The 125,561-nt window shown below is 32.7% G+C and overlaps 2 protein-coding genes across 3 annotated transcripts; one reads left to right on the top strand and one right to left on the bottom strand.

Moving 5' to 3' along the window:
• Positions 1-36,250: 36,250 nt before the first annotated feature.
• Positions 36,251-112,772, bottom strand: BI-1 (Bax Inhibitor-1). Its single transcript, XM_085813535.1, has 8 exons — positions 112,585-112,772; positions 105,214-105,322; positions 82,504-82,624; positions 71,699-71,845; positions 49,437-49,516; positions 49,241-49,341; positions 49,079-49,148; positions 36,251-36,812 (listed from the first exon to the last, which is right to left on the bottom strand). Exons 1-8 carry the CDS (start codon positions 112,632-112,634, stop codon positions 36,789-36,791), a joined length of 702 nt encoding a protein of 233 aa, XP_085669661.1. The 5' UTR covers positions 112,635-112,772; the 3' UTR covers positions 36,251-36,788.
• Positions 112,773-112,884: 112 nt separating this feature from the next.
• On the top strand, positions 112,885-117,204 carry LOC118192411 (THAP domain-containing protein 2-like). 2 transcript variants are annotated; one of them, XM_085813536.1, is made up of 2 exons: positions 112,885-113,496; positions 115,234-115,407. In XM_085813536.1, exons 1-2 carry the CDS (start codon positions 113,084-113,086, stop codon positions 115,292-115,294), a joined length of 474 nt encoding a protein of 157 aa, XP_085669662.1. In that variant the 5' UTR covers positions 112,885-113,083; the 3' UTR covers positions 115,295-115,407. The 2 variants fall into 2 exon arrangements, with proteins under 2 accessions (XP_085669662.1, XP_085669663.1); XM_085813537.1 differs by lacking the exon at positions 115,234-115,407 and adding an exon at positions 116,842-117,204 and having other exon boundaries at positions 112,917-113,496.
• Positions 117,205-125,561: the final 8,357 nt, after the last annotated feature.

Raw genomic sequence — 125,561 nt, 5'->3', positions numbered from 1 at the left:
ACCATAAATGCTGAGAATGTCGCCGGTTAGTTTTGGACTAAGGTCGAGTCCATTCTTGCTAAATGCAACATTGAAACGCCACGTAAGGAAGTACGAAAGAGACTGCCCAATTGCGTTCCAAACCCTAAGTAACAAATTATATGTTGATGCTCTTATCCACAGTTTGTAAGATGAAGAAATTGCCTTTGAAGTACATCGACAGATGAAGTTCGTTTTAAGAAAAGCTGGATTTAACATGAGGAAATTCCGAACAAATATACCTCTACTTCAAGATCGATTCAATGAGAAAACTGCTTCTGATACTTCGCCCTGTAAGGTACTCGGCTATTGCTGAAATTCTGTGGAAGATTGTATAAGCATTGACAACGAAAAACTGTTGAATACGAACAATGTATATGAATTCAAATCGTCGAAAAGATGTGTAATAAGAACTGTTGGAAAGGTGTTTGATCCAAATGGACTTAGTTCTCCGTTCACAATTAGGGCGAAAATGATACTTCAAGAAATATGAATCAGAAGACTGAAATAGGATGAACACTTACCACCAAATTTGGCGAAAACATATCAAGATCGGTGTGCAGAATTGCAATACTTGAACGAAGTGACGTTACCACGGCATTAATTTGTACTAAAAGAAAATGACGAATTAACTAATTGGCAACTTCATTGTTTTGTAGATGCAAGCAAAACAGCCTATGGAGCTGTAATTTATTTACGTTACAGCGATTTAGTTGGAAACTCTAGTTCGGTTTTAGTAGGTTCAAAATCAAGAGTTGCACCAGTGCATGAAATTACTTTACCTAGGCTGGAACTTCTTGCAGCGCTTGTAGGAGCTAGATTATTTCAGTACATTTGAAACAACTTGGAACTTCAAAAGGATACTAAATTTTATTTCTGGTCCGATTCAATGATTGTTCTTCATTGGATGAAGGGAAATTTTCGAAAATTGAAGGTGTTTGTAAAAGACAGAATTGAAGAAATAAGGACTATTTCTAATTCAGATTGGTGGAATCACTGTTACGGAAAGGAAAACCCAGCAGATTTGCTGTCTAGAGGAGACAATTTAGTTGCTCTTAAGGACAAGGACTGTGGTGGAATGGACCACATTGGATAAGGAAAGACGAAGACCACTGGCCACAATCGATAATGAAACTTCTGATTCGTTTGAAGCTGAAACCGAAATAGAAAATTATGTTACTTTTTTTGTAGGAATTGAATCAGAAAAACTTTCTGACATACAGAAATTCAGCAAACTTAGCAACATCTTATAAATCACAGCTTGGATTCAGAGATTTATATACAATGTGAAGAATTCACACAATAAGAAAAATGGGTGTTTAACAACAGAAGAATTTCAACTAGCTGAACAGTATTGGATCGTGCTTTTCACTTGTCTGATCTCATCATTAAGGACTGCCATGAAAGAATAGGACATGGAGGTTAACTCATCTTAAAGAGAAAATGTGGATTCTAAGAGCCAGGCAAAGAGTTAAGAGTATTATACATAAATGCCTTTTATGCCAGAAATTTCGAACGAAGCCAGTGAGTCAGATTTCTGCTCCACTGCCGGCTGATAGAATATCAGAAGCATATCCTTTTCAAACGACGGGATTGGATTACTTAGGACCATTATATATTAAAGATCGAAATACCATAAGACCTATGTACTGCTCTTTACTTGCGCAGCAACAAGAGCAATACATTTGGAATTGACTCTTGGCTTAACCACTCAGTCATTTCTAGAAACCTTTCGAAAATTTGTTGGAAGAAGAGGCATTTGCAGTGTGATCTATAGTGATAATGCAAAGAAATTCCACAAAGCAAACGGAGAACTGAATTTGCTCTGGAAAATCATGAGAGGGGAAGAAGTGCAAAATTTATTTGGGAAGTTATCTATCAAATGGAAATTCATCGTCGAAAGAGCCACCTGGTGGAGTGGTTTTTGGGAACGCTTTAGTGAGGTCAGTTAAGAGGATGTCTCTGAGGATAATTTTAGAAAGAACATCAGTTTCATTTCAAGAACTGGAAGTTAAATTCATAGAGACAGAGGCAGTTATCAACTCTAGGTCTCTCACTTAACGTTTGCAGCGATCCAAATGAACCAGAACAGCTAACACCTGAACATTTCTTGATTAGACGACGATTACTAACTCTCCCTCAAACGACTAATGTAATTAAAGTAATTCCTTCCTCCGAATCTCAACTTTTGAAAATGAGAAGATACCAAGCAGATTAACTTAATCGAATTTGGAAAAGATGGAATGCATCATATCTTCTTGAGGTTAGGTCAGCTCACCAATCACGATCAGCAAGCCGACCCACAGAACTTCGAGAGAACACTGTGGTTTTGATAAAAGATGACAATGCGCCTAGACTTGTATGGCGAATGGGTATTATGACAGAATTACATTCTGAACGTGATGGTCGTGTCTGCATGCACCGTGAGACTTTCGAATGGAACTCTCCTTAGAAGACCTGTGCAACTGTTATGTCCTTTGGAACTCTCAGTCAATACTTAATGAACATTTGCGACTCCTGACGAACTGTTGACCCCGCAGGATGTTGCAAACTCAGCCGATAGGGGGAGATAGTGAGCCCTTGAATTTAAAGATAATTTGTTTACTTTTATCTTTAGAATGTAGTTGAATGTAGCTAGGTATGTAAGATGTGTCTTGCCTAGTGAATTGATCTTCGTATAAAGTGTCAATAAAGAATTAAAGGCTACGTAATTTTCAATTAGTCTTCTTTAGAAGCTTAGAAGATCAAGAACCTAAGTTCTATTAATTTATATCCGATTTTGTTTTAGTTGCAATTTCCTTTTTCTATTTTGTGCTGCAGACTTTTTTTCTTTTAGTGCCCTTAAAGTGATGAAAATATATTTAAGTTGAGAATACAATGATAGTTTTGAATGACGACTGTTGGTTGCCACATTTAAAAAAATGTATGTATATTATCATTGCAAAAAAAAAAGAAGCTAGTTTAGTTTAAACAACGACGTTGAGCCGCAACAGCTTCTCATAAATAATAAATATATGCTGATACTAAACATTCCTAATTCCTGTTGTTACATGTTACAAATTCTTAGATTTTTAACACGAACTCCACACGGAACGTGTTTTTATTGTTCATATCGGCAATCAAATTTTGTTTTACACAAATACGAAAACAAAATTAAAATAAAAATAAAATCTCATTTTATTGTTTAGAAAATTGCAAGCGGATAATTAACAACTTTTATTTTAGTAACATTAAATTAAAAAACTATAAGTACTATAAATTTTGGCGGCCCCCTTGTGCGGTGAACAACTTTGCCACCCCCAAGCGGCTCCCTGTACATATATATTTTATATAAGAAAGGGATTTATATGCAATAGATAAATAAAGACGTGTATACAATTATTTTTTAAAAGGAAAATTTATAATCCTTCCAAAAATTTTCGTTCATTATGCTGCTAAAAATTGATCAGTAAATCTATAAGAAAGAAATTTAGAACCAATTTTTCGTAGAGACTAAAAATTCAAATTCAAATTAAATTGATAAATGTAGAATATCAAATATTCTTTTTAGACTAGTAAAATTTTTTAAATTGAAAGATATTTTTAATGATTTTACTTTTTTTTTCCATTTTCCTTTGCTAATGGTGTTTGATAAGAGGTTCTAGCAAAGTTTTGTATTAAGATTATTTTGAACTTTCAAATATTTTTCACTGTAGGATTTAAAATTTGTCTACATTTTTAAGGTCATGTTTTCATTTTTTTTTTTTTTTAAGATTCTATTTAAGACTAGAAAAATATTTTTAAACTGGAAGATATTTTTAATGATTTTACTTTTTATTTTTGCCATTTTCCTTCACTTTGAGGAAGACCAGAATTTTCGGGTGAACTATTAAGATAAAAAATATATTGAAATGGCTATCAGCTGATTCTGGATACAGAAAAGCAAGGATTTTGCTTTAGAAGGGGAAATTTAATTAAATTCGACAATTAACCCTCTTCACAATGTTATGTTGAAGTTGGTTGGATTTCCCGTCTTTCTTGTTCTTTTATACTCTTTTTTGGTTTTTCTTGTGATGGTTTAATTTTTACATTTTAAAATACAGTGAAAATCGTTTAACACGAAACTGACGAGACCGAAATATTTTTTCGTGTTGAAGGATATTACGAAATTTAACAAAAGTAAGTTTATTAGATTAAATTTTATTTACATAGATATGTATATATGCATGTATTTAACATGTAGCAAGTAAAATTAACATTTATATTCTAAAAAGAATGCGTCGAAACGTTTATGTTTTTCTCTTTGTCTGTATTCTCTTTATCTATTTTCAGAGACATTGTATAAAAATATTACATTCAGTTAAAGAAATACAAAAACTGCAAAAATTTTTTGCGACGCTTTGCTGCAGATGAGGGTCGCGATCCACAGTTTAAGAAACTCTGGTCTAAAATAACGTTATAATACTTGACTTTGTTAGAACACTGGCTAACTGAGGAGACGGCCAGCGTGGTTATGGCAGGTGTGCAAAATTTTAGAATTTACAGAAACGTCAAGTAGTAAAATTTTTGGAATTCAGGAGCGGAAACGTTTTTACAATTTAGGACCCACAGAGAATACATAGCACAGCAAAATGTACACTGCTCCAAAAAAAAAAAAAAAAAAAAAAAAAAAAAAGGGACAGTGCTATATTTCCCGTTCTACTGGGGCGATTCACGAAATTCAAATTGCGTTCTTCATGTCTCGAAAGCGCGACTTAGGATCTATATTAGATTTATATATAGCACTATTCTAACATAGGTATTTTGACACAAAATCGGACGTTTTCTGAAATAACATACCAATTTTTTTACATATTTCGATTCTACAACTCAAATTATGCCAGAATACCAAGTTTTGTAAAAATCGTACGAGTAGTTTTTGAAATATTAGGTCTCAAAATTTTAGCTCCTCAATGTTAATTGAATTTGGCAAATATTTATTTATATCTCTTTTTTTATTAAACTTTTTTGATTTTTTCTTCCATATTTCGAAATTTAGGTTCATTCCAAATAAAATTTACCCATTTTTTGTGTTTTATTTTTTAAATTTCTATTTTTAAATAATTTTTATAAATTTTTCGAAAAAAATTTTGAATTATAACCTATAAAATTTTTACCATCATCTTAAAGTAGGTATATTTTTAAGCATATCTGCACAAAATTAGACTTTTTTATTCAAAATTTTCTAAGATATACACAAATTTACATATTTTCGCGTTTTTAAATTTGGCATTTTTTTTTGAGCGATAATAACGCCAAATGTGGTCTATGGATTTTTGTTACACTGTATTGCCACAGCTATTTTTAACTTTAAATTTCAAGTAAAATTTTACGGAGAATTAATTATATGACATTTTTTCCCTCAATGATGTGTAATAAATATTTATTAATATTATATGAAAAGCTATTTTTTTAAATAAATTTTTTAATATTTTTTTATATTTCTCTCTATTTTTTTATTTTTTATTTTTATTTTTATTTATTTATTTATTTATTATTATTTTTTTTTAATAAGAGTAAATTTTTTGTAAGAGTAAATTTTTACCTTCGGCGTTTTATCGTCTGCTACTGTACGTATCCAAAATGATCAGAAGGTTGTTGATGCTTGTTCCTTGATCTATTGCACCAAGATATTTTACTGTACATTTATTTACAATTTATTTACAAGTCGTATGCCACCTGGCATGTTTACAAGCGTTATGCCTCCTGGCATGTACATGATAGACATATTCTGCCACCTGGCATGTGAATTGATACATCATATTAGTTTTCTGCCACCTGACAGATACGATGCAATTACCTCAATTAGCGGTACTACGCCCGACATTTTGGCGTGTCCGCTTCCCTTACGTTCTGTAACGCAACTAACTTTTTGTGCGGTGCGCCCTCTGGGCACAAATCACCGCAATCACCGAGGAGGCCAAAACATCCTCCCCCCCCGATGAATTACATTCATCTTAATACAATCTTCAATATATGAAAACAAGTAAATGAAAAATATAGAAACTGAAAACATACAAAAACCTTCAAAAAGTATAAAATTACATATCACACTTACCAATCTTCTAGCAAAACATCTTATATCTTACTATATTGAAACGTTAACTATGAGGGTTAAACTAGAACAAACAAATAAAATTATTAGTACAATAAGAAATGAAAATAATAATAAAACATATTCAATATAAACCAAACACTTAAGTTAATGTTCTTCAACTGGTAAAAGACACAGTTTGGTAATAGGACGTTTAATGTCCCCGTGCACAGTTTTTAGTCTAACCACTCGGACATTATTGTCTCTTCCAGAAAACACTTCTATTACTCGCCCGAGTTTCCAACGTAATGAAGGCATATTATCTTCTTTAATGAGAACCAAGTCATTTAGACGAATACTTCTGCTAGGCTGTCTCCATTTGCTACGCTGCTGTAGTTGGCACAAGTACTCTTTAGACCACCGCTTCCAAAACCCTTGGAACATCTGCTGTGTTAGTTGCCATCTTTGCAATGGAGACACTCGTACTTCGGTTAAATCTTGTTCCGGAACAGCTGTTAAAGAAGTCTCTATAATAAAGTGTCCAGAAGTCGAAGCTATCAAATCATTGGGATCACTGGAGACCGGTGTTATTGGCCTCGAATTTAAGCATGCTTCAATTTGTGCAATTAGAGTTAGAAACTCTTCATAAGTCAAAATTTGAGTTCCAACACATTTCTTTAGATGCAGCTTCATAGATCTAACAGCTGCCTCCCATATACCACCATGATGTGGAGCAGCTGGCGGGTTGAATATCCACCTTATGTTTTCATTTGCTAACCACCTTTGAAATTCTGAAGCCTTCCGTAACTCATAGGCGGTAAGCATACCAGATTGCTTTTCACGAGCGGATTTACAGTTGTTCACGAAGCGCAGAACATAAGCCATTATTCCCAGTACTTTGGTTAAATTTCCGTACAGTTTAAGATTTAGTAACGGTTCTGTAGACTCCACAAGTGTTTTCAAAGTAACACATTTTCGTTCTTCACTAACGTTTTGCAAGTCAGCTTCGGTATTCATTTCGTTTATGTGATGTCGAATATCTACTTCTGAAAGCCAGGGTAGCCCAGAAAACCAATCACTATCATTAATTAGAGCTTCAGCATCCATGCCCCTCGTAAGTTTATCAGCAGGGTTTGTCTTCCCACTGCAAAAGTACCAGTTGTTTAAAATTGTTTTCTCCTTGATTTCTACCACACGATTTCTAACAAATTGTTTCCACTCGTTGGCAGATCCCTTGATCCAGTGAATGCAAATTTGGGAATCAGTCCAGTAAAATATATTTCCCTTATCCAACTGCGGAAATATCGATTGCAAATACGAACCTAATCTTGCAGAAATTAATGTTCCCAAAAGTTCAAGCCTAGGGAGTGTTACCCTTTTTAATGGAGCCAAACGGGATTTCGACACTATGAAACTTGTTTTACATTTATTTTTCTTCTTAAATCTAAAATATGCTACGGCACCATAACACTTGGGACTGGCATCAGAAAATATGTGAACTTCTATTAACTTCCAACACATATCACTGAAGTACTGTCTGGGAATTTCGAAAAACTTTATTTTTTCAACTTCTTTTAACCATTCCTGAAATATGAATTCTGTATCAGGGGGAACACTTTCGTCCCATTGAATACCCTTTTCCCACATAGTTTGCATTAAGAGTTTAATTCGAACAGTAAATGGATTCATAATTCCTAAGGGATCAAAGAGCATACCACATGCTGCTAAAATGATGCGTTTAGTTACTTTGAGATTTTGTAACTTCTCAAACTGAGATACATCTATTTTCAAATTATCATTGACATTGTCCCAGATAAGACCTAAAACTTTCAACGGTACCAAAGAGTCTTCAGATGTTTCACGAGAGTCAATTCCATTAAGTTTCCATAGTTCATTCAGCTCAAGTGAGTTTGAAAAGCAGCTACGTAAATTCATACTGGCCTCGCTAAGAATGAAAATCATGTCCTTGCTTAAATGTAAGGCCTTTGCTACATTGACTGTCCCAGAAATTAAATCATCTACGTAAAGCTCTTTTAACATACTGCATGCCTCTTCGTAGGCATCTTCATACTTTTTTAAATGCAGTCTGCAGTCTTACTGTAGCTGTTAATAAATAAGGTGAGCACTTGACCCCGAAAGGAACTCGATTGTGTTGAAGAACTTTTAAGTTGGAATTACTGTGATCGAGATTTGACCCTTCTTCATTTATCCACAAAAACTTTAAAAAATCCCTATCTTCTTTAGCTAAGCCTACCTCTAAATATGCACGCTGAATGTCGGCACAAAACGCAATTGAATGTACCCTGAATTTAATGATAATCTTTAGCAAATCAGGATTTAAATTAGGTCCGCTTTCCAAACAATCATTAAGTGATAAATTTCCCTTACTTTTAGAAGAAGCGTCAAAAACTATTCGAACCTTAGTAGAATCCTTCTGCTCGCGCACTACCGCGTGATGAGGCATGTAATACCCCGTTTTCAAACTACTATTTAAATACGTATCTACCCGTTCCACTATACCATCTCTCAAGTGTTCATTAATTATCTCATTATATTTTAAATATAGCTCGCTATTTTTCTGAAACTTATTATTTAAAAATTGTAAACGCTGTTTCGCGATTTCATAATTGTTATTTAAACCTTCAACACCCTCTTTCCACAATAATCGAGTTTCATACCTTTTATTCTTGTAAGTTGTATTTCGTTCAAATGACTCTAAAATTTCTTTATCTGATAGAGATATTTCTTTATCCGAACTTATCCCAATTGCTTCTAATTCCCATAATTTTTTAATTCTTTCATAATCTAAGTCCTCATTTACAACGGTTATATGATTAACTCTTGCGTCCTTACACTTTGATCCTTCGTCCTTGCCTTGAATCACAAAACCGAAAGTGCTTTCTGTTGCGACTAATTTTTTACAAATCTTCACGTTTCGTTCTTCTAAAATTTCCCAAATATAATCCGAACCTATTAATACTTGAATTTCGTCACTCGTACCAGCATCTGCTAATTCTATTCCCTTCTCAAACGCTATCTTTCGTATCCACCGAGAAGGAACTTTTTACTTGCCCTAGTGTTATAGAATCAATGACTATTGCGTTAATTTTTATCTTTTTACTGGGATGGCTTACATTTTGCAATACGATTTCTACGATATCATACAAGCGCTCTTTTGCATCTTTGCATCCAAATGTGAAAATGATAAGCGCTTCTTTATTAATAATTTTCAACCCCAGTGAATCAACCACTTCTCGTAAGATGAATGACTTTGTTGACCCTGAATCTAGCATACAACGTAATACCTTTTCGTTCCCCCCTTTACACCTAACTGCTGCCGAAAACGTCTGTAAAAGAACGGAAGTCGGTGGTTTAATTTTGTTATTATTTTCATTACATAAGAGCGAAATAGAAGCTTCAGGGATTGGCGTTTGTTTTGTCTGATTGGAAGTATCCGTCTCTAAATCTTTCGATGCGGCGTCACATATTAACGAATTATGTAAACCTTGGACATTGCACAGTCTGCATTTTTCATCTTTATGAGCACAGAAACGCCTTGGATGCCCTTTCGAAAAGCAAATAAAACATAAACCTCGAACCATTAATGCCTTTCGGCGAGCCTTTAAATCAAGTGCGCAATCATGATTCATATGACAAGCAGATAAACAAAATATGCAGACATTTTGATTCTCTTTCTTAGGCGGGGTACAGAACTTTCGATTTTGATTAAAATGTGAATTTTGAAAGTATTTAGAGGGAGTTTCGCTTTGACTAGTTAATACTGAAGCACCTTGCTTTTTCGTACTGTAAATATTTCTTTTAGAATGCATGTAAGATTTATTTTGATAACCTTGATGGGAACTTTTGTTTCGTATTGATGTTTCATTTACATCAAGATTCTTAGAACGCGCTAACATCATTGATGTTTCCCTACATTCCACTTCCGTTTTCAAGAACGTTAGTAGTTCATTAACATCGAAATTTTGTTTATCACTTCTTTTCCTAGTGAATTCTAGAGTTAAATTCTCGGGTATTAACTTTAACAAAATAGGGGATAATAAATGTCCATAAGAACCACTAGTAACATTTAAAGAATTTAAATTCCTTATTTGTATTTCTATATCGTCATAAAGCTTCCTCAAAGAAGCTGTTGTGAAATGAACTGAAGTAATAACCGGCGCGAGGCGCTGCTGCTTGTGACGTCAGCCTGCGTGCTGAGTTTTTCGAATGTTTTACGTGTGGACGAACGAAAGCTGAGCTCGGAAGAGTGATACTGTTTTGATGGAAATAAAGAATGATTTATTAAGAATTTTTTTGTCTTTATTCATAATGCACCCAGCCTCGGGTAGAGGCAGGCCCGCAACTGAACGAACTGTTTTAAATATATTTGATTTATATATTTTCTGTGTTCTTCGTAACATAGTGGTACCCTCGGCGGGACCGGGTGCTTTGAATTAGAATTTTCCGATTGAACTTTTGATATTGAATTTCGATTTTGAATATACTTTGAAGATGGATTTGATCGCTTTAAAGGCCCAAAGAAAAGGACATAGAATTGCGTTTACGCAAACCTCAAGAAAAACCGAAAGTGAATTAACTAAAGAAGTAAGAGATTTGAAAATACTTTCGATTTTGAAGTGTCAACTTTGTGATAAATTCCAGAGACTTGACGTATGCCAGAGTGCTATATCGCAGCAAATTCTGCAGACTGAAGATGGAGAAAAATTATTTAGTGATGATTTTCAAGAAGCGGAGAATTATCGAGATAAGTTTCTAGAACAGTGTGCTCAAATAGATGCGGAAATACAAGCCTCTTCTCCTTCAAATAATTCCGAATCTAGGAAATTTAAATTGCCTAAAATTGAGCTTAAAAAATTCAGTGGTGAAGCTAAAGATTACCTGACTTTTTGGAGTCAGTTCCAGAAAATCCACGATGACAAAAGTATCGCCGATGAAGATAAAATGCAGTATTTATTGCAGGCCATGGAACCCAAATCGAAAGCAGAACGCCTAGTCCTTAGCTTCCCGGCAACGGCAGCTAATTATCCTAAAGCCATCGAACAACTAAAAGAGCGCTTTGGACGCGAAGATTTACTTGTGCAAATCTATGTGAGAGACTTGTTAAGCCTAGTGATGAAGAACGCTGTAACCGGAAGAGCAAAAACGGATCTACCCTCCCTGTATGATGAACTAGAAGGAAAATTGCGAGCGTTGGAAAGTTTGGGAAGAACCCAAGAAAAATATGGGGATTTTTTGACCCCCTTAGTGGAAAGTTGCTTACCAGAAGAAGTACTGATGGCATGGGAAAGAAGCAGAAATCACGACTCCATTGAAACTAAAGGGAATCGATCTTTGAAATATTTAATGAATTTCTTAAAACAGGAAGTTAAGGGGGAAGAGATGGTTCTCCTCGCAAGAACTGGTTTCGCTTCCCAACAGAACCATCGAAAGAAAGATTATAACCACGAACAGGTAAAGCAAAATGATCCCGTAACAGCATCAGCTCTAGTAAGTCTTGAGAATTCAGGTAAGAGTGTTCCGAACTGTAATTTTTGTGAAAAGAAACATTTTAGTGAAAAATGTTACTCTGCAAAAAAAATGACTTTAGCTGAAAAACAACAATTGTTGTTGAAAAAAGGTGCTTGTTTTTCTTGTCTGAAAAGAGCGAGTCATATTAGTAAATTTTGTCCTTTCAAAGGTAAGTTAAGTTGTTCTATTTGCAAAAGTTGTAATCATTTTGATGTAATGTGTAATCAAAAGCTAAAAAATAATGATCAGATAAATGTTTCAAAAGAGAGTTCTCTTTCTAACTGTAGCAGAAGCGAAACTGTATTTTTGCAAACGCTTTGCGTTCGAATTCGGTGTCAAGGTCGCGAGAAAATTATTCGCTGCATAATTGATAGTGGAAGCCAAAGTAGCTACGTTAGTGAAAATATGATGAGTCAGCTTAAAGCATCTCCACTTCGGGAGGAGACAGTTATACATGCACTGTTTGGGGGGGACGAAACGAAACCTAAACAACATGAAGTGTTTTCGGTCGAGGTCAGCAATTTAAAAGGAACATTCGCATGTAGTTTTGAGGCATTATCGGAAAAAAAGATTTGCGGTTTTATTCCTAAGGTTAAGGATAAAGAGATTTTGAATGAATTAAAAGAAAAAGAAATCGAATTTTCGGATCCATTGCGAAAGGAAATTGAAATTAACCTTTTAATCGGAGCAGATGTTATAGGAAAGTTATTGACGGGAAATTCTATTGAATTACAGTCCGGGGTAACGGCTGTCGAAACGAAACTTGGGTGGACGGTATTTGGCAAACGAAATTCGGGTGAAAAGGATAATATTTTGAAAACATTTTCAATGCATGTCAGGAGAATTCCTCTGAATGAGTTATGGGAACTTGAAAAAATAGGAATATGCGCTCCAAACGAAACTGTTAAAATGAATGAAAGTTTTAATTTATCTGAATTTGAGAACAAAATGAAAATTCTTCCAGATGGAAGATATGAAGTAGAACTTCCGTGGAAATGTGATACGACACATTTAACCGATAATAAAGAATTATCCTGGAAAAGGTATCAAAAGATGATCTATAAACTCAGATGTAGTAAATTTTTCGATGATTATCAAAATGTGTTCAAGGAATGGGAAAGGTTGAATATTATTGAACGCGTACCAGAAAACGAATTGAATAATGAATGTCATTATTTGCCGCATAGGCCTGTAATCAAATTAGGAAGTGAAACCACGAAAATTCGTCCTGTTTTTGACGCTTCTGCATCTGAGAAAGGGAGACTCTCTTTGAACGAATGTTTGTGTAAAGGAATAAATCTTATTGAATTAATACCTGATATTATAGATCGTTTTAGAATGTATCCGATTGGTATTAGTGCCGATATTGAAAAGGCTTTTTTAATGTTATCCGTCGCATCTAAAGATAGAGATTTTCTCAGATTTTTTTTCCCATGCAATGAAGAGAAATTAATTTATAGGCATTGCAGAGTTGTGTTTGGAGTTTCTTCGAGCCCCTACTTGTTGAACGCATCTATAATGCATCTATTAGAAAACTGTCCACGTCAATATAGTGAAGTTGCTCAAAAATTGAAATCGTCATTTTATGTGGATAATTGTTTATCTAGTGTTTTTAGTATTGATGAACAGTTTATGTTTATTGAACATTCCAAATTAATCATGTCAAATGGATGTTTTAACTTGCGCGGTTTTGAAAGCAATGTGGCTGGTACAAATGTTGACAAACATTCAGGGGATACTTCCGTTTTGGGGGTAATTTGGAATTTGGATAATGATACGCTGAGGTGCTGCACAGACACAGATACATTGACCTGTGATACAAAAATCACAAAGAGGACAATTTTGGCAATTGTGCAGACAATTTTTGATCCTATTGGTTTAATAACGCCAACTACATTGCTTCCAAAACTGTTGTTGCAAAAATTGTGGAAAGTGAAAATTGCATGGGATGATGAATTGTCTCCGAATGATGTAAATATATTTTTGAACTGGTTTAAAGAACTTAATGTTTTGAAAGATGTTACTTTGCCTCGATACTTGTTTATCAATGACACGTCTGAACTACATGTATTTGTGGATGCTTGCAAGGGGGCGTATGCAGCGTGCGTCTTTGTTCGATCAATATTTAATTCTGAAGTAAAAATAAATCTCGTACGGGCGAAGTCTAGAGTATCGCCTTTGAAATCTTTAAGCATTCCTCGCTTAGAATTAATGGCCTGTTGTATAGGTTCTAGACTTGCAAATTCTATTATCAAAGCTCTCAGTTTGCCCGATTTAAAAGTTACCTTCTGGTCTGATTCAACCACTGCCCTTTGCTGGATAACAGAGCAAGGAAATTGGTCCGTTTTCGTCGAAAATAGGGTTAAAGAGATTCGAGAGTTGACGCGAGGTCATTCATGGAGACATATCCCAGGGAAACTAAATATTGCCGACTTGTTGTCGCGCGGATGTTTTGCGAAGCAAATGCTTCGGTCTAGATGGTGGGAAGGCCCCTTGTGGTTACGAGAAAGCCCTGAAAACTGGCCCACTGGTGAGATTATTTATTTGCATGAAGAAGTAGAATTGGAGAGGAAAAAGATAAAAAGAGTGAATATTGATCTATCAAAAGACGCACCCCCTTGGCATCGAATCAGTGTATCCAATTATGATAAAATGATTAGAGTATTTGCATGGATATTTAGATTTGTAAATAATTGTAAAGGTGGTTCTGAAAAGAATGGAAAGATTGAACTTTCACAGTATGAAATTGAAAATTCTGAGAAAAATTTAATTCGTTTGGTTCAAAATTATTATCTGACTGATAAGAAATCTTATAATTTTATTGAAACGCTCATTGATGATGATGGTATTCTAAGAGTTAAAACGAGAATACTAAATAGAGATGACTATGAATCTTTTCTGTATCCAATACTGTTACCAGAAAAATGTGATTTTACTAAGTTATTAATCAGAAATGTGCATAATAAGAACTGTCATGCTGGTCTTCAGATGATGCAATGCATATTACGAGAAAGATTTTGGATAGTCAGAGCTAGAAAGGCCATTAAAAATGTCCTCTTTAACTGTATCGTTTGTAAAAGATTTAAAACTAAGGCCATGTCAAGCGAACCGACACCTCTGCCGCCAGACCGAGTTACGGATTGTGCGCCATTTGAAATCATAGGGATTGATTTGGCCGGACCGCTGTTTTTAAAAAATGGAGGAAAGGTGTGGATCGCGCTGTTCACCTGCGCTGTGTACCGTGCCATTCACCTTGAACTCGTAAATTCTCTTTCTACTGATGCGTTTCTCCTGGCGCTTCGACGATTTGTTGCTAGGCGCGGACGCCCTAGAATAATCTATAGTGATAACGGGACAAATTTTCGGGGTGCGTCTAATGATTTATCAAAACTAAATTGGACTAAAGTAGTAAAGGAAACGGGAACTGAAAGTATAATCTGGAAATTTATTCCACCTACTGCAGCTTGGTGGGGTGGCTGGTGGGAGAGGTTGGTTCGTACAGTAAAAGAATTGTTAAAACGTACTTTAGGTAAAACAGTGTTATCATCTGAAGAACTTTGTACTATTATTTGTGATTGTGAAACTATAATTAATTCTAGACCCTTAACTTATGTTTCTGAAGATCCGCAAGAATTAGTACCTCTGACACCCGCCATGTTTCTTATCGAGAACAGAAATTCCAATGTTGAAGATCTTGATGAATTAAATTCGTCAAGTCTTAATAAGAGATTAAAGTATAGAACTAAATTGTTAAATGATCTGAGACAACGATTTAGAAAAGAATACCTTAGTCAACTGGTTCAAAAGCATAATGAAAAGCGATCTCGGGAACCTGTTGTAGGAGAAATAGTACTGATGGGGGATGATAACAGAAAACGTTTATTTTGGCCTTTAGCCCGAATTACAGAATTGATCCCTGGACGTGATGGAAAGATTCGTACGGTTAAACTTAAGACCCGGCATGGAATAGTTATACGACCAATACAACGCATCTTTCCTCTGGAGATACAGTCCAATGATAGAAACATAATTCCTGATAAGAAACTGGGTGCAGAGGAATCTAATTCTAGTGCTGGGTGTACGTTAAAAAAGAGTATTGCACCTGATAAAATGGTGATGCAACAATATTCCTCCTCTGGACGACTTGTAAAAGTTCCAAAAAGACTTGATCTTTTAAATAATGTTTGTTATGAGTTTGAGACTCAACCTGAGTCTCAAGGGGGGGGAGGATGTTGTGAAATGAACTGAAGTAATAACCGGCGCGAGGCGCTGCTGCTTGTGACGTCAGCCTGCGTGCTGAGTTTTTCGAATGTTTTACGTGTGGACGAACGAAAGCTGAGCTCGGAAGAGTGATACTGTTTTGATGGAAATAAAGAATGATTTATTAAGAATTTTTTTGTCTTTATTCATAATGCACCCAGCCTCGGGTAGAGGCAGGCCCGCAACTGAACGAACTGTTTTAAATATATTTGATTTATATATTTTCTGTGTTCTTCGTAACATAAGCCGTATTTCCGGAATATTTTACAGGTTCTAAACTCAACAATTTATTCATATGCGCATTAATTAGCAGGTCATCTCTGCCGAAACGGTTTTTTAGTATATCAACAGCCACCGTATAGTTTTCACTAGTAAATGTTAATCCACTAATAGCATTTAAAGCTAAACCTCCCAAAAGCGATTTTAAATAACAAAACTGGTCAACCGAACTGAGACTTTCGTTTTGGTGAATGGAATTACTAAACTGATTCCAGAATTCAAGCCAAGAACAAGGATCACCGTAATATTTTGTAATCGTTAATTTTGGCAATTTTAAAGTATTAACTTCACAAGTTTTCAACTTCGGAGATATAGTTTCCTCACTAGAATTTCTAGATTCAACTTTACACGCGCTTTTTCTTAATTTTTCCTGAATTTTACATTTAAAACTTATAATTCTTTCCTGATATTCCTGCGCGGAAATTACTTCTGTTTCCAACTCCTGTTCCGTAATTATAAGTTTTTCAATCTCAGAATCGTATTGTTTCAACAACCGCGATTTTTCAAGTAACATTTCGAGTAATTCTTTTAATTTCTCATCCGCGGTTTCACCCTCTTCTAACAATGCAGAATCTATTTTACTCATCAACTTGGTAGTTAAGTTACGCGTCACCGTACGCAACTTCTTTGCCTTATTCATAGCCTCCATTTTACCATTAGATTCTATCAACTATAATAATCACCAAGATTTTTATTCAACAATTCTATTCAAAACTGGAAAAATGAAAAAGGGCCTGCCTCGAATTTCTTCGCGTTAAATCCTGGCTTTTCAGTCATGAACTCACTAATTTTCTTCGTCCATTCTTCATCTCCACAAATCACGTCCGGGTCACCAGAAAAAATGTACGTATCCAAAATGATCAGAAGGTTGTTGATGCTTGTTCCTTGATCTATTGCACCAAGATATTTTACTGTACATTTATTTACAATTTATTTACAAGTCGTATGCCACCTGGCATGTTTACAAGCGTTATGCCTCCTGGCATGTACATGATAGACATATTCTGCCACCTGGCATGTGAATTGATACATCATATTAGTTTTCTGCCACCTGACAGATACGATGCAATTACCTCAATTAGCGGTACTACGCCCGACATTTTGGCGTGTCCGCTTCCCTTACCTTCTGTAACGCAACTAACTTTTTGTGCGGTGCGCCCTCTGGGCACAAATCACCGAGGAGGCCAAAACAGCTACTTTACTTCGTTTAAATCGAATTGTCTAAAACTGAGAATTTTCGTTTGATGTTTATTTGAATTTTATGACATTAACTGCACAATTTATTTCTAAACAAACTGATGCTTTTGAAGTGGCTGAAAGAGCGGCTGGTACTATCATCCATATTTTTAAAGCACAGTATATTTTTATAGAAACATAAGATTTAGAATAATCATTTTTATAAAAGTCAAATTATGATATAAATATACAACCTCTAGAGACTGAATTAATGGAAGTTCAATGGTTATGTAGAAATGATCTGCAGCTACTTAATCGCTGGATAAGTCAGCAGATTCCGAGGACAAGTAAGAATAATTATATAAACGACACCCAACATTCTGAATTCAATTAATAACGAGGATACGATGTTTATTAAATGAATTCAAGAAGTTTTAAAACATAAAAAATCAACTCATTTTTTATCCTAAAATGTATTTTTGTGCGTAGCGTATTTTCATTATTCTAATTTAAAATTCTAATAATTCTTAAAATTCTAATTTAAAATGTAATTGTCAAGAACTGATTCCTAATTATCAGTAAAATAATAAGTAATCATTACGGTTATTAATAAATCCTTCTTATAAAGTAATTGCAAATATTTCAAAAAACTTTCTGTCTGAATGCAAATATTTTTCTGTGCAAATATTTTTAATTTTATATTAATCAAGATTGCACACGATATTATTTATTTGCACTTCAATTCTTAACGTCAGTTCTAGTAGAAGTTACAAATCAATTATATTTAATTAAGGATTGGATTATTTAATTATGGCAAAGCACACGAGGGCTATCTGCCTAAAGGGAGAGATGCCTTCGTGGAGGACTTTCTAAGGGAAACTGGCTCGTACACGTTACACATCGGGAAAACCACGAAAACACCCATGCAACCATGCCTGTTCGCGGGATTCGAACCTCGGACCGAACTACCAGTGATCAGCGTCTTTACCGCTCGGCCGTTTGTGGGCCTTTATGAAATGGAAGACGATAACTTTATTTAAAATGATTGTCAGAAATACCAAAATGTTTCGAAAAGTTGGATACTTTTTAATATACATTCAGAATGCTTAAAGAAAAAGAGAAGAAAAATAAATTTTTTCCTAAAATTTAGTATTTGCATTTTTTTAATTTAAAACTTTTCAATGTTATGATATTTGATTCTTGCGATTTCAAAAATAAAATGTTTGACTAAAATATGAATAACATTTTAGGAAACCAAATGTAGGATAAAATTGTGTAAAGCAATGGGCACAATGATAAAACTGTTTAAAGCAGTGTATGCAAGTCATCCTAAGTTAAAATGTCGGTTATACATCTCTCTTATTTATATATATCTTTTCTGAACGGAACATTGAAAGACGTGTAAAACTGTGCTTTACTGTATTTTCTCTTTTAATATAGTATGCAGTTTTCAAACTCATCGTAGTCTGGGTTACAAAGTATTCTTCCGAAAGAAACGCAGTTCAAATAAATAAAATCAAATTCTGGAAAATTGATATTAATAAATATATTTAAAATGCTCAGTTCGAAGGAATAAATAGAAAATTTTAAAACAATTATCTGAAGAGACAATGCAACATAAACAATTAAAATAAAAGTATAAAAATTTAAAAATTACCTAAAATAATAACTATGACGAAAAATATATATAAAGAAAACTATTTGAAAAAAAAAATAAAATAAAATAAACGCTGCACCTTTATTTACGCAGTTTGAATAGGTAAATAGAAATTTTTAAAACAGTTATTCGGAAAAAAAAAAAAAAAAAAAAAAAAAGTGCGACCTAAACAATTAAAATGAAATTCGAAAAAGAAAAAATTACTTAAAATAATAAAGGTATAATTAAGAATATAATATAAAGAATATTATTTGGAAGAAAGGAACGATGGAGACTTTTTCCTCCCACGGGAAGCATATAAGCAAAATGTACACTGCTAGGACAACGGCTTAAATTTGGCCAATGACAGTCCAGATTAACTCCGCCCACATTAGTGACGTCATATTTCTGACGTTTGTTTACATTCTACTGTTCGGAGTTACGAAGTGCGTTTTATGAATGTACATTTAGTTTTTCCGAATAAAAGTATATATATATGCGTATATATCTGTATATAACGATTTAATGTTTGTTTCGAATATTAAGGATTATTCTTCTGTTCCAATACAAAATTAGGTCTAGTCAGATGGAAGTTACTGATGGCTGGAAGATACAATGTAAAGTGTGGTTTACAAATTATTCTGCATTTTGATAATCAGAAACTTTTAAGTGACAATGACTTAAATCATCTACTATATAAAATGTACTTGCGGGAATTAAACCAAGTGAAGGTTATGTTAAGTTAGTGAATCCAAGTGCTATTTTGTGTCAGTAATTAATGCAGTAAATATTTTGAATCAAATTGCCACCAGTAACTATTGCCAGTAACTGTTGACATAGTGTGTGTCAAGAAAATTTCATATATATCTATCTGAATATTTACAACATTAATTGTGCTTTGATTAAGAAATCAATATGATTTACAGGATTCAATGTGCTTTCTTAGAAATAAACTTCATTTCATTATTAGAACATAAAGAGTATAAAAGATGAAAAAGTGTGTCCACTCTAATGAACATATTGAAATGTAATTTAGCTGTGAAACTACTGAGGTTAAATGATGAACATGTTATTTAATAAGAACTGAATATATACTCTGATATTTCAAGACTGTTAGATATGCTTATCTATGAAGATTAAATCACTATTAACTGACAAATTATGGTTCTGGTAAAGCATATATCATATTTGGAATCGCAGAAAGGAATTTCATTATTTTTCTGAAATGTAAAGAAAATAATACTGAATAATTGTAAGTGCTTAATGTAATAGACCTACTGAAATCTAATTTAGCTATAAAACTGCAAATGCTAAAGAACAAAATTTAGTAAGAACTGAATTTAGTAAGATATGTTAACAGTAATGATTTTTCAAGACTATCGAAAATGCCTAACAATGAGGTATCTTAATCAATTTTAAAAAATCACTATTAACTGACATTATAGTTCTGGTAAAGCATATACTAGAATATTTGGAATTTTCATTGTTCAGTATGCATTCTTAGAAAGGAAGCTCATTGTTTTGTTAAAATGTTAAGAAAATAATAGTGAATAACTGTAAGTGCTTAGAGTAATAGACCTACTGACAGAGGCGTAGCGCCGTTTTTCAGCGCCCGAGGACAACTGAAGATTTTCTGCCCCTTTATGTGTGCCACGAATGGAAAACACTTCATTCTAAAATTTCGTACCATCAATTTGGCGCCCCCTGGATGCTGCGCCTGGGGACAGTTCCCCCCCCCCTCTGCTCCACCCTAGCTATGCCACTGCCTACTGAAACCTAATTTAGTTATAAAACTGCAAATGCTAAATGATGCTTAACATAATTTAACAAGAACTGAATTTAGAAATATATGTTACCAGTTATGCTATTTCAAGACTATCGAAAATGCCTAACAATGAGGTATCATTACGTGTTCTAAGGTGTAATGTTGAATTGAATCCGATAAGTATACTTTTATTTTCTGGAAACATACCTTCAAGTGAATGTGTGTTCATAGTTCTTTACATCTAGTTAAATACAGTGAAACTTACTTAAGCCAAAACTGAATGGATTTAAAAAAATAACTTAAAGTTGTATTTCAAATTTTACATTTAGTCGTATTAAAGACTGATTACCTGGGTTTCCACTGATGGTTGCACTTGATAAAATATGTCTTGAACAGGCAATTTTTTTTTTTGAGAAAAAGTATTAATTATTGATTTTCTTACATCAGTATGTATAAGTTTGTGCATTTAAAAATTGTAATGACATGTAGATTATTATATTTTCATTTATTTCCAATTTCATTAAAAGTATTTTTTTACAATTTACTCCTGATTTTATACATTATATGTATGAGTAATAAATAATTATTGTAAATATGCTATGTAACTTATATTGTGATCTTTATATTGAACCAACTTATATATTATATATGTACGAGTCATGCATCAATTCATGGCAATTGAAATTGAATTGTTAGTAAGAAATTAATGATAATAAGATGCATTGATGTATCTAATAAGATGTATTATTAATGACAGTACATAAAATTAATCAAAACTGTAAGATATACAGTTAAAAGGTACTATTCTATTTTCGGAACCAGATTTTGTATGTATTCATGTTACGTGTGTGTATGCACACACACTTATACACACGTGCACAGGCCCACCAGTGGCAGAGTGGTAAAATCTTTGAACACTGGATTCGAATCCAGGCAAATTCTTTGGCTTCATGGGCGTTTTTGTGGTTTTCCCCATTTGTAAAGTGTATACCAGCCAGTTTCCTTTAGAAAGTCCTCCACAAAGGCATCCCTTCCCACAGGCAGATAAACCTAGTGTACTTTGCCATACTAAACTAAAATGAAATCCAAACCACTCGTTGATACATACATTATTTGTCTGAATCCTGTCCTGATAACAGAAAAGTACCGTTTAAAATTGGGCTTTTAAAGATATGTGAAAAGAGTTTTGAATTAAAATCCACACTATAATTTCATTATCTTGTAATAAATACATTGGACTTAAGATTGCACTGTAACTATTTAATATGAGTTCCACTAAGCTGTCAATAATGCTTTACATTAAGTACTAAAATCAAGATCAGAATGTTATGAATTAGTATTATTGTTCGCATAAGTGCTTCACATTTAGAAGTCCATTCTATTATCAATAATTTAATATCCATTCTTAATAAATAAGAACAATATGATACTAATTATTACATTTATTTATTTACAAGTTCTATGAATTGCAATAATTTCCTTTTCCAATATCTTCTTTTACAAAATATTTTCAGTCTATAATTCCTTTTTTAAATGTTAATTTCTCTTCATCATAAGTAAAATATATGCACACATTATTGAAGAAAAATTATTTAATTAAAATGTTCAAAGTATATGTTACAAAAAACGAACATATTGACGTCTATAATACATTTATTTACTACACTGAAATAATCAAATTCTCAGATTAATAGATAGAGTTTGAAAAGCAGAGGTCTAAGAAATCGTGTAACATTTGTTTTACATAAAAATGACTGTATATACATAATGATCACAAGTTAGCTTTTACTCAGACATTTCATGCTAACCTGTTTTTATTGCATTCGAGTTTTAAAACTAAGTATTTTTAATGATTTTTCTACTACTGTTTCAAAAATCTGATTTTTATGCCAGTCAGAAATGATTTTCTTCGAGTATACAGAATTAAATTATTTATTTCTGGATTAGTCATCGAGTAATTTAAAATATAATACTTAGTACTATTACAAAATTTAAGAAATCCAACTTTTAACATGCTGCTTTTTATCACATAAAAAAATTAACCAAAATGTAAACTTGTAATATTGAAAAATTTCTCTCTTAAGTAAAATTGCCACTACATAATTTCAGCACAAACTAAATATTACAGTATATAAAAGAATACAGTGTATTGCCTGTAAAATTAATGATACTTACATATTAACACAACCACCTTAGCTCAATTTGGATTTAACACATGAAAAGGTAAAAATTATTCATTGGATGCCAGTTGATGCTTTGCACAACTTTTCTTAAATAGATACCCAAATTATTGATATCTATCATAAGTTGGCTAACATTATCGAATTATAAAAAGAAAACATACTTTAGAATTTGAAATATAAATTTTAATTATTAAATAAGGAAATAAAACACGTTCATCTCCAAATCTTTCTGTAATTATTTTGCCCTATTCTTTTCCCCAAGCGGTTTGTTTTTGCTTGAAAAAAAATTAAATAATTTCAGAGACTTGGCATCACACAAACTTCAGCATCGGCTATCTACCAAATGCATTTCCTTTTTCTTTCTTTTAGAAATTTTGTATTCCTGTAGAGTTTCCACTGTAGTTTTTTCCATTGTTGATAAATTCAAAAGAGCATATTTTAAAATTAAGGCAAAAAATATCACAATTTGTTCATAAAAATGTTGAAACTTGAAATACAACACAAAGAATGTATACGAAAATGGCGACATTGTCCTATTAAAGGATTGTTATGAGCATGGTTGCTAGAGTTTGACACATTTTAAAAATTTGACGAGTTCTACTGAGGTGGTTGCAAGTAATAAAGTAATTGCATTGTAATATGTGCATTTTTACTGTTAAGAATATAAAATTTTTGCTTATAATAAATATCTGAATATGCTAATTATTTATTTGCCCTCTTATGTGATTTTGATAAATTAGACACTATTTATTTTACATCAGTAATCTTCAGACTAATTTTAAATTTAGTTTCAGTGTGAATTTCTTTTGTTCTCTGCTTTCTTATGTTTAAATTGACATCATGTAAAGCAACATAAAAAATATATGAAAAGCAAACAAATAAACAGATATGAAAATTTAGCAGTTCAGTTTCATAGATATTCCGTACAATAAAACCCCTAAGTTAATTAATAGGTGGGACTAATGAAAAGTACAACTTCACATACAGGATCTGTCAGAAAAATACATAGAAATTTTAATAGATGTTATCTATATATTGGTTTCTAAGTTGAATTATCTTTATAATATGTAGTATGATATTTCCTTAACATGTTTCTTACTCTCACATATATGTAACACATGACAGTGAACCAAAATGGATTTGGAGGACTCTGAGCGATGTTGTGTAGTACAAGAAATCGGTTAGGCTAGAGGTCCTTCATCAAAAAATTATGGCAGAATGTGCAGCAGTCGCCTCAGACACATCGACTAAACATTGTTCAAATAACTGCTCAGTATTGTGCTATAACTCTAGCTGTTAATGTCTACCGCTGTGACTGAGCAATCTAAGTTACTGTACATATTCATAAATATTATTATTAAACCTACCATAGCCTCTGATATGTATGATTTAATTATAATTCAATATCAGTTCAATACTAAAGCACAAGAATTTACGAATAATCTTTGGAATATGGTAACAGGTAGTTTGGCGACATTTTGGTAAGGTGATAAAGGTTACTAGCTAGGACTTTAGCAGTGTACATGGATAAAGTCAAGAGTGTGCACAATGCCATATTTGTGCAATTCTGGGATGTTTTTTTAAGTGATACAGATTGCACATACAACACCATATCCATGTAGTTTGACGTGTACATGGATACGGTGTTGTATGTGCAATTCTTAAAAACGCGGCAAGCAGTGGACGATTCTGCACGTTGTCCCAATTTCAAACCTAATCTTCATCATGATTAAGCACTTTTGTTCCATAAAAATTCTAGCATAAGCGTAATTCGGCTAGCAGATTGTTGGAAAAAAGTGTTGAGTTAAAAAAAAAAATCTTTTGTCAAGCTTGTGACTATCATACATTTTTCTGTAAACTTTAAATTTAAAACTGTGTAACTTCACGTTCCCTTAAGTCAAGGATGAATATTCCATAACATTTGAAGAAAACATATATTTATTTTCTCATATGTCGAACCTTTTTCAGTATTATACTCAAATATAAGACTTCATACTATATTTAAAGTTTATATATATATATCAATATACCAGAGCCTGGTCTTTACATTAAAAAAAAATCACATTACAGGAAACGAAATTTGAGATTAACATTACATGATATTCAAATTTATATAATTTTAATTTCAGCTTCAACATTATTCATTTCCTAGATTAAATCTTAACATGGACTATTTAGATATGTTATGTCCTTACACTTCCTTCCCTGCAAAAAAAGGAGCCCACCAGCGTCAAGCGGTTAAGTCGCTGAACACTGGTAGTTCGGTCTGAGGTTCGAATCCCGCGAACAGGCTGGCTGCGTGGACGTTTTCATGGTTTTCCCCATGTGTAATGTGTATACAAGCCAGTTTTCCTTAGAACGTCCTCCATGAAGGCATCCCTCTGCTTAGGCAGATAGCCCTCGAGCTATAAAATGCTATAAATCACATAAACCAAATCAAACCCTGCAAAAAAGTTAGGAACAGATTATCATTTTAACACAGTAAACTTTTGTTTGTGATCATTTCTGAAACTGACTACTTTTCCTCAATACACAAATTCTGGTACTGAACATCTTCTTTTTGAAATGACAAGCTTTACACAAAATAAAAATCATGTAGAACTGCTGGTGGTCATCTTAGAGTTCACTGTATTTATTAAAGGTCAGAAATTTATTCAACTATTTCTAAAATGCAAATTAATCAACAAAATCTGTACTTTGTTTCTGTAAGCATAATTAATAACAACTCCGAGTTTGATTTAGGATGTATGATTACAGTTTATTACATTAACGAATGTCATTTGCTTGACAGATATGAAGAATTTCTTTTGAGGAGCTGTTTTGCTTGGAGGGTTGGTTTGGTTTGTTTGATTATGGAAAGCATACAAGGTCTATGTGGAGGATTTTCTAAGGGAAAAACTCTCATATCCATGTTATGCATGTGGAAAACCAGGTAAGTGCTCATGCAGCCAGCCTGTCCAACTGAAATCAAACTCAGATCGAACTATCAGCGTTCTAGTCATTTTACCACTCAGCCTCTGTTGGGCTGTGTGGGGAGAGCCATGAAGGTTTGGTTAGGTTAATTAATTATGGCAAAGCCTCGAGGGCTATCTGCCTAAGGGGAGGGATGCCTTTGTGGAGGACTTTCTAAGGGAAACTGGCTCGTATACATATTACACATGAGGAAAACCACGAAAACACTCATGCAGCCAGCCCATTCACGGGATTCGAACCTCGAACCGAACTACCAATTTTCAGCGACTTTACCGCTCGGCCGCTGATGGGCTCGAGGGCCATGAAGGAGAATAATTACATGCACTGAAAACTGAATTCTAAACTAAATGTATAAAGAAAGCAATGGAAATTCACTTATCAACACTAGTTCTTATTAAATTAAAATACTGCTTAAAATAAATTTATAAAGCTATTGAATGAAAATTTTCTGTTAACCTGTTTCGGACATGTGTAAGGAGTAACAAATTAATTATTTGTAATATTATTACGTAATTTTCTTATAAAGGAATTAAAAAATAAAAACAAACAAAAGCTTCTTTAGAGAAATTATTCTACTATTAAAAATCATATACTACTGGAATTAACATCCCACTTTATCCAAAATTAAATAAATGCATTTTTAAGTGATAAATCAAGTTGCGCAGAAATATTAAATATGAATACATTCATCTTAATTATTTAAAAAAACTGAATGTGAAGATGGGAAAAATTAAGAGAAAAAAAGCTTTGTAGATTATTTCCTAGAAATCTGACATTCTGAAAAATGAATACACGCATACACACACACTCACTCATATTTATATGCATAAAACACACACATATTGATAGATATAATTCACGTATGATTAATTATATATTGAAAATATATGTATGTGAGCATGCGTGAGTATACACACCCACGCATATAGTGAGAAATTTTGTAATGTTTGAGACACAAATTTATATTCCTTCTGGAACAGTAAGGAAATAATACTTTAAAGGAAAATTTAAAAAATAGTATCACTAGAACAAATTTACGTTGCAAAGTAAAAATGTTTTTCATTCAAAGAACGCACTTCCTAACGCCAAATAGCAGAATGTAAACAAACGTCAGGAATGTGACATCACTCATGTGGGCGGAGTTAATGCTGATCCTTATCTGGATTGTCATTGGCCAAACTTAAGCCGTTGTCCTAGCAGTGTACATTTTGCTTATATGCTCACGGGAAAGGAATCTAGGTTGCCATATATTAAGAAGTTCGCCAAGTGAAGTATACTTGGCGCAAACTGACAAAAAAGTGCCAACATCAATTTGTGAATTTCTCCGTAAATTTAACTCCAAATTTTACAAAATTTCATATTTAGGCGTAATTTGAGTCGTAGAATCGAAATATGTAAAAAAATTGGTATGTTATTTCAGAAAAAGTCCGATTTTGTGTCAAAATACCTATGTTAGAATAGTGCTATATATAAATCTAATATATATCCTAAGTCGCGCTTTCGAGACATGAAGAACGCAATTTGAATTTTGTCAATCGGCCCAGTAGATCGGGAGATATAGGACTGTCCTATTTTTTTTTTTTTTTTTTTTTTTTTTTTTTTTGAGCAGTGTACCTGCTGAAGCTAAGACTCCAGGGCATGGTTATATTCTTGTAAGGAGTGTATGCCTGAACGCAGATATGTATTTTGAGTCATCAAAAAAAGGGGGAGGGCAGTTCTATACCTTCCATTCTACTGAGCCGATTGACGAAATTTAAATTGCGATTTTCATGTCTCAAAAGCGCGACTTGGGATATATTAGATTTATATATAGCTTTGTTCTAAACTAGGTATTTTGATACACAATCGGACTTTTCCGAAATAACATACCATTTTCCCCCATATTTCTAACCTACGACTGAAATTATACCTAGATATTAAATTTTGTAATTTTTGGTAAGAAATTCATGGAGGCATTTTTTCCAGTTTGTGCCAACAAAAATTCACTTGTCGGCATTCTTAATCTATAGCAACCTATCCCTTTCCTTCATTGTCCACGAGCAGAAAAAAAAAAAAAAAAAAAATCACCGTTAACACTTTCAAAGAATTTTTAAAGTGCGTAAACCACATTTTCGTTATTATCGCTTATAATAAATGCGTCACATTTCATAACGCGCCAAAATGTAAATTCACGTATATATTAGGACATTTTGAATAAAAAATCATACCCAACAATCAAGTTATGGTAATATTCAGCCCTTGATTACATAACTAACTTGTTGCAATAGTTTGCGAGGTTGAGACCTTGCCAACCAAAGATGTGCATTTGAATGTTTGCCATCAAAGTCTGAGCTCGAATTGACATTCGAACTCCAAGTTTTTGGTTTTATCCATTTTGTGCACTCTCTGAGTCTGTCACTAAACTGATTGTAGAACATTTGGTCTCATTCATTCGCTCTCCCAACACGGTTGTAAGCTCAGGTTGGAATTCTAATATCCTTCTTTTCTGCCTCTCAGAGTGGAATGCGACCCTATGTTCTATGGTAATTATTGCTCATCTGGATCAGTACTATCACCCCTCTTAATTTTTAAAAGCAATTTTGAATCACCCTGTATAAAAAAATTGTAATTCGGTAGATAACTATAATAACATTTTTGTACTGTCATCCAAAATACTCTTAATATCCTTATAATTGGCATGTGTTCGGTCTTTAATTCCACTATTTGGCGACACTCCAGAAACATTGTTTTCTAGGCATTTACATTGATTGTTGGCCAAACCATTCCTCGCTCTGACAAGCATATTAACAATCCGAAAATATATTGCATTGCCTTCATGTACACTGCTAAAAAAAAAAAAAAAAAAAAATCTGAAATGTTTCAGATTTTAAATTACGTCCAAAGGGGCGTTTTTTAACATTTTGTGTGTTACCTTTCTTTATTAAATATCATGTTCCTCGCACTTAAACCATAAGATCCAGTGCAACAGCAATATCGCAAAATAGTTTTAAAACGAGCATATCTTTAGAATTTCCGATACAGAGACTCACGCGCTGGAGATAAAAATGTTTTTTCTGCACAACGTTGCCATTGCTCGCTTTGAAATCCTTGAGTTTGTTAATCAAAAATTCGTCAAAGTTTTAAAAAATAGGAAATCGATCATAAAACAAATTTCAAATTTGGTCTTCCACATGCTCATATTCGTTGGAGGATTACGTTATTCAAAATTCGATGACTCTATGTACCGTTGTTTTATCACAATACGAGAAATATACATACATTTATGCAGATTTTTCATTATTTAATTTCTTCAAATATAATGCAGGACTCTAACATTTTGTGGCAACAGTTTGAAAAGTGAACCGACATTTATGAGTCCGACGCAAAATGGCAAAACGAAACTAATAGTCCTTCGGGATTCAAACCCTTTGGACTAAAAAAAAAAAAAAAAAAAAGAACAGTCCTATATCTCCCGATCTACTGGGCCGATTGACAAAATTCAAATTGCGTTCTTCATGTCTCGAAAGCGCGACTTAGGATATATATATTAGATTTATATATAGCACTATTGTAACATAGGTATTTTGACACAAAATCGGACTTTTTCTGAAATAACATACCAATTTTTTTACATATTTCGATTCTACGACTCAAATTACGCCTAAATATGAAATTTTGTAAAATTTGGAGCGAAATTTACGGAGAGTGTGTGTATGTGGTTATGGCAAAGCCTCGAGGGCTATCTGCCTAAGAGGAGGGATGCCTTCGTGGAGGACTTTCTAAGGGAAACTGGCTCGTATACACGTTACACATGGTGAAAACCACGAAAACGCCCATGCAGCCAGCCCGTTCGCGGGATTCGAACCTCGGACCGAACTACCAGTGTTCAGCGACTTTACAGCTCGGCCGCTGGTGGGCGAAATTTACGGAGAAATTCACAAATTTATGTTGGCACTTTTTTGTCAGTTTGCGCCAAGAATACTTCACTTGGCGAACTTCTTAATATATGGGAACCTAGTTTCCTTTCACGTGACAGGAAAAAAAAGTCACCTTCGTTCCTTTTTCCAAATAATATTCTTTATATTTTTAATTATAACTTATTATTTTAAGTAATTTTTTCTTTTTCGAATTTCATTTTAATTGTTTAAGTTGCACTTTTTTTTTTTTTTTTTTTTTCGAATAACTGTTTTAAAAATTTCTATTTACCTATTCGAACTGCGTAAATAAGCGTTTATTTTTTTTTTCAAATAGTTTTCTTTATATATATTTTTCATCATAGTTATTATTTTAGATAACTTTTAAATTTTTATACTTTTATTTTAATTGTTTGTGTTGCATTGTCTCTTCAGATAATTGTTTTAAAATTTTCTATTTATTCCTTCGAACTGAGCATTTTAAATATATTTATTAGTATCAATTTTCCAGAATTTGATTTTATTTATTTGAACTGCGTTTCTTTCGGAAGAATACTTTGTAACCCAGACTACGATGCGTTTGAAAATTGCATACTATATTAAAAGAGAAAATACAGTAAAGCACAGTTTTACACGCCTTTCAATGTTCCGTTCAGAAAAAAAATATATAAATAAGAGAGATGTATAACCGATATTTTAACTTAGGATGATTTGCATACACTGCTTTAAAGAGTTTTATCGTTGTGCCCATTGCTTTACACAATTTTATCCTACATTTGGTTTCTTAAAATGTTATTCATATTTTAGTCAAATATTTTATTTTTGAAATCGCAAGAATCAAATATCATAACATTGAAAAGTTTTAAATTAAAAAAAATACAAATACTAAATTTTACGATAAAATTTATTTTTCTTCTCTTTTTCTTTAAGCATTCTGAAAGTATATTAAAAAGTATCCAACTTTTCGAAACATTTCGGTATTTCTGACAATCATTTTAAATAAAGTTATCGCCTTCCATTTCATAAAGGCCCACAAACGGCCGAGCGGTAAAGACGCTGATCACTGGTAGTTCGGACCGAGGTTCGAATCCCGCGAACGGGCTGGTTGCATGGGTGTTTTCGTGGTTTTCTCGATGTGTAACGTGTATACGAGCCAGTTTCCCTTAGAAAGTCCTCCACGAAGGCATCCCTCCCTTTAGGCAGATAGCTCTCGTGTGCTTTGCCATAATTAAATAATCCAATCCAATCCATCCAATCCTTAATTAAATATAATTGATTTGTAACTTCTACTAGAACTGACGTTAAGAATTGAAGTGCAAATAAATAATATAGTGTGCAATCTTGATTAATATAAAATTAAAAATATTTGCACAGAAAAATATTTGCATTCAGACAGAAAGTTTCTTGAAATATTTGCAATTACTTTTTAAGAAGGATTTATTAATAACCGTAATAATTACTTATATTACTGATGATTAGGAATCAGTTCTTGACAATTACATTCTAAATTAGAATTTTAAGAATTATTAGAATTTTAAATTAGAATAATGAAAATACGCTACGCACAAAAATACATTTTAGGATAAAAAATGAGTTGATTTTTTTATGTTTTAAAACTTCTTGAATTCATTTAATAAACATCGTATCCTCGTTGTTAATTGAATTCAGAATGTTGGGTGTCGTTTATATAATTATTCTTACTTGTCCACGGAATCTGCTGACTTATCCAGCGATTAAGTAGCTGCAGATCATTTCTACATAACCATTGAACTTCCATTAATTCAGTCTCTAGAGGGTTGTATATTTATATCATAATCTGACTTTTATAAAAATGATTATTCTAAATCTTTTGTTTCTATAAAAATATACTGTGCTTTAAAAATATGGATGATAGTACCAGCCGCTCTTTCAGCCACTTACTTCAAAAGCATCAGTTTGTTTAGAAATAAATTGTGCAGTTAATGTCATAAAATTCAAATAAACATCAAACGAAAATTCTCAGTTTTAGACAATTCGATTTAAACGAAGTAAAGTAGCAGACGATAAAACGCCGAAGGTAAAAATTTACTCTTAAAAAAAAAAAAATAAAAAATTATTTAAAAAATAGCTTTTCATATAGTATTAATAAATATTTATTACGCATCATTGAGGGGAAAATGTCATATAATTCTTCGTAAAATTTTACTTGAAATTTAAGGTTAAAAATAGCTGTGGCAATACAGTGTAACAAAAAACCATAGACCACATTTGGCGTTATTATCGCTCAAAAAAAAGATGCCAAATTTCAAAACGCGAAAATATGTAAATTTGTGTATATCTTAGAAAATTTTGAATAAAAAAGTCTAATTTTTTGCAGATATGCTTAAAAATATACCTACTTTAAGATGATGGTAAAAATTTTATTGGTTATAATTCAAAAATTTTTTCGAAAAATTTATAAAAATTATTTAAAAATAGAAATTTAAAAAATAAAACACAAAAAATGGGTAAATTTTATTTGGAATGAACCTAAATTTCGAAATGTGAGAGAAAAAATCAAAAAAGTTTAATAAAAAAAGAGATATAAATAAATATTTGCCAAATTCAATTAACATTGAGGAGCTAAAATTTTGAGAGCTAATATTTCAAAAACTACTGGTACGATTTTTGGTATTCTGGCATAATTTGAGTCGTAGAATCGAAATATGTAAAAAAATTGGTATGTTATTTCAGAAAAAGTCCGATTTTGTGTCAAAATACCTATGTTAGAATAGTGCTATATATAAATCTAATATATATCCTAAGTCGCGCTTTCGAGACATGAAAAATGCAGTTTGAATTTTGTCAATCGGCCCAGTAGAACGGGAGATATAGCACTGTCCCATTTTTTTTTTTTTGAGCAGTGTACATGCTTTTTCATTATAGTTTCCGGATCTCTCTCCTAGTGTTCATTCATTTCCCTGCAGATTCCTCCCAAAGCCCTCTGCTTCAGCAAAAATCCTTTTCTTTTGCCGGGCAAACGAACTTTCGCTAACGCTGGCGACTTTTTTCACATGCACAAATTTCATCTTTCAAGACTTACTCTATTTTTCCAACCAACTGCTGTGTTATCACCCACATTTAACTGTTTATTGCATCATCTGATGGAAGTCAACTCTTCAATTTAACAATAAATGAAGTGCAAAGTGGTAAGAAATAGAAATCATGAAAAATTATTGACCATGAATACAATTTTTCTTTCTTTTGCTGTGGTTTTTTACACTGCAACTCCAAATTACTTCCTGTTAAATAATTTCATTTGGTGGTCATTTTCACTCTTAAAATTTAGACTGCGAAGAATTTTTTTTTTTTTTGTTCATGGGAAGTTAAAAATGTGATATGTACACCCCGACTTCCTTGTAAGGAATATTAAATTATACACATTTTTCCTGCATTTCATTAAAGATATATCGATATATCTCTCATTCAATTAATTCAGTTCTCACTTCCTGGCAAGGCAAAAATACATAAAAACTCAAAATATTTTCATTAAAAATTGAAAGATATAGAAAAACATAAAACACCAAATACTGTTAAAACAAATTTTACAATTAAAATTACAGTTTCTACACAAAAACAAGCAATTCAGCTAGCAGGCAAGAAGGCAGATTTTTCAGTGCACAAAATTAAGTTTCCTTTTGGCTTAGCCACACTCAAACAACTTTTAAATTGTTGACAATTCTACAACCATTGCATGTAGATTAACTAAAGATATAAACACCTTAAGCAAAAGATAATAACAACATAATTAAAAAAATGCACAATTTACCACATAAGAATAAAAAAAAAAAAAAAAAAAAAAAAAAAAAAAAAAAAAAAAAAGCTCACTCAGCCGAGTAACAGAGTGAGTATACATATAAATTTTGATATGTTTGCTGCAGTCAATTGCCATCAAAAGGGAGGTGCACAACTACATGTTATAGCAGTCGTGCATACAAAATTTAAACGATCTAGTAAAAATGGATAAATGAACAACGCTAGAAAGAAACAACAGCTTTTTTTCTAAATTAATGAAGATACAAAAGTAGTCAATTAGGACGAAAATTACTAAAATCATTTATATTTCATGCTATAAATAGCATAAAAATTGCTGTTTTCCCCCTCCCCTAATTTATTAAAAGTTAAAAATACTAAACATTTTACAAAAAAATGTATAGAAAACACTGTAGTCAAAACAGTATGAAAATACTGCAGGTAAAAAACATGGAGATTAAATCTGCTAAGTTTGGCCTCTGCAAGACAACCACCACTGATACTGCTGTTCATACATGGTCATCTTTAAGAGGTTTGATAGCTAGTTCCCTTGAATAAAATTATGCCATGCCATGCCACTAATGGCAGCAATTCTGAAATAAGAACATGGAAATCTCGAAAAAAGCAAAATCTCTTAAAATGTTACCAAAAGATAGCAGAATTCAAAATTATGCAGTGCAAAAACTGCAATGTTACATGATGCTAATAAATTGAAAAAATCCCCATAATGAGTATGAAATGGGAGAGAACTCCCATGTTATACATGAATTGTATTTAATATATAACTTAAAAATTAAGATTTTTAATCCTTTTCATCAAAAATATTCTTTTTATATTTTAAATTTACCAATTCTCTTCAAGCTTGTTTCACTCATTTGTTGAATAACCCCATTACCAAGTTCCTTGGATCTATTTACAGAAATTCCCCACCATATAACTACATAATTCTTGAAAACGTTAGACTTCTGTTTAATGGCAACCACATGAATAACCATAAAAATTTTCTAAATTATTCATATCAGTCCAAAACAAGTAAGAATCACTCTGATGTAACTTAAGCTACATAGGTACGTCTTTGCACCTGTCAAAACGACTTTCATTTTCTCATTTACAATAAATACGTTTAACAAAAATGTGATGAAAAATTAATGTTCTACTCTGGCTGATGCTTTTGCTAATTCTTTTATGTTGTACCGTTTTAAGGAACAGTACTTAACCCTTTGCGGCATGGTGTGCTCGGTCTGCGCACACCTAAAAATTTCATTTTGTACGCACAGAAAAAACTTAATGATAAAGGATTTATAGGTTACTCTGAACCTTCTTTATTTATAGTAGATGGCAGCTCAACACAAACCAGTCTATGTATTTTAGCCATGCTTAGTTATTTAAGACCCTCATTTTTCAAAGAAATCTTCCAGATTTTTTTTTTAAGGTATAAAAGGAATTGTTTGAAAAGAAATTTCTGTTATTTTTTTGGCTATATGCTATAGTTTTAAATTTTTAGCTTGAAATCTTGCCTAAAATCAAATGGTGAATCTCTGGTTTTTCCAGAGCGGGCTCAGCGAAACTCTAGGGCAACTGAGAGACTGTATTCTCTGCATCTCATCGGTCACTTCATTGACAACAGAAAAGTTGGTCCACATCTGTGTTTCATTTCCTGTTTTTCTCTTTCATTTTTTTTTTTTTTTTCCCCTTTTGGAGGGATCATTTGGTTATCAACTAACAAATTGTTGGGGTGATTTTCTGAAGCTCTCTTTCTCTTTGGTTCAAAGAAGTTTTCTTAGCGCTATGTTAAATAGTTTTGAGTTGTAGAAATTTATATTTTTATTTTATAGTTTATAATTTCAAATTGTAGATATAACATTAGTTTATTTTTTTTCATATTTTTAATTATTTTCCAAACGAATCGAAGAGGGCTGACCATTTCTGAAGCACTGAAAGTGTTACACGAATTGCTTTCAGATAGTGAATCTGATACGAATCCCGGTACATGTGCAAAGCATGCAATATTGGGTTTTGCTTTTTCAAAGGTGGCGTCACTTTCTTCGAAAAGTACCACCATGAAAAAAACAGACTAAAGTCTAAATATGAAATGTAACTAATGTAAATATCATATACCCAAGTTACTTTTTTTCCCATTCATATGGATGTAATCATCATATAACCAAAAAAGAGCTTTTTGGGGAGGTGCAGAGTAGCAGGTCTTCCCATGGCACACCCTGGGTAATGCTAAATCTGCTACGGTATTCAGAATCTAGTGTTTTTTAATCATAGGCAAAATCCCTTACTCTTTTACGCGCTTCCCAGCAATGCTCGTTTCAGCACTCTTTTCGAAGCTCTATTCAATCAGTGTGCCTGCTTCGGGCACACCCACAGAATTAAAACAATAAGTGCTTTCTTCACAAAATTTTACTTTTAAAATTCCTCTAGGCCTAATTAGACTGCCTACCTTTTATGTTTATTGAAATTCCAACTTTAAAAGGTAGCATGCCGCAAAGGGTTAATCAAAGGCATAATAAGCTAAAAGAATTTTAAAAATATCACTGAATATCTGAGATGTCCTAAATAGAACACCTTTCATAGCTTAAGATATTTCACAAAAACATATCATCCAGTCACTAATGAAAATGAAATTATTTATATTCCTAAATGCCAAGTGTAATAAAGCCATAATAAGTTATGTGTATATGAGTGCAAGAGATGAAGAGACAAAAATATAGAAAACACATTTTATTGTGAAATTTTTTACAAGAGAACAAACTATTCAAAGAGCACTGCTTCCAAATACAATGCAAATGTAGCTTATCTTGAGCAATTTGTGATTCTGTAATTAATACATAGCTTGAACTAGGGAAAAATACATTAAAATGTTTAAAATTTTACAAATCAAAATCAGAAACATTAAAAACATTCTTAATATTATATGACAGTTGCATTCATTTTTATTTCACACGCTGGCAACACATATGCCACTTTTCTTTCTCTGGACACAGTGTTATCGCTTGTCACCTTACAAAGCAAAACTTTAACCTGCATATTACATATATATAGATATATGTGTGTGGGTTTTTTAATAAGATACACATAAATTATGAAAATATGTAAATCTGCTTTCCAAATTTAATGACTTTGAAAGGAAATTTAATTAAAAAATCAAAATAAATGTTTCCCAAGAACCACCAGCATAATGTTATATAATTTTGAAAAACAAATCACTTCGCATTCATACTAAAATTCCTTCTTTCCAGCAAAACTATTTCTTCTTTTTGTTGCTTTCCTGCATAAATAAAATGAACTAGTCAGAACAAAATAAAACAGATGCAAAATTAAAAGCTAAATTTTATGATGTATTAATATTCAAACGTGCGAATATTCTATGAAATCTAAGATGGCCTCTGAGGATGGAATATCACTTAAGATAGGTGACCTTCCATCTATTCTATGAAACATACGCAGTGATTGCCATGAGGTTTCATTGTACACATAATGTACAAGATTTATAGAAAATAATATAAAATGGATACATACCTTCTTTTCCTGAGAGAGCAAAATGTGAAAAAATAAAAAAATGAAAATTACAATTTGAATTAAGAGCTTGGAACTAATTTGTTACACGAGATGTGGCTAAAAGTAACCGAACTGTTACATTTTCCATTAAAAAATTACACAGAAATTTGTCATTCTCAATATAATCCCAACACCATTCCATATGAATCTTCACGACTGGAAAACATCTTGTAAGTTATTTCTCAATAGTTTATGAGTTCAGCCATACGCCCCCACCCCCAATGCATCAATGGACTAAAATCTGTTTCCTCTTAATGCAGAAAAACAGAAAAATAAAATCAAACAGGGCAACAGAACTAGTTAATGAAAGCAAAGTAGAAGTGTGCTAGGTTTTTGCGCAGAACCCTTTGATGCGCGATGGTCGCACCTTGAAACCACCAATTTTCGAATTTTGTTTCTCTTCTTTCCGAAATTTTTGAGCAAAAATGATTGATTACTGATATTTTACCTCTAAATAACACAAAATGTAGCATCATACATTTTTTAGGTCTTAGTACTTCAAAACGGCTGCCTTTTAAAATTCGTTTTCAATGAGATAAAATAATTCCTTTTATTATTATAAACAACTTTAAATTTGAAAAGTTATTCATCGCACATCATGATTTCTATCGTGAACAATAAAAAATTGCAATGATTAAACTGCATATACAAGAAACCCCTCTATATGTATGGTATTTGCTTTGTGGTTTCAGAGCAACAATGTAGATTTTGGACATCTCTGTACTTTACTGATAACCATGCATACATAAAATGACTTTTGTGTGGTTTTTTGATCCCCCCCCCATTAACATAAAAAAAACCACAAATTTCATATGCCAGGTGAAAAGAAACTAAATGCTGGACATATATATATACCAGTGAAATTTAGAAGACCCAAGCAGTGTACATTTTGTAGCACAAGGAAGAAACCTCATAGAACAAGATACATATGCAAAATGTGCAATGTGAGTCTATGCATGTGCCAAAAATACAAAACATGTTTTGAACAGTGACACAAAAAGTGTTCTTTTTAAATTAAAAAAAAAAAAAGGGGGGGAGTTTTTTTTATCCTTACTTTACCGAGTTTTTTAATCCATTTATCCGTATGTCCTTATATTTTCACTGCTATAGAAAAATACATAAATGTTTATTTTTTCTGACGATTTACTTCGTAAAATAGTGTAAAAAATTTACATATAGTGCAATTCTTACATACATTTTTTAAAAATTCGTAAATTTTGTCACTTTTTGGAAACTTGGAAAAGGGTAAGTTCCCCTCCTACTACCTCAGTAAGTTTTAAAGTCCTAGATGTGCGCTGGTTTCACAGTGTGACCACCACCCACAGAACAATGGACTGAAGATTTAATTTATATATTGCTTGTCTCTAGGATCATAATACTCAATTTCTACAGTTTTTAGTTAAAAAAATTATAAAAATAATACAGCGCGTGTCAAAGGGTTAACCAAATACCAGGATAGATTCCCCCAAAAAGGTTACAAGGGTAATAACAATTTTCATTAACCGCAGATAGAAAATAAAAAAAATGAATTAAGAAACATTTTGCTCATCACTTTTCCACATAATCACCAAATCTAGGCATTTAACACGTTGATTGTCGTGGGTATCATTGGTGACACGACCAATAGTAAAATACATAATTAGAGTAAATATCGATACTGATAAATTTTTAAATCGTACCATTGTTACTATAATGGTTTGATGAAAAATAAATAGTAAAAATTTAACTTATAAATTGCAATAACGGCACCAGGTCACAGGTGACCCCCACCACGAAAAATGCATTAAGCATGATTAACACATCGTTCAATAAGTCCCAGGACTAACCAAAAGATGGTGTTAGTAATATCAACTTGACTTCATTGTTCGAAAGAACTGACCTTCAAATGACACGTGTCTAATTTTCAAGGCATTCGGACCAGAAATAACGAAGCTACTGTGGTGAAAGTGACACTACTTGTGCATTTTGGTAGACAAAATGGAGAAAAATGAATTTCGAGTGTTGATCAAACATCGCGATTTAATGGGCAAAAATACTGTGCAAGCTCGGCAATGGCTTGAAAAATGTTATCCATAGACTGCTCCATTGAAAACAACCATTTGCCGCTGGTATGCTGATTTCAAGCACAGTTGCATGGATACAAATGATGTGGCACTCTTGGGTAGGTCAAATGAAGCAGTCGTTCCGGAAAATGTGAAACAAGTGTTGAAAATCGTGATGAATGACCGCAAAGTGAAAGTTCATGAGATTGCCGAGATGGTAAACGTATCAACTGGAAGCGCGTGTATGATTTTACGTGAAAGAAGTGTTCCCCAAATGGGTGCCGCATGTGCTCACAATGGAACAAAAGCAACAAGTCGATGATTCACAGAGTTGTTTGTCACTGTTTACTCCCAGTAAACAGGATTTCTTGTGTCGATATGTGACAATGGACGAAACACGGATCCACTATTTCACTCTTGAGTCAAAGCAGCAGTCAGCTGAGTCACGTGCAGCCGGTGAAAGCGATCCGAAGCGTCCAAAAACGCAGCAGTCAGCTGGCAAAGTCATCGTGTCTGTGTTTTGGGATGCGTGAGGAATAATTTACATCAACTACCTTGAAAAGGGAAAAATCTATCGATAGCCCCTATTACAGCGAGTTATTGATGCGTCTGGAGGACAAAATTAAAAAAAAAAAAAGGACCGCACATGAAGAAAAAAATCGTCTTCAGTCAAGACAATGCTCCGTGCCACAAGTCGTCAATGCAAACACTGGTTACATTGAACAAGTTGGGCTTCACTCTGCCTCCCCACCCACTATACTCCCCAGATCCAGTCCCCAGTGACTACTGGCTGTTAGTTGATCTCAAAAAGATTCACCAGGCGAAAAGATTTGGCTTAAAATAAGGAAGTCATCGCTGCCACTGAAGCTTATTTTGCGGGTAAGGACAAACATTTAACAAGCATGTTATTGAAAAGTTAAAAAAGGCCTTAGAATAGATTGATTGTATAGCTCTTCATGGTGATTATGTTGATGAATAAACGTGAATTTTTTTTAAATGGACGTTGTTTTCTAGTTAGTCCCGGGACTTATTGAACGATGTGTTATACAACTCGCATTATCTTCTGTAGATAATATTTCAACATAATATACATTGCATAATAAAAATTTAAAGTTGGCATCATGGACAAACCCCGTCAAATGCGCGCGGCAGTCAACGTGTTAACTAAAAGCTTGATCAACTTCTTTTACGTTCCTGCCCATCAAGCCAAATTTCAGCAGCTGTTTCCACATTACTGTCTGAAGAAAACCATTCCAGAGAAGTGTTCTTTCAGTTTCGCAAAAAGCATATAGCCACAGACCACAGAGTCCAATCTGGAGTGCATGGTTCAGACTTCTCACTTAAATTTTTGCAAAAATTCTTTAGTTTGGTGGCAGTATGGAGCCTGGCATTGTCATGCAGAAGGACGACACCATTACTCAACAAACCAAGGCGTTTGCGTCGGATGGTTTCATGTAACCTTGTCAAACTGGAACAATAAAGATCAGCAATAACGGCAAGACAATACTTCAAATACTCGACCAGGATAACACGGTATGAAACAGAATATGGTTGCCACAGCTTTTCTGGCAGAGAGTTCAAACTTACTTTTTTCATCCAATGTGTTTCTACACCATAGTGGCTCTTCTAGTTGCAAGGATGAAATGATGAAACCAGTAACGCTGATCGACGAAGTGGTGGATGTCAGAATTTTAATGCTGAAGAAACATGACAGCATATAGTATCCGTGTTTATATTCCTCAGATAATGCATATGGTACCCAGCGAGCACAAATCTTAAAACACCATGTAGCTCAGTCCCAACTGCACGTGCAGTTACCCAACAATTAAATTATTTTTAATAATTTCTTCAACTTATGCCATGTTGATTTCTGTCATTAAAGAACTTGGACTGCCACTCGCTACCGGAGTGCAGTTTTCCACAACCTCTCTATTCGATTGAAAACAGAGACACTATTTTGCTACATGTTGTCTGTTCATAGCTTCTTCACAATAAAGTTCCACGATTTTATAATGAATATCAGATATGGACACATTGTTTGCTCTTAAGAAATGAATTACAGCTTACGCGTCCGACCGAGAAAAACCTACTCGCACAACCATTTTTAACACAACCGCTACCTGTTTTCATGGAGGGGGAAAATATATTCCATTGACAATAACTCTTTTTAAACTGCTGCATGTAACCGCTTTTAGGATCCACTTAAGTATTTCATAAATTATGGCAAAACACATTATGATTATATCTGCCAGCAAAGTGAGGTGTTTTGCAGCCTTTCATAACTGAAACTGGTTTGTATTCATGCTATATGATTTTCCCATCATATAGCATGAATATTCCCATACAGACAGCCCATTCACATACATTTCCAGACACCATAAAATATCAAAGACTGTGGGGCAAGAAGAGCAACCTTCATTAACTGCACAGATTTTAACTATCGTACCAACAGAAATAACAGAATTTCAAGAGAACACCCAGCATATGCAGTCACCTGTCCAACATATACGAAATCCGTTGATCACTTCAAACGAAGCACACAATATGAATAATCACCAGGCACCTCATAATATCCAAAGTCTTGACAATAGCAAAAACCCACAGCCTAACATTGCAACTCCTAGTCAAACTCAATCTCGAAAGGAACCAATTAAATGCTCTCAAATAAACTTCAAGCTGCAGCTGCCATGTCCCAAGTCATCATGCATGCCATTACTTCCATTACTTATGTTATAGACTTTCACATACTTCAAGATTGCAGAGATGGACAAGTTGTTAGCCTACCATTAACTTGGACAATATATCAACAAATAGCAATGTCAAAGGAACAGGCTCCTCGAGCTGCGATAGCTTGCTGTAACCTGCAATGGGCACCCCAAATAGTCAAATTTCATAGGGACTTAGTAGCTATCTTTGTCATTTACAATAGCATAGACTTTAGCTAGGTTGATCTGTGAAATTATCTTTCTTTGGACTTTTGCTCCAATTTAATATTACCTCAGTCTACTTACCACCTCTGGATAATATTGGTAACTCTCTGGCACATTTTTATGAAATCAAACAAAAATTTCATACAACAGCCCAAATTCTTGGAGGAGACTAACGCACATAATGTAATCTGGGGTTATTCTACAATAAATCCTAAAAGGGCAAGAAATGGAGGATTTTCTTGTAATCAATAACTTATATTTGCACAACACTCCAAATACCCCTCCCTCTTTTGATACATACAGCCAAGGATGGCCAGATCTTACTATCTCCACCAGTGACATAGCCAATCAAATTCAATCTTGGACAGTAATGGAGAATGAAAGTTGTTCAGATCAAAAGTACATCAATTTTACCATCAATGTAGACACCACACTCTCTATCATTAAACGCTTCAAATTTCCTCGGTTGCAAAGTACGTAATCTCACGGTCACCTTTGCTTGCAAGCTTAAAAAAGAAGAAGCAATACTAAATCAGAGCAAACGTCCTGAGGAACTGGATAACTTCACAGATCAACTATTAGATGCATTATATAACATCCGTCATATCATGGTGAACAAATCCTCCCAATACAAACAACCAAAAATTACAGCGAGTGACATGGTGGATAAGTGAACTTCAACAACAACGTAAAAATGCAGAGTCTTAGGGTGGCATCTTCGTTCCAGTCTTGATGAGACTACTAAAATAAATCTTTTGTCACAATTTAGAAAAGAGCAAGCTAGTTATATAAAAACATATCCCGGTCATCAAGATCTCCAGCTGGAGAACCTTCTGCACCACCAACACCAACCCGTATCGTATATTACATAAAATTGCTATTCAAAAAATATATCAGCCTTCTCAGATTCCTATTCAACACTATTCCAGAAATAGCACAGCAGCTAACACCGCCAAAGTGATTCAGACACAGATACGCCTACTCAATGCACTATCAGAGAAGACACCAGCACCCCCAAGACACAACCAGATACTGTCTTTACTTCCAAAGAGATTTCACAAATTTTAAAATATCTCCCATGGAAAAAAGCCCCAGGCCCTGATGGACTTGATTATGCAATAATCAAAGTGGCAAACCATGTATTAATATGTAATTGTATTTTTTTCTTTTTTTGTGTGTGTTGTGTAATATGGGTACAGCTCCTTCATGTCATAAGACGAGGCAGGCTGGACTGCATCCCAAATAAATTAAATTTGCCTGGATTTGGCTAAAACTACCAGTACTGAGAACTCATCCATGGGACAGACGGATGACAGGACATATGGGAGAAAGAATTATTGTTTAATATACTCTGTCTATTAAGTTATATAATAACGAAGGTTCTGTAACTACTTATATTTTTGTGTGTCCACATTCATGCCTACAAAGCATGACTCTGACAAAAAGCAAAAATGAACTACTTCAAACAAAGCACCAAAATCTTCAAATAAACCTTGATTGATTTGGTCTATTTGATTACGGAAAGTATTTGAGGGCTATCTGCCTAAGGGAAGAAATGCCTTCCTGGAGGACTTTCTAAGGGAAACTGGCTCATATACCAAACAAATCTTCAGAAAATGGAAAAACACCAGCAAATCATGAACTCTGTTTACTGTTTCCAAGCTAAAGGCATAGGAAAAATTCAGTTCAGTTACTTCAACCACACTTCATGTAACAATTTTTAATACAAGGCATTATAAAACAAGACAAGCTAAAAGTCATTAACCACACCACTACTTCTGTTTTATAAAAGATAATCTTATAGTACAAAAGAGGATTTAAAAATAAAAAGCAAGATGAAAAACAAACACCGTTATATAAACAAAAGTGCCTGGATAAATGTAATGAACCAGCCAGCTACCGTTCCTTAAAATTAGATTTTAAAAATTTGAAGGAGCAGATATGGCAGCATAGGATAATTTCGAGTGGTAAAAACCATGCTGGATTCAAATAGTCAAAAAATTGCTTCAAGTAAACAAATTATTTCTTGTACTTGTTTAATGAACAATTGGCACCGAAATCTTACAGAACGAAAATTTTCTTACAACTCAGGACAGTACTTTCATTATTTATACTGTTCTGCTAATTTCACAATATGTGTGCTAGTTCACACTATTAACCCTCTGACTGCTCAATTTGTGGACCAAAATCGCTTCAAAAATTGTTTTTTTTTTTTTTTTTTTTTTTTTTTTTTGCAAATTTTAAATCTATATATATTGGAGATTTGAAAAATGCATTTTTTTTTCCTAGAAAATATTTTTTATATAGATTTTTATCATGAGAAACTAAGTTGCCAGAAATACCAATTTTTAAATGTTATCACCAAAAAAATGTTTTTTAAATTTCTATTTATTGCGTAATATAAAAGGTAGAATTATAAAATTTAAGAAAATATAAAGCACTGAGGAAAAAATACATTAAAAATGCAATTTAGTATGATAGAGTTCAAAACGGGGTTCAAGGCAAAGTCCAACTTCATAGTTTTTGCATGAGATTCAATAAATCTAATTAATAATCAAATATCATTTAATTAATAATCAAAAATCTAATTAATAATTCAATAATTTAATTAAATAATCAAGATAATCGTTGAATGTTTTCGAGCGGCCATTTCTGTAAGAAAAAAGCGGCAAAATGTCGTGTTTGAGCGGTAATACCACGTGCCTTCAAACGCCCCAATTTAGCGGACAACTAACGATATTTGTTGTCCAAAACATAAACTAAACATCTAATACTGTATATAATTTATTTCAGTGGTCAAATGGGGAAAAAACGGGATGCGCTCATCAATAAAGGAAGAAAAACACATGCACGCGGAAATCGCGGGATGCGCAGATTTTGCTACATTTGCCTTGCCTGTGGAAACCGCGGGATGAGCAGCCAGAGGGATAAAATTAAACACTTACCAGTTTCATTTTTCTGCCATTTCATAACCAAAAATAAGTGCATTTTTTATAAACAATTTTGAATTCAAATCGGCTACATGAATTCAAATTAGCAGTCAAAACTGTTTCAAGTATCGCATTTATTCCAAGCGATCCTTATCGCTTATGACCCTGCTTAAGATTGGCAAAAAACAGGCATTTTTACTTACAGTGGACCTTTTTTCTGACAAAGATGGGAAATTGGACAGAATGCTTTACAGGAGAAAGAAATAAAAATGTATTTTTTAAGTACTTTAATTTCTATTTCTTTTCAAAATTCGGCTTTGGTATGCTATATTTTAAAACATGGACATAAGCAGAGTCCAATATTACAATCAGAACAAAAATATCTGGTTTATTTTCTGACGCGCTTTCCACCATCATTCCTTTTCGAGTCTAAATGCTTAAATGAAAAGTAGTAAAACCTGTCTTTGACATGGATTTACAATCCAATTTCTCCTAGACTGTAACAGATATTTATTAGAAACACAGCAAAGTAAAAAAGTAAAATGCCGGGTAAATTAGCTAACAGATGTAAGAGAAAAAAACTGTCCGAGAGGTATATGGACAAATCAGGGAAGTCCCCTACTGCGGCACCCGAACGGTGCTCAGGCAAAACTGTTAAATGGTTAAAATAAATGCAACCAAAAGTTCAATCAAAACAAGAAGGTACTATTTGTTTTTGACAAAACTAGCTTTCAGAAGCACTTATTAACACGTTGAACGCGGTGCCGGTTCCTGAGGACCGGCAGCGAACTTTCCGTGAACACAGCATCGGTCCCTGGGGACCGGCACTGGAATTTTCTTTTGGCTGGTTTGTCAGTCCGCAGGACTGATAGTATTAAAAGTTAAAAAATAAATATAGTCTCAATGAAATGTGATCAAATTTAGTTTTAATGAAATGTATTGAAATATTCTAAACAAAAATACGGCTTAGTTCACTGCCGGCTGAACGGAAAGGACAGCAAATTCGGCGATGAGCTCAACATGTTAAATGTAAAATCTCAAGCAGAAAATTACAGAAATGCAGACACTACGCTGAAAAAGTGTTCTTCATAACCCTACATCATATATATATTTATTTTTAATTCAGATTAATACCAAAGCAGAAATTTTAGCCTTAGAATCAGTCCCCCCCTTTCTGAGCACTCATCTAAACTTTAAACCCTTATGGACCAGTGCTCAAACAACGAAGCACAGTCACGGGACTCGACTCGCTGAAACGGATCGTCTCCACCGGCATGCACATTTTCAGCAGTTAAGCGTAATTTTACAAAAAGAAAAAAATCGTACAAAATCAGCATTTTGATATAATGACTTCAATTTTTGAAGTTGCGTGTTTAATGTGTATTAATATAAAGAATATCACATTAATAGAAATAAACAAGGAAAATGCGAAAATCATAACTATACACACAGAAATAAATACTATAAATATGAATACAAAATTACAAATACAAAATTTAAATAAATAAATAAAAACCTAAGCAGGGTTCATAGCCACATTTTAGTTAAAAAAATAAGCACCTATAAGCACTTTTCAAGCACATTTTAAGAAAAAAAATAAGCACCTGTCTAATTACATCATACACAACTGCATAACCTTAAAAATTAGAATTGTAATTTAAAATATGAGAAATGAAGTACTTATTAAGAGAGAATAAGCATTACCTCAACCATGGGAAATAATTACTTTTTTTTTATTTTTTTAAATTTTAAATAATAGTTCAATTTACAGAACTAGTTTACAATGAGAGAAAAAAAAAAAACTATGAAGAACTAAACTATATTACAAGATTTAATGATGAAATTTCAGTTCAAAATAGAGAAAATAAGTAATAATAAGGCATATTTATTGTATTCGTTTGGAACTTAATAATAAATACAATTTATTTTTCCACTCATATTGATATTTAAATAATTTAAATCTAAATTCTGAACATTTTCTAAATTTTCATTGTATATCAGTTTTCTCTTAACAAAAATTGCAAGCAAAGTAATTTAAGTAAAAAAGAGGAACTTTTCTGAAATCAGAAGACAGAAATTTGCTTCATGCAGCCATCTTTAACAGTAAAAGCTTAACTAACCCGCATACTTGGAATTGGCGAATATTCGGACAGTCGAGCGTAGCTTGAAGGAGGGGGGGGGGAGACAGTAGCCGCTCTTTAGACTTTTCCGCTAATAAATGTTTTTGACATTTCAATATGTGCATCATATAAAAATAAACCAACGGAACTAAAAAATATTCTGCTTAGCAAGCACAGTAAAACTCTTTCAGTCAGTAAGTAAGTGTTCATAAACAAATCTCGGACTGAACATCAAAATTAATTATCTCTGCAAAATATCGCAAACGTTATTGCGCAATACATGCGCCGTAATTCTTCCCTACGTGATATTACGCAATTGGAATCAACAACTGCCGGTATTGGAAGAATAAAGAACTAAATAACTGGGATGTTTTTCATTCTAATTTTCAACAGATGGCGTTAAATTTCCGGAATAGAATCATTCTTCGCTTGGGTTGGTAGACCGCAGAACTTTTAGTCCTATTCAATCCAGATTGGAAAGTAACAACAACAACAACAACAACAAAAAAAAAAAAAAAAAAAAAAAAAAAAAAATATTATCATTGGTTTTGCAGCGAACTGTAACAGTTTCAATATTCAAGATTTTGCGGAGAAAGGGGAGACCTCCCAACCTTCGTACTGTATAATATATTGGCCCAAAAAATGAAATTATTTTGACTATTCGATTACTTTCCCTTTATTTAAGCCATTCCGAATATTATTCCTTAGAAAGCTAATCTGTGTTAAAACACAACCATTTCTGGAAGTTTACTATACTTCAGCAGTTACTGCAACTATGTTATTATAAACATTTATACATATGCTCATAATATAAGCCTAACGATCATAATAAACATGAATATGAACTGACCAAGCAGAACGAGAATGCAAATTTTTAAGATCTTGATAGAAATTCAAATGTGTGTAGTATTTGGGTGGGAGGAAAAGAATGCCGAATGCTGCGGAATTTTCTACTGCTTTCGCAATTCTTTGACCGATAGAACGACGGGCACCTGTCTGCACTCTTCATGCACACCAAAGGTTATGTTAATGCAGAGAAAGGGGGGAAAGCTATTTCCGGGAGTATGACTCACCATCTGACATTCCATATTAGGAAGAAAAGTTGTTTATTTAGTTTCGGCTTTGGTACGGGGAAAAATAGCGCGTTTATTTAAAAAACAAAACAAAACACTAAAAACAAAAAAATAAGGACTTCAAAGAAAAAGTAAGCACCTATAAGGGCCTTTTAAATTTATTTTCAAAAATAATGACTTATAAGCACTTATAAGGACCGCTACAAACCCTGCTAAGCAAGAATTAAATGTGGGTAATTAAGTTCCAATTTAAAAACTCTGTTGTGTGTGAAATAATTCAAAACAAGGATCGACACACAGTCCTTCCTATAATGCAGATTTGCATTCAAAGTACGTTGTTTGCTTTCGCTTTTCTTCGTTTTTAGGGCACGCAACGCATCTCTTCCTACTTTTATTAACTTTTCCGTCAGCATAAATTTTCGGAAAATGTCTTCCAGTTAGACAGAAAGGTGGCGTGCCCTATGATTTTGGAAAAATGTTTAAGTTAAAAAAAAAATTCTAATGAAATAAACAAAAACACCCTTTAATTCACAGGCACACTTGTAAAGAGCTGCAATTCCCAGTGTGTTTATACCAATAAATCTATCAAAACCAAGAATCACAGAACAAACTCATGCCAGTACTGAAGGCGAAATACCCAACCCATGTGAAAACAGTTATCATTTAGTTCTATCTATTGGCTTTTACAAATTCAAATAAATCGTTTCGTTATAATGTCACGTATACGCGACGCTGGGTTGCTAGGAGTAGAATTGTTCGTTGCGTCTGATATATGGGACACTGGTCCTGAACGGGTTAAGCATAAATATTTCAGATCCAAAAAATAACTATTGCAATTAAGCAAAATTTGTTCAAGGTACAAAATAATTAAATCAACGAACCTTATCAGTCAAGATAATCAGGATATAGCGGAACACATCAATGAGATCAATGAATAGACAGATGGAATGCCTGCAAATTTAAGACAAACAAGAAATGACTAAAGCTGAATTTTAACATGAAAAATAAACTTTTTTTTTCATTTACATATTTTAACTACTTACCAAATAAAATCTTTATCACCATTACGTCTTTTTTCCATTATCATTTGTGTGTCATATAAAATGAAGCCACACATAAGGAGCAAACCAACATAAATTTGAACCTGTAAAAGACATTTATGATTTAAATTAAAACAGTACTTCAGTTTCTCAGTACGTTTAGAGTAAATGTTAATACCTTAATTCAAAACCTACTAACCTTGAACAACAAGTAAGATCCCATAAAGACATTCAGGAACCCTAAGACTAGCATCATACACAAAACCGACATCAAAGTTCCTAAACAAAATTTCAATTTTACATTAATCAGCATTCATATATATCAATCATTTCATTATATCAATATCCACTTTTATTTATGAATCAGAATTATTCTACACTGCCATTCAAATTAGTTGCACTATCATATTTGAATGATATATTTAATATCCTTTGTTTATACTTCATTCCATCACTGAATATGATATTATTGTGTACTTTTTTGCCGGCACAAGCGATAAAGTCACCAAAAATGGTACAACCGATGCCAAATGGAATATCCTCACTTATAACCTTTCACGCCATATTTTCAAAACAAGTCGCTGCTATTTCTTATTAGATTGATCGTTTCTTTTAACATTGGCATACAGTTACATAGAATTTTAAAATTATAATATTGAAATAATTCTAGCATTTAAAATTGTATTCCATACTAAGATTTAACTTGAAATTAATGTAGATAATTACCGAGAGAATAATTTTTTGTAGCATAGTTATGTGAGATGAGATCACTTGGGGTCATGTGATATCAACCGACAAATCAGGATGTTGTACCATGAAAGCATAGTAAATTCTAAAATTAACGTCCTTTTACAAATATGTATGTTAAAAATAGATGAAAAACCAATGAAAATTTGGGATTTGCCCAGGACAAAGGAAGAGTCTGTCAGATTTTTTCAATCGAAAGGCATTTTGCCTAACACTGCTATTTGTGATAATAATCATGAAATGAAATTATATTTCGGATATGAAATTCAATGGTGCTGCAATCTTTCAACTTGCTGCCATAAAAAAAGGCACATGGTTTGAGTCATTGAGATTGAGTTTCTTGAAGTGCGTAAGATTTATTTATGGTTGGAGTGAAGAATTAACTTCAGTTAAATTGTGTGAAAAGCAGTCGGAAATCAGTCACGGAACAGTTGTGGATTGGAATAACTAACTACATGCGAGAGGTTTGTGTGGATTCTTTACTTAAACGCTAACAACGCAAAATAGGAGGACCTGGTATGATCATTGAGGTAGATGAATGTATGTTCACGAAAGCGGAAAAACTTCATGGGATGGATTATATCACAACAGTGGATCTTTGGTGGAGTTTGTCGTGAAATAAACAAATTTTTCCTTGTGAAGGTACCAAACTGATCCATGAGTATTAGAGGCAATAAAGGAAAATATCGAAAAAGGAACTACGATATGTTCAGATTCATGGAAATCATATTGCACTGAAAAACTGGAAGAGAAAAGTTTCGAACATTTCAATGTGAACCATAAATACAATTTTGTCAAACCGGCAACTGAAACGCACACACAAAATATAGAAAGATTATGGGGTAGCGCCAAATGGCGGAATAAGAAACACAGAGGAACGGCACGTCACCTCGCCGAATTTATGTGGCAAAATGACACAAAAGACTCATTTGAAAAATTTTTAAATGATATTAAAACATCTATGCCTCCAAAATAATAAAAAAATCTTAGAACTAACACTTGTTAACATATTTTATGTGTATACTGTGTGTTGTCACCAATAAAGTATGCTTGGCGAGATTTGCACCAGCGAAATGGAAATGGCGAGGTCTGCGCCGGCAAAACGGAAAAGTACCTATTATTGTTCTGTATTTTTTGGGTTCTTGGGCCCATCTGCACCTTTTTAATCTCAGTACTTCATTCAGTCAAGGTTCCTTTTGACATCAACCAGTGACTAATTTTATGCCAGGTCAGTTAGAGGTTTCTGAATAATTTATGATCAGTTTTATACAGGTAATCATAGTACAGCATGTTTCAAAAAGAACATACGTATTTCGAATTCATATATGTATTAAACTATATCACATACGAATATGAAACTTTACACACATATGTAACGAACCCTCTCAAGTTCAGATTACAGATGATCAATATGTCCTCCATCAGCGACACGAACAATATCAAATTCCTTCCATACTCAGGCAAGCGTCATTGATGTTATGACAGTACAGATCCAGTTCTTCACCTCTCGCAGGTTCTGCGAGAGTGGTGGTAAATAAACATTGTCTTTAATGAAACCCCACAGGAACAAGTCGCGGGGTATCAAATCCGGTGACTGTGGAGGCCGACAACCAATCCAAACGCTTCTGTAGAGTTTCATTCAGATAATCACACACTTGGCGACACCAGTACGGGAGTGGCCCATCTTGTTGAAAAATGAAGTTATCTTCATGCAGCCTCAGAAACAACCAGCTTTGAAATGTAGCGAGATACTGCTGACTGTTAACGATGTTTCCATCAATGAAGAACAGGCCGTAAACAGATGATTAGGATATCATGCAAAACACATTGATTTTGGGTGAATCTTGTACATGTTCAATAGCTGCATGTGGGTTCTGCAGGCCCCAAATTCGAACACTGTGTTTGTTTACATGACCACTAACATAAAAAGTCGCTCCATCACTGAACACGATGCATTGTGCGAAAGTCTTACCATTGTCAATAACATTAACAGGGTTCATAGCCATATTTTAGTTAAAAAAATAAGCACCTATAACAGGGTTCGTACGCATTTCTGCACACGGAAATTAAGTACTTTTAAGGACCATTAGTGAAAAAAATTAAGGACCTATGAGCAAATGGGAACTGAATAAATTTAATTAAAAATATTATTCTATGCCTAAATTTCGCTTTTGTAATACCATCCTAAAAATAAAATAGATCCCTAAGTAGTATGCATTTTTACTAAACATGAATTAACTACATAATTATTAATAAGTTTGGGAATAAAATAAACTTTATGCAACTTATCAAGTAGCATTAAATATTTTACACGTATAATATTTGGTCATATTTGAAAAGAAGATAAGTGACATTTATGTTTTACTAACAATTAGCTTTATGTTGATTTTTTTTATGTCTCATTTTGTCACACACTTGGTCAGTCTAGAGGTTTAGTAATTAGCAGGTAGATTTTATGTCAAACGGCATAGATTAAAACGAGAAGTAAGATCATAATCAGTCTGATTCATAACAAAAGATTGAATGTCTGTCACTGCTGACCTGCTGATTAGAACAAACCTGAAAGGCCTGATGTAGGCACGGTTGGCAAGTGTTATTCATGTTAGGCTCTGCTTAATGCAGTCAATGTCATAGCTTTGTGTAGAGTTCCAGGGGTTGTAGCCCAGTTAATATACTTTAAGGTTCCAATAAGCCATTAAAGCACCAGTTGTGATAAGTTGTTTTGTATATAGTTTTATATATAGTTTTACTTGAATTTTTACATTTTTGTGTTTTATCTTGTGACCACAGTGAGTATTAATGAAAGACAATAACTCACTTTAGTATGTAGAGATAATTTTTAAGGTTAAGTAATTAGTTATAAATAACTAAATTAGATAATTAAATAACCTTAGTCATTATGGATTTACATGGCCACTATTAAATTTTATTTTTAACAATATTTGTTAAAAAAAGCCTTATTAAAATCAAAATCTAATAAAATTTCCTAGTTTAAAATACATGTAATTTATGACATTGATTCTTAAACAATATTAGGATAATTACACATTAAAAGCTACAAAACATTTATGTTTTGTAACAACACTCAACAAAATATTTATCTGTCATTTTAATTTGAAGCCTATAAGGTTTTTCTCCCACCTTCTTGGCTAGCCTTCGTAGTGTAGTGGTTTGCACACTGGGCCGGTATTCCAGAGGTTGGCTGTTCGATTCCCGGCGAAGGTGTTGTTAATTTTTTATCTTTCCTGCTTTAAAATATACCTAATGTCTCTACAAACCTTCGCAAACATTTTGGCTAGTTTATATCAATTTCCTTCTCTTTAAGCATCTTTTCTAACAATTACAGATTTGTCTCAATATGCAAGCCAATGCTCTCGCTAGTTTCTGAGTGCTTTATCTCCTAACTTGTCAACCTCTTCACAATGTACACTGCACAAAAAAAAAAAAAAAAAAAAAAAAAAGGGACAGTGCTATATCTCCCGTTCTACTTGGCTGATTGACAAAATTCAAACTGCGTTTTTCATGTCTCGAAAGCGCGACTTAGGATATATATTAGATTTATATATAGCACTATTCTAACATAGGTATTTTGACACAAAATCGGACTTTTTCTGAAATAACATACCAATTTTTTTACATATTTCGATTCTACGGCTCAAATTATGCCAGAATACCAAGTTTTGTAAAAATTGTACGAGTAGTTTTTAAAATATTAGCTCTCAAAATTTTAGCTCCTCAATGTTAATTGAATTCGGCAAATATTTATTAATATCTCTTTTTTTACTAAACTTTTTTTATTTTTTCTCTCACATTTCAAAATTTAGGTTCATTCCAAATAAAATTTACCCATTTTTTGTGTTTTATTTTTTAAATTTCTATTTTTAAATAATTTTTATAAATTTTTCGAAAAAAATTTTGAATTATAACCTATAAAATTTTTACCATCATCATAAAGTAGGTGTATTTTTAAGCATATCTGCAAAAAATTAGACTTTTTTATTCAAAATTTTCTAAGATATACACGAATTTACATATTTTCGCGTTTTGAAATTTGGCATCTTTTTTTTGAGCGATAATAACGCCAAATGTGGTCTATGAATTTTTGTTACACTGAATTGCCACAGCTATTTTTAACCTTAAATTTCAAGTAAAATTTTACGGAGAATTAAATTATATGAAATTTTTTCCCACAATAAGACGTAATAAATATTTATTAATACTATATGAAAATCTATTTTTTAAATTATAGATGATATTATTCAAATTTTTAACAATTTTTTTAAATTTCTCTCTTTTATCCTTTTTTTAAAAAAATAAGAGTACGTTTTTCTAAGAGTAAATTTTTACCTTCGGCGTTTTATCGTCTGCTACTTTACTTCGTTTAAATCGAATTGTCTAAAACTGAGAATTTTCGTTTAATGTTTATTTGAATTTAATGAAAATACTTTATGACATATTAACTGCATAATTTATTTCTAAACAAACTGTTGCTTTTGAAGTGGCTGAAAGAGCGGCAGATACTATCATCCATATTTTTAAAGCATAGTATATTTTTATAGAAATATAAGATTTTGAATAATCATTTTTATAAAAGTCAAATTATGATATAAACATACAACCCTGTAGAGACTGAATTAATGGAAGTTCAATGGTTATGTAGAAATGATCTGCAGCTACTTAATGGCTGGATAAGTCAGCAGATTCTGTGGACAAGCAAGAATAATTATATAAACGACACCCAACATTCTGTACTTTTGTAATTAATGTCAATTTAATTTGTAAAAATGTATTTTTGTGCGTAGCTTATTTTCATTATATCCTTAAAATTCTAATTTAGAATGTAATTGTCAAGAACTGAATCCTAATCATCAGTAATATAATAAGTAATTATTACGGTTATTAATAAATCCTTCTTATAAAGTAATTGCGAATATTTCAAAAAACTTTCTGTCTGAATGCAAATATTTTTCTATGCAAAATTTTTAATTTATATTAATCAAGATTGCACACGATATTACTTTATTTGCACTTCAATTTTTACCGTCAGCTCTAGTAGAAGTTACAAATCAATTATATTTAATTAAGGATTGGATTGGATTATTTAATTATGGCAAAGCACACGAGGGCTATCTGCCTAAAGGGAGGGATGCCTTCGTGGAGGACTTTCTAAGGTAAACTGGCTCGTATACACGTTACACATGGGGAAAACCACTAAAACGCCCATGCAGCCAGCCCGTTCGCGGGATTTGAACTTCCGACCGAACTACCAGTGCTCAGCGTCTTTACCGCTCGGCCGCTAGTAGGCTATTTAATTAAGAAATGACCATCTAAATTTAGAAACAGCGTACCGTAACAGCAATTCAATTATTGGCGCCGTATCTTTCATGTTACTCCTGATTGGCAAGCTACATGATTTTTAATGAGTATTCGGGTTTTGCTAGTAACTTGATTTGGAAATCGCGCTTAAACTAAATTAGTTGGTTATTTGAACATAGAAAGAATGTGGGAGCTATTTGGTTAAGATGCTTTCATAGAGAACCTTTGTAAAGAGAACCTAGAAAACTACGAAAACCAACCATGCAAAACCCTGGGTTAGACTTCGCAACAAACAGTTAGTATTTAACAATCTTCAAATGCTAGGCAACTGGTCCAATTAAATCTCCAATTTAATATTTTATTTGTAAATATTTAAAATATTGTTGTATACTTAGACATAAAAAGCAGAACTACCAAGCCGTAGTGCAAATGAATATTCATTTTCTTTTGCAATAATTGTATTCACTTAATATTCTTGGAATATGAGCTAATGATGGAACGTTCTCGGAAGATTAAAGAAGTGTTTAAATCCAGTGATATAAGGTTTGTCTTAGAAGCTCAGGATCAAAACGATTCTGCAATTGCCCCATTAGTTGACTTGTAAATGGTTGTGAATTAAGCAGATGACTTTTAATCTTACGTTTTCAGTCAGACAACGTATTCCAAATGTTTTGTATTGCATGATAATGCATCTTTTCATTATGCAATAACCAGTCGGAGAACCGCTTGTGTTCCGAAAATAAGTATGTGTACTCAATCGTCCTGCATGTTTTTCAAATTTGTCTTCTTGTGATTTTTTTTCTTTCCCAAAAACTAAAGTTGCCTCTCAAAGCAAAGTTTTTTGATATTGAAGAGACAAAAGGAGTATGACATCTACTTTTAGAGACATATCAAAAACAGATCTCTACAAGCCTTCTCTTCCATTACATGTTGTGCAGTCAGACAAAAAGTTGCATCAGCGTAAATTCTATAATCTATTTTTATTACACTCTGATTACTTTACTAACATACAGTGAATATATACTAAATCTTTTACATCAGCTTAAGTAATTCGGAATTTTTGACGGAATTGTTGTCGGAACTAGGACTTAGAAGATAGGTCATATTGAATATTTCGATAATCCAATAAATTGAAGGTCGAAGTTTCATTTTTGGAGGGAGGGGAATTTTTTTCAGTTTTGTTCCATTATCCTAAGTATATTTGCTTCGATTCTTTATTTTTCTATAAAAGCGGAAATCTTACGCATGGTATACATATAACGCATAGCTCCAATTAAAATTTAATAATATACAGGGTGTTTATAATTAAAGTTCCACATTGAAACGGTCATAAAACAAAAACTACTGGATCAAATGTTATCAAACCTGGTAATCGTGTAAAAGAGATCATAGGAATTTATTTTCCGCGAAAAAAGGGAAGTTCCAAACCTCACCACCAGGGGGAAAATGCTGCTGTATGCAATATTTTTAAACGAAATATGGGTTGGAATCTAACTTAACCTTTCGTTACACGGGTATAATATGTTGCATACCCTTAAGAAATTTTGAAGTAAGAAAAGTTACTTAGGCAACATTTAACGAATGAACGTCTTATAGGCCAACACTTCCCCTCTTCCCACCAGACCTCCTCTGTGACTTTTAGCTAAGGGGTTTTCTCAAAAGCACTGTTTATGGTGGTAATCTAAACAATTTGGCAGAAATGAAAAATGTTAAACACTGACACGTCTGTAACATTCCTCCCGATATGCTAAGAGCTGCTGTTGAGAATGCAGTAACAGGATTTAACTTGCTTTCGGAAAATGCTAGACGCTACATTGAACATGCTTTGTAACACGTTTCGGAAAATATTAAACACATTTTAAGCAGATGTTTTCGTGTCTTATTTCATTTAAGAATCTGGTATACAGCGTCATTTTTTCCCTGGTGATGAGTTTTTTTAACTATTTTTTCCTGGCTGAAAATAAATTCTCATAACCTCCTTTACACGATTTCCAAGTTTGATAACATTTGGTACGGTAGTTTTCCTTTTATGACCATTTCAAATTGGAACTTTAATTATAACCACCATGTAAATTAAACTTTAAAAATATTAGTTTTGTTCAAGTCCCAGCTTTAAAAAAAATATATACAAATATAATCTTTTATATTAATCCTCTTAGAAAGAATGTTTTAAGAAGCTAATTTTTCTCTCGAGTTATAGATTGTATAAAAAAACATGATCTTTAATATGATTTAGATTGTTTCAGCCGATATAAGAAACGGGTCACTCGGCGGTACAGAATAAACCCTGCTGGACTGTTTTATTTCTTTGTCATTTAGCAAAAATCTTTTAATTAAAATATTTATCCTTTGGACTTCGCTTTTTTTATTTATAGTTAAAATGACTAGAAAATGAAAAGCTGTTTTCAGCTGAAACGCAATTCATGTAATTGATATTTTAAAAAATTTTAAAAAAACAAGGAAGCAAAATTTATGGAAGTCTAGCAATCGAAAAATCTTAATTTTCTTGTGTGTGCACTGAAAATAACTGTAGAAGGAAAGAAGAAAATTAGGGAGAAAAGTAAGCAAAAATTTGCAGGGAAATTTGGCTGTCAGACATATCAAGATGTTTAAAAAAGTTGGACGCTTTTGAAGATACTTTCAGGATACTTCAATGAATTTAGGTGTTCAAACAAAAAACACTTGGACGTGTACACCAGCAAATACCATTAATTGAGCTTGTGGTTAACAGAAAAGACAATATGGTTGTATAAATTTAAATTACGTTATAGAACGTCATATCGTATCATAAATGGAGAATCCCATGATTTTCTCATTCGAATTATTTGAAGATTCAGGACTTTATCCAGTGATGTATGTGGATGTCACCTAAAGATGTTTTTTTTTTTCCTCCTGATGAAACAGCGGCCGAGCGATAAAGTCACTGAATGCTGGTAGTTCTGTCTGAGGTCCGAATCCCGCGAACGGGCTGGCTGCTTGGGCATTTTCGTGGTTTTCCCCATGTGCAACGTGTATGCCAGCCAGTTCCCCATAGAAAGTCCTCCACGAAGGCATCCCTCCCCTTAGGCAGATAGCCCTAGTGTGCTTTGTCATAATTAAATAAACCAAAACTTCTTGATGAAACCAGTCTTTCCTTTCATCACATACCTTCAAAATGTTTAGCCTCTAAAGACTGATAAAGGCTCTGACCAAATATTGATGAAATGGATTGAATTGAATTATTAAGTTACGTCAAAGCAGGGCTATCTGCCTAAAAGGAAGGATGCCTTTGTGAAGAACTTTCTAAGGGAAATCAGCTGGCATACACGGTACACATGAGAAAATCCACGAAAACGCCCATGCAACCAGCCTGTTTACCGGGATTCGAACCCCGGAATGAACTATCAGTGTTCAGCGACTTTACCGCTCGGCCGTTTGTGGGCCTTTATGAAATGGAAGGCGATAACTTTATTTAAAATGATTGTCAGCAATATCAAGATATTTAGAAAAGTTGGATGCTTTTTAATATACTTGCGGAATGCCTAAAGAAAAAGAGCAAGAATAAAGTAGAATGCCTGAAGAAAAAGAGAAGAAAAAATACATTTTACGGTAAAATTTAGTATTTGTATATTTTTTTAATTTCAAACCTTTTAATCTTACGATATTTGATTCTTGCGATTTCAAAAATAAAATATTTGACTAAAATATCAATAACATTTTAAGAAACCCAATGTATAATAAAACTAGGTAAAGCAATGGGCACAATCATAAAACTGTTTAAAGCAGTGTATGCAAGTCATCCTAAGTTAAATGTCTCTTTTTTTTATATATATCTTTTCTGAACGGAACATTGAAAGGCCTGTTAACTGTGCTTTACTGTATTTTCTCTTTTAATATATGCAGTTTTCAAACGCATCGTAGTCTGGGTTACAAAGTATTCCTCCGAAAGAAACGCAATTTAAATAAATAAAATCAAATTCTGGAAAATTTATATTAATAAATATATTTAAAATGCTCAATTCGAAGGAATAAATAGAAAATTTTAAAACTATCTGAAGAGACAATGCAACACAAACAATTAAAATAAAAGTTAAGAATTAAAAAATTACCTAAAATAATAACTATTACAAGAAATATATATAAAGAAAACTATTTGAAAAAAAATAAATGCTGCACCTTTATTTACGCAGTTCGAATAGGTAAGTAGAAATTTTTAAAACAGTTATTCGAAAAAAAAAAAAAAAAAAAACTTGCAACAATTAAGATGAAATTCGAAAAAGAAAAAATTACTTAAAATAATAAGTTATAATTAAAAATATAATATAAAGAATATTATTTGGAAAAAAGGAAGGATGGTGACTTTTTTTCCCGCTCACCGGAAAGGAAACTAGGTTGCCATATGTTAAGAAGTTCGCCAAGTGAACTATTCTTGGCGCAAACTGACACAAAAGTGCCAACATAAATTTGTAAATTTCTCCGTAAATTTCGCTCCAAATTTTACAAAATTTCACATTTAGGCGTAATGAGTCGTAGAATCAAAATATGTAAAAAAATTGGTATGTTATTTCAGAAAAAGTCCGATTTTGTGTCAAAATACCTATGTTAGAATAGTGCTATATATATATAAATCTAATATATATCTTAAGTCGCGCTTTCGAGACATGAAGAACGCAATTTGAATTTTGTCAATCGGCCCAGTAGATCGGAGGAGATATAGGATTGTCCCATTTTTTTTTTTTTTTTTGAGCAGTGTACATTGGCCTAAGTGGTAAATGAGATGGGCAAACAATAAACACTTGTACACTGCTCAAAAAAAAAAAAAAAAGGGGACAGTCCTATATCTCCCGATCTACTGGGCCGATTGACAAAATTCAAATTGCGTTCTTCATGTCTCGAAAGCGCGACTTAGGATATATATTAGATTTATATATAGCACTATTCTAACATAGGTATTTTGACACAAAATCGGACTTTTTCTGAAATAACATACCAATTTTTTTACATATTTCGATTCTACGACTCAAATTACGCCTAAATATGAAATTTTGTAAAATTTGGAGCAAAATTTACGGAGAAATTCATAAATTTATGTTGCCACTATTTTGTCAGTTTGCGCCAAGAATAGTTCACTTGGCGAACTTCTTAATATATGGCAACCTAGTTTCCTTTCCCGTGAAAGGAAAAAAAGTCACCATCGTTCCTTTTTTCCAAATAATATTCTTTATATTATGTTTTTAATTATAACTTATTATTTTAAGTAATTTTTTGTTTTTCGAATTTCATTTTAATTGTTTGTCTTGCATGGTTTTTTTTTTTTTTTTCCAGAATAACTGTTTTAAAAATTTTTATTTACCTATTCGAACTGCGTAAATAAAGGTGCAGCGTTTATTTTTTTTTTTCAAATAATTTTCTTTATATATATATTTTTTGTCATAGTTATTATTTTAGGTAATTTTTAACTTCTTATACTTTTATTTTAATTTTTCGTGTTGCATTCTCTTCAGATAATTCTTTTAAAATTTTCTATTTATTCCTTCGAACTGGGCATTTTAAATATATTTATTAATATAAATTTTCCAGAATTTTATTTTATTTATTTGAATTTCGGAGGAATACTTTGTAACCCAGACTACGATGCGTTTGAAAACTGCATATATTAAAAGAGCAAATACAGTAAAGCACAGATAACACCCCTTTCAATGTTCCGTTCAGAAAAGATATGTATAGATAAGAGAGATGTATAACCGACATTTTAACTTAGGATGACTTGCATACACTGCTTTAAACAGTTTTATCATTGTGCCCATTGCTTTACACAATTATATCCTACATTTGGTTTCTTAAATGTTATTCATATTTTAGTCAAATATTTTATTTTTGAAAATCGTAAGAATCAAATATCATAAGATTAAAAAGTTTTAAATTTAAAAAAAAAAAAAAAAAAAAAAAAAAAAAATACAAATACTAAATTTTACACAAAAATTTATTTTTTCTTCTCTTTTTCTTCAGGCATTCTACTTGATTCTTGCTCTTTTTCTTTAGGCATTCCGCAAGTATATTAAAAAGTACCCAACTTTTTGAAATATTTTGATATTTCTGACAATCATTTTAAATAAAGTTATCGCCTTCCATTTCATAAAGGCCCACAAACGGCCGAGCAGTAAAGTCGCTGAACACTGGTAGTTCACTCCGGGGTTCGAATCCCGGTAAAGCGGCTGGTTGCATGGGTGTTTTCGTGGATTTTCTCATGTGTACCGTGTATGCCAGCTGGTTTCCCTTATGAAGTTCTTCATAATGCCATCCTTCCTTTTAGGCAGATAGCCCTGCTTTGACGTAACTTAATTCAATTCAATCCATATCATCAATATTTGGTCAGAGCATTTATCAGTCTTTAGAGGCTAAACATTTTGAAGATATGAGATGAAAGGAAAGACTGGTTTCATCAAGTGGTTTTGGTTTATTTAATTATGACAAGGCACACTAGGGCTATCTGCCTAAGGGGAGGGATGTCTTCGTGGAGGACTTTCTAAGGAAAACTGGCTCGCATACACGTTACACATGGGGAAAACCACGAAAACGCCCATGCAGCCAGCCTGTTCGAGGGATTTGAACCTCGGACCGAACTACCAGAGTTCAGCGACTTTACCGCTCGGCCGCTGTTTCATCAGGAGGGAAAAAAAAACGCCTTTAGGTGACATTCACATACAATATTGGATAAACTCCTGAATCTTCAAATAATTCGACTGAGAAAATCATGGGATTCTCCATTTATGGTACGATATGATGTTCTATGACGTAATTTAAATTTATACAACCATATAGTCTAAAACCAGTCGCTCTTCGCTTTAATCTGCAATGATATCATTTTTGTCTTTTCTGATAACACAAGCTCAATTGATGGTATTTGCTGGTGTACACGTCCAAGTGTTTTCTCTTTGAACGCCTAAATTCTTTGAAGTAACCTGAAAGTATATTCAAAAGCGTCCAACTTTTTGAAACATCTTGGTATGTATAAGAGGCAAACTTTCCCTGAAAATTTTTGCTTGCTTTTCTCCCTAATTTTCTTCTTTCCTTTTACAGTTATTTGTTATTAAGTGCTCACACAAGAAAATTAAGATTTTTCGATTGCTAGATTTCCATAAATTTTGCATTCTTGTCAATTTTTTAAAATATCAATTGCATCAACTGTGTTTCAGCTGAAGACAGCTTTTCATTTTCTAGACATTTTAACTATAAACAAAGTATAGAGCAAAGTCCAGAACATAAATATTTTAATTAAAAGATTTTTCCTAAATGACAAAGAAATAAAACAGTCCAGCAGGGTTTATTCTGTACCACCGAGTAACCCGATTCTTATATCGGCTGAAACAATCTAACTCATATTAAAGATCATGTTTTTTTATACAATCTGTAACGCGAGAGAAAAATTAGCTTCTTAAAACATTCTTTCTAAGAGCATTAATATAAAATATTATATTTAAATATATTATATTTAATACTAATAATTTAAATATATAATTTAATAATAATAATTTAAATATATATATCAATTGCATCAATGAGCTAGTTGCAAACTGTCAGACTTTTAAAGTTTAATTTACATGGCGGTTATAGTTAAAGTTCCAATATGAAATGGTCATAAAAGGAAAACTACTGGACCAAATGTTATCAAACTTGGGAATCGTGTAAAGAAAGTTATGGGAATTTATTTTCCGCGGGAAAAAAAAAAAAGAGTTCAAAAACTCACCACCAGTAGAAAAATGGCGCTGTATACAATATTGGTAAATGAAATAAGACATGAAAACATCTGTTTAAAATGTGTTTAATAGTTTCCAAAATGTGTTACAAAGCATGTTCAATGTAGCGTCCAGCATTTTCCGAGAGCAAGTTAAATCCTGTTACTGCATTCTTAACAACAGTTCTTAGCATATCAGGAGGAATGTTACGGACATTTTTCATTTCTGCCAAATTGTTTAGAATATCACCATAAACAGTGCTTTTGAGATAACCCCATAGCCAAAAGTCACAGAGGTTGAGGTGTGGTGGGAAGAGGGGAAGTGTTGGCTTATAAGACTTTCATTCGTGAAATGTTGCCTAAGTAACTGTGCGACACACGTGAGGTGGGGCCCAGCCGTGCATAAAAATCGTAGTATCTAAAATGCCACGTTACTGCAGTTCATGTATCACGAAACATTTTAACATTGACTCTAAATGAGCTGCAATCACAGTGGTCCAGCTGTCGACTGCTCTTCAGAGAAAAATGATTCAGTTATAATACTAGCTGTCATTCAACACTAAACGGTGTGGAATGACTGCTATGCAATCGAATGCAGTAGGAGAATGCAATGGAACTAGATAGATAACATGAGGGATTTCTTTGGCCCAAATCGATTAAAAGCGTTTTGAATCAGTATCTTCATGTTTTAGTGCCGAATTCAGGCTTCAAAATTTACAAATTAGCGATCTGTAAGAAAACGATTTCCAGATTGTACGCACTTGTGCGAGTGATTTGCGACCTCACATTTTCTAATCGCTAATTCGTGGTTTTCACGGACGAATTTCTCACTTACACGGATGGCGCACTCGACTTTTATCGAATTTAGCGCCTTTAAATGGTAATTTGCCTACTTCAAACTTTCTTAAGGGTATACAACATATTAAACCCGTGTAACAAAAGGTTAAGTTAGATTCCGACCCATATTTCGTTTAACAATATTGCATACAGCGCCATTTCCCCCTGGTGGTGAGGTTTCCAACTTTGTTTTTTCCTCGGAAAATAAATTCCCATGACATCCTTTAGACGGTTACAAAGTTTGATAACATTTGATCCAGTAGTTTTCCTTTTATGACTGTTTCAAAATGAAACTGTAATTATAACCACCCTGTATATTATCAAATTTTAATTTGAAGTTATGCGTTATATGTATACCATATGTAAGATTTTCGCTTTTATGGAAAAAATAAAGAATCGAAGCAAATATACTTAGGATATTAGACTAAAACTGAAAAAAATTCCCCTCCCTCCGAAAATAAAATATTGAAACTTCGACCATGAATTTATTGAATTATCAAAATATTCAATTTGACTTATCTTCTAAGTCCTAGTTCCGACAACAATTCCGTCAAAAATTCCGAATTACTGAAGCTAAAGTAAAAGGTTTAGTATATATTCACTGTATGGTAATAAAGTAATAAGAGTGTAACAAAAAATAGATTATAGAATTTACGCTGATGCAACTATTTGTCTGAATGCACAACATGTAATGGAAGAGAAGGCTTGTAGAGATCTGTTTTTGACATGCCTCTAAAAGTAGATGTCATACTCCTTTTGTCTCTTCAATGTCAAAAAACTTTCCTTTGGGAGGCCCTTAGTTTTGGGGAGGAAAAAATCACAAGAAGACAAATTTGAAGAACATGCAGGACAACTGAGAATACACACTTATTTTCGGAGCACAAGCGGTTCTCCGATTGGTTACTGAATAATGAAAAGATGCATTGTCATGCAATACAAAACATTTGGAATACATTTTTTGACTGCAAACGTAAGATTAAAAGTCATCTGCTTAATTCACAGCCATTTACAAGTCAACTACTCGGGCAATTTCAGAATCGTTTTGATCCTAAGCTTGTAAGACAAACCTAATATCACTGGATTTAAATACTTCTTTAATCTTCCGAGAACGTTCCTTCTTTAGCTCATATTCCAAGAATATTAAGTGAATACAATTATTGCAAAAGAAATTGAATATTCATTTGCACTACGGCTTGGTAGTTTACTAACGAGTTAACAAAACTTAAATTCTGCTTTTTGTGTCTAAGAATATAACAATATTTTAAATATTTACAAATAAAATATTAAATTGGATATTTAATTGGAGCCTCACCAGTTGCCTAACATTTGAAGATTGTTAAATACTAATTGTTTGTTGCGAAGTCTAACCCAGGCTGCGTAGTTGGTTTTCGTAGTTTTCTAGGTTCTCTTTACAAAGGTTCTCTATGAAAGCATCTTAATCAAATAGCTCCCATGTTCTTTCTATGTTCAAATAACCAACTAACCTAGTTTAAGCACGATTTCCAAAAGAAGTTACTAGCAAAACCCGAATACTCATGAAAAATCATGTAGCTTGCCAATCGGGAGTAACATGAAAGATACAGCGCCAATAATTGAATTGCTGTTACGGTACGCTGTTTCTAAACTTAGATGGTCATTCCTTAATTAAATAGCCCACCAGCGGCCGAGCGGTAAAGACGCTGATCACTGGTAGTTCGGTCCGAGGTTCGAATCTCGCAAACGGGCTGGCCGCATCGGCGTTTTCCCCATGTGTAACGTGTATAAGAGCCAGTTTACCTTAGAAAGTCCTCCACGAAGGCATCCCTCCCTTTAGGCAGATAGCCCTCGTGTGCTTTGCCATAATTAAATAATCCAATCCAATTCTTAATTAAATATAATTGATTTGTAACTTCTACTAGAACCGACGGTAAGAACTGAAGTGCAAATAAATAATATCGTGTGCAATCTTGATTAATATAAAATTAAAAATATTTGCATTCAGACAAAGTTTTTTGAAATATTTACAATTACTTTATAAGAAGGATTTATTAATAACCGTAATAATTACTTATTATATTACTGATGATTAGGATTCAGTTCTTGACAATTACATTCTAAATTAGAATTTTAAGGATATAAGGAAAATACGCTACGCACAAAAATACATTTTAGGATAAAAATGAGTTGATTTTTTATGTTTTAAAACTTCTTAAATTCATTTAATAAACATTGTATCCTCGTTGTTAATTGAATCCTGAATGTTGGGTGGCGTTTATAGAATTATTCTTACTTGTCCACAGAATCTGCTGATTTATCCAGCCATTAAGTAGCTGCAGATCATTTCTACATAACCATTGAACTTCCATTAATTCAGTCTCTAGAGGGCTGTATGTTTATATCATAATTTGACTTTTATAAAAATGATTATTGTAAATATTATGTTTCTATAAAAATATACTGTGCTTTAAAAATGTGGACGATAGTATCAGCCGCTCTTTCAGCCACTTCAAAAGCAACAGTTTGTTTAGAAATAAATTATGCAGTTAATGTCATAAAATTCAAATAAATGTCAAACAAAAATTCTCAGTTTTAGACAATTCGGTTTAAACAAAGTAAAGTAGCAGACGATAAAACGCCGAAGGTAAAAATTTACTCTTACAAAAATTTACGCTTATTTTTTTTAAAAAGGAAGATAGAGAGAAATTTAAAAAAAAATAGTTAAAAATTTGAATAATATCATCTATAATTTAAAAAAAAATAGCTTTTCATATAGTATTAATAAATATTTATTACGCTTCATTGAGGGAAAAAAATGTCATATAATTCATCGTAAAATCTTACTTGAAATTTAAGGTTAAAAATAGCTGTGGCAATTCACTGCAACAAAAATCCAAAGACCACATTTGGCGATATTATCGCTCAAAAAAAAAGGATGCCAAATTTCAAAACTTGAAAATATGTAAATTCGTGTATATCTTAGAAAATTTTGAATAAAAAAGTCTAATTTTTTGCAGATATGCTTAAAAATACACCTACTTTAAGATGATGGTAAAAATTTTATAGGTTATAATTCAAAATTTTTTTCAAAAAATTTATAAAAATTATTTAAAAATAGAAATTTAAAAAATAAAACACAAAAAATGGGTAAGTTTTATTTGGAATGAACCTAAATTTCGAAATGTGAGAGAAAAAATCAAAAAAGTTTAATAAAAAAAAGAGATATTAATGAATATTTGCCAAATTCAATTAACATTGAGGAGCTAAAATTTTGAGAGCTAATATTTTAAAAACTACTTGTACGATTTTTTACAAAACTTGGTATTCTGGCATAATTTTAGACGTAGAATCGAAATATGGAAAAAAATTGGTATGTTATTTCAGAAAAAGTCCGATTTTGTGTCAAAATACCTATGTTTGAATAGCGCTATATATAAATCTAATATATATACTAAGTCGTGCTTTCGAGACATGAAAAACGCAATTTGAATTTTGTCAATCGGCCCAGTAGAACGGGAGATATAGCACTTACCCATTTTTTTTTTGAGCAGTGTACATTAAAAAAGGAATGATACACTGATAATGCAACTAGCTCATCAATGCAGAAGATGACAAATAATGATTACATGTAATCATGCATCATCATGTATGACTATACATAAACTACTAGAAATGATATACATGAATAGCAATGATATTCTGACAACGACACATGCATAGTAATACAAATGATGGCAATAAATGAAAACACATAATCATGTATGATTCTGCTGGGCTATGCCGTCACCATCGAGATAGGTAAGGCCTGCGCGCTGAGTTACTACATCACTGCTAGGGGACCGGTCTTCGCGCAGTTTAGCTTCCTTGCTAAACACCCGTTTTTCTAAGCCTATTCTATGAAATTGGTATCTCATACTATAAAATCAGTCTAAAACAAAAGTACAAGCGGCAATATAATGTTTTACAAAGCTTATACGAATATGAAATATTTTCATTTCCTTTTGTTGGTATTTATTTTCAAAACAAAATTATTTGAGAATGGTGTGGTGCTTTTAAAAGCAAATCATTTCCTTGAAGAAAAATTGGTTTTAAAATTCAAGTAGCTAAAATTTTTACTTTGATTTTTCTGCACTGTCTTTGTGTCTCTCGTTGATTCTCCTCACCGCATCAAATTTTTTTGTTTCACCCACTACTTTAACAAAATGTTTGCCAGTGGGAACACATGTTATCTTTCATTCTATAATTATTGCATATTTCTTATATCTATCATATTAATGTAGCAGGATTATAAAACATCAAACGAATGCAAGAGACTACTTAATATTTAGACTAACATTTAAATGCATTATATCAGTCAGCAAATTTTTCTGAATGTAATAAATTACTAAATAGTCTAGTTTTAAAATTATTTCTTACTTACATATTGTATGTTAATCTGCATTACAGTTAATGTTTTCCTCTTAATGCTACATAATTATTCGACAGAATCTGTAGTTAAATTGAGATAATGTTTATTACATAGTTCTGAAGACTATCAATATTAAAATTCCAAATAAGACAGGAAAAAAGTTTTTTAAATAAAGTTATACACAATTTTTTTAAAAATATTTTAAAAATATACGAAATACTTAAACTTTTAGAAACTGAAATTTCTTGCAAATATTTACATCATACCTATTTAACTATACGCGTTACCTCTGTTCTGAAAATATTTTTTCTATTAATATCCACATGAAAAGAAAATATAAATCCTAACATCATGTTCAAAACTTTTCTGTATAATGTAAGCAATTTTTTTAACTTACATAGCTTTTGGTGGTGCCACGTACTCAAATTAAAGATTGTAATTTAAAAGATAATTAAAAAAATTGTTTTTAAAATTGCATTGAATTGAAATACAATGTATGTCTACATATGAATTCAATTACTACTGCTTCGTCAATAACTGTACATTTTTAAAATTTCATTTTGCAGTCTCGCAATTTAATTACCTTAATATGAATCTTACATACATTACTTTAGAAACTTTTCTATCATTCTCAGAAAGGTTTGTATTGCATAACAAATTTTAAACAAACTGATTGCATGATAATAACATATATAAAAGTGAACAGAAGCTATGTTAGCTAAACATATGCATTTAAGTTATGTTTATGTACATGACATATGTTGTAATTTAATTTAAATTTGTAATTTAATTTGTAACTTAAATGTTTATGTACATTTAAGTTATGTTTATGTTTATGTTATGTACATGATAAAATGATATTTAATGATTTGCAAAAAACATTGATATTTAAATTTAAAGAACACAGTACTCTGTCAAGAATCAAATTTACTCTGCATTTGATATTCTACATATTATGTAATGAAATAAGTGTTATGCTTTTAACCTCTTAGGACAGTTATTTCATATAAAATTAGTTTCCAATTAAAATAAATAATCATAAATTTTGCTGACAATTTTTATATTACTAGTGTTAGTAATTATTACAAGGGATGATACTTCAGGTGTCAAAAGTAAACATAAATTCAATTCTTAAAACATAAATGAATAAAAAATTACAACTTATAAAAGTCAACAAAAAGTTTGCTGAGGGTCCCTTAACCGTGACGTCACAAGCCAGTTTCGTTTCAGAGCGCAGGCCTTATCTATCTCGATGGTGACGGCTATGCACACATCAATAAAAATGATACATGCACACACCTATACGTTGACAGAAATGATACACTGAGAATGAAAATTATGCATCAGTGTGAACGATGACAATGATTACACATAATCGTGTATTACCTTACGTGGCTATACATATATTAGTACAAATGATACACTTATACATTAATGGAAATGAAATACTGAAAATGGCACATTTACATTAGATGAAGAATAATGGTAACATGTAACCGTGTATCATCCTATGTGGCTGGCTATACACACAGTAGTAGAAATGATACACTTAAACATTTATACATTAATAGAATAATTTATGAAGCTAATGGTGGCCTATAATTTCTCATTCTTTTCATCTCTTGTAATGCTTCATTACTGCAAGGAACATTTCCAGTGAGTTTTGAGCAGTCCAGTTTTTCAATTAATATTCCATCTAACGATTCGAGGCGACATATGCTCAACCCCTGGGCAGAGTTTTCGTCCTAGATATGACCTACAGTGCTATTTATTTTAATAAGCGAGGAACATTTTAAAGAGTTATATTTAAAACATATATTACTATTATCACATTAACATAGAAACATGGGGAGAATTTTCGCTGCATAATGGGACATTACATCCGCTTCATCCAACTCAATAAAACTACAATTCTTTAATTACATACACTTTAAAAATCTTCACAACTCTGTCTTACTGTTGCCACTTATTTTTCTTAAATATTACAATTTCATTTGTCACAGTCATGTACTATTATTTATAAGTTGTTATAAAATTAATTTTTACGGCACGTGAGAATTCATAATAAACGGTTATTATTTGCAAGTTTTGTAATATATTTAAAATAAAAACAGCCTATATTTAGTTCCAATAAAGAGGAATAAATAAGCAGGAATTGGGACTATAATATGTGAAAAAACTGCATTAACATCAAATGTCATCCATCCACTACAAGTTTAGAAAAATGTGTTTGAACTTGAGTGGATGAATAAAAGTATTTTATTAATGATTGAAAACTTGAATAAGATATAGGGAGATTGTGAGCTAACGGTAGAAATTTAATAGCAAATACCCTGAATGGTTCATAATTTATGATACAGCTTTTATTTCGAATCATTATTTCTGATTAATCTCTTTACTAACAGAATTTTTTCACGTTTTGTTATTGTAAGCTATGCAGTGATATATTTTTTTACCTCATCTGTTAGCTTACTAAATCTTTAGCACTGGTGTATTTTTATGTTCTCTGACCAACTAAAAAATTTCTATTTATCATCTGTTTGTATTTGGTCGTACCTTTCCTTCTCCATTATTAGTATTTTTTCCAATTTCTGACCAAGTCCAAATAGTGCGATCATTAAATGCAGTCACCAAAATGCTAGATTCCTCATGGAGCTTTAGATTCCGAGATAAGCCTAGCTGAGTTATTCCCAGTATTTTTTTTTACTGAAAACAAGAGTTTTATTAAGTGCTTTATTATAAATCTAATCTTCAAGAAAAGTTTTATTTTAGGCAATTTATATAGGGATCTTTTTACCTCCCATAAATGAATTAGAATGAATGCAAATAACATTTTTACCTCATTAAAGGAAATTAATTTTCCCCCTTCTTTTACTTAAGATAAATGTTTTTTTATAAATCAACTACCAGTGATGTAAATTATAGTTAACTTACTTCATGTAACTCATTATTTGAATTGTATTTATTATGTATGATGCAAAGATACTGGAATTTTGTCTTTGTATTTTGAATTCATAATATTTCATTTATACACTTCTCAATCATTTAAATATCTCATTCTTCCTTTTTTCAATCACTTATATTTAATAAACAGATGTAAATACATATTACAGTGAAGTTCTAAGGAATGCACATCTTGTAAAGCTGAAAATTATTTTAACAAACAAAACTACTTTACAAACATATAAAGCATCTGAAATAAATAAACATAAAAAGCAGTACACATCACAGCTGAAGTAGTTTCATTTTCAAATACATTCCTGTACTTCAATAAATATTAAATTATTTCAACCACTTTTGCTAGTTGCTTCTGCTTTTCTGGCAGACACCAAATTATGCCATGATGAGCCTAAACAGGCATAAAGTCTGCCCTTATCATAAACAATTTAACATTTATCAAATTTTAACATTGAACTATTAATTTTAATAAACATTCTAAACAAACAAATTAAAAAAAACATACCCCCAAGGTATATATACTGGCGCTGATTACTGAACATCGATGCAAAAGTGAAACACGCAAAAATGAGACAAGTTCCAAAAAATGCAGTAGGAATTATTGCCGGATCTACTGATATTACAACATCCAGCAAAGGTCCCAGGCCCAGTCCTGAAAGGAAGTTCAAAAATCTTTTATTAATAATGCAGTAATTTTCACAGAATTTAACAGTACAACAAAATTAATTTTTAAGATACAGCTGCACTTCAAACACCCAAATCTACTGAGCAGCTTTCATCCTTAAGCCTAATATCTATTTATTTTTAAGTGAAAAATTATATAATTAAGAAATAAAATATTGCCACTGAACAAAATAAAACTCTTCAACAAAATTTATTTGCTTAACTCAAGGTTTATTTCAAGTGAAATATATCATTGGAATTCATTTTTTTTACTTAAGACCCTAAAACTATTTTATCTTTAACCCTTTGCGGCACAGTGTGTCTGGTCTGGTCTGGACACACCTAAAAATTTCCTTCTGTACGCAAAGAAAAATTGAATTAAAAGGATTTATAGGTTACTCTGAACCGAACTAGTACAGTCAAAAGTCGTTAATTCGGACACCCATAATCCGGACCTCAAACCTACAAATTTTCTGCGCGTTCATCGCGTTGACACATGCGCTTAAGACCTTTACAGCTGCGAATATGCATGTGCGCATGCGCATAATACGTTTACGCATGCACGTTTAATATATAACGGATGGTATAAGCTAATTCAGTTAATGTTGCCGATTGCATTGTTCCTTAATCTTTGAATTGGATCCGGCTTATTATTTTTTGCAGACTGTTAGAGCAATTTTATAAAAGTAAGCTTGAACTTTTGATTATGTCACATAGAATTTCCAATATATATTTACTAATATGTAAAGGATCTACAAAGCAAAAGTATGTTTTGAAGTCCATTAAACAAAAAGTGAAATTGCCGCAAAAAATGGATAAAGGCATATCCTTCATTTCTCTAACCACTTCGAAATCTGTTTATCAATACGCTGATCTGCGGCGGGGGAGGGGGGGACGCTGCGGCGCGCAATGAATTGGAAGTTGATCTGTTAGCACTATCCTTATCTTCAGGGCAGATGTTTTTATTTTATTTGGCTTATAATTCCTTACTAAATGTAGTATTTCATCTCGATGTACTCTGTCTTTGATATGATTTAAATCAAATTCCTCGTCATTATAATTCGCTTCCGATAGTGAAGAAAGTGACACAGAGGTTATTGAAAACGAAAAAATTTCGATTGACAAATTAGTCGGTATCCTCGACACAGCAATTATAGGACTTAAACAGCGGAACTTTGTAACTGAAGAAGAAATTATGTCTGTTTATAGAATTAAAGAGAAAGTATTATCAAATAAAACGAAGCAACTTAAACAACTTACATTGAAAGAAATGTTTAATAAAGTAAACAAATAAATATTAAGCTTTTTTTTGTAAATTTTGATACCCTTTAGATCATAATTGTTCTTTATTTCATAAATTACGGTTACATATTTTTAATTTTATAATTTCTGCATGGTATCTTACCAGATTTAAACTGATGATTGATAATCCGGAATCGCCAAAGTCTCGACGAGTCCGGATTAACGACTTTTGACTGTAGATGGCAGCTTAACACAAACCAGTCCATGTTAGCCACACAAACCAGTCCATTTTAGCCATGTTTAGTTTTTTAAGACCCTCATTTTTCAGACAAATCTTCCAGATTTTTGAATTGTTTGAAAAGAAATTTGTGTGTTATTTTTTTGGCTGCATGCTTATCTCCTTACTTATTTGTCATCAAAAGGTACACAAAAAAAAACAGAATTCTTTTTTTGCAAAATGATTTTCAGGTAACGATAATGAAGGAGGCGAGAGAAATTATGTTAATAAATATATTATAAAAATAATTCAAATGTATATGGAGTAAACAATCATACACGTATTTTATGTAAAACTAATCAAAACCATGCACTGCAATACTTTCCTAATTTTAAAAGGTTTTCAATAAATGAGCAAGTTAAAATTATAAAACCAAATAATCTTTGTTTCAAATGTTTTTCTTCATAGTGTAAGATACAGTTTTTGTGTGAAAGTGCATCATCATATGATTCACTTTCTTAAGCAAAATCAAATTCTTTTGAAAATAGATATTACAGAGCAATTCTTCAGTGACAGGGTCAAGCCCAATGCATAAACCATATGTGCTACTATTCATTCACACAACATACACTAGCTCTATAACTAAAACAAAATTCACTAAAATAACACACATTTTATGCAATACTAGCTTGGAAAGAAGCTGGTGTACAACAACCTTTGCAAACTGTTTCAAATTAAAATCAATTAGAAATGAAAGTTTGTCAGTTTTTTCCTTTGGCTCATTAAAGCATTCCTGCCAAACTATGACACTCAAAAACCAAGACAATTTTTTTAGAAATTAGATTTATTTTCAGTGACAAAAAGATTTTTAAATGATAAAAATAAATTTTTTAATAATGAATTACCTTCAAATCGTTACCAATAAATATCTGAAAGTTCAGTTACATGTGCAAACAGAACATTCTGCATTAATAACTTTTTGGTCCTTAGTTTCCACAGAAACAAATGAACTTTTTTTTTTTTTTTTCAACATAGCTCATGCTGTCTCAGAGCTTTTATGTACGAATATGTTCAAGAACATCGGCATTTCCGCCATACGAAATCAAAAAATTGCAACTACAAACTGTACACATCACAAATGCATTGTACATTTCGTTGAGGAAAGTCACCTGTGTACGATTTTTGAAAAGTACATGAGTATTTTACCTTTTTTGCAGACATAACTAATACTAAATATCATAATTTCTTACACTATTTCTCGAAAGCACGTACTTTCACACAGGTTAGCGACAAGATTAATGAAATAACAACCTCGATCTTGTTTGTACTCACTGGAGTAATATGTGACAGATGATGCACAGTGGCACTCGATGCTCATTAGAGAAAAGGAACACAACATTTTTGGACAAGTGCTCTAACTTACAAAGCAGAAGCGTGCCATAATTTCTCACTGAGCAAATTAATCTGGTTTTCTATACAGTCTAGAGAAAAAGCAGGTGCTTTCAGACACCCCAAATCACTTTGCAAATAACGAAGTATTACGCCATGCTACTTAAAAATCGTGAGAAACATGTTGTAAATCGGGTTGGAGGAAGAACGGTCGGAAAACAGGATTCTCCCGCCTAAATCGGGAGGGTCCGCAACTCTGATTAAAGCCTGTTGAGAGATTATATGAAACAATAAAATTATCTAGTAGATATAAACCTAATCATTTATTCAAATTGAAACAATGGTGGCTGACACTATTACAGTGGCACCTGGTTTTGTTCGAAGTACAAAATGATTACGATGCAGCTGCGCAGATTAGTTTTAGCCGACTGTTGTGAAAATGCAGATGTGTTTTGGCAGATCATTGAAGCTTCAAAGCAGTTACTTGCATACCAACGACTTTAGAGTTTGCTGTAAAGAGAAGTCAAGATATTTACAAGCCTAATGTTAAGTGTGCTAAGTCGGTGAATTTTTGTGTTGCTGCCTCAGATGTTCAAGTGTTGTGGGAGTTCAATGCTTCAGAAATTGAAGAAGAGGAAGAATTAAAATGTAGTTGATAGATTGCTTGACAGATGAATTTGAGAAAAATTTTTCATTTGTGAATGAAAGATACAAAACTTATTTATTATGGAAATTTAGTTACGATGAATTAGGAAAACAATTATTTTTTAGCTGAAAAGCGATTTCTCTCGCCTTCCTAGCGTGCCTTCATGGTATAGTGGTTCTGCATGCTGCGCCGGTATTCCAGAGGTTCGTGGTTCGATTCCCAGCGAAGGCAATTGCTCATTTTTCATCTTACCTGCTTCCGAAAAATACCTAATGTCTCTACAAGTTAAAAGGGTTTTTCTAAAAATGATTTGATTGCTAATAAGGATATAATAAATGACCAAAAACAGACTGGAGTTATTAAGCTATGTGAGAGAAATAAGCATGAGTATTTTATGCCTCATAAGAGGAGTTGTTAGGGAAAATAGACTACTAATGACTGTTTAGGAACAGGTCCAAATTTAAACACCAAAAATTCTTGATGTAATTTAAAATTTTCATAATTTCAAAACAGCTTTCAACAGTGACACGAGAAGGCATCAATGATAAGAATTTCCGAAATAAACAGAAAAAAGTCTAAAAAGTTTCTTTGGTATTCTGATAACCCTAGTGAAGAATATACAATTACATGAATGAAAACGACTGGTATTTGGCTGTAAAAGCTCCCCTTTCATTTTGAGTGCCGCAATAAAGAATCATGTAAAAAAAATTAAGAAGTAAACCTAAGTTATTTGAAATTTTGAATTCAACACTAAAATGGGCAATTGATAGTATGGCAGAAATACCAGGTTTTAATGAGTTTCCCACCACTACGAATATCTTATGGGAAAACCGTTCACGTTGGTGTGTTTAATCATACTCTGTCAAACAAATTTGGCATTTGGAACAAAAAGATTTACTTTAGAACACTCTGTGGTGAAATTTGTAAAAAAATATTGTTATTATTAAGGGTTAAATATTATTATTATAAGGTTTTTGAAATGGAACTATCATGCTACCAGATTAGAACAATCATTTACTTCCAGTTCTGTTGCAGTCACCAAAATTCCAAAAACAAGGACCAGAGCACTCTGGCCAGCCTATTGATGTTGATGAGGAAAAAGATCAGTATGCAACTGATCAAGAGCTTGCTCAGGAGTTAGATGTTAATGCCACATCTATTAGTCGTCCTGTGCATTGCACAAACCTGATCTAGAACTGCTGGGTGCCGCATGAGAAAACTAAAGCAGTAAGGACAGACGTTGATCGGACCTGCACTAATATTTTTGGATATAAAATCAAGGACAAAATTCTGGACCAGATGATCACTTGTGATAAAAAGTGAATTTACTTCAACAACACAGGCCAAAAAGGTGGGTGGTCTGCATCCGGTGAGCCGTCGGCAGCATCACAAAGCACTATTTGACTAACAAAAAGATCATGCTTTGTATCTGGCGGGATTGTCGTGGTATTATCCACAAAGTGTCTGGAAAAAGACAGTAAAGCATACAACGAAATTCAAGTCCATGTTGCCACTGCTTTCAAGGAAAACCGTCAAGGAGTTCTGGCACAAAAAGGTATGATGTTCTATCACAATAATGCTAGACAGCATGTGTCTACTCGAATAGAATCTTTTCTTACTACCACCATATAGCTCCGACATCGCTTCTTCAGACTTCTACCTTTTTTCATACCTGCAGCTATATCTTGCTGGTCCATTCTACACAGAACATCCGAAATGAGATTGATCTGCTTTTAAACTTGCAGCCTTTAAGTTTCTGGGCCAAAAACTTTGAAAAACTACCAAAACACTAGCAGAAAAATCATAGATTTGGGTGGTAATTACTACCAACACTAAAGGTACTGATTTCATGGTTTTTCTTCCTAACTTTATTAAGAACATTTTTTGGCAGAAATCTTACAACCAGTTTGTTAAGAGTGAGTCATTTCAGTTGTATGTTTCAGTATGCTGTATCAATATTTAGAAAAACTGTGCCAGAAAATAGACTTAGTGATGGTGAGATAGTGAAAGTTCAGCAACTAAAAGTTTTAGGGTTGAACTGGAATCCTGATAGAGACGAGCTGTCGTTGGACCTTAACAGATTGGTGAATTCCTGGAAAATATTTCGAAACAGTAAGAGATGTGCTTTATAGACAGCAAGAGTTTTTGATTTTTCCAGTGTACTTGTTCCATTTGTGATACTTGTAAAATTATTGTTAACATATTGAGCACGGCGAAGAATTTGCTGTCCTTTCCATTCAGCTGGGGCGAGTGATCAAGCGGTGCAATGTTGCAGGGTGATCTGCGACTTCATGCATTGAGCACAGCTTCTCTAATTAAGACACAATAACACGCCGAATAAATACTAATAATAATGCGGTTTTGCATCTGAAGATGGTGGTTCGGTAAAACCATCGAAACTAGTCCTGTGAAAATTTTGTAAATATAACGCTGATTTTTGTTGTTTGACTTCTGAATTAGTACAGCTTCTCTGTTAGTGAGCTTTGTCGGGCTATCAACATACAAGCCCTGCCTGTGTGTGACAAAATTCGTGGTCACGAATGTTAAAACTGTCGATCGAGGGGACCGACGCCAGCCAAACAAAAATTCCAGTGCCAGGCCCCAGGGTCTGACGCCGGCCCATCGTCGGTCCCCTTACATGGTATAACAAAACTGGTAAATTAACGGACGTTACCATTCTGACATTCTGTTTTCTGTATTACAAGAATGAGCAAGTGGTGGTACATGTGTTTTGCGATGTTTCCTTAACTGCTAACAGAACAGTTGTTCATTTTAGATATTCTGAGAGTAGTGGGAATTATAGTGCGTGTCCCTTTATAATGTTGAAAAGTAAGAGTTTTACCACTAAAAAAATTAATGCTGTCTTGCTTAGAACTAATGCGCAAAATGATAGGTGCTAGAATGGGAAATTACTTAAGAGTGTTCCACGGATAAAATTGAAAGAAGTGTTTTGGAATGATTCTTGCATTGCATTGTTACATTGTGTCGTGGAAGCTCAGGAAAAATCGAGAGCGAGTTGTTCGTCCATCTGAAGATAACCTCGCAGATTGGCTTTACTACAAGAATCTCGGTTGAGAAGTCAGTACTGGATGAAAAATGGTGGTCAGGTCCAATTCGGCTTTGGAAAAGTTGGAGAGGTGTCCTAAATAATAGGTTATACATGTTCATAATGGAAATACTAAAAGACCAAAGGAAGGATTCAGTTAAAAGCTTCATAGTTCAGTAGGAGTTAGCTAGACAGCTTTGGAGCAAATTTTCAGTTTGAAAAGCTCGGAGGAGACCTTCGTGCTCGGGCATGTACTGCAGCATTTAAACAATTAATCGATCAACCAGGGAAACCAGTTGAAATATTCAGTGGATGTGGAACGAATTTTATAATTAGTTAAGTGCCTATACGACAAAGACAACTAGTATTTTACTTGGGAAATGGAAGCATTACATTGATAATGAACTTTCTATCAATCATCATTTTGGAGGCCTAAGAGAGGCAGCTATTAAATCCATGAAGTTTCACCCGAAATGTGTTATAGGATCACTGGTTCGGAGTTAAAAAGTGTCCTGGAACTTGATATTCCCCCCATCAGTGAAGGTGGAAACAGTTATACGATTTCCCAGTCATCTTGGAAATCATGGTTCAAAGATTACTCGACTCTGTCACAAGTGCATTACAAGTGGAAAACACTCAATTACAATTTAAATGTGAATGATTTAGTGTTAATTAAGGATCAAAACATGCTGCCACTTAATTGGAACCTCCCAATCAATCAAGAAGAATTACGTTCCTGACCTAAATTGTAACCGTGCCATTTCCACTACCATAGCCAGACTAAGGACCAAAAAATTGAAAGAAATGAAGATATCCTCTGATGGCCAACAAAATTATAATAGCTGTCCTCACTGTAATGATATCAAACTTTCCCCAAACCATCTCTTCGACTGTCCTGCTATTTTGGCCAAGCTCTTCAGTATAGATATAGCTCCCTCGAACCAATTCCTCTATTCGTGGGAAATTATTCATGTTGCTGTGGCTATCCTGGATACTTTTGTTCCTATTTGGCTCCTCCGCACCAATTCCTTGGACAAGACAACAACAACAAACATGGATTCACTACTACCAACCCGAAACCAAAGCAGAAATCAAGGAATGGCCCTATTTCTCATCACATAAATCTGTAAAGAAGTTCCTGGTGCAGTCATTTGCAAGAAAGGTTCTGCTGAGTCTCTTTTGGATGAACAAGACATTATTTTTTAACACTACACACCTAGGAAAAACACCATCACCAGCCCGTCATATTTCAAATCATTTCGGTCTGCAGTCAGATCAAAACACATGAAAGATGTCATTCTGCAAGAGTTGCAACTATCACTGACCTTCACTTTGACAGGGTTGCCACTCAAACAGGAGAATGAAATTCCCTGACTTTTCCAGGTTTTTGAGGTATGTTTCGAGAAAATTCCAGTCTATCCGCGTAATGTACGTTCGCTGTGCTAAGAGGTAAATTAATTATAGTATTACTTGTACTGTGTAGCAAATTCACTTAATTATTCAATAAATCCCAGAGGACATTTATTCTTAATTATTCTTGGTACACTTTGTTTGATAATTTTGTTTACTTTTCCGCTTAAAAACTTAATAAAATTTATGATATTTACATTGGATAACAACTGTACGTTTTATTTAATTATTACTCATGATCATCCCCAGTTCAACACGAGGCTAATCCGGTTCTTATAAATCACAACACAATGCTAAAAGTTAGGTTACATTTTAGGTAAATTTAATTTGTGTGAGGTGTATTCTTAAAAGGCAGCTTAACACTTGAAAACACAAATATAATTATAATAGGAGTTGTTTTCTCCACTGAAGATTTAGAATCTGCCCAATCTGGAATAACATAAGGCTTTTTTTGCAGACATTCTGCAGCTAAACGAAAGAAAGAAATCTATTTAATGATATTTTTTTACTAAATTGAGGTATTTTATATTTATTTCGCAGCATACATAAGGAAAAAATATGTGCATTAAATTTCGTGATGTCATCATACTGCTAGAATTAATTTCAGGATTATGTCAGAGAAAATTTCGTGAAATTTGGAAATATTATTTACTAATGATACATAAATTTAGAGCGAAGAAGCAACATTAAATGATATGAATAACATAAAAATAAAGATAATTACTTAAAAATTTAATTAGAATAATCAACAATATTTTAGCAAATATAGTTATATTACATGGTTATCCTAGATGATTGATTACTATTTTTTTGTTTTACTGCAAAATGACAAGGTATTTATTAAGAAGAAGAAGAAGAAGAAAAAAAAAAAATTGCGGTAAAATCCTAGTATACGATACGGCCTTCGCATGATTTTGAAAATTGTCGCCAAGAGCAAAATGACCCGTTTACTGCTCATCATCATGTCGCCAAATCCCGCTGTAGCATACATGGAGATTATTCTGACCAAAGAACGTCTATGTAAAAAGCGGAGGGAAAATTTGCCAAGGGATTTGACAACGGAACAGCCAGAATTTCCCTCTCCGCGATGTGTACAGGAAATTGAGAAACACATATTAAGAAGAAACGTTCTTTGACAAAAAAGAAAACTACGAAAATCTGTTTTTAAATTATTGCGAAAAATCCAAGAAGAAACGTTTTATCAAAGAACGTTTTTTCTTGGATTTTTCACAATAATTTTAAAAACGGATTTTCGTAGATATTCCCCCCCCCTTAAAATAAGTAATCCATGAATTAATTTACTTGCGCCAAAAAATATTTTCTTTTCCTATAAAGACATTTTAAACAATATTCATTTTATGAACTCTTGATAACGTGACCTTCGAACTTCGACACCGGTTTCGAGCTTTGGCGACAGATATATCGCGCAGGCACAGCTCTTTCCCGCTACGATGGAACCGAGCCACGTCTGTTGCAGAGAGGTTTTCCTTCTTTACAACACATATTTTTTTTATTCTAACCTTCATGGTACCGTATACTAGGATTAAACCCATTTTGTTTTATACGAGAACAGGTACTTTCTTTAGTTCATGCACTGCACATGCGATTCTCGAGGTTACTGGAAACCAAAAGTTGCGGGAAACTTGCTTTGCCTTTCTAAAAAGACAATCAAATTGGAGCTGCGAAAATTGGCTCTATGCCAGCTGCCCGAATGACACTCATGTGATACACAATTCGCCAAAAAAGTAATCTCTTCCGATGTCGGCGCAAAACTCGCCTTTTTTGGCGGGATCGTTGTATGAAATTCCCTGACTTTTCCAGATTTTGACTAAAACGCTTAAATTCCCTGACTTTTCCCTGAATTTTTTGGTCAATTTCCGAATTCCCTGACTTTTTCCGGTTTTCCAGGTAGCGTGGCAACCCTGCTTTGATAATCTTTCACATCTGGCACAAGTGATTACCACATATCTGGACTACTCAAAGAGACAATAAGAGGAAAGAAATTTTGTTCGAATGAAGAGGTAAAGGACGACTACAAGGAATTGTACAATTAGCTGCATACACAACCACAAGATTTTTTTTTACTAGAGGAATACGTGGATTTCCTTTGTGTTAACCATCAGGAAGACTACTTTGAAAAATGATACATTTGTATTCTACCTTTGTTCAATAAATTGCACGTAAAAAGTATTTAAGGTTTTGATTTAATTCCCCATCGAATAACACAGACTGAAATTTAAAGATAAAAATGAAAAAAATTGAGTATATATTTTAATTTCCCACCAGTGTATTTGTCTAAGCAACATTTAGCAAATGAAATTAAAACAATGATTAACAGAAAAACATTCGGTATAGAGAAGACAAAATTATTTCAAACCAAAATAAAAAATTATTCTAATTAATATTAAACAAAAGCATCTCAGGTAAAACATATAATACACAAAATTGCACCGAAAATATGTTAATTTTTAATGAAAAAAGTGCTTAAGAATTCTTAAAAATTACCATACTGTATCACAGTATTTTATTTAAATAAGTGATAAGGTTATTACCATCTAAATAAGTTAAATGCTTAATTTGGCTTATACAAAAAGAACAGCAAGCAAAGCAGATAACTAAAGCTCCAGTTGAGTTCAGGTAATAGGAGTTATATTGTGCTTAATTTTTTTCCTTTCGAATGCGACGAATTTAGCTTACCAGAGAGAAAAGAAAATCCTGTTAAGTACATGAGTCTTGTTTTTGTGTTTTTCCCATCATCTGGAGTAGCCATCAAAGCAAGCATAAATCCAATGGATCCAAGTGCACTAAGAAATCCACCCTGTAATAAAATATGAAGAAAAACTTAAAAAAAATATATTTCAATTTTTTTAACAATATAGTCCAGAACTCATAGAAATTTATCAAAATATTTGATTTCTTATTCTGACAGCACTCCCTGACTTTTACCTCCAAAGACTACTAAAAAATACCTGATGTGGACACCACATAATTTTCTTGTACAGCCTCTTAAATTATGCACATTTTTTTGCTGCACTTCCTTTAAACTTATTTCCTCAAATTTCATCAGAGGTATATAGTGCATCCATCCGTAAAGTCATGGCGCACTTTTAATTGGTCACAGGAAAGGAATAAAACAAAATAGAAATGTGAAATCTTTGCCAAACAAAAGGAAAACTCTCCAAGTTTCCATAGTATTATGTGCACACACAGGAAATGAGAAAGAGCGAACCGCGAACACAGCACCGCGAAATGAGAAAGAGCAGATCAGCCTATCTACGCCCATGCCAGTCGAGATGTGGACCGACCGTACAGAGGAAAGTTCAGTGTGTTCTGTGGCTTGCCAAATTCGACTCCATGACCAAAGTACAACGTGACAATGTGAATATTCGTCGTGTGTACAATGAACTGCATAGAAATAACATTAATCGGTGGGATAAGCAGTTGAAGGATAGCGGCAGTTTGTTGGATAAACCCCATCTTCACAGGCCATCGGTCAGTGACGAGTCTGTAGAGGCTATATGGAAGAGTTACATAAGAAGCGCTTACAAATTGCAGCTGTTGCACGATATCAAACCGACGGATTGACACAAACGATTTGCATTTGCTACAGATAGGCTTCACGAGTTTGACAATGAAAACCGATTTCTGCAGAAGATTGTGTTTAGCGATGAGGTGACATTCCCTGTTAGTGGACATGTTCATCGACATAACATCCGAATATGAAAATCTTCATGCCCACGTAGAGTACAAACGTAACAGCCCTAAAGTGAACGTGTGATGTGGCTGGATGCATGATAAAGTGACAGGACCATTTTTCTTTGCGGAGTAGACTGTGACGGCATGAATGGAGACCACATCAAACTGCACTGAGTAGGTATGAAACTTAAAGAGGTTTTCTTTTGTTTGGTGATGGTTTCACCTTTCTATCTTGTTTTGTTGCTTTCTTGTGACTGATCAAAAGTGCACCATGACTTTACGGACGCACTATATTATATTTTTAATTCAAACAACAATTAGCAAAGTCATAAGATCTACATGAAATGATAAAATGATGAACACCAAAATGAAGAGGTATTAAAATTCCTCAAATGAAATGGAACATGCAATGAAAGACATTAAAATTACACTAAAATAAAAACCTCTTTCAGGTATGGAAATAAATTATTATTGACCTCTTTCTTGATTAATCGGTTCAAACTCGTTAAAATGCTTTAGTATAAGACTATTAAAATTCGGACATTATTAAAAAAATCTGATGTATACACCACGACTTCCTTGTACAGAATTTTAAATTATACGCATTTTTCTTGCATTTCATTTAAACTTATTGGATTGAATTAAATCTACTTCGCCGACAGCGCATAAACCACAATAGAATAAATGCATTCTTTAAAATTCACTCTAGTATTTGTTTACCACAGCGAGATTCTGGCGCTAGATTCACTTAACCCTTTAACTGCTTAAGACGTGTTTAAACGTTTTTGGAATTTCTTTAAAAATGCTTAAGACGTCTTTACACGAATTTCAAATCGCACGAAAAATGCTTAAGACGTGTATACACGAAGATTGCTTAAGATGTGTTTAGACGACGCGATCTGGTCTTCCTTCCCTTACCTTTCTGCAGGCGGCTGTCAGTTGAAACAAAGGGTGTGAAGTCTCTTTGAAAAGAGCACTTTAGGAAAAAGTCCGTAGAGTGAAGTATCTTTGTCAGACAGCAGGTATGTATTATCTGTGTGCCGACTAAAAGTTTGCGAAAGAAGATAAATTGTTTTACAACTGTTTGCCTTGTGGTACTTTATACAAATGAAAGTCAAACAGGATCCGATGTTGTTATAGTACATTGCCGAATTTTAGTAGAAACAAGAAAAAAAAAAGAATTGTAACGGAGGAAGCCTTTATGCCTATATGTTATAGAATCAAATATTTTATTTTTGTATTGAAAAATGATTACAATTTCTGATTCGTCAGGAAAAAATATAAAATGTTGCAACCAGCTTTCTTGTTTGCCTTCGTATTTCAAATGCACGTTATTATAATGGTATATTCTTTTTAGATTCTTAAATGTTAAAACTGTGCTTTCAGCATGCCTGAGTTTTGTACTCGTATGTGTGGCTCTATGCTCCGTAGAAATGGCAAACTGACATACAACAATTATATGAATGTTGAAAGGAAGATATTCTACTCAAAACTTCATTTAAATGGAATAAATGAATATGCCGAAGGAATTTCTAGAAATATTTGTTTTAAAAATTTTATTATTAAGATTTTAAATACAAAATGTTTTGAAATCTAAATAAAAAAATATGTAATCCTTGAAACATTTTGGAAAGAAATCTATCGATATAAAATCTCTTAAAATTAATGGAGTGTAAATTAATTAAAACAGTTAGTGTACGGAAGGGTTAGATATACTGCGCACAAAAAATTATAGTCAGAAGATCAATTATTTAAAGGTATAAATTAATTACATTAAAAGAATTTAAAATAAATTAACATCTGTCCAAATGTCAATGCTAACAGCAATAGCACGAATGAAAGTTATTCTTTAAATTCCGAACTTAGTTCATCCGTCGGTACGCAATGATTGTCTCTTTGCGATTACCTTTCTTATAGATACTATAAAAGGCCGCCAACGAAGTAGCGGTAAAATCGTTGAATACTAATAGTTTGAAGCGGGTTCAAATCCTGACGAATGGATTGCCTGCATACCAGTTCTAGCGAATTTTTGCTGCCCATGTTTAATGTGAATATGAGCCAATTTTAGTTAGCTTTTCATGATGACGTGCCTTGACTACGAGTCCTCGCTCGGGTTGTGTTTGGTTTGGCTTGTTAGATTATTAAGCACGTGAAGGCGATCTGTCTAAGGGAAGGTATGCTTTCGTGACAGATTTTCTAAGGGAAACAATCTCGCACTACGAAAAGTTAAAACCATAAAAACGCCCATGCAATCAGCTTGTTCACGGGGGTTTGAATGCAGGTCAAACTACCAGTATGTTAAGAGAAGCGATTTCAAGAATGTTTAATTATTTTATTTAGTTTGTCATAAGCTAAATAAAATAATTAAACATTCTTGAAATCTCTTCACATTACTGAAATGGCAATAACTTTGAATTATACTATGCTACCACTTTTCCTCTAATATGAAATTTTGAACTTTTCCGTTATCGGACAGCCCACCAGCGACTGAGCGGAGTCTAACGGAACAACTGGTGGTTCTGTCCGAAGTTCGAATCCCGGCAAACGGGCTGGTTGCCAGGATGATATTCTTAGTTTTCCATATGTGAAACATGTATGCAAGCCAATTTCCGTTAGGCAGTCCTCGAACGAAGGCATCCTTCACCTTAGGCAAATAACCATCGAGTACTTTGCCATAATCAAATAAACCTTTATCCATAACATGCTTCAAATATTTTTATGTTGAAAAGTTTATGCGCCAAAGTTGGGCCCCGTTGAATGAAGTATGTTGTTTATTTTTTCTTTGTTTTTTATAACAACAATGTTCTTGTTTTCAGAATCTGAATTATCAATAAAATTCTTTTAATAATATGCGATTCTATTTTGTTTCTTTGTTTAATGAAAAATTAATTTAAGCGACAAATCTCTTATATTTAGAAAAATTTTCGAAACGAGTTGCTGTCAAAAGCGCATCTTCTCGTTCCTGCATATATTTGTTTAAAGCAAACTGCTTGGCGCTTGTGCTTTTATATTTGAAAAGATTCAGAGAATTTTCAACAGGGAAATAAAGTTATTAATTTTACTGAATTTTGTGGATTCTTTCTGATTTGAGGTAAAAGTCAAACCATCAGATATGTGATAACCTTAAAATAAGGGTATATATAATCAGGATTTTGTGGCCAGACATTCCCAGCGAAATATATTACAAAAAATTATCTATGTAGAATTAATGTATATTCCGTTTAGTATTTTAATTTATCAGTGTTATTACACATCAGTTTATCAGTGTAAGTTACATAAGAGTTTTAGTTGTGTTCGATATAAGAATTTTATTTGGTTTATATAAATCCGATTCGTTTAATAATATTATATTTATTAGGTTTCCAAATCTGTCAAATCCAATCAATGGCCTCCTGGCTAAGATATCTGATTATCGCTATTTCGACTCATATTCGAACCCAAACAAACGAACTGGTTGAATTTTGTGATTTCCCCTATGTGTAACTGTGAACATGAGTACGTTTTACTTAGAAAGTCGTCCATGGAGACATTCATTGCCTTCGGCTGATAGGTCTCGTTTCCTTTGCCATACCCAAAAAATCTAAAAATTTTTCAAAAAGACTAACAGATGCATATAACAAAATAAAATTAAGTAAATGCATATAAGAAAATAAAATTAAGTAAAAACAAATTTTCAATAATTTTTCAATACAGTAGTTTTTAAATTGCTTGTTTTCAAATTTTATTTCATTTTTATGTATGTACTAATATACAGTGTATGTGTGCGAAAGTGTGCTTGTTCGGCATATTCATATATATTAATTAAATAAATCTGATTTGAAAATGCATGCACTAACGCACTATTCTCATAATTTGAAAAACACTAACGTATTCTCTGAGAAAAATATTTATAAAGAAAATTAAATTTCGTCTCTTTACTCGGTGCTGTGTAAAAAATTCAAATAAGCTTATTAATTTTTTTTCTTTATTAAAAACAAATTAGTTTCTTTTCACCTATAAATGAAAAATAACAAAATCTTGCTGTTAGAATGCAAATTCTTAAAAATATAAAACTTGTTTTTTTCGAACAAAAGTTTCTGAGAAATTTCTCTAGGTCAGCAGGTAGTAACAGGACCACTGACTGCTTTGAAAAACCCGATGAAGTGGATGATTTTACCCCCAAAATGTTTTCTTTAACAAAGCAGATGCGGTCCAAATGGCTTTGCTGAGAAGCGTTCGTATTTGAATAGCTTGAAGCTTGAGTTGGAAGACGTTCCCGAAGCAATCAGTCACACAGCAATAAAATTTGTTATAGATATTTCTCTCTCTCTCTCTGTGAGTTCTTGAAATCTTGGAATGGGTGAAAGTTTATTTTGTTTTACATATATAAGGAAACTGCATGTAAAGCAAAATAATTCAAGGCACCCATTGTATGTTAATCATTGTACGTCCTCTCAGCTCTTCGGTTGGGTATTAAGAAAAGAAATTCCTATACTGCTTTTGTATTACTTGTATAATGAAAGATTTGAAAAAAGTAGCTTCATATGAAAAGTTTTTCTCCGATGAATGAATACAGCTGAAACATGTTTCTGTCTTCAAGTATATCCACAAAACATGAAATAGTATTGTTCTCTTTTGTATTCTATTGCATTTTTATATTACTTCGTGGTAAATTTTTTGATTCTTAAATTTCTCTCTCTCTTTTCTTATAATACACAAGTACTCTTTCAAATATGGCTGACCTATGAACGTAAATTTTTATACTATAAAATTTTATATAAAAATTAGCCGTAATCATTAGACACAGCTTTGTGTATATTATATTCTTGAATACATGCCTGCAATTAATGGTAAGAATACTATTGATAAAATTCGTGATATAATTAATAATGAAAATACTGTTTAAGCTAAAAACCGAATTGAATCTTTTTTTCATTATAGGGTAACATGAGCCAAACAATTTTCGTTAGAAATATACAATTATGCTAACTTGATACATCAGATAAAAAATATTTTATCGTCATCATCGGCGATGACAAAAGATTTTTACGCTTAAGATTTTGGATTATGATAAAGCACACAGGACCTATTTGTCTAAGGGAAAGGAAGTCTTCAGGGCAGATTTTTTTTGTGGGAAACAAACTGTTAATTCACAATCAATTGTACTTAAGAAAAACCCCTAAGCCTCCCATGCAGCCGCTAGAATTTACCGATGCTCAGCTATCTTACCGCTTGGAGACTAGTTGGCTTTCTGAACTTACGCAATATCTATCTGAATTTGAATTTGCATAAAAAACGAACAAAATAAAATGACACATTGTAAATAGTACATTTTACTGAAATCAAACTTTCTTTGAAAAAGGAAAATTAATTGTAAGGAATAAGATGGATGTATTTAATTAAACGGCGCGCAATAACAGCGCTGATCATATGTTTCGTATAGGAAATCATTTTCTTCATGTTATCGTATAACGGAAAATATCCACAGATTATATTTTACAGTTTTTAAGAAGTCATGGGTTATCTGCTTTAAGAGAACACCTTCGTGGGCAATTTTCTAAATAAAATTAGCTTGAATTCACGTTACGCATCGGGAAAATCATAAAGACCACAAGCAGCTAAACTGTTCGGTTGCAAACAACAAACTACCAACATCCAGCAATCTTATTCGCTCAACTATAGTGAACTTAAACTAATGTTTGTATATTATTAGTAGTATTAAAATAACGAAAATATTTATTCTAATAAAAATTTTTGTTTGAATATCCTCCCTAGCAAGGTATTTCCTTTGGTTGGAGATTTGTCAACAATAAATGCTATGTTCAAACAAGACATTTATTTAGAGCATAATGCTTAAAAAATGTATGCTGGGATCCCTAGAAAAAAAATACGCCGGAAAATATATCTCCGAAAAAATATTTAATTATTCATATTCTTATGATTAATTATTAAATAATTAACAACTTTTATAATTATTAAATGAAATGCTTATTTTTACTTTACCAAATGTACAGCAACACTCTTTCTTTACAAAAATACCATATTGAATAAATTATATTGTAAGCTAATAAGTAACAACATTGCTTTGTTTAATTAAGATACAATAACAAGCCGAACAAACATTAAATTGGAAGTCAAACAACAAAAATGAGCATTATATTTTCAAATTTTCACAATCTAATTTTCATTAAATCTTATCTCGTTCATTTGAGCTTTTGCAGCTGAAGATGATGGTTCGGTAAAACCATCGAAACTAGTCCTGTGAAAATTTGAAAATATAACGCTGATTTTTGTTCTTTGACTTCCAAATTAATTGCTTTGTTTGTTATTAATATGTCTCATCTTTCCTATTTCAGATAAAATTTACTAGTGTTTCTTGGACAGGAAAGCAAGAATTTTTATTTTGAATCAATAAATTTATGATACACTAAAAACGGTTTCAAGTTATAATTCCCTTTCTGAATATCTTGAATGTATATGAAAAAGTAAAATGCAAATTTAATATTAATATTATCACCCTTAAAAAACACCCAAATGTTTCACTTATTACTCTCTTAAAACTACGTAATAATTAAGGAAAAAAGAAATTATTTAAAATAATTATTAGTTACATGCAGTTGAAGAATATAGGAAAATGCTGAAGGTTTTAAAGATTTTTAATTAATGACAAAAATACAGAAAATCGGAAATAATACGAAATGTTTCAGCAATATCTCAGAAGGAATGAAAGTTGCAAATATTTGTCAGAATATAATTTTAGTGATAGCAGTTTAATCAGTCTGCATTGGAATTCCAGTTATAATCAGTGACATACAGATTTAGGTTACTTAGGTTAAAAATGCATAATAATTTAAAATATAACCGGGTAAATTTTAAAACCAATTTATTTGAAAACTAGCAGCTTCGCTGCGAGCCTTCGTCTGGCTTTTAAATGTACCGGAAAAATGGCTGAAGGGAACTCCAAACGTTAAATTTAAAAACTACGTAGGATTTTACTCTGCAGAACAACTTCATAAAAAAAGTTATTACGTATAACAAAATTACAATGAAATAAGCAATATCCCTTAATACAAATATTAATTATCCTAATAAATAAATTAAATTCCCTTTGCAAAATCTTAAGAACTCAAATGGTATAAAGGAGGTCAAGAACTTTGTTTCCTAAAAAAATCAGTCTAAACTTTTCAATATCTTAAAAACAGTGAAATGAGCAATAAATAAAATAAAGGAATGGAAAAAACAAAAAATTCTGAAAAGCAAAGTATAATTAATGATATTTTATCTTATGTTTTCAAGGGAAAAAATTACAATGAAATAAGCTATATCTCTTAATACAAATATTAATTATCCTAATTAAAAAATTAACCAACTTTCCGTAGAACAAAAATCATGCAAAACTTTTCAATATCTTATAAACAGGGAAATAAGCAAAAAATAACATGAAAGCAATTCAAAAAACATAAAATTCCGCGCAGAATTTTACTCCACAGAACAACTTTATCAAAATAAATAAATAAAAAAAAAAATAAAAATATATTATATTCATATAAAAATGAAAATGAAATACACCGATCTCTTAAAAACAGTGACATAATAAATACGATGAAAAATTGTTGCCAAACCCATATTTCTAAAAGAATGAAACTATTCAAAATGATGTGATTTCATCAAAAATCTATCAACAACAATAAGACAGGAAAATTGTTGCCAAAATCACATTTTTAAAGATGTGAGATGTGAGAAGTGTACTCGAAAGCTTCATTTAAAAAATCTTTTAAAAATACAAAATATTATCATTTTTCCAAAATTCTTTTTGTAAAAGCATTCGCAAGGATGAAAGTTTAACGTGTCCAAAAATCAAAGAAAAATAAACAGTACATTTTTAAAAATAAACTTTTTTAGAAAAAATCCCATTGAAAAAGTGTTAAGCTCCCTTTGTTAAATAAATTCGTATTTAATCGATTTATTGAAACATGAAATTTATTTTAAGTTCGTAAAATAGCTAAATGCGTACCTTTCATGACGATGTAAAAATGGAGTGTGTAGAGTAAAATCTCGCTTTCCTATAGCCCATTATGTTTCAAAATGAGACGATTTCGTCACAAAACATGAAATAAAATTCGAATTCGAATTTTGAAAAAATCGCTTCGAAGTGCACTGGCTCTTGTGTAGATGTACCTATGTACCAAATTTCATAGCCGTGGGTCTATTAGCTTACGCGCAGCGTGAACGAAAGGCGCACACACACAGACAGACTCTTTCCTTTATTATATGTAGAGAAGATATGTAGAGATAAGATTGTTTAAATGAAGGAAACTTAAGTTTCGCAGCTGTACCCTGACCCTTAAGATGGTCATCACGGAGAGTCTAGTTTTTTGCAATTCTCTTGAGAGCTCACATCTACCGAACAATATCTAGTGTAATCAATCTCACTTAGCGGAATCATTAAAGTAAAATTCTGGGAGGGATGGGAAATAACAAAAGAACTGTTTGACGATTTTCAGAGGTTTAGGGTTATTTTCGCGACACTTTACGGGAAGTTCGGTCCAAAACTAGCGACAGTTTTAAAGGGATTCGCAGAAAATCACTCGACAGGCTAAGGGTTAACAGTATTATATTTCGTTCATATTATAACTCATAATGCACAAAATTGATATCATTTTAAAAAACAGAATTATCTAATCATTGCCACATGTTCTATTCAAATACTATAATAAAGCTAGAATGATGTATAAAAGAAATTAAGCAAACAAAACAAAAAAGAAACAGTTTTTCACAGACGATTGAGTATTTCTCATTCAATTAATTCAGTTCTCACTTCGCAAGAAGGCAAAAATACATAAAACTCAAAATATCTACATTAAAAATTACGAAGTAAATCTTAAACACTTATTTCCTCGAAAAAATTTCAGAAAGGATTAAGCATGATTTAATTCGTAATAATAAATGAAGGCGTTATCTTTGTTGTTGCGAAGCTAAGTTTCTCTAGATCCACTAGTTTGGCAACAAATCCACTAGTTTGCCGTTTCAAACGTAAACAATCAATGGCCGCCATAAAAAAACGCTTAGCAGCACAAAAGAACTTTAAAATTGTTGATAATTCTAAAAATATTTCATACAGATTTACTAAAGGCATAAAAGCCTTAACCGGAAGATAAGAACAACATAATTCAATCATTTTTAAAGCAAAAAATGTACAATTTACAAACATATAAGAGTAAAGAAACAGATCACTGAGCCGGGTAACAGAGTGGATATATATATAAATATATTTATATACGTTTGGTGCGGCTGATTGCAACCAAAATACAAGGTGCACATCTACATGTTATAGCAGTCCTATATACTACTCGTTTTTGAGTTATGTGAGATACGTACGTATGTTCGTACAGACGCCACGAAAAATTCTCTTCAAAATTAATTTTAAAGCAGTTTTATAATTTTTTTGGAGGAAACGATTCTTTTATTCTGTCCTTACGTACAGATATCACGCAAATACATTGTTAAATTGCATTCAATAGCGGTCAAAATGGATATTTTTGTTGAAATATGCTGCCTGAAACTTTTCGCGATTACAATACTTCCTTTTTACTTCGTACAAGGAAGTAAAAATGACGAACAGATAAAATGCTATCACAGAAGGGAGAAATTGGCTCACTGTCTGCTTTGAGAAGATAACTGTGTGTGATTCTGAAGTGGCAGATCTGAATACGAGTCACGAGTTCTTCTTCCCTTCGGTTTCGAGTACTTTCCCAAAATTTAACTCTAGGCCAACGCTTCTTGACCTTTTTTGGTAGGCAAACCGGTAAAACGAAAAAAATTTCGCGGACAGTTGGTTCCCCACCCCTCCGTAACTTTACAAGGTACTCAAAAATTACTACATCAGGGTTCGTACACATTTCCTTACATGAAAATTAAGGACTTTTAAGGACCATCAAAGAAAAAATTAAGGACCTATCAGCAAACAAAAAAATGAATAGAATAAAGCAATTATCCATACAACCGACTTCGTGCTTGTAATTTCACTTTAAGAAACTAACAGAAGTGTGTATTATGCACTATTATTAAATTCAATTTAATACTTACCATAAAACAATTTTGAAAATTAAACTAACTCCCTACAAGTTATGAAGTAGTAACATTAAATTAGTAACATAATTTCTTGAAAAACATGTATAAGTGTATTTTACACTAATAACAGTCACTATTTTAGAGATTTACATGATTATTATTTAACTTATTTGATATTTATTTAAACACAGTCAACTACTATTATAATCACAATGTAAGAATATTTTGCAGATTAAAATAACTGATTTGTAAACATACAATTTATTCCCTTGGTTTTTTGAAAGATACTAGAATAATAAACTGTACAATAAAAGATACAAAACATTTGTGCTTTTTTTAAATCTGAAATCTTTTCAGCTATTTTAACATCTAATTTATTTATGTCTATTTCCTTTCTTTAACTTTTCTTCTAAGTTCATTTGCTTTGATAAACAAATCAATGTTCCTGCTGGTCTCAGCTTCATCTGCTAAAGCATCTACTTCTTCATTAATATCTTTAATGTCCCTTTGAAGAAATCTTTTCTTCTGCTTCATATAATCAATTTCTTCCTCAATAATATTTCTTTTCCTCTTTGAATTTTCAGATTTAGTTAAAGATTTTTGTTCTTCTAAATAAGGAACTCCACTTCTTGCAGAAGCTGCTGCTGATCTCATTTCTTTATTAATTTCGATATTAAGAACACCTCCAGAAAATTTTATGTAATCAAATACTGCGCATTGAAAAATGTATCATGAGTCACTTAAATTTTCAATTTCAATTGCTTTATTTACAGAGAAGCCCCTTTCCACAGAGGCCTGTTCATGTGACAAGATAAGAATACTTGTCACAGTGAATACTTGAATAGTGAAAATATACATTTTTTACTACACATATATATATATATATATATATATATATATATATATATATAATTTATTTCCTAAACAATATTGATTAATTGATTATATTATCTCCTAAGTTTAATTAAAGTAGAATTATTTTAAAAGAGTGAATCCATACTGGTAAGTTATATTTTGAAAGATGTATATATATATACAGTACAAAGTCCGAGATCCGGACATCCAATATCTGGAATGATCTAAAATCCGGACCTCAAAGCCACCACCAACCAATTTTTTAAGGCTTTTTTGAAGGGAAGGGATATGCTTTACTCACGAGCATTAGATTTTTTTCCTCATCATAAAATCATGCCGGAAATCCCGATTCTTAATCTCAGTTTGGCGCTAAATAAAATATCTCATTATTGAAGAAATAATTATTTTAGCATAAATTTGTGTGATTAGTAACTTGACTCCATAGCTGCGTATCTGCTTGTCATAATCTCAAACCGAAACATTTATTAATTTTACACCAACTAATGTTTTATATCCTTGATGCCGAAATCGCGAATCATTATTTATTGTATTTTGCTTTCATCACCGCATGTTTATCAACAGATGACAACTTGAGTGATGAATCATGCAGCGACGCCAAATAACAGAGTATTATCCGATTACAGATTTAAGTTTAATGCACTAAAATGTTGACAAGGGGAGATTCAGCAGAAATTTCTTTCCTTATGCTAAAAATAGATTTTGTTAATGATACTCATAGGACAAACGATTATATTTAGTGCTATTTGAATTAAGAATAACTGATTTGTTATTCACATAAAGCTAGAACCAGCGCCAGAGCTCGCATGGCCGCACCAGGCGGCAGAATTTAGCGAAGTTAAACAGAAGTTTCTCATTGCGATGACAATGCTCAATCATCAATCAACGGAGGGCAAAATCTGTAGTATGGTTCTAAATCCAGAAAATAACAGCTACCGATAGTGAAGAAAGTAACAGAGAGGTTACTGAACGAGAAAAAATTTTGATCGACAAGTTATTCGGAATTCTCGACACAGCAATTACAGGACTTGAACAATGGAACTTAATAACTGAACAAGAAATTATATGTTTATAGTATTAGTCTACCGTATTAGCAGAGAAAACAAATCAAACAACTCACATTGAAAGAAATATTTAATAAAGTAAACATATAAATATTAAGCTTTTTTCTTTTGTAAATTTTGATACCCTTTAAATCATATATGCTTCATTATTTCATAAATCACGATTTCATATTTTCAATTTTATAATTTCTACGTGCCATCTTAAGTAGATTTAAAATGATCTAATATCCGGAAAAATCAGAAATCTGGGATCGCTGAAGTCCCGACGAGTCCAGACCTCGGTCTTTGTACTGTATAAATATATTATATATATAATACAGAATGTATATTTTCAGTTAAACTTCTACCCAGTAACTTTAGTAATTCATGAAATTTAATTTTGCGTCTAGTTAATTCAGGAAAATTAGTTTCAATTAGTTGTTTTCAGCTTTAAAAATATTAAAAAATGTTTAATTAGTTATTTTCAACTAATAACTGTATTGCCATTAGCAAAAATTATGCATTACTATCAACAACATAGGTTTAAACCAAATACTTAATTGTCTATTGAAGCTTCAAAACGTATTTCCAAACTTCACTTTTTCTCGGCTAGCGTTACCGAATTTGCCCTTGGCGACCTAAAATCGAAATGGAGCCAACAGATTTCCCGCGAAATCGATAACAGACCCTCTTCAGAAATAAACTTATAATCCCGATATCCCATACATATTACTATATGTGCAAAAGAGAATAAACTCCGTAGGTGATAAAAAATTAATTTATGGCTTAATTGAAACAAACACAGAAATTAAGCTAAGCAAAACCGTGTAAAAACAAATTGAAATGATAAAACGAAACTTAATTTTCATGCGAATTTTCAGCGCTGACTCTCCCATTCCAGAAATTTCAATTTGTTTCAGACAAAGACCACATTTAAGGATTGCCATCCATCAATATCCAGTCTTTATAGTCAGCTTGATGAAGCCACAGTTTATTGAAAATGCACTTTCCAGGCATCTCGTTCCTATTGGCATCGGAAGTGTTGTGGGCTTCCAGGTTGGGATTGCTCTAATTTTGGCAAATATTTTCAGAATCCCCCCCCTTTTTTTTCTCGAGCACCTTCATCATCACTTTCGCCTCTTAAAGAACTTCCGGCTTCACGCTTTCGTCACAATCTGCCTAAATTTATGGATAACACTTGTTTCGAAAGATTGGGTGAATAGCCAATCAGACACCGATACTTTCGTTCGGGTAGCTAATTGTTTTTTTTATCGTTTGCAACGCAAATCCGCCAACAGATTGGTTAAGAGCCGTGTAATTTTAATTCCATATTCATGAGAAATCGTAATTCACACTTAGAATGGCAATCATTAGAAATGATAAAAAATGTCAAATGAGCAAAATTAAGGATCATTTATTCATTTCGGCCAAAATTAAGCACTTTTAAGGACCGTACGAACCCTGTACATAAGTTAATTGTAATATTCTTATTACCATTTGCTTACAATCATATTTAAATATAAAGATAGCAAATAATGTAATTATTACATATCAGTATAAGTATCATAAATAAGTAAATAAACCTTTGAGAAAAATCACACAACATTTCAAAAAAATAATCACAAAAACCCTTGCATATAAAAACAAATCAGTGATGGTCCCTGGACAAGCGAATAAGGATCCCTTATCTACCATATCTGAAGCGCTACTTGTCAACCTCCTCTCATCCTCAATTGGCAACAACTGAAATAATCCGAATTCATAAGAATGCTTTTGTTGGAAAGAACATCTCTACAAACAACACATTAAGGTTTTGGACAATTTTCTTCCGATTATGGCCAAAGGACAAATCCATATTTCAAATAGTCTGCGATATAGTGCCTTAACAAAGCTTTTTCTTTTTTTTTTTTTTTGACAGACTGTGGACTATATTCACCTTTATCTGTATTTGAAAGGGTGCACGATGTACTTGGTTTCGGAGAATCCTTTCTTTGCATGAAATTTAGTAATATTCGAAGGGGGTGCACGATAAACTTGGTTTTGGAGAATCCTTTCTTTGCATGAAATTTAGTAATATTCGAAGGGGGTGCACGACATACTTGGTTTTGGAGAATCCTTTCTTTGCATGAAATTTAGTAATGTTCCTTTCATTTCCTTCTTACTCATGATGCATATGTTTATGTTTTATTATTTATACTATATGTTTATTACTATGTTTTCTGTACAATAAGGTGTATACTTTAAAGGTGTATTGAAACCAGGAAAATTATTGTCAAAATTCTCATGTTAATTTAAACACACCATATTAATTTTATATATATATATACATATCTGTATTTTATTGTTTTATAGGTGTATTGAAACCAGGAAAATTGTCAAAACTCTCATGTAAATTTAAACACACCATACCATGGTATACAGTCAAAAGTCATTAATCCGGACTCGTCGGGACTTCGGCGATTCCGGATTATAGATCATCAGTTTAAATCTCGTAAGATGGCATACACAAATTCTAAAATTAAAAATATGAAACCGTATTTTAGGAAATAAAGAACAATTATGATCTAAAGAATATCAAAATTTACAAAAAAAGAAGCTTAATATTTATTTGTTTACTTTATTAAACATTTCTTTCAATGTAAGTTGTTTCGTTTTATGTCATAATACTTTCTCTTTAATTCTATAAACAGACATAATTTCTTGTTCAGTTAAAAAGCTCCGCTGTTCAAGTCCCGTAATTGCTGTGCCGAGAATACCAACTAACTTGTCAATCGAAATTTTTTCATTTTCACTAACCTCTCTGTCACCTTCTTCATGTCTTTATCCATTTTTTGCAGCAATTCCACTTTTTGTTTGACGGACATCGAGACATACTTTCGTTTTGTAGATCCTTTGGGAGCTCCAGAATCGGAAATTGACATAATAGAAAGTTCAAGTTTACTTTTATAAAATTGCTCTTACAGTCTGCAAAAAATAATAAGCTGCATTTAATTCGAAGATTAAGGAATAACGCAAGCATCAACATTAACTGAAATAGATAATTGTATAATTTGAGCTTATATCGTTCGTTATACGTTAAACGCGAAAACGTATTCTGCACTTGCGCACATGCATATGCGCGTAAAGGTCTTACGCGCACGCGTAAATGCCTATGCGCATGTGTCAACGCGGCGCATGCGCAGAAATTTTTTAGCTTTCAGGTTCGGATTATGGGTGTCCGAATTAACGACTTTTGACTGTATATGTATTTCATCATTTTTAGCTGTAAGACCATATGCATGCCATTGTACAACTATATATATCTCACTATATGATAACATCAAAATTTTCAATAAATTACTGTTAGGGACAGCTGGCTGTAGGCCCATGCATCAGATGCTGGGTTTCTATGGTTGGTGCAAGCCGTCTACGTATGCTCCCTCCCAATTATTATCTGGGGGCTCCCTACAAAATGGTGGACATGGTGCAATATCAATTAACCATAATGGTATCCTCGGCCTATCTCACTATCAAATATTCTCAAATATCTGAATATCAAATTATTCTTAATTCAAACAACATTAAATGTAATCTTTTGGCTTATGACTATTATTTACAAAATCCACTTCTTGCATATAAAAAGACATTTACTAAATTTCTGCTCATTCACTTCACACTTTGCAGCACCGTTAGCCGAAGCCTGTAACATCACCAAGTGTCAAAGGTTACCATAATGTTAGGTTGGTGTATTTAATTATGGCAAAGTACACTAGGGCTATCTGCCTAAGGAGACTGATGCCTTCGTGAAGGACTTTCTAAGAGAAACTGGCTCGTATACACGTTACACATGAGGAAAACCATGGAAACACCCACCATGCAGCCAGCCCGTTTGCGGGATTTGAACCTCGGACCGAACTACCAGTGTTCAGCAACTTTACCGCTCGGCCGCTGGTGGGCCCATAATGTTAGGTATTCAATTACTAGTAATTTTTTATAAAATTGTTTTAGACATAGCTGGGTGAGATGCTTGACAAGATACCATGTGCTGAAAGTCATGCAATGACGAAAGCAAAAAATAATAAAATGATTTGGCAAGTTCATGTAGTTGAAATAAGTTATTCAGCGGGTTATTATCAATGTTTCCATGTAGAATGTTTCGAATTGAGATGTATGCCTTGCAAAAAAAGTGGCTAAAGAGCCAAATTATTGATCATACAGATTTATGCTAATAAATAATTGCTTTTCATGTTTACTGTTTTAATTAATGACCGTAATTCCAATCCATATTTGCCTTTAAAGAAATCATGTTTTAGTTTTTATTTCATCAACAGATGGTGCCAGTAGCTTAACCCCTGTTCAGTCTTTCTAACCTTATCTAATTACTATATCTTATCTTGTTCAGCTGCAATTTGCAGCTGAGGATGATGGTTCGGTAAAACCATTGAAACTAGTCTTGTGAAAATTTTAAAATGTAACGCTGATTTTTGTTGTTTGACTTAGTTAATACTTGTTCGGCGTGTTATTGCATCTTAAACGATTGTTTCTTCAATATGGTGGTATTTGGTTTAGCGTGAAAAAGTGGAATTAAAAATTAGTCCCTTAGTTTCATTATGAAAAAACATCAAATGCACATGTGTAAAGCATTAAGCATGCCCTTCCCCCTCAAAAAAAAAAAAAAAAAAAAAAAAAAAAAAAAAAAAAAAAAAATTTGCTGCCGGTCTGGAGATCCAGATTTTTGATCACTTTGGATATTGGACGTCCGGATTTCACACTTTGCACCATATTACTAAATGGAAGATTATCATGGATATCCTAAATACATGCTTTTGAAGACAAATTCTGGAAAGTGATCAGGGGAAACTTTAGCACACAGACGGAGGGATTATGGTTTGAAAGTGTAACTGTTTACCCCATTACATTTCTGTTCCACATAATATCCCGTTATTTACTAAATGACTCAAACATTAAACAGCAATTTACTTTTATCTCTGTTACAAAGTCGCATATGAAACTGAATTTTTAAAATTAAGAAATATGCTTTAATCTTACAAAAACTTTACTATACTACCTTATCTGTCCCCCCCACAAAACTTCATACTTATATTTACATAAAGAATATTATAAAAAATTAATCTCTTTTTAATGTTTCATTTTTAGCAAACATAAATGATAGCATTATCGCTATTTTACAACTATACATAGGCTTATAGGCACACAAGTGACCAACATTCCTTCCAGCAAAGGTTGTTTTCAAAATGCTTTGACAAAATTATTACACAAATATGCCGAGTTAATATACTTATAATTTATGTAAATATCCGAGGAAAATATTTTCCCAACTGTTTCAAATACAAATACCTTTAACCTTAAACATTTATTGTAAAACGCTGAATCAGATACGGTATTTTTTGTTTTGCTGGCACAGGCAATAAAGTCGCCAGTAGTGGTACAACTGATGCCAAACAGAATATCATCTCTGGTAACCTTTCATGCCTCATTTTCAAAACCAGTCGCAGGCATTTATCAGATTGGTTGTTTTTTTCAATACTGGCATAAAATTACATAGAATTTTTACCAGATAGCTCAATTTTATGCCCTAAGACCATTCACGCCGGCAAAAAGCAGAACTAGTGTTTTATCTAAGGATCATGAATAATAACATAAAACAAATATCCTAAATGCATCATTTTTAGATTTTATGTGATAATAAACGAGTTCCTTGATAAGGCCATAATGATGTATAAATTTTCACATTAATCCTCTTCGAAAGAAGAGTAAGTAGCTAGAAGTTAGAAAGAAAGTAAGTTCTTAATTTAAGTAGCTAATTTTCTCTCATGTTATAGATTGTATAAAAAACATGATCTTTAATATTATTTAGATTGTTTGTAGCTGATATAATAATCGGGTCACTCAGTGGTACAGAATAAACACTGCTGGACTGTTTTATTTCTGGCATTTAGCAAAAAATCTTTTAATTAAATACTTTAATTAAAATACTTTGCTTTAAATTTTATTTATAGTTAAAATGCTTAGAAAATGAAAAATTAACACAATTGATGTAATTGATATTTTTAAAAAATTGGCAAGAATACAAAATTTATGGAAGAGTAACAATCGAAAAATCTTAATTTTCTTGTGAAGAGCACTGAAAACAAATGTAGAAGGAAAGAAGAAAATTAGGGAGAAAAGTAAGCAAAATTTTGAAGGGGAATTTGTCAGAAATACCAAGGTGATTCGAAAAGTTGGATGCTTCTGAATATACTTTCAGAATACTTCAAGGAATTTGAGTGTTCACAGAGAAAACACATGGACGTGTAAACCAGCAAATACTATCAACTGAGCTTGTGCTAACGGAAAAGACAAAAATGATATCATTGCAGATTAAAATGAAGAGAGACTGGTTTTTGACTATATGTTTGTATAAATTTAAATTATGGTATAGAACATTATATGATCATAAACGGAGAATTCCATGATTTCTTAGTCGAATTATTTGAATATTCAGGAATTTATCCAGTGATGTATGTGAATGTCACCTAAAGACGTTTTTCCCTCTTGATGAAACCAGTCTTTCCTTTCATCTCATGCCTTCAAAATGCTTAGCCTCTAAAGACTGATAAAGGCTCTGACTAAATATTGATGAAATGGATTGAATTGGATTACCAAGTTATGACAAAGTAGGACTATCTGCTTAAAAGGAGGGATGATGCCTTCATGAAGAACTTTCTAAGGGGAACCAGCTGGCATACACGTTACAATGAGAAAAACCACGAAGATGCCCATGCAACCAGCGCATTCGCTGGGATACGAACCCCGGAGCGAACTACCAATGTTCAGCGGCTTTACCGCTTGGCTGTTTGTGGGCCTTTATGAAATGGAAGGCGACAATTTTATTTAAAAAATGAATGCCAGAAATAAAAAGATGTTTAAAAAAATTGGATGCTTTTCAATACACTTTCAGAATGCCTGAAAAAAAGAGCAAGCCATTAAGAAAAAAATAAATTTTTGCATAAAATTTAGTATTTTTTAAAATTTAAAACTTTTAATCTTATGATATTTGATTTTTGTGATTCCAAAATAAAATATTTGACTAAAATATGAATAACATTTTAAGATACTAAATGTAGGATGATAAAATTGTGTAAAGCAACGAGCACAATGTTAAAGCTATTTAAAGCAATATATGCAAATCATCCCAAGTTAAAATGTTGGTTATACATCTTTCTCATTTATATATCTTTTATGAACGGGAACATTGAAAGGCGTGTTAACTGTGCTTTACTGTATTTTCTCTGTTAATATATTCAGTTTTCAGATGCATTGTAGCCTGGGACACTAAGTATTCTTTCGAAAGAAACACAATTTAAATAAAATCCTGGAAAATTTATATTAAATATATTTAAAATGCTCAGTTCGAATGAATAAATAAGAAATTTTAAAACAATTATCTGAAGAGACAATGCAACACAAACAAATAAAAAGTCTCAAAATTTAAAAATTACCTAAAATAACTATGACCAAAATATGTAAATTATAAAGAAAACTACTTGGGGGGGGGGGAAAAAAAAAGCACCTTTTATTTATGCCTTCAAATGGGTAAATAGAAATTTTTAAAATAGTTATTCGAAAGAAACCATGCAACTTAAACAATTAAAATGAAAGGTTAATCTTTGGATTATGGTAACTTGGCGATTTTTTGGCAAAAATTTGGCGACCAACCCTGCTATAGCAACCTGCTAGTTTCGTTTTGGACGCCATTTTGTTTTCACGAAGTAAAGGCATTTTTTTTTTACTCACCATTTTATTCCTACAATCTGCTAGCCAAATTACGCTTATGCTAGAACTTTTATGGAACAAAAGTGCTTAATCATGACGAAGATTAGGTGCAAAATTGGGAGAAAGTGCAGAATCGCCCACTGCTTGCGACGTTTTTAAGAATTGCACATACATGGTATCCATGTACACATCGACCTATTTTCACTTAAAAAAAACATGCCAGAATTGCACAAAAATGGCATTGCGCACACTCTTGACTTTATCCATGTGCACTGCTAAAGTCCTAGCCAGTAACCTTTATCGCCTTACCAAAATGTCGCCAAACTACCTGTTACCATATTCCAAAGATTAGCCAAATGAAACTTGAAAAAGAAAAAAATAATTAAAATAATAACAATTATAATTAAAAATATAATATAAAGAACATTATTTGAAAAAAGGAACGATTGTGACTTTTTCCCCGTTCGCGAGAAAGGAAAATAGGTTGCCATATATTAAGAAGTTCGACACGTGAACTATTCTTGGCGCACACTGAAAAAAAGTGTCAAAATCGGTGAATTTCTCTGTAAATTTCACACCAAATTTTACAAAATTTCATATTTAGGCATAATTTGAGTTGTAGAATCAAAATATAGAAAAGAATTAGTATGCTATTTCAGAAAAAGTCCGATTTTGTGTCAAAATAACTATTTTAGAAGAGCTATATATAAATCTAATATATGTAATAAAAACAAACCTAGAAGTAATGAAGAGCAGAAATTTTGATGACATAGAAGTTTTGATCCATAATGACTATGAAATTGGAGGCGAACACAGATTAAATCTTCATTTTTATTTCCAGCATGCATGTTGTGACCACAAACAAGTCGGCACATTAATTGCGCCTATTTTCCGAAAAGCTTACATTTTAGATAATTTTGCAGTACGATAGGAGGAACAAACAGACAGCAGTGCAGCCAGGCCAAAGCATTGAAAGCAAGTGCTTAATGTTTAGGATGAAATCTTAAGTCAGACTGAGTTAGTTTTGTTTCTCAAAGCATTTTGATTGGACAGTTAATATTGCTGTAAAATTACCATTGGCTGCTTTAGTTCAATTTACATCACCAGAATTACGTAAGAATCATATGACATGGATTTTTCTCGAAATGCAGTGCAAATAGAGGTTGCTATTTTTAGAACAGAGAAGAGGAATGAATTTACGCTGCTATTCTTTATTTTTCTTACATATATATACTAAGTCACGCTTTCGAGACATGAAGAACGCAATTTTGTCAATCAGCCCAGTAGAATGGGAGATATACTGAGTGCGTCATAAATTCGCAATAAAAGAAGGAATGCACAGAAAAATTTTCTGTTTGCGCCAAATATGGTCAAAATGTCATTGGATTTTTTTACATGTAAAAATTTTTTTTACAAAAGTAACCTACAGAGGGCACTCCCACATCATACTGAGATGTTTTATTCAAATCACACAAAAAGAAACAGATAATCAAACAGATAACATGACACTATGCTTTTATTTCATAGTAACAAATGTTCAACATTACCATTACCACCACCACCACACGGTAATGAAATGAGATCACTTGAGGTCACGTGATATGAACCAGCAAATCAGAATGTTGAATTGTGAAAGCATAGTATATTCTTAAATTAATGTCTTTTTACAAATTTATTATCTTTTTATAAAATTTTAAACGATATTAAAATGTTTAAGCCTTCAAAATTAAAAATTCTTAGAACTAACATTTGTTAAATTTTTTTATGTGTATGCTGTATCGTTTCGCCAATAAAATCTGCTTGGCGAGATTTGCACTGGCGAAATGGAAAAGTACCAATATTAAATATTCTCTTAGTTATCAAAATGAATTATTTAAGTTAGATACACACATTAAAAGGTTTTATTATTTTATGCAAAAACTTAGGTCTTTAATACAAATAAAAAATTTATCAATGGAAAAAATATAAAATGCATGTCTGCATAACATACCGAAAGCAGTCTTGTAAATACATGAATAAATGAACCAAAAGCTGCAGCTAATGTTGAAATAGCCACACAGGAATAAACGTTCTTCATGTGTGTCTGAAGCTGCGGCTCCCTGTAAGAATGACAAATGTTTAAATTTATAATCTAAAAATATAAAGAAATAAAAATTAATCTTCATAATATGTAATGCTAACTTTTTTTTGCAACAATACCTTGCCAGTTACCGACATTAATACAACAGATTAATCTCACAGAATATCAGAACCTGTCAACATTTCATACTTTACCTACCGATCGCCTATTAATCCGCTTTCTATCGCCAACACGTACCAGCCGATTGCCTATTGATTGGCTTTTTTCCGCCAACGCCTACCGACCGATAGCCTATTAATCGCTTTTTTCTAGGGGCTACCTAAAAAAAGCCTATAAATTGGTAAACATGGCAATAAACAATTGCCATTTGCTTATATCATCTGCATTTTATTATTGTGGTGAATCTGCAGCTGAGCGGCCGGTCGGACATGCGTATGCTGTGAACCGCTAGCGGTCGGTTAAAGTCTTAATACACAGTGCATTGAAACAATTTACAATAAAACCTTCAATAGGATAAAAAGAAAAACAATTAATTTTGCTTGACCGATAAACATCCAAAACTCTAAAAATAAACCACCTGTATGAGATGAGATTCGAGACAAGAAAAAGAAAACCCAACCGAGCAGAAAAAGCTTACAAAATAGTATTTTTATCAACAGTACTTTTATGTTGCTATCTGAATGGAGAATTAAACATAAAGCGGTATATAATACAGTTCTATATATCTATAACTTTCATATCCCTCTATTACATATAATCTGACTACTAATGAGAAGCTATTCAGAGTTCACATGTGGTGTCTAAATTTTCTGGATACTTGCATATTATCTTGCCTATCGTAAAAGTTTACCTTCAAACCAGGGGAGTTGTTGGAGATCCTGCCAAAGTTGGATCTCAGAATTCTCAGCTCAGTTACATCTGCAAAAGTACCATATCCTGGAAACAAAAATGCTAAGCTCTCTTTTCATGCACCTTTTTTTTAAAATTACCTAATGCGCGACTTAATTTTTCCTGAAAACAGAATAAATGTTCTCTGTAAACAAAAATATCTACAGATCACAATTCACTCACATTTACATAACTGCTTTTGTGTAACCTTTTCTTTTATGATATTCTGCTGTCAGAAGCCTTATCTATCAGCTTGGAGCTCTATTTATTTATACAATTCAACATATGATCTCATTTCTTTTAAAACTCAAGAATTAAGCAGTTTCACCACTCTCTTCATGTAAAATAAGTACTTTCCTTTTTTCTGAGGACTACTAGAACACTCATTTTCCATACATAATCCGATTATTTTTAAAGAAATGTTTCTATACAAGTTCATTTATATTGCATCCTTATAAGAAGGCTATTTTTCACTCATGACGTTAATAACTGACAAACTAAAAGGAGACTTATCTCATACCTTTTTCTACAATTTCCCGAAAAGCAGCTGAAGTTATAGCAGGGTTTGTACACATTTCTGCACACGGAATTTAAGTATGTTTAACTCTTTCTAGATGGGCGTCCCATATATGCATTCCCTACAAACATCTCTCACAGCCGGGTGCCCCACCCAACCATCACTAGAGAGCAAAGCAAGCTCAAGGGACGAGTGATGCATATATCTTTTAAGTTGAAACATTTTTTAAAGCTTTTTCAGGACGGGCGTCTCATATACACATTCCCTAAAATGTCTCTTACAGCTGGGTGTCCCATCCAGGCATCACTAGAGATTGCATTCAGAGGACAGGTGATGCGTATACGCATTTTAAGCTGGAACGTTTTTCTGAAGACCACCAGATGGCATCCTATGTCCATTACTTTTGAAATGACAGTTTTAAGTTCCTGACCTTGAGCCTGATATAGTCTGCCTGACTTTGGTATTTTACTCATCAACTGTTGCAAGGGTGGGAGAGGAGGAAAAGAGTAAACAGAGGTGGTCTCTTTAAATACTGACGTGCTAATATAAACATTCGCCTGTCTGATTCATATCCAATTCCTTTTTTTATTCTATTTTTGTCCTCTACTATGTATGGTCTTTCAGGGTTACCATGCAGAGTTTTGCTATGTTTTTCATTGCCTTCAGATATATTTCCGTTTCTTCTCTTTCTATTTGGGAAAGCCTCACCTCCAGTCTATTATGGCAGGAAGGTGCTATTTATCAGAGCAAGAATACCCTCGTATGGTTAATAAACCATTTACTAACACAGATCAGAGTGACGATTAATTTTCTAAAGAGTTAGAAAAAGATACTTGCTTCCGTGCTTCGAGATTTACCACACCCAGTTTTCATTTTAAATTTTGTTACTTGTTACTGTAAATAGTCTTTATTGTGTTGTTTTGTTAATTTTAAACTTTATTGATGGATTTTATCATGTAAAACTTTGTAATAATTTGAATAGCGCTTACGTAAATTATTTTACAAAATAAGCAATTTTTTACGTATATTTTCATGCAAAATAAAGGAAAAAAGTTATTAAATGCTTATTTTAACATATATAAGAGCTAAAGTAATAATCAAAAATGATACCAAAAATTACGATGCTAGAAGTAAAATTTTTTGTTTTTCTGATTTTTTTATAAAATTAGGCTTAGCGTTAAATTAGGCTCCGTCATGCACGGTGACTACATTCGAATCCCTTCCGTTCCACAAACAAAGGTTTGTCTTAAACAAAGGTGCGCAGTTGCCAAAGTTTTAAGACCACTGGATGGTGTCCTGTGTCCATTACTTTTGAACTGAACATAGCTCTAGGATCTCACCTCCAGTTCGATTACATTCTGCAAAACTTTGATGTAAGTTATATGGAGGAGGAGGGAAGTGTAATGTACACAAAGAGATCTTGTCTCTTTAACTCGCCACATGACATATTCTGACAACCCTCAGAATCCTTTTTTTAAAATTCTATTAATTTTTTTAATACTTATTATTTAGTATAAAAAATTATCCTATGCAGGGTCTTTTCGAGCTACTATGCAGGGTTTTATTACACTTTGCATTGCTTTTATTGCTTATATTTTACATACTTCCCTTTTGATTTCGTAGTCTTCAGTTTATATTTAAGTGTTATTTAATGGAGGAAGGATATACTCACATCGTTAATGGGCCAAAGAGTGGAGCGATATTTCTGGTCATTCTGATACAGATATTTTGTGAGAGACAGGTCAATGAGTGTCTGCTCTCCCTTTCCCTTGAAAGACTTTGTTACTTCTTCTAGTAAACAGTCTTTGTTACATTTTAAAATTAAAGTTTATAAGCGTATTTAGTCTATTAAAACTTCAGAATAATTTTAATAACGCTCCTGAAAATTATTTCTCAAAATAAGCATTTTTAAAATCATTTTCATGTAAAGAAAAAAAATTATTAAAGGGAATTGAATAAATTAAAACATTTATCTATACACAAACTTTCCTGAATGTCATTATAAGAATAAAACAAATAGCTTTAGTAGCTATTTGTTGGATGCATTATTATTGAACATAATTTAACACCTAATATAACTAAAATAAATTCGAGACTAAAATCAACTTTGTAAAATTTAACAGCTAATTAGCACTACATTACATAATTCCTAAAAAATTGACACTTTTTATACTGAACATTTAGCATTATATATTTTAAAGAAGATTAGTGACATTTAAGTTTTGCCAACAATTAGTTTTACAAAGACCGATTTTTTGTAAAAATTTACTCTACTGAACCCTTTGGAGAATCCGTTTCTTTTTTGACCGCGAGATCAGCGCCAGCAAGCATCCACACAAATTTCCAGATGGCTGCTACACAAAACCAAAACAAGAATTTAAGACGGTTGATCTTTGGATTATGGTAACTTGGTGATTTTTTGGTGACCAACTCTGCTACAGCAACCCTCTATTTTTTTTTCGCCGCCATCTTGTCTTCACGAAGTAAAGACATGTTTCTTTTCTTTTTATTTACTGAACACTTTCTCCAACAATCTACTAGCCGAAATACGCTTATGCTAGAAATTTTATGTAACAAAACTGCTTAATCATGACAAATATTAACTGCAAAATTGGGAAAAGTGCACAATCGCAAACTCCTTGCGCATTTTTCAGAATAGCACATACACATAAACCATTTACACATCGACTTATTTTTACTTAAAAAAACATCCCAGAATTGCACAAAAATGACATTGCACACACTCTTAACTTTATCCATCTACACTGCTATTTTCTCATAAATTACAAAAATTTGCACGAAAATGCAAAAACTTCTGTGAATCTTTAAACTCGGTAAAAAGCGCATATATGAAATTACCTGATCACGAAAAAGTATATACCCTTTCCAAGGATGAACATTTCCACATATAAAACAAATAAAATATACAAAAACTTCTACCTCTAAATTATCTATTATATTATAAATGCCACCAATGGATTCATACCGCAAACATTACAAATGGTTACAAATACTTAGAGTCAAATATTTAAATTATTTCCATACAAGTTTACTTCAACTGAAATGTATACCAAATTCCTACAAACATAAAATTCACAAAATAACTATCATTTAATTAAAATATCACTAAACCATGTACACGTCGACTTATTTTTACTTAAAAAAACATCCCAGAATTCCATAAAAATGGCATTGCGCACATTCTTCACTATATCCATGTACTGCTTTTTTCTCATAAATTAGAAAAATTTCACGAAAATGCATGAAAATACTCAACGTATTCTACTCAGATATATTCCAAAATACTACAAACACATAACTCACAAAATCACGATCATTAAATTAAAATATAATTAAAAAACACTACTTAAAAATAAATATGCACATTCATTAAATTAATAAAAATTAGATTACAATCCTAATTACTTTAAACTAAATCATTGCTAATAACAATTTTCCAATAATACCATATTAATTTATTTACTCCTTACATTTAGAACAATGCATAAAAATAATATCCTCAAATGATTAAAAATACTAACTTACCTAACCTTCAGAATCTTCATTACGTGGCACGCACACTTCCCTACAGAAAGAGTTCCAATCGGCTGCAGTACTACTGCTAATTTCTAAATCCAAAATCCAGTAGTCAACTGGCAGTCTATTCACCCAGTAATAAGAAATTAATAAAATTTCACCCATACTTAAACTATTTCAGCAAACCACGTACCCTTCCTTACACTCCGTTTCACAAAATGTCCATTTTCACCAGATTTCTTGCACCGCCATTCAAACTTATCTGTAATATCCTTCCTTTCACATCATCTCAACTTATTATCAGATAAATGCATTAAAAATTTAGAATTCACTTTACATAGTGCCATGCAATCCGAAAATTAACATTATTTCACACAACATACAATGAAGCTTAATACAAAATAATATAGTACAACAGTTTTCCAAATTCCCCCACTTTTCCGATTAAAGAACTATAATTTGTCCATTAATGTCACATGACATATCTCATGATCTCTCATTTCCCTCACACAAAATAATGTGTAATCAGAACTGAGTACTTCTCACATTATTACCAAAGTCCTAGGTAGTAACCTTTATCGCCTCCAAAATGTCCCCAAACTACCAGTTACCATATTCCAAAGATCAGCCCATTCTACAAGTCGAAGAGCAAGATGATGGCCACATTCTTTAGGTTATTTGGTGTAAGTGGAATTAATGCCCATCAATGGGGGGAAAAAAAACTGATTTTTTGATGGAGTTATCATCAGAATTAGTGAAACCACATATGAAACGGAGGCTTCAAAACCTAACTGTAAATGGAGAAATAAAAATGTGCTTCAGAGAGGGCTAGGAATTTCCAGCGGAATCTATTCTAGCCCAGATGTAACCAATACCCTTAAAAAGTGTAAAATATGTTTTATTTGTCTCCCTAGGCTAAGAAGAAAAATTACCTATCTATATTTCAGCTACAAGAATCAAATACATAATGAATGTGCTAAGATAATTTGCTAAAAATAGTGTTGAAAATGCTTAAAATAATGTGCCACAGTTTTTTTAATATTCTTTATATATTATACTTTTTTTTACATTATTTTATATAATCCAGGTTCTGTAAATAGAAAATTTATTAAATAGTTTAGTTTATATGCATTTGCAAGTAAGCAGTGTTTATTTTATTTGATTAAGCGGGTAAATGTTTACAATTGGATGCCCCTTGTGTTTTGGCGATTCTTTTTTGACGCCAAGATCAGCGCCAGGAAGGCACAATTTCAAGATGGCCGCTACACAAAACCAAAATGAGAAGTCAATGTAATTGCACAAACTCTGTGCCCATGTACACATCAATCTGTTTTCACTTAAAAAAAATCCCAGAATTGCAGAAACTAGGTATTGCGCACTGCCTTAAATTTGTCCATGTACACATCAATCTATTTTCATTTAAAAAAAATCAGAAAGCTAAAACAAAAATAAAACTATCATGGTAAAGAGAAATGAGGTTTCATCGGCAAAATTTTTTTAAAAAAATTGTCGCCAATCAAAGGGGCACCCAAGAGTTTCGTACTTTTCCGTATGATTTAAAAATTAAAATTTAATGCATTAATTTTAGAGTTTCAAAAAGAATTACTTCAGTATAACAAGCAAAGTAACAGAAAATAAACCTCTATACTTTAAGGGTTAAAATAAGAAACTGCCACAGAGTGAAGTATCTTCCATCCACCCTTTTTTTTTTTTTTTTAATAATTTTTTTTTTTTTTTTTTTTTTTAAAGCTATGAGGACGAGATTTGGTTTAAATGTTATATTAAGTATTTCTAACTAATTTTTAATAAAGCATATAAAAACACAAATTACTCTTTGCAAATATATCATAAGAAACATGACTGGTGTTTCATACAAATTACTGAACTAGTCGTTTTAAACGCTTCTAACGAACTACGTCACACATTTCGTTTAAATGTATCGCTTAACATAGTGCTTTACTACTAAATACTGAAACATACAGGACTGTGGGTAAGAATCATGAAATTCTGAGAAAATGAGTAGAATAGCTTATCTACAAGCTCCACCATTTTGGACATTACGGAGGCAATCAAGTGATAAGGAAAATTTCGACATATCAGAAATATTGCTCACATACATTAAACTTTCTTCAAACAATATCTGCTAAATGGACGTCATTAGATTTTAAAGAATGCAAACTCAGAATTACACGAAAATTAAACAACTACTTTTAAACAACGGGAATAGAAATACTATCCAGATACACGAATACACCCAGGAATTCTAAATTTGTAACTGAATTGTTAACTATTTAGAGAACAACAAAATAATAATAAAAACAGCCATTTTTGATACTCACAATTTGTGGTTCAGCGTTCGAAAGAACGTATCAAATCTAGTTTGGGACATTTTCCACTCTTCTCTACAGGTAACTAAATGATTCTTAACTACAGAGGTACAAGAATTCGTCAGTACAGCAACAATCTCGTAAATTCTACGTGACGAAACAGGAACAACGACGAAATATCACAACACGTACGTATTGCAATGACGATAACATACATACGTTGCCAAATTGAAGGTTACAAATTTTCAGACACGCTTCAGGTTTCAAAGCGTATGATAGTAGTATCAAGGCCAACTAGATATCTACAGGCCTGCTCCAATCTGATGATCACATGATCTGACGTCATAATCTTAGTCCTTCAATTTTGTAAGTTGGCATTGCTTCGCCGTAGGACTAGTGCTAGTGAGATAATTGTTTACATGTGTTTTTTCTTCTGAAAAATTTTGTATTTTACCGGAAAGTAAAATATTATATTGTGAATTCGAATTTATAAGAAAAAGTGTGTTTTAGAATGCCAAGAAAGTGTAGTGTACGTAAATGGCGATCAAATTACGATAGCAGTAATGAACATGTGTCTACTTTCAAATTTCCTTCGGATGCTGTACTCTCTCAGAAATGGATAAAAAATATTAATCGCAAAGATTTTGTAGCTGGCAAACACAGTAGTGTATGCATTAAGCATTTCGAAGAAGAATTTATCGTTCGAGAAGATAAAGCTGTTCGTGATGATGGAACGGTATTAGTAGTTCCTAGAACTATTCCAGCTTTAAAAAAAGATGCTTATCCAACGATTTTTCAAAACCAGCCATCTTATTTTTCGAAGAAATTTCCCACAAAAAGAAAAACACCGGAAGAAAGAGAAGCAGAAATTGATATTCGTTGTGATAAACAATTTGAACAGTGGAAAAAGAATGATTTTCCCGCGTAAGTATTTTTTTTTATGTACTTTGATAAGTTAGGTAAAAAATATCACAATGTCATGTTGTTTTCTTTCCAGATGTGAAAAAAAGGACTTAATAATAATCAAAATATGTTAAATACATTATAATGTTTCGGTTTATAGCTGGCATCTTTGTTCCTTAACATACAATGATGTATGCTAGAATTTAAACTATATAATTTTATGTTTTTGGTAATTCGTTTGATAATTTTCATGAAAAGTAAGACACCAATTGTTACTATTTTTATGAATTGTAAAGGTGTTAAACAAAGTAATGCTTTTCTTTATGTATTAATTATTATTCATTTTTAAGTTTTGTGAACTGTTAGGAATATAATTTGTGCATTTGATCAAGAAAAACTAACTTTTCTGTTGTTAAAAAAAATTTTTTTTGCATAAATTTACAAATTTGTGGGCAGTATAGCGATAAAAGTAAGTAAAATATTTACACAACTGAACATGTGGAAAGATGTATCCATAAATATAGGTATAGGTATATTTCTGTAATTCAGCTTAATTCAAGGCAATTTCTTTGAGATTCATAAATATGAAACGCGCATAAACTGAAATCACATCACTAAATTCACATAAATCTGTTTTATTTTATTAATATTTATTTTCTTGTTATTATAAGGTTGTTGGTTGTGAAAAGAATCTATTTAAACTTTCATTTAAAAAAATGCAACTTGTGACTATTTTTTTAGAAAATTATTTGCTATTGATTTCAGGTTAAAATTATTTTAAATTATTCTTTAATAAATTACAATATTGTGAATAAATCAGAAATATCACTTCTTAAAGGAAAAATTGGAAAGTACACCCAACAAGTTGCTAATAAAACCTAAACAAATTCTTGAAATATGCACAAACATTATTTTTAAAGGCTTTAATGTTATGCACATGCATTTAGATTTCGAACTATTATACTTAATGATGTTCTGTATGTAGTAAATTACGGATATCATCTTTATAACTTTAAAACAAAAAACTAACAATAGCGAAGCATTTCATTATAAATTTTATATATTTTTAGTGGAAAATACATGCACGGAACAGCTTAAAAACACGTACGTTTCACTGCCGTAATGCAATATTTTGAAGTTACAAACATGGACGCCGCTTGTTCGGTGTAGTTTCATTCCCCGATAGTGGAGGAAACTGCGAACCCTCCCTCCTTCTATTCTAACCTCCTTGTAATTCTATGTATTGAAGCAGCGTCTGGGTTAAGCTTTGCGAACTAAGTAAACTGATACATGCCTCACCGTGAGGAAAGAACAATTTCTCGACCTCACTATGATGCAAACATCGAATGAGTGAGTGACATATTTCTTTCAGTGTTATTTAACTGATGCATACAGGTATGTGTGATGTAATTTAATTGATATAACTTACACATGCTTGAACCTGAAGGAAAACAAATCTGTGTATAATGCTAGAATAAAAATAGCGAAAGAGTAAGTAAGATATTCTGTTCAGTTTTATTTAACTGCTGCATATGTTTTAATTTTGATTCCATATAACTTGTTTTTAATTATAAGAGAAAGAAAAATAATTCAATATTGAACACATATTTTGAGTATAACAAAAGTATTTTAAGAAACAACCTTATAAAAATACATTAGTAATTAAAAATATTTAATTTGTGTACAGTCTGAATTTAAATTAAGATGTGGTGGTGTATTTAATTATGGTAAAGCACACTAGAGCTATCTGCGTAATAGGTGTGATGCCTTTGTGGAGGACTTTCTCAGGGAAACTGGTTCGTATACACGTTACACATAAGGAAAACCACGAAAACGCCCATGCAGCCAGCCCGTTCGCGGGATTCGGACCGAACTACCAGTGTTCAGCGACTTTACCGCTCGGCCGCTGGTGGGCCGAAACTAAGATGTAGGGTAAGTTTATTATTATTATTATTGTGCGTATATGTGTAAGAAAATGTATTTTTATTGTTCCATTTTGAATGTATGGAAGGAAGAATAGGATGCCAATATCGAAGATTATTTACTAAAGCAAATAATCACGTCAGGATAAATGTTATATAGAAATCTTGGGAGTGTAAGGGATTATAAGAGTACTTTTAGATTATACTGAAAATATATGCACTTCTGCTAAAATCTGAAGTGAATCAGTATGAAGTGACTTTTCACTTTAAAAAGAATGTGATAAGTATACTATTTAAAAGTATAATGACGGATATTAAGAAATTTGTAGAATTTTATGGTATTTAAATATGAATTTGTTAAGTCAAATCTTTTTATGTATATTTTTGCTTGAGATATGTAATTTAAACTGAAAATAACGATCATATATTTCTCATGGAATGTCAAAGTTCATTTGTATTAAAAAAAGTGCATGAGCAATGAAAATAAACAGAATAATACTTTTTGATTATGTTTTTACGTCTTAGCAGTTATGCCATCATGTGTTCTGTTCAACAAGATTTATTTAGTGCAAACAATACTACGAAAAATATTCAAAAATACCTTGTTTTGCAATATTTATTTCCCTTAATTAACTTAAATATCGTTTTTCATTTTCTAATGCTTTCCTTTACGAAAAGAATTTAATGTTTACAATTATTTTCAGCATTCGTACGAATTCTGTGCATAAAATAAACATTTTCTTTAACAAAATACTTAATCGGAAAGTATATACCCGGTATTTCCGGTGTATCTACCACATATAAAATGATCATTTTGCTTTAGTTTACATTTTTTCCATTACCAAAATCATGTAGCAGACGCGTCGGCCGATGCGTCTTGTCTCCCGGGTGACGTCACTACCAGCAACCAATGGCACGCTTTTTCCGTTCCTGGCCTAACCTTAGTATATTAAAGAACCTTGCCTGTAGATATCTAGTTGGCCTTGGTAGTATTCATCGATTTCTAAAAAACGTTAAAAAGTAATACATTATTAATAATCATCAATTCCGCTTATATTTTAGGCAACATAGACAGAAGTATTTTGATAAATATGTTATGAAAGGATAATTTTCAATTTTTTTTGTCTAATCTCTGAAATTCTACGATTACTTCTTTTCTAAAATCTCATTTTATTTTAAATTCATTCACTTATCGTTTGACTAACAATTTCGCTACCTCTATCCAAGAAAACGACTGTCATTTTATTTTTTCAGCTATAGCATCAAACAGAATATACAGGGCAAGTTTTATCGTATTATTACAATAATACAAAGTGTGGCAAATTGAATCCCTTGAAGCCAATAAAATCTAACTCAAATAAGATATGGAAATTTTGTTTTCATTCTTTGAAACTACACACAATGCCATTTTAAATCAACAACTTTTTTTGTTTTTATTTTAAAGAAAACATTTGTAGCGGCAGCGCCAAACAGGCGATACAGACTCAAAAACTCTGGAGAAAAGCGCCAATTGGCGAAACAGTAAACCTGCTTGACAACACTACGGGCTCACGGGAAGAGAAGAATTCTGTGTGTGTGCGTCTGTGAAACAACTCGTCCTGTGCCTTCCACGTGATATGTAACTGCGATCTGTGTTGTGACTGTACCCTTCCTTAAGCCATTGTTATGTATCTATATTACTTCTCCTTATTAAATATCATTCTTAATGTTAAATAGCCTATCTCAATTAAGATTGCTATTTTTCTAGGTAAGGTTATCTATACTTTTGTAGGTACGCGTTACTAGCGCGCACCTCATATCACTCTCAAGTGTTAACCCCCACTGTTTATGCACTCTTTCTCGGAAGTACAGTTAAACTAAAAACTCAGAATGGGATTTTCATAAGGCCCGTTCAGCGTATTTATCCACTAGAGATACAACTAGGTGAAAATTATTTAGTTGAAGAGCCTAACGTTAACGACGATAAGAAAAACGATCAGACTGACGTACAGCATATAAAACAGAAATTTACGTCGTCAGGACGGCTTGCTAAGAAGCCTAATGTACTAGACCTTTTTAATAGGATAACATATGTTTTTGAGTCGTTTGCCACTGACTCAAAAAGGGGGGAGGATGTTGCATAATCGAGAAAATATTGTTAAGAATTTTATTATTACTATTTTTATTATTATTGTCTATTTTTCAAAAGTGTGTTTTTGTTTTATTATTGTGTGAAGTTGTAACTATATGTCTTTTCTTGTGTGGCAACAACGCTTCTGTAATTCTTCAATTTGAACTTTTGGATGTGTGCCAGGTTTGATGGCGTAATGCTCTGGTGAAAGCGTCGATTGATTGTGTAGATGAAACATGTTGTTTCAGAACGTTATTTCTTTAAAATATGTAAAATAAATGTTTTGTTTTCTGAACTCGGATTATGCAAACGTTATTTAGTTTCAACATAAAAGTTTGGCGTCCGTTTGACAGGACGTTTGTGTGATTTCGAGTAGTTTTTGATTTAGGCGTTTTGTTAAAATGGAGTTGTTAAAGGCAAAACGTAAAAAGTGAACGTACTTCGTTTACGTTAACTACGAAGATTGTGGAAGAAGAATTGCCTACTTGTACGGATCATGAGAGATTGCAAGTGTTGTTGGGGCAACTAATTGACAAATTTGAACGCTTGGACAGTACTCAAAGCAGTGTTTTAGAACAAACCAAGGAAGCTGATTTTGAAAATGAATTTAATACGGCTGAAGGATACAGAGATTCCTTTATAGCTTTAAAGGTGAAACTTCAGAATAAAATTGGACAATTGAATTCGATGAATGTTACTACAGATATTGCTTCAGTTTCGATTTCGGATCCTAAAGAAAATAAAAACAGGAAGTTCAAACTTCCTAAACTTGAACTGAAAAAATTTTCTGGAGATGCAAGAGAATTTTTAGGCTTTTGGAGCCAATTCTCCAAAATTCATGAAGATGCGGATATTGTGCCGGAAGATAAATTTTTGTACTTATGTCAATAGCAAAAACAGAATGTGCAGTACTGGCTCAAAGGCAGCTCAACTTCTGAACAGTTTTCCTGTTACCGCCGCGAATTATCCTAAAGCTATCGAGCAGCTGAAAGAAAGATTTGGTAGAGAAGACCTTCTGGTGCAGATCTATGTAAGAGATTTGCTTGGGCTTGTTACAAAGAATGCTACAACAGGCAGAACGGCGTCGGACTTAGGAGTACTTTATGATAGTATAGAAAGTAAATTACGAGCGCTGGAAAGCTTAGGACGCACCAAGGAAAAGTTTGCTGATTTCTTGGGACCTTTAGTGGAGTCGTGCCTACCTGAGAATATTCTACGAGCCTGGGAGCGGAGTCGAACTTCTGAACAGGGACAGGAAAAGAGTTCTGAAAGAACGCTTGAAAAACTAATGTGTTTTTTAAGGCATGAAGTAGAATCGGAAGAAATGATTAGATTAGCACAATCAGGATTTACTCATTCTGTTAAGCGTCTTAATAAAAATGTTATTTCAGGTAATTCAGATTTAGCAACAGCTGCCGCGCTGGTAAGTACAAATGAAACCAGTAAAGGTAAGCAAAATGTTTGTATATTTTGTGGTAAGCCTCATATGAGTGCTAAGTGTTTTAAAGCTGAAAATATGAGCTTAAATGAAAAGAGGCAACTTGTACAAAAGAAAGGTGTTTGTTTTTCATGTTTAAGAATTGGCCATTTAAAAAACCAATGTAAAGCCAATATTAAATGCCCCATTTGCAGTTGTGATCATATAAAATTTATGTGTCCTCAGAATGTTAGTTCTGTAAAACAAAATGACTCTAAGTTGGATGTTTCCCTTTCTAATAATAGTAAGAGCGAGAAAGTTTATTTGCAAACTTTATGTGTTCTAATTAAAGTTAAAGATCGAGAGAGAAAAATTAGGATTCTCTTGGATTCGGGATCCCAACGATCATACGTTGGGGAGAAAATTATGAAGCGAATGAAGGCTGATCCTATTCGACAGGAGAAAGTAATTCATGGTTTGTTTGGGGGAAGGGAAACTGCGCCTGTAACCCATTCTGTTTTTGCTATTGACATAAGCAGTTTAGATAACACTTTTAGGTGTTGTTTTGAAGCTTTTTCTGAAAAAAAGATATGTGGATTTGTTCCAACAATCAAGAATGCTCAGATTATAGAGGAATTGAAAAGCAGGAAAATTGAGGTCAGTGACACATTTTGCGAGGAAAGTGAAATTGATTTATTGATAGGTGCAGATGTCATTGGTAAACTGTTAACTGACGAATACCTAGAATTACCCTCTGGTTTAACTGCAGTCAAAACAAAACTGGGTTGGACGGTTATGGGTAAAGAAAATGATACTGTCAGGGATAATGCCCTAATAAGTCTTTCGTTACATGTAAATAATGCTTCTTTGAAATCTTTATGGGAGCTTGAAGTTTTGGGTATTTCCGACCCGACGGAAAATAGTAAAACGAAAAATCTTCATTGCGACTATGAGATTGATTTTCAGAATAAATTATCTATTCGGCCCGATGGTAGATATGAATTGGAATTACCCTGGAAATGCGAATCTACCAATTTATCAGATAATAAAAGCATTGCTTTGACACGTCATCAAAAAATGATAAAGAGGGCAAAAGAAAATAATTCTTTGAAGGAATATCAAGAAGTGTTTAGAGAGTGGGAAAATTTAAATATTATAGAAAAGGTTCCGGAAAAGGAATTAAACAATAAATGCCACTTTTTACCACGCAGACCGGTTATTAAGATGAATAGTGAAAGCACTAAGGTAAAACCCGTTTTTGATGCTTCATCTTGTGAAAAGGGAAAACCATCTTTGAATCAGTGTTTATTGAAAGGACCTAATTTAATAGAATTAGTCCCTGATATTTTAGACAGAATGAGATTTTTTCCTATTGGTCTGAGTGCAGACATAGAGAAAGCATTCTTGCAGTTAGGAATTTCTCCGAAGGATAGAGATTACTTGCGATTTTTCTATCCAAGTGATGAGGGAGAAATAGTGTATAGGCACTGCAGAGTAGTTTTTGGGGTTTCCTGCAGCCCTTATCTACTAGGTGCGTCTATTAAATATCTCTTGGATAATTGTTCATCTGACTTTTTAGATGTGGCTGACAAATTAAAAAATTCGTTCTATGTAGATAATTGTATTACGGGTGTTTACAATATTGAGGGACAAGAGGATTTAATTCAAAAGGCCAAAAGTCTTATGTCGAGAGGCAGATTTAATTTAAGGGGATGGGAGAGCAATGTTGCTTCCAAATATACTACAAAACATTCTGGGGACACACCTCTTTTAGGAATATTGTGGAATTTAGACAATGATACTTTAAGGTGTAATATAAATGTAAATATGATAACTTGTGATACTAAGGTAACTAAGAGACGGATTCTGTCTATTGTACAATCAATTTTTGATCCAATTGGAATACTTGCACCAATAACTTTGCTTCCAAAACTTTTGTTACAAGAAACATAGAAGTTGAAATTTTCTTGGGACGAGGTATTGCCTCATGATTTTGTAAGTAAATTTTTTGTGTGGTTATCTGATATACTTTTGTTGAAAAATGTGGCAATACCCCGATTCATTGGAACCTTTGCAACAGTTGAATTGCATGTATTTGTCGATGCCTGCAAATATGCTTATGCAGGATGTATTTTCGCGAGAAGTGTTGATTCATGCAGTGTAAAACTTACTCTCTTAAGAGCAAAATCTAGAGTAGCTCCTATTAAGAATTTGACGATTCCTAGATTGGAATTAATGTCCTGTTGCATTGGATCCCGATTATTATATTCTGTTTGTAAAGCTCTTAATGATTTTGATATAAATGTAACTTTGTGGTGTGATTCCACAGTCGCATTATGGTGGATCAGAAATCCTGGTAATTGGTCGAACTTTGTAAGCAATCATGTTAAAGAAATTACTAAGTTGACAAAACCTGAATCATGGAGCCTTGTGCCTGGTAATATGAACCCAGCAGATGCGTTATCTCGAGGTTGCTCTGCTAAACAAATGATTAACTCGGAGTGGTTTAAGGGACCTTTCTGGCTAAGAGAAAGCCCTGAATTTTGGCCTACGAATATTGTTTGTCAGCCGAGCGAAGCTGACTTGGAAAAGAGGAAGGTAAAACTTATTAATGTTAACTTTTCAGAGGATACCATTCCTTGGTATGCAGAAAGAGTTTCTGATTATGAGAAAATTATTCGTGTAACCGGTTGGGTGTTACGTTTTATTTCTAACTGTAGGAAGAAGTCAAATTTGTGTAAAGAATCTAAACTAACTGTTGCTGAAATCATAAATTCCGAAAAGGTTTTGATTCGGTTGGTTCAAAGCTCAAATTTCCCTGACATTAGAGCTCTTAACCCACTTGATGTATTCATTGATAATGAAAAAATTATAAGAGTTAAAACTAGAATATTGGAACGCAAAGACAATTCTGAATTTTTAACACCAATTTTGTTACCGAGTAAATGTATCTTTACTACATTGTTAATTGAGTCAGTTCATAAGAAACATTGTCATGCTGGAACTCAAATGCTTCAATCTATTTTAAGAGAAAGATTCTGGATACTAAAACAACGTAAAACTGTGCGTAATGTGTTAAAAGGGTGTGTAATATGTCAACGATATAAAGCGAAACCGATGTCTTGCGAAGTGACTCCTCTTCCTGAAGATCGCGTAGGAGATTATAGGGCTTTTGAAATTTTGGGAGTAGATTTAGCTGGCCCATTGTTTTTGAAAGACGGTAAGAAGGTTTGGATGGCACTCTTCACATGCGCTGTGTACAGGGCAATCCATCTAGAACTGGTGACTTCGTTATCAACAGAATCTTTTCTTTTGGCTCTAAGACGTTTTATAGCCAGACGTGGCAGACCACGAACCATTTATTCTGACAATGGGACTAACTTCCAAGGAACGTATAACGAAATGTATAAACTTAACTGGGACATAATAGAGAATGAGGCAAAAATAAAGAGAATAGTATGGAAATTCAATCCACCAACAGCCTCCTGGTGGGGAGGTTGGTGGGAACGGCTAGTTCGCATGGTTAAAGAACTTTTAAGACGTTCTTTGGGAAAATCGGTTTTATCTTATGAAGAACTGGAAACCTTAATTTGCGATTGTGAGTCGGTAATTAATTCTCGACCTTTAACATATATTTCGGAGAACTCTGAAGATGCTATCCCTTTAACTCCGTCAATGTTTTTAATTGAAAATTGTACTTCGAATGTAGCAGATATAGATAAAATTGACTCTCAGCATTTTTTGAGAAGAATTAAATACCGCACAAAACTTCTTAAAGATTTAAGGAACCGTTTCCGAAAAGAATATTTGGGGCAATTAATAATGAAACAACCACAAAATAAAGTAACCCGGTTGCCTAAAATTGGGGAGATAGTCTTAATAGGCGATGATTTCAAAAAACGCTTGTATTGGCCTTTGGGTAAAATTATAGAGAAAATTCCTGGTCGGGATGGCAAAGTTCGAACAGTTAAACTAAAAACTCAGAATGGGATTTTCATAAGGCCCGTTCAGCGTATTTATCCACTAGAGATACAACTAGGTGAAAATTATTTAGTTGAAGAGCCTAACGTTAACGACGATAAGAAAAACGATCAGACTGACGTACAGCATATAAAACAGAAATTTACGTCGTCAGGACGGCTTGCTAAGAAGCCTAATGTACTAGACCTTTTTAATAGGATAACATATGTTTTTGAGTCGTTTGCCACTGACTCAAAAAGGGGGGAGGATGTTGCATAATCGAGAAAATATTGTTAAGAATTTTATTATTACTATTTTTATTATTATTGTCTATTTTTCAAAAGTGTGTTTTTGTTTTATTATTGTGTGAAGTTGTAACTATATGTCTTTTCTTGTGTGGCAACAACGCTTCTGTAATTCTTCAATTTGAACTTTTGGATGTGTGCCAGGTTTGATGGCGTAATGCTCTGGTGAAAGCGTCGATTGATTGTGTAGATGAAACATGTTGTTTCAGAACGTTATTTCTTTAAAATATGTAAAATAAATGTTTTGTTTTCTGAACTCGGATTATGCAAACGTTATTTAGTTTCAACATAAAAGTTTGGCGTCCGTTTGACAGGACGTTTGTGTGATTTCGAGTAGTTTTGATTTAGGCGTTTTGTTAAAATGGAGTTGTTAAAGGCAAAACGTAAAAGTGAACGTACTTCGTTTACGTTAACTACGAAGATTGTGGAAGAAGAATTGCCTACTTGTACGGATCATGAGAGATTGCAAGTGTTGTTGGGGCAACTAATTGACAAATTTGAACGCTTGGACAGTACTCAAAGCAGTGTTTTAGAACAAACCAAGGAAGCTGATTTTGAAAATGAATTTAATACGGCTGAAGGATACAGAGATTCCTTTATAGCTTTAAAGGTGAAACTTCAGAATAAAATTGGACAATTGAATTCGATGAATGTTACTACAGATATTGCTTCAGTTTCGATTTCGGATCCTAAAGAAAATAAAAACAGGAAGTTCAAACTTCCTAAACTTGAACTGAAAAAATTTTCTGGAGATGCAAGAGAATTTTTAGGCTTTTGGAGCCAATTCTCCAAAATTCATGAAGATGCGGATATTGTGCCGGAAGATAAATTTTTGTACTTATGTCAATAGCAAAAACAGAATGTGCAGTACTGGCTCAAAGGCAGCTCAACTTCTGAACAGTTTTCCTGTTACCGCCGCGAATTATCCTAAAGCTATCGAGCAGCTGAAAGAAAGATTTGGTAGAGAAGACCTTCTGGTGCAGATCTATGTAAGAGATTTGCTTGGGCTTGTTACAAAGAATGCTACAACAGGCAGAACGGCGTCGGACTTAGGAGTACTTTATGATAGTATAGAAAGTAAATTACGAGCGCTGGAAAGCTTAGGACGCACCAAGGAAAAGTTTGCTGATTTCTTGGGACCTTTAGTGGAGTCGTGCCTACCTGAGAATATTCTACGAGCCTGGGAGCGGAGTCGAACTTCTGAACAGGGACAGGAAAAGAGTTCTGAAAGAACGCTTGAAAAACTAATGTGTTTTTTAAGGCATGAAGTAGAATCGGAAGAAATGATTAGATTAGCACAATCAGGATTTACTCATTCTGTTAAGCGTCTTAATAAAAATGTTATTTCAGGTAATTCAGATTTAGCAACAGCTGCCGCGCTGGTAAGTACAAATGAAACCAGTAAAGGTAAGCAAAATGTTTGTATATTTTGTGGTAAGCCTCATATGAGTGCTAAGTGTTTTAAAGCTGAAAATATGAGCTTAAATGAAAAGAGGCAACTTGTACAAAAGAAAGGTGTTTGTTTTTCATGTTTAAGAATTGGCCATTTAAAAAACCAATGTAAAGCCAATATTAAATGCCCCATTTGCAGTTGTGATCATATAAAATTTATGTGTCCTCAGAATGTTAGTTCTGTAAAACAAAATGACTCTAAGTTGGATGTTTCCCTTTCTAATAATAGTAAGAGCGAGAAAGTTTATTTGCAAACTTTATGTGTTCTAATTAAAGTTAAAGATCGAGAGAGAAAAATTAGGATTCTCTTGGATTCGGGATCCCAACGATCATACGTTGGGGAGAAAATTATGAAGCGAATGAAGGCTGATCCTATTCGACAGGAGAAAGTAATTCATGGTTTGTTTGGGGGAAGGGAAACTGCGCCTGTAACCCATTCTGTTTTTGCTATTGACATAAGCAGTTTAGATAACACTTTTAGGTGTTGTTTTGAAGCTTTTTCTGAAAAAAAGATATGTGGATTTGTTCCAACAATCAAGAATGCTCAGATTATAGAGGAATTGAAAAGCAGGAAAATTGAGGTCAGTGACACATTTTGCGAGGAAAGTGAAATTGATTTATTGATAGGTGCAGATGTCATTGGTAAACTGTTAACTGACGAATACCTAGAATTACCCTCTGGTTTAACTGCAGTCAAAACAAAACTGGGTTGGACGGTTATGGGTAAAGAAAATGATACTGTCAGGGATAATGCCCTAATAAGTCTTTCGTTACATGTAAATAATGCTTCTTTGAAATCTTTATGGGAGCTTGAAGTTTTGGGTATTTCCGACCCGACGGAAAATAGTAAAACGAAAAATCTTCATTGCGACTATGAGATTGATTTTCAGAATAAATTATCTATTCGGCCCGATGGTAGA

The sequence above is a fragment of the Stegodyphus dumicola genome, chromosome 3 (genome assembly GCF_044657685.1).
Source record: "Stegodyphus dumicola isolate Sdum_Otavi_A_Nest chromosome 3, ASM4465768v1".
NCBI classification, from domain to species: domain Eukaryota; kingdom Metazoa; phylum Arthropoda; class Arachnida; order Araneae; family Eresidae; genus Stegodyphus; species Stegodyphus dumicola.
This window is presented reverse-complemented; position numbering and strand designations above follow the sequence as displayed.

What these genes read in the sequence shown, in the direction of transcription:
- LOC118192411 (XM_085813536.1), top strand. Translation starts at nt 113,084, where the DNA reads ATGCCAAGAAAGTGTAGTGTACGTAAATGGCGATCAAATTACGATAGC. An exon ending in AAAAAGAATGATTTTCCCGC is followed by an intron (nt 113,497 to 115,233) that starts GTAAGTATTTTT and finishes TCTGCGTAATAG; the next exon opens with GTGTGATGCCTTTGTGGAGG.
- BI-1 (XM_085813535.1), bottom strand. Translation starts at nt 112,634, where the DNA reads ATGTCCCAAACTAGATTTGATACGTTCTTTCGAACGCTGAACCACAAA. An exon ending in TATTTACAAGACTGCTTTCG is followed by an intron (nt 82,625 to 105,213) that starts GTATGTTATGCA and finishes ATTTTATTACAG; the next exon opens with GGTGGATTTCTTAGTGCACT. An exon ending in GGTGATAAAGATTTTATTTG is followed by an intron (nt 49,149 to 49,240) that starts GTAAGTAGTTAA and finishes TTAAATTTGCAG; the next exon opens with GCATTCCATCTGTCTATTCA.